The sequence below is a fragment of the Melanerpes formicivorus genome, unplaced genomic scaffold (assembly GCF_026170545.1).
Source record: "Melanerpes formicivorus ecotype bairdi unplaced genomic scaffold, bMelFor1.0.p_v2 SCAF_13, whole genome shotgun sequence".
NCBI lineage: Eukaryota > Metazoa > Chordata > Aves > Piciformes > Picidae > Melanerpes > Melanerpes formicivorus.
The window spans coordinates 10,660,145-10,804,323 of record NW_027142365.1 but is presented as its reverse complement, the minus strand read 5'-3'; the positions used below and the strand labels follow the sequence as shown (position 1 = coordinate 10,804,323).

Here is a 144,179-nt window from a genome sequence, read left to right as displayed (position 1 = left end):
TGGCTGGGAGGGGGACTGCTAGTGGGGAGAGTGTGAGGCCTAGGGAGCATTTTGGATCAGCAGGATATTACTTAGTGTTGTGTGTGTATGTATTTATATGTTGGGAGTAAATGAATTGTTGCACTCAATGGCATGGAAAAGTAAATAAAAAGCCTCTCTTGGCTGGATCATGAATGCCAGTTGTGGGTTTGGCTTCGTGTTTCAAGGCTCTATTCACTGCCGGTTCTTATACCTTCAGGCTCTCTCTGCAGCTCCAGTGTCATCTTTTTGTCTACACAAATAGTCAGTAGCACTTGAACACAAATCATCTTAGCCATGTATTTATAGTCTCTTGCCTTTGAAGTCCCATCCCCACTGATCTCCATCATAAAAGATGGATTTCCCTCAGTGGAAATGTATGGCATGGCCAGTGCCTTGGTAAATCAAGGTCATTCTGTGCTTAAAACCTATGAGATTATTCTTATTTAGTATCTTATTCCTCTTTAGTAGTAAATGTTGTCACAAAGAAGGCATCATTTAGTCCTGTGCCCTACTGAGCCAGGCTCTGTAAAAGTCAACCCATCCCTGGAAAAGCTTCATCTACAAGGTGGCAAAAATTGAGAAGTGTGAGGTGGGAGGCAGACAAGTCATAGATAAATGCATTGTGATCTTTTAGAGCTTTACCTTTGCCTTGGTATAAAGGGCATAGTTAATCCCAGCCTGTAATTAACTGAGGAATGAAGACTGCACATTAAATCAGTAGCTCAAAGAACATAAATAATAAGTGATAACAATAATTTTCAGGAACTGCTGTGTTGCTTTTGCTGGTAATTTGAAAAACAGGTGACCCAGCAGTTCTAAGAAATAAAGAAAACTCTTGTCATTACATTATGCCCAGACTGTCATTTCTTAGAAGACCAGTTACAGACTCTTGATGTTTCATCCTGGTTTGTTCTGACTGTGGAAATAATACTATATTCTCCAGGCAGACCGCTCAAAAGTTACTTGATAAAATGCTGGTGCCAAGAGACAGACAACAGCATCAGTGTTACAGCTTGCTCCTGTGTGGGTCTCATGAGACCTTTCTGTCACTTCCACAAGTCAGTAAGTTCTTACACAGAGAGAGCAGAACCTCAGTGCCAGAGAATGAATATTGGCCAAAATAAAGCACTAGACTTGTAGTGTCACTGAAATATTGGCAAGTCACAATTAGGAACTTTATAATCCCTAGCACCAGGTGAAGGCAGAGAGAGGAATCCATGCTCTGATGCTAAGTGTAGTCTCTGATGTTGATCAGATCTTTCAGATCTAGGCCATTTAACTGCTTACCATCCTCCAGTGATCAGTAGTTTAGTTTAATAACCATCTCCTATTAGCAGTATCTGTGATATTTGCCTTTCCAACCTTGAGAGTCAAAGCCTATTTCTATCATGCTGCACTTGGGTCTGTTTCAGTTTTCATCATCCTCCTGAAAATTTCTGACCTCTTGTGCAACCCTCTTGCATCAAGGCTAGCTCGTTCGGCACACACCAACAGCTGAGCTGTCAGCCCTTGCAGTGAACACCTTGTGAATCATGCAGCTGGCAGAGAAAGGGGACTGAATCTGCTATAGTCACTGGATCTGATACAGCCGTAATAAAATCCTTGTCTTTTGTACAGCAGAAGTGATTCTGTATCTCCTTGGCTGATGGAATTGCCAATGCTTGCAAAAACAATTATCATCGTAATGAATGTGTGCAAGACCTCTAAATTCTGATTTACTTTTCCCCTTTTGACCTCTGGCTCAGTCTCCATCTTTGTGTGTAGCTGGACTTTGCTTGCTTCTGCTCTTGCCACCCCATTTCCCCATCCTCTACTTTCTTTCTGAAGTCAGCTGCCTATACCTACATGAAAACACCAAGTGTCCCTCTGAGTCAACATAGCAAGTCTTTCCACTCCCAGCAGATTCTTCCTTCTGAATGATCCATCTTGTCACAGAAGGAACATTCCTGATGGCTTTTTACACATCCTTTCTGCCTGCTCCCTCTCCAAGAGCAGCTCTGGGGATTCTCCAGCAGCAGCTTTTCCTTGGCTTTGTGGTGAATCCCCACTTGGGCTACAGGCAGTTGTTTTCCTGTCAGTTAGCAGCATCGACCACAAACCAGCCTGTCAAAAAGGTATTGGTTAACATGTTCAGCAACCATTCCGAAGCTTGAGGCAGACTGGGAAATTATTTCTTCCCCAGTTGGTACCTTTTGTGAACCTAGAATTTCTCAGCATTCACCAGAGGCTCTGGAGCAAGCATTACCTGAAGCAGCTTATAGGATCTGTTCCCATGACTTCCTTGTGGTTGGTCTGCCGGTGATAGGATCCAGGACACAGTGAAAACGTTCATTCTCCCATGACATTGAGTAGAGGGAATATAGGCAAACCCTGCAACACAGCCTTCAGAAAGATCAGAGCAGGAACTCCAGATTCTGTTCAAAACAAACATACCTTCTGGAGGGCTTCGGCCCAACTATTTTCTATGGGGGCCCAAAGTATTTACAGATCCTTCAGGAGTTGTTCCATTGCACCTCACTGGAAATTTCTTTGCTTTCCCTTCTGGTAATTTTAACTTTCATGTTAAATGAAAGTCCCTCTCTGTCAGCTGCCATGTTTTTCAAGTCTGTTCTCTTCCATCTGGGAGCCACCTTTGCCCATTATGTTCGGTTCTGAAAGGCTGGGAAAGTTAAACAGCCTCCAGTGGATGGCTGCCCAGTCTCCTCCACTGGCTGGCTGGTGGGATCAGAACTCACTGTCCTTCCCCTCCACTCTTATGCCTGGAATGTAAACACACCTCCCAAAACCAGAGGAATAAACCAGCTGCTATTCGCTCTTTTAACCATCTATTGAGCAACAGACCTCCATGCCATGTTTATAAGGCAGACTGCTGAAATGGAAAATAAGGGTGGGGAGGTGACCTCGAGAGGCCATCCTGCCCCAAAGTAGTATCAATTACACCTATTTAATTCCTGATTAATATGTCTCTCACTTGTTCTTTAGAAAATCACCAGTGACAGAAAGTCTACCACCCACAAAGGCAATGTATTCCTTTTGCAGATAGGTGGCAGATCATTTGGAGAAGCAGTGGGCACTCTTGTACTGTCCAACCAGATACGAGGCTGCTTCTTGTCCTGCCCTACAGGATCAACAGCAGTTATGTCTCTTACTGCCCTGCTATTGCAAAGGTGTGGGCAGGATCTGTGTGCAGGTGAGTCTCAAGTATTTGTTCTGGTGGATTCCTGATAGCTTTGCAGGGACTGGGGAAGTGGGTGAAACATGGATGAAGAAAATTGGCTGCACCTGAGAGCACTTTTGCCTGTGACATTCCCTTCTGTCTGGGTTGGTGCAGCAGAGCCTCAGTCTAGAGCAATGCTCTATCACCACCACCCAAGGCTTTGCTGCTCAGTGTGTCTCTGAGCTACAGCTTCTCTGACGTGTACTTCCTACTTAAGCAATGGGAGCCACCAAAACAAGCCACTGAAAGCAAACCATTGAAGTGTGTTGCCAGGATTCTCAGTAAGAGGTGAAATCTCTGGGATCTTTCATGCTCAAGAGGAAACCAATATCAAAGGTCCACTAATTCTGATGAAAGGAGAATTCATCCCAGGAGCTGTGACATTTAAGACTTCACAGATGAAAAAGTAACGAGTCCTCCTGGTTCTCCATGAGACTGTTTTTCTTTTCATTCTCACACAACAGGTTACAAAAGTCACACTTGGCATTTGGTTTCCATGCTGCCATTTTTGTTGCTGTTGAGGGAATGCAGCAAGAAGTAGCTGAGTATTAGTTTACATAATAATGTTTCCACCTGGCTGTATTTAATTTCCAGTTGTAAATCCAGGTTCCACCAAATCCCACTCTCATGCTGGTACATGTCCTTGTGAAACAGATGCAGGGAGTACTTCATGGTATAAAGTTGCTATACAGCTCCCACCTCAGCTGCCCGTGAGGAAACTGCAAAAAGATTGCAACCTTCTTGTATGTTTGTTCCTGAAGGGAATCCGTGGGATGCCTCTTTAGAAGATACTTGATGCTGACTGCATTACATAGAGAGGCACATCCAGTTGTTCCCACAGTAAACACTTTCACTCCAAGCAGCCTTGTTTGAGATTGTAACAGAAGCGTGGTTTTCTAGGAACAAAGATCATAAAGGAAAGTTTGTGTTTAAAAGGTGAGAGATGGGTAAATATAACTTGTAACTTTGTAACACTTTACAAACTTCAAAGTGACAAAAGCACCAGACTTTCCAGCTGGATTCTGCTCCAGTTTGGCTGGGGCATGGCGTGATGGGGTTATGCCAAGCCTGGGCAGGCTACCTTCAAGAAAACCTTTCTGCTGCCTACTTACAGACACCCTTCTCAGGAGGCATCAGCTTGAGGAGTGTGTTCAGGGGGCTAAAGGACTGAAAATGACTGACAGTTTTCTTTGCTCTACATCTTGGAGCATGAAGAAACACTGTTTGCTGTTTGTATTTTGGTCACTTTTTTTTGTGTGTCTGGTTTCACTGCCAGTGAAGTGTTGCAGCAAATCTTGGACCAGGTGAGTTTGCTGGTTGCCATTATGCTGGTCACCAAGAAACTTAAATTATGCTTAACATCAGATTCCTACAGATCCTTCAGTGCGTCAAAATTAGTGTGTCACTGACAGCACAGTGCTGCTCTCTCCTACCTTTAGAGCCTCACAGCAGCAGGGTGAACAGTGAAGAACCTCCTCTCACATTTCCTGGTTCTTAGAGGACCCCCAAGGGAGACAGCCAGCTCCTCTGCATGGATCTGACTTAGAATGAGGCTTGTTGGGACTCATATAGGAAGCCTGTGTCAGAAAAGGGTCATCACCCCAGTTCTTCACCAACAAACTATCTTTCTTGAGCTCAAGATAATGTGCCTTTACTGTAAAGAAAGAAATGTCCCTAATTTGTGGTTATTTACAGCACTGTAAATCAGGCACATGCCACAAAGTACCAATAAAAATTGTTTAAAATCAGCCTTAAATAGCTAAACTCTCAACAGCAGCTCATAAAATGAGACTTGGCAGTTCTTAGGTAGTTATGGTTAAATTGACAGTCCTTTGGGGAGTTAAGATAGCCAAAAGCAGTAGTAGTTAAGAGTGAAGTGATAGATGGTGGAGCTTGTTGGTTGAAGAGCCCCTGTTGCACACTCCTGAGACTTCATGTTCACTGGCCCTAGGCTGGAAGGTGGGAGATAGCAGACTTTGTTGCTGAACACCAGCTTGTTGAGTCATACGTTCTTCATGAATATGGCCCTAGAAACTGCAAAACCAGATCCCATCGCTGTGTGCATGTAACAGGAGACTTTCCAGGCAGGCAGGAAGATAGAAGGAGAATCAGGTCCAAAACAGGCTAAAAGGAAAGTAAGGAAATCTGAAGAAGGGACCAACACCACAAATGAGACAAGCCCATCCATAAAGAAACCAGATCTCAGCTCCTTTAAAAAGTCAGGTGTGTGAGTTATATCAGCCTCGAGCCAGGTCTGACTTCCGCTGCCAGTAACCACTTCCACTGCCAATAACCCAAGCTGACATAACAGCAACATTAAGGAGATTTGGGATTATTTTTTCCCCTGTTACATTAGGTATTCATGTCTCTTTTCCACTTCTTCTTTTCTTTCTTTCTTTTTTTTCTGCACAAAGTACTTGTATTTTAGCCAGCCTCCACCCCTCTTGTTAAACAAGAGGAGTTTCAAGATGGGGCCCAAAACTAAACACTCGCTCTGCCACGCAGCACTGTGAAAGCCATGGGTTTGGGTCTCAGTTCTGTTGCTGCTGGATATTGAACACACCCAGATGCTGGCAACTCAGTTCATGCAACATGAACTCACATCCAGGATGGATTCCTGTAGCCTCCTTTGCAGTGTGTCAAAGCAATGTTCTCATTCAGCCCTTTGCATCATGCTCCACCTCTCTTTCCTGCCCTAGCTAGCTAGGCCAAGCAGGTATTTCACCCAAGCAGCTCCCAGCTATCAAAATCCTTCTAAACACAACGGCTCAGCTATGCAGAGCAGTATTATTGTCCTCTTTGAAATGCTGCACCAGAGCACAGAGAAATTTGAGGACACTGCTGTGGGCAAGTGAAGGCATAGAACAAGCAATGGTGCAAAAGCTGCACAGATACAGTCACACCATGCCAAGTTCTGTCCATGCTCTGCTGGGGACTTTGATGTAGCAGCTCAGGGTTGGTGCCAAACTTGATTACCCAGTTTCTGAACTAGGCCATATTCTATCCAGCTGGCTCAGAGCAGGCATGCAACTGTCTGTGCAACTGTCTGTGCTTGACTGTGGAAACATGTCTTGGCCCTTGGACCTTCAGAAATGTTTGAATTTGTTAGGGTAGGAGCCAGAATCTCATTGAGGTTCTGATTCTCCAAGAGTCTCACAGATTATTCACAGTAACACAAGGATAAAACAGAGGTCTGTCATGCTTGAAGCTGCCACTGTGACCATTGAATTGGTGCCTATTGGACTTGAGAGATGCTTGTGGAGTACTGGAGGGTCTGCTGTCCTCAGTCCGTGCCAAGTCTGGGCTCCATTGTACTGAAAGTAACAGGCAAGAGTTTAACAAAGTGTAGTCACACTAAGGACTGAGTGGAAACAACTGGAGTTGAAAGCTTCATAGCCAAATGTGAAATTTCACAGCAAGAAACACTGGCATGTGTGCTAAAGTCATCCATGACAGAAGATAGCTTCACCTTTCCCTTTGCCACAGAGTCAGTGGGCATCTGAGGCAGTACCCAGCCCAAACAGCAGTGACAAGCTTTGCTGTTGTAGCTGCTTTTTCTCCTGGCAGTACTGGGATCCCAGCTCTGCCAGGGCTGCTCTGAGGTCCTTAGTGCTGTTTTGAAAGCAGAAATTATTAGTAAGATTTGTACAGCCCTGGTGGAGCTCAGTTTATTTACTTTGTTGCAGCTTTGGGAGGTTGGATGACTGGTCAGACTTACTCTCATCTTCCACGCCACACGGGATGTACCAGCAGACACACCCATCTCCGCCAGCCCTGGAAGCCATGCAGAGGAAAAGGGCCCAAGGCTTTTTCAAGACCAAAAGAAACAGAGGCATCACTGGGCCTGAAAACCTCTGAAGGATTCCTGAAGGAGGGTCTGAGCTTAGTGGCTGCAGCCTCTCTGCTTGGCAGTGCTTTGGCAGGTAGGCTGTGGTGTGCCCTACTGGCAATGCTACTTGATAGCCCTGGCTGGCTACACCAGTATTCAGTCACTGTGGCAAAGCTGGGAGAGAGGGCAGTTCCCTGGTGCTCCTGAACACCCCCAGGGCAGCCACAATCCCCCTTCCTGTTGGAGCTGTCCTTTTGACTAATGCAGAATGGTTCCCATACCCTCCCACTGCTGGGCATGTGGCAGGAGGCACAAAGGACTTTCTGGGCATTAAGAGCACAACGAGTTCTGGAAGCTCACAATTATCAGAGATCCCACTCCTTTTATAATCAATGCTGCTTCCTGCATCTCACATTTGTTGTTGTGTTCCTCCACTGATGGATAGTTTAGGTGGATCAGAACATCACTTACCAAAGCCAGGGCACATAATGAAGAACTTACTGAGTAGTGATAAATGAAGAAACAGCTTTAAGGCCCCACAGCTCTTCCCCTCACCTCCCTTGCACTATACAGAGGTACCATCAACCTGCCTTCCTCTTCTAACCCACAGGGCAGTGGTTACTTCATGCACTCACATGTGGGCATCCAAGTCTAGCTGCTATCCTTTGCTAAACTCCAAGTTAAAACATAAACCATCAAACTATTAAATGTGCTCAGAATGGTCCAAGTGTTATGCTGGGACTTGCTCTCAGTCCCTTGGTGAAACAGCTTCACCTGCCATACATATTTATACATTAGGGTGCCTGCTGAGAACATGAGGCCACAAACTGAGAAGTGGTTGTAGCTGTTGTATGATGCTGTGAGACTGCAGTTCTAAACCCAGTGTAAACTGACCTATTGAGCAACCTGGCAGAATCAGAGCTCCCCTTACTCTCAAGAGTAAGGTTGGGAGTGTTTGGCTCTTTCCAGTGATGTGACAGAACATGTGTGAGCAGAACAAGTTAGTTTCTTCATGTAAGGCTTGGGTACAAAGTAGATGCCAAGGTCATCATCCTTAGGGTGTAGGTGTTTCTACACATTCCCAACAGCAAAAGTCAGGCTGTACATACTCCCTCAGAAATCTGCATATTGACTGAATAACCTAATCTCTACTGAGATGTTGGATGGCCACAGATGTTACAGTGGTATACACACATCACAGAGAAGCAGGACAAAAGCCCAAACCTGTGAGCTGCTCTCTAAAACATTCGTTAGTTCCTCCCATGCAGCTGGAGGAACTTTGCTAAGGTGTAAGTTGTCCTGGGCTCTGATTACTCTGAGCCCTAAACTTCTAGATGGGCTGACTACATCTCCTTCTCCACCACAACTCCACAGCCAGAGACTATCCACACATGCTTCTGTAGACAAGTGTAGCCTGTACTGGTAAAAACCCATAAAAAACTTGAGTCTTTCCCAGCTCCTGGACCTTCTTCAGTGACTCAGCAGAAGGATGATCTATGGCTTCCCTCTGTGCTCTCCACTGTGGAGGATTTATAAGCATCATGCCATGTTGTCATTAGCAGTCCTTAGCCTAAACTTGCTGAACAGCCATTTTCATCAGGGATGTGCTAAACTGCTTCAGATAGCTGTTCACCACAAGGTGCATTAATCCACAGGCTTGTCTTTGCCCTATCACATGGCTGTATCCCAGGACTGGCTGTAACAGGAAGCCAGAAATGCAGATTACTAAGGACAGGCAAATGAATATTTAATTCAAACCAGCAAGGTGTTGTTTGCAGTTATTTATTTTACTAAAATGGTTACATATGTTGAAACAAAGAAGAGCAATAGTAATAGTGTTTGTTTCTTTTTTCCCAATATCATAAATAATTATTGAGTCTTCATTAGCTGTTGGCTCAGCACTGATCATGTTTTTTTTGTTATTTAGAAAAACAAAAAGACACACACACAATTCATTAGAATTTGTGTTTTCAGAGAACTCTAAAGCAGCAGTAGAGAAAAAAAAATAAATTAAAGGAGATGGTAACAAGAAATTATGCCGAGGATTTCTTAAATTTAAACCCTACTTGACGTGTTTTCCAGGTTGTTCTTTGTGCTTTGATCCTTTGAAAAAGAAACAGGAAAAGAAAAGAAGAACCATGAGCAGGTTGTTTAATACAATGGCTTGTCTTCTCCAGCCTTACTTCAGAGAAGTCCCCAGAAGTACCTTTCTTTTTGTTGTTGGTTTGTTTTTTTTTTTAACATGACAAATTTTATTGTCCTTTATACAGACCAAAACACTGTGAATATTTCTAACAGAAAAGTTTGTCCAAACCGTCAATTTATTGTCACAAAATATTTAATACCAGAATAACTTATAATAGTATGAACAAAAGTGAAGTATCAGCTCTCTGCTATTAGTTATAAACTCACATTATTATGTCAAAAATCCAGTAAAGTATCAAAAAGTAATGCTGTGGAATCTTAGACGCAGAATGATGCAAGTCAGTAAAAGGTATACTTCAACTGTTCATACAGTCGTGACATACATTTCTTGCTTGGCACTTTTAAGTCAATGTAATCAGCAATTTAGAAAACAAAGTAAAAATATATATGTACAAAATATTTTCATATCAAATCATTTTCATTGTACACTAAATAAACTCAACAACATGTTATGTTACATCGAGAAGTTTCCTAAGAAGTCACACCAAGGCTGATACTTGCAATGTGTCTTGATTATTTTAGTGCAACTGGAACAGCCTCTACTTGCAAGTTAGTTTCATCATTAGCACAGTCCTGCTTCCGTTGAAGTGGGAGTTCTGCCACTAAGCTCGGCGAGAGCAGGACTGAAGTCTTGTCTTGTTCATTGATGGCTCACCAAAAAGAGAAGCAAGGAAAGGAACAAGTAGGAAAAAACCCGACAGGATACCCACAGGAAAAACAATATCCAAATCCTAGCAACAATCAGCTCTTTTCCAGTTTTCTGTAACTGATTCTGTGTAAATTGGGTTTGGTTTCGCCACTGTTTATTCAAGCACTGTAAACCTTGTCAGACTATTGTTATATGAATAACTTGTACAACTCCCAATGAAACTTAAAAATAAACCTGGTTTTATGCTATTTGTTACACTCAACAGCAGTCAAGTTTAGAGACATGATATTTAATACATAGTTTACTATCTCCTTGAGGTCCTCCCACCTTCAATACTGAGATTTTTCAATGCTTCACTTCACATTTGTGTTTCTAGTTTGGGCTTTGATAGTTAATACTCGAGCTTTTCCTCACTGAACTGTGAACTGTCAACCAACTGTCCTCATTTATGCAGTACCTACCAAATAAAACTGTTTAAACCACGTTACAGTGCCAAGTTCCACCACGGAAACTTTTTGGAGCCCCACTGCATACAATAAACGGTACTACAGATTTAGGTTTTGTACAAGAAGAAATCAATGTTTTTGTTTCTATCAGAACTTCACTAAGTCACTAGCAAAGCTTTTTAAACTGTGGAAATTCACCTTGAAGTTACAGCTAAAATCTCCTCAACTAGAAATCTTTTAACGAGCAACACAGCTGGGAGCATAAGTTCAAAATAATCTGAACAATTAATTAACTTACTTCCTAAATTTGTGTGTTCTAGAGTATTGCACTTTTCAAAGGAATGATTTTGGTATTTTAATATACTGCATATACAGGTTAAGAAACATGCATAACAACCCCATTGTCACTTGGACAAAAACATACTGTACAATTTTTATAACACTGTTGATTAAAAAAACAAAAGGAGAAAGAGAAAGAGAAAGAGAGAGAGAGAGAAAATGATGTAACGATTTCCTTAAGACTCGTCGATTTGTACAAGTCAAACAAGCACAACTCTCCAGGGCCTCCAGCAGTAATGTGTTCAGCCCTAGGCTGCTTAAGCCCACTTGGAATAATATACAAAGTTTAAGCATTATGGCATTGTCATTTTGAGGCATAATACTGGTGTACCATGCCCACGTTATAGCTTATTTTTTTTGAAAGCAAGGCACTTACTGTAATAGCAATGCAAACATCTTATGCGCACTTTGATTAACATAAAATAAGTTAATGTCTTGATAAAAACAGGGTTTCTTTTATAATTTACATGCCTTTTATAGAAGCAATCGAACGTTTCATTTAGTACAATGAAAATGTCTGGAGTCAGAAGGAATATTATTACTTGCTTGTTTGTTTTTAAACTGACCGTACTGTAAAAGGGAACCTATTCGCCTCATAGCTGTGAATCTGATCTTGCTGAAAACCAATCCCGTGAGGAAAATGTCCGTTGGGCAGGAAAAGGAAGTAGGACCCATCTCTCAAAACTGCTGAACTAATGGCACTTTCACAGTCTTTACTTCTGATATATGTGACGATTTCTGAATGATGCAGCTGGTAGTTCCCTGCAGTTTATCTTTCCCCTGGGCAAGGTTCGTTAGGGCCATAGCTGCGTTGATCTCCTTCCAGTACGTTTCATCTTTGCTGGTTCCTTTTCTGTTAGCTGCACTAGATTTAAGCAATAATAAATATTTACACATACAGCTTGCATTAGCTACCTGATGTCAGGAAAACTGTAATAATAGTAGTAATTTTGGGAAACTGTCAAGTCCCTTACTCACCTTTCACACTTATTTGGTCCATTCTCCAGAGTTTCTGAAAACAGGGAAAAAGAAAAGAAGTAGTCTATTATCTTTCAATAGTTTTTATAACAAGCAAGTTCATGGAATAGGCATATGGAAAAACAACCTGAGGTTAATTCCAAAACTGATACCAGATTTCCGAATCAAATCTTTGTTTCAACACATATAAAGGGGCAGCTCCATGCAAGAGTCTGCCTGGCAAAATCTACTCTGAGCTTGAAGCAGGGCACATGTCAAAAAAAACCCAACCAAAACAACCAGCCAAAAAAAACCCCAAGGGGGAGGTCTCCAAGACATTATCTTACAGAAATAGTCTTTGGTAAGGTAGGACCTCACTGAGCATCACCAGAACTGCACTGGCAAAACTGGTGCTGAATCCTGCCCAGCGCATCCTGCACAGCAGCCTATGTCCCTAAAAAAGTTATCTTGGCAATGGTGGGAATAAAGCTGGCCTTGAAGGCTCCCCTACATTTTGCAGGGTGACAGAGCTAATTTTTCAAAACATAAATCTCAAGGACATAAGGAATTGCAGAACCTAAAAATAAACATCAGGCTTCAGTGAAAGCCTTCCTGTGTGCACTAAAAATAGGCCCCTTGCCCATGCACGTGTGATGTGTGTGGTTTGCAATGTGCCTGGGGCTCAGGCACAGAAGCAGACTGAGAAGGATACAAGGAACAAGCACACCTGGTTAACAGCCTTCAAAGATGAAATTGCATCACAGACACAAGTTACACTTTCCCATCCAGAGTCACATTTGTTCATTCATGAAGTCCTCACGTTGCAGAGATGCCAGAAATATTTACCAGGCAGAGATGTGTGAGCTTTAGACATAGAAACATTCTAGAGGAGCAAGAAGCTGATGCCTAATTGCAACAGCTATGGAGAACCAGTCAAACAAAAACAGCAACAGCATGAGCACTAACAGCTACATGACCCAAAAAGCCCCTGAGCACAGCATAAAGCTTGTAAAGTAATGCACCTCTTTATGAGGTGCAACTAAAAATCCATCTTACTGCTCTGTTTCCATTGAATTATTAATCAAAAGTTGGTATTTTCTTTAAACAGACCTTCCAGGGGAATAAGTCTCAAAGCACAGCGCAACCCTTTGGAGCTCTCCACTTACATGGGTCTTTGCCCACCACCTACCAGCAGCTCATTTTCTCATAGCCAGCCCACACTGAACAACTCAGCCCAGTCATGCTTCCTACAACTCAGAGGTGACCATCCCCAAAGAGATGTATGGAGACCAGCTGTGATTTCAGAGGTCAGATATTTGCCAAGCTGTTTGATAGACTAAACTAGAATAGAATTAACCAGATTGGAAAAGACCTTTGAGATCATCGAGTCCAACCTACCATCCAACACTATCTAATCAACTAACCCATGGCACCAAATGCCCCATCCAGTCTCTTCCTAAACAGTGATGGTGACTCCACCACCTCCCGGGGCAGCCCATTCCAATGCAAATCACTCTTTCTTTGAAGAATTTCTTCCTAATATTCAGCCTAAACCTCCCCTGGTGCAGCTTGAGACTGTGTCCTCTTGCTCTGGTACTGGTTGCCTGGGAGAAGAGACCAACCCCCACCTGGCTACAACCTCCCTTCAGGTAGTTGTAGACAGGAATAAGGTCTCCCCTGAGCCTCCTCTTCTCCAGGCTAAGCAACCCCAGCTCCCTCAGCCTCTCCTCATAGGGCTTGTGCTCTAAACCCCTCCCCAGCTTTGCTGCCCTTCTCTGCACATGTTCCAGCAACTCAACATCCTTCCTAAACTGAGAGGCCCAGAACTGGACCCAGTCCTCAAGGTATGGCCTAACCAGTGCTGAGTACAGGGCAGAATGACTTCCCTGCTCCTGCTGGCCACACTATTCCTTTAGCAGGCCCCCAACCTTTCACAAAACAGCTTTACCAATAAATGTCCACAGGTGACCAAGCTTTACATTATGTTCCAAACAGCACATCTTAAATCGCTATCTCTTCAGCTCTCCTAGATCAGTGCTTGAATGGTATTCAAGAGGGGGGAAGTTGTGGAGGAGAGGGAATCAAGCAATAAAGAAACATTCGAGCCAGAGAGAGGTCCTGAATGACACCAGAAGTCTCCTTCTTCATGCTGTATGTACTTGGCTACAAAGAAATTTTCAGCCCTCTACACATTTTTCTTTTGTTTAGATAGAGATTATTTGAAAGAGGAGGTTTAGGACTGAACAGGCCAGTAGGTATAGAAATGGAAATGGCAAGTAACAGAGAATGTTGTTGCCAGGGCAAACCTGGATATAAATACACCTCTCTCAGGCATCTGTCAGTTTCTTTTGCTGTTGGAAAATATTTCCTAAGAACAAAAAAATTGCTTGTACAAACTTCTGAGGAAAGTAGGTGTGAATGGTGACACAAATTCCATTTCCAGCATCTATTTGAAGGAGTATTTGCAAACTGGTGTTTAGCCAGCTCTAAAAGAAAGCAGCTTGCCTGTGGTATATAAAAGCAGCAGCAAAGCTAGAAAATAAAATCCAGGAGCAAAAAAGTTACCTATTTTCTAACTCTGCTGAAAACCTTTCCTGAATTAGAAGTCTTTTCTTTTTTTTTAAATTCCATTCAGATTTTACAGGTTTTCAAACAAATAATTTATGTCACAGAAACTCAAAACAGAGTTAGGATAAAACCTATTAGCTCTTGCTAATAACTGCTGGAAAAGCATGTCAGTACAATGAAGTCTTAAAATCTGTCATTTCAAAGCACAGAACCCCTTCCTCTTGCCAAAATTCCTCTCTGCTCAACCAAACCTCTAACAGCCTATCCCAGCTTGCACCACCACAGCATCCAAGCAACTCACATCTGTCTGAACAGCCCTTAGTGAAAGAATGAAGTATTACCATCACCTTTTGGATGGGGATAACCTCATTGAGAGAGAGCTAAAAGACCATTCCCCATGCTCTCCTTGACATCTTGCTGGTCAAAACAACTCTATCCAACTCAAAAGGAAGAGTAGGGTCTGCCTCACTTGCCATGATCTTACCATCTATGTCATGTATCTTTATACAGGCCAGTGGTCCGTTCACAAATGTCCTTCGAGAAGTGGTTTTAGCCCACCTATCTAACACTGCAGTCCAACAACTCTGAGTGCTGCTGAAAAATCAGACTATGAAGCCTTCTAGTATGGACATCTCCTCCCACTATTTCCCTTTGGGCAATATTACCATCCATGTAGATATGCTGTGAGCTGGATAATGTCTCCTTCAGACATTAAACTGCTGATGTAACTACAGCCTTACCAGCTTAGCTCACCCTGGAAGAAACACAGCCTGGACATGTCTGGCTTGTCACTGACAAGAAAGGGAACAGATAACAAAAACTTATTAAATAACCAGAAAAAAAAAGAGGTGTTTTTTGCCCATCATTTCACTTTTTCTTCATCTTTTGCAATCTACCTGCTCTACCCAATTACTAATTAAAGCTTTGCTATTTGACATATCTGCATAACAATTGCAAAGCCTATTTCAATGCTAAAAGCAACATTTTGGTGAGACTGTTTAATGAATATAATCAAAGAACAGCATTCTCAGCATGGCAAGTGCTTGGTTTCTTGATCAGCACACACCACATTCCTAGATTTCTTCTCTGAGGTAATAAGGAAATGGCACTGGGACTGGATAACATCTCTGGAAATGGTGATGGAAGGAATGGAAAAAGAATGCAGCATACTGGATCTCAGCAAGCAGCCTCAGCTAAGGACAGACCTTGCACTTCACTTATGAGTCTTCTCTCGCTACAGGAGAGCAGCACTTCAATACAAATAACTAGATGCACCACAGCTGCCCTCTCCATGTGTTGTGGTGAACTTTAATACACCTTAGGAGGCACCCACCTCTGGTCTCTCCAGAAAGTGTGATCCTCTCACTTACTTGGACTAAGGCAGGTTGCCAAACAGATTGCAACCCTACAGATAAATCAAACTTGTGTCAAGTGACTCCAGAGAAAGCCAATATTGATCCATTATTATATTCCACACTGTTCCCAGTGGTAAGGTGCATGATGAAGTTTACCAACAGCACACTGCTGGTCAGCACAAATAATTTTCCTAAACAAACCACAGCTGTGCTCTAATGCCACATTTATTAATTGAAACCCCCCAAAAAGCTGCTGCTGAAGGCGGTTTGTTCTGTCTCAGAAAGCAATGCATTTCTTGTGAAAGGGTCCTGAAAGGCTTTCAGCACGTATTGAGATCCTAGAATAAGTTTACTTAATATTAAACAAATCAAACATAATTTTATTACAGGTCTGAAATCACTTTCAACAGTGGCCATTTACAATTGGAAAGCTTGAAGCACTATGAAAATGGAAACTCTATTTAAAATTAGTCATTGTCACTTATACCTCATTTTCTGGTGCTTCACTCTGCTCCCAGTTGAAAGCATCCAAAGAATCAGCTTTTGCCTGGCCAGGAATGTCTCATTCTGCTCTCACCATCCACCCAAAGAAGCCAGCAAGGCAGGATATTTGTTCCCCCTTGTTTATAATAGGAAGTCACCATAAATCACATTCCAATGGAATCCTGTATACCTTTCCATTAGTAGTTTTCAGTATACAGTTTACCGCAGCATGCAGTGCCAAGAGTGTAGTCACTAGACAATACCAGCTTTGTGATACAGTATGGTATTTTTCAGGACTCACCTAATTATTAATAATATATGTAGCATATATTATTATTATTATTATTATTATTTCACCAAGAAATTTCTTCATAAATATTCACTGGTTGATCCTGACAGCTCTCTTGCAAGGTAGCTTGCAGTCCCATTTTAGCAGAGATGGAAATGGGTCTCAGAAATCCAAAGACAACATGCCTAGGCAATACCAATACTTTGACTATTTCACATGCATACAAGAGCACAGTTTCCCAGGATTTCCCCTATGTTTAAATAGTTTTCTTTTGTTCTTCTAGGAAGGCCCACCCAAAGCAAATAAATCCCAAGGTCCTTGAGGACAAATTACGAGTGGACAATAGCATCACTTACCTCGAGTACACTTCCATTACACCTGACTGTTGTCAAAATAATATACAAATAATTCACAAGAACAACATCTAAGTACATCCATGGTGCCCTTTCACATAATGCATCCAGTATTAGAGAAGAAAGGCAGGGCATAAATTCCATTGCACATTTGCCTGATGCAATTCATAACCTACAAAGACTCTCTGGCCACACGGGGCTTGCAGCACATTCAAGTCTTTCAGAACAATTCAGACCCTTATCGTGCACCCAGTCCAGACTAATAACTTTTATATACTTGGATGAATTCAGGAGTGTGCTAAAGAAATGTTAATTACAGTTACACTTTACTCTGTGCATCCAAGAATTCCAACCTAAGAATATCAAGTGTGGGGTGATGAACTGACCTCATCTCAAGGCCCTGCTGGAAACAGCAAAGGAAAGACTGACCACTTCCGTAGGACCAAGAAGCATCCAAGTCACTCCCCCACTTGGTGTTACAGACAGCTCATGCTGAACCACAACAACTGACTTTAAACTCCTGCTCTGTGTTATCAGGTAACACTGACGGAGCAAAGATGGCTTGAAACCAGCAGGGGAAAGAATGTGTGAATGAGGGAGCGAGACAGAGAGAAAAGGGTACAGAACATGATGTAGTGGGGAAAAAATGGACATGGAAGTCAAGACACAGTAGGTCAGTCCCACATCACCATCATGTTTCTTGAAGCTACTTAAACATGTACAGATTCCTGACTAATTATACACCTTCTATTCTCGCTCAAAACACAGGGGAAAAGAGAGCTGCTGGCCCCAGATGGTGAATACTGTAAAATATTTTTTGGTTCAATAAAAGGTCCTGTGTAACTTATCTTCATTTTAAAACTGGCAATGCTATTCAGCTGTTTCTCTCACTGCCTCTCCTGAACTTTCTTTTGTTGGTTTTGGAGACTCTGGCTTAACATGTGTTGACCAGCATTTTCAAAACAAGCATGAAGAGGAAAAGGAGGGAGGAACAGGAAATAAATTGGGGCAGCTGAATGAAAAATGAAGTTTACATGTGTGCGTAAATTAGCGGTGAGATGAAGTGTTTCTGTAGGTCACACACACACATCCCTTGACTCTAGTATTTTCCAAACCACAATTTCAGGGCACATATGACTTTCAGATCTCTGTTTCGCCAAGAACAAACTGGGTTAACTGGAGTTAATATTCCTATACTCTTCTCCATTGCCAAGGCTCCTTTCCTCCCAGAGGATCCCAAAGTAAACCATGAATCACTAGCATTCACCCACACCTGGGGAGGAAAGGTAGCTTAGCTCAGGCTGTTCGGCAGTGCAAGGGAGGGGAAACTATAGTCCAAAGCAGCAGGCCAGGCCCTTTCCTCTTGTAAGAAATGCCATTTAATCTTGGCGCCAAGACTGTAGCATCCTTTGGAAAACCCCAGCACAGCAACCCTCAGCTCCTTCAGCTTGAATTGTAGGAAGCACAAGCTGGCCTGTCCATGCTCACACCTGCAGGGCTCCCATTTTGAGACTGATGTGAACAAGTGGTTTCCAAATAGGTATACTGCTTAGCCAGAGACTATGCTACCAAAGGCTTTCTACAGACAGGCAAGACTCATCTAATCCAGCACAGTGACTCTTAAAACCCTTTTCCTTTTGCACCCTCCTCTCAGGTCTCCTCAGGGATATCAGACCAATGAAGGACAGATTACGGGGAAACACAGACGGGAAAGCTCATGCTGGAAGAGACTACAAACCACAGTTTCTCCTACAGAAAAGTTCCCCAAACTTGCCCTTGTGGCTGACCCTCTGCAGACCTAGGGCAATTCCATGAGATCTGCTCAGTGTTGTCCTTCATGAAGCCATTCCTGCCCAGAGCAGGTCCTGGATTGGGTGGGTTCATGTGAAACCATTCAGTTGGGGCTGGCAGTACTTGTGCAGCAGAACATTCTGTGGAGGGACAGAAGTCCCCATTGGAGTTTCAGATGACCTGTAGGGGCAGACACAGTGAGGCAGTGTGACCTGGGAGCATGCATGATAACAATCACAGCTGGTCTGAGCTCATGGGGGTACCAGATTTCTACTGACAGAGATTTATTACTGTGTCCTTTTGCTGGGTGGGAAGAGGAAAGCTGTCAGAAATGTGCAGGAACAAGATCCGGGCCCAGGCTCTAGAGAAAATGTCTTTTCAGCAAACCTTTCATTTATGGCTGCTTCTTCCTAGAGGAGGTTATGATGTAGCTTGGAATAAAGTCAGCCCCACAACCCTGTTACCTCAATCCTTTGGCTTCACAGTGACACCAAGTATAACAACTGTCATCAGCTGTTAGATCTTTTCAGATGACCAAACTGTATAATGACAACTTAGGTTCACAGTAATGGCTACAGTGAATACTTTTCCCTATTCTCCCAGTGTGGTTGGTTTTTTCCCCCCAGGAACAGCTTTAGCCTTGGTCTGACCTCTTCTGTTAAGACCCATAGGTTGGATCTTGCCAATACTAGAGATGTTTATTTGCCATCACCTCTCAGATCAAGCCTTTTCAGGGTAATCTTCCTTTGAAATTTGCTTCTTGCCCAACAACAACAACAACAACAACAAAAGATATAAGCTTTAACTGTGAGGAACTGGTCCCACTTGAGGTTTATTCCTGAATACCAGGGAACTTTTCTTATCCCAGGAGCCTGCTGAAGGGGAACTATGCACCTAGTTACATTTTAATACATGTAATTTTTATAAAATGAGAGTACATGCCCAGAGAGACTGGGATAGGTGTATTTTATAAACCATAAAAGAGGATTGAGTTTGCAAGTCTATATTAACATTTGCATTAATGAGTGCACTGAAAGCTCCACATAATAGTAGGCATGGTGCAAACGGTCTTACAGTCCTGGGCTATGCACCTGCGTGTAAGAATTTATGAGTTAGCAAATTAGATACAAACCCAGCGTAAATCACCTCATTGTTTGGGCTGTCAGGGCTGGCTCTAAATTTCCCATGACCAGTGACAGTGTGTTCCCTTTGGTGAGTTGCAGGGCACTGTGTGAGACTTGTTTTCTTAGCCAGAGTAGAGTTTGTAATGGGAGTCAGGGCTGTGTAGTGTTGGAGGCGAGCTGTTAACGAACTGACAGTTGTATGGTATTATTTTCCTTGCAAGTTTGCTGCAAAGCTGACTGAAATCAAATCTTTCCTTGCTGACTTGGCATGCAATTAGCAGTGTAATGTTGTCAGGTTCCTTGGTGATAGTCTCACAATGGATAAACAAATATCTGATCTAGGCTGCTTTTGTTTTTGGTTTTTTGTTGTGGTTGGGTTTGGGGTTGTTGTTTTTTGGTGTTATTCAGAAAGGGCTTTACTGTACATGCTGACTGGAAGGATGAAGTCCTTAGCCCATTATGGGTTAACAGTGAAAACCAAGCCAGGCAGCAGGGAAGGGGGAGGGTGACAAAGAAAAGAGGAGAAAGGAAAAAAAGAAGTAAGAAAAAATAAAGGAAAGGGCATGGGAGATGTGAGGGGAAAAAAACAGAAAAGGAAATGAGAAAATGGGAACTGAAGATTCATTAGAAGAAGAAGAGTAAGGAATATGAAGAGAGAAAGCACACCACTGTTCTATTTAATATAAAAAATATCTTTTTCCCACCCAGGAATCTCGCTGTTGTGCAGGCAAGGCACGTTCAGGCTTTCACTCTGGACCTAAAAAGTTTAAATGGGAGCTCTTAAATCCTAAAATAAGGCTTTAAAAGTAAAAAGTTGAAGTCAAATGCAGCCAGGGTAAGCACTATTACACTCAAGCCCAATTGTTTTTCATTAAAAAAGCAGGGTGAAAGGGAGGGTTTCAAAGCCATATTTCAAACCTAGGCTGACACTACAGCAGTAAAAATCTGATTTTGTTATGGTAGTTGGCTGTGGGTTTGGGCGCAGACCCTCCCTCTGCGGTGCAAGGTTATGATATGAATGTGTGCACACAGGATATTTTCAGAAGCCTCCTGCAGAATTCGGAGAAAAGTGCCCCCCTAGCTCCTGCGGCCCCGCTTCCAGCAGCCAGCTCCTCTCCAGCCCCTGGGAGCCAACTGGGCTCAGACATGGCATATGCTGAACAAAAGCAATTTAAATTACAAGGTGTTGTATTTTCAGGCAAGCGGAGGAACTTCTAAGTCAGTGCCAGAACTGATTTCCAGGATGTGTTTAGCCAGCGGCGTGGAGTAAAGAATGAGTAAGTCCATCAAGGAGGGAATACTCAGAGTTTCTTTCACTTGCCTGCAAGATACAGAAGAGACTGACAAATAGGGTGTTTTAAACACAGCTACTTCCATCCACTGCATGGAGTCCTGGGATGTGTATAACACCTATGTCCAAACAAACCCCAGGTACCTCTGTGGGATCACAAGCATAAAAACTCAAGCAGCTTGTAAGGGAGTGCAGGAGCACACACAGGGCTCCAACAATCACAACAGCCATTAAAAAGGCTGTGGGCTGCAAAAGGGACTCACAGTAATGCCAGACAATCGTTGCTTAACAGATCCTACAAATCAAAGGACTACATGTGAAATTTTAAAGTGATTTATAGATGTCTATTCATATCTAGATGTATTTATATCTGCTTTGATGGTACTGGAACTGCCTAAGCAGCCTGCCCTTTCTCTAAGCAGGATGTGAGATACTGCAGTACAACCACACACGGTATTTAGTTTGGCCACCACCTCCTTGAAGGCACAGGATGGACCTGCTCCAGCACCAAACACAGAGCAGTAAGTGAGATCCTTCCCCGCATAACCTTAGCACCACGGCGCAGCAGCTCTGAAGCTGTTGCAGGATGAGAACACAGGAACATAAAATATAGTCAAATGGATTTAACAATGCCAAGTAAATCATGATTGTGATTGGCAATCTCTCTGCTGTGCTATGGGTTTGTGTGTGGCTCAATAACCTGTTCTAACTGACCTCTTCACACGTGTCCTGGTACACTCCTCAGTCTCTGAACTCTGACTAAAGAGCCTGGGCTCTCAGAGGAGCAAACGAGGCCAACAAGAGCTGTGCTTTGAATGTATAAAGAACCATGAAATCATGAGCATCCAGGTCTTTTTTGATGCCTCAACTCCCTGCTTGTGAAATCCTACAGATGTCTTCTGAAAACAACTGTATTTGAGTTTGCAATGGACCAGACAAAATGGAACAGCTCAGCACAAAATTAGTCTTCCTGTCCTTGGAGGTACTCAGCTGCTTTCACCTCAGTGCTCTGCCAGTAGAGAAGTGGCACAAAGTGAGGATGTGAACTGGTTTTTGAGCCTTCTTTCAAACTGGGCTAGCTGTTGTCACATACCTCCCTGACCATACGGAAAATAACCAGCAGAAAGAAACACTGCTGAGTGATTATTCTCACCTCCAGTTTCACAAAAATGGTTTTAGCATTTGATTGCATTACTTTTGAGTCAAGATTTTAGTTCTGTTCCCTCTACTTTCCCTTGGGAAGCTCCCACAGTCCTCATGCTCCTGCTCACCATAACTCATACTGTTACTATTTCCATTACAGGATTTCTTTCCACACCTAAATATTCCCAGACACCTTCTGAACAGGCCCTCAGAGATTCTAGTAAAGTGGGAGGTATGTCAAGAAGGGCTGTTTTCAGTTTCCCTATTCACTGAGTGAGTCAGAAGCAGCACATCAAACCAGGCAAAAGCAGGGAGGCTCCTGGAGCAGAAGAACGATGAGCCCAGAACGATGCAGGAAGATGTACCTGTTTGCCAAGAGATTTTGAAGGAGCAGAAACACCTCCTTCTACTCCAAACATCATCTTGTATTAAAAATGGTTTGGATGCTATTGCACTGCATTTGCAATGACTCTGCAGGAGAATGACAAGAGCACAAAAACTACCCTGACTATCGTGGAAATTAGCGCAGTGTAACAAATCGGCCAGACTGAGCTTGAGCAGCAAAATCCTGACATTGCAGATGCTCACTGACTGACAGGTGTAAGAGTCCTTCACAGCAGAGACTTTGCATAAGACACTTGAGGCTCCTGCACTCCAAAAGAACACATGTGGAGGGTCCTGAAACAGTAGTAGGCCAGTACTTAACGTTGCAAAGACCCTGGATGTGAACAGCTTTGTGGAAGAAGATGGAATTGCTCTCTTGGCAAAACATGTGAAATGGTCTGTGATAACAGGAGTGAGAGCAACGATGACTGAACAAATATTTGCACTGAATGCCTTGTCAGGACAGGGGAAATGCTACTGATACGATCTTTACTTTCAATGTTACTGCTTCTGACAGTCTTACAGACATTGCAGATGTTTATTGGCCACTAAATCATTCTCCAAGAATGTTGACTCTGTTCCCAAACCTGAAGAGTCTGAATGTGAAGGAGTTTGTTATTCAACACGCACTGCTGCTTTTGGAGACAGTGATTTTCAAGAAACCAGCAGGGAAGGATCACCAACTGATAACAACATGGCTCTGAATTCAGGTTTCCCAGCACCTGGGGCCCCAGACATTGAGGCAGGCCTGAGCAGATGTGTGGGGGGTATCCATGTGGCACCGCACACTGCAGGAGCTGGCACAGCAGTGCTGCACTGCTCTGAGGAACTCATACAGTAGCAGTGGGTCTTGCTAGCTCATCCTGACCTGGATCTGCTGCTTGCAGTTCTCACTATAGCACAACTGCAGTCACTTTGGGACCTCTGTAAAATTCATTCCGTGGTGCTGCAGAGGTTGTTGCCGTGCCATGTAGCTCCTCTAGCTGTAGGCCACATTGCATAGCAATGAGGTGCATTCAGACCCTCTGCCATTCATCCCAGGAAGAGCGGTTTGCAAAGATGCAATTGCTGAGCTGTAGAGGACCCTAAGCCACAGTATTTCAAGCCAAACAGATTTGCTTTCAAATGGAGAGTATCTGAACCACGGGCAAGATGCCCAGGCTGTTTCTCTTAGTGAGGATGCCAATTCTCTGAGATCATTGCAAACAGCTCTTACCTGAAAAAGCTACACTGGCCACTGGAAATGACACCTAAATAGCAATTACACCAAAACACCAGTAACAGTAACTCTGATGGTGATAACACATACCTTTTCAATAATAAATGATAAAAACTAAACCATGTTTTTGCACTAATAAAGTGACAAATTATCAAAGCACAATGTATTACTACCTCAGGGCTAAAATGTATTAGCCAGAACTATTAAATATATTGGGAGAATCCTAAAAAGGCATTGATTGCCTCACCTGCTGCATCCCAAGATCAAGAAGGGTATGGAATTGCTGAGAGCAGGAGCAAGCATCACACATACACTGTGTACTTGCATAATGGCCTTGCAGCCTCACCTCCCTTTTAAAGGGTTAAGATCCTGAATTTCCACCTCTATAGAGAAAGGCAATGAGACAGGAAGCCATGGTTCCAGACATAAACAACTTCCATATTTTTTAGGGAATAACTGGTGAAAAAAACCCTAAGATCTTTTGATCTCTACAACACAGCCCAGCTCTAGGCTTTGAGGCTTTGGACAGAGGATGAGAGGACTCTGAGCAGCCATGGAAGTCAGGCAGTTACAATACAAAAGGCTAAAGCTCTGTGAACTGAAATGTTGCATGTTCTCTAATTAACTCATTGCTATTGCTAGTTGTACTCCTGTTTCAACTTTTAAACCAATAAAAGGCTTTTCTTTCATTTTGAAAGACTTGTGAGATTTTACTTTTACCTGTGAGCCAAAGCTTTCCCACAGAGCCACAGCCTACACATCACAGTTTGCCAAGTTTGCACCTCCAACCACAACTAAGCAGGTATTTTTCAATACTCTCCTGATAGCACTTTCTGGGCAACTACCATTCCAGTTGGCATATTTTGAAGGCTGCTTAGAATAGAATAGAATAGAATAGAATAGAATAGAATAGAATAGAATAGAATAGAATAGAATAGAATAGAATAGAATAGAATAGAATAGAATAGAATAGAATAGAATAGAATAGAATAGAATAGGTTGGAAGAGACCTTCAAGATCTTCGTGTCCAACCTATCATCCAACACCATCTAATCAACTAAACCATGGCACCAAGCACCCCATCCAGTCTCCTCCTGAACACCTCCAATGATGGTGACTCCACCACCTCCCCAGGCAGCCCATTCCAATGGACAATCACTCTCTCAGTGAAGAATTTCCTCCTAACATCCAGCCTAAACCTCCCCTGGTGCAGCTTGAGACTGTGTCCTCTTGTTCTGGTACTGGTTGCCTGGGAGAAGAGTCCAGCCCCCCCTGCCTACAACCTCCCTTCAGGTAGTTGCAGGGAGCAATAAGGTCTCCCCTGAGCCTCCTCTTCTCCAGGCTAATCAACCCCAGCTTCCTCAGCCTCTCTTTGCAGGGCTTGTGTTCCAAACTGAATGCTGCTGATCTTTCTCAGCCCTGTAGGGAGCAAAGTGAGGCTCTCCCTTTCCTCTAGCATCTCAAACACAGATGGCTGCCATAACTCAAGCCAAGTTCTGCTTGGTGGTTCTCAGATTTGCAATTAGTACCTGCCTTGCACTCTTCCAAACAATGGCACCTGGCACATTCTGGGTTTGTTTTTCATTTTTAACCATCTCATTAGTTTTTGTGGCAAAGGAGAAATCCAAGAATAAGAACCAGGATGCTGACACTATGCCTCTACCCTTAGGAGGAGAAGTCACACTGTTCAACCAGGCCTGGGATGTTCAAGCATCTCCTGCTTTGTTTCTGAAATCTGCATCTTGATTAAAAAGAACAAAGTAAAGGAACACACAGGAATGTACAGGCATATCCACAGCTTGCAACTCTCAATTAAAATAGCTCCTCAGTCATGCAGTCTTCCATCACCTTCTCCTTCCACCTCCTCCTTATGCACAATTGAAGCATCATTTTTCTTTTGATATTATGGTGGCAGAAGAGAAAATTGAAGCAAGACACTTCTGCAGTGGTTCTCTCAAAAAACATCCAAGCCTACCTGCTGAGATGATACTTAGCTTGCAAAGTTGAAGCCATACTGTAGCAACCTATCAAATACCAGGTACTGTGCATGCTTGGCTGCTGGTGTTGAAGTGCTGCTGCTAGGAATGTGTTAGAAACCTGAAAATGGTAATTGCTGCCCCCAAAAAAAGGCAGATTGGGAAATATGACTCATGGACACAAGGAATTTAGGAGCTCCCCCTGCCCACAGTGCTCTGCACATGTGTCCTACTCCCAAATACGGTGCAGAAGCTGGTTTGAGTAGAGCACTTGAAAGTAAAAAAATATCCCTTCAAAAGAAGTGCCTCGAAACAGAGACATTGGCAATGGATGACACTCACTTGCTGTGATTCCTGAAAGAGACATTTTTGAGCAAGACTCCTATTTGACTTCTGTCCAAAGCCTCCTCATGACTTCAAATACTGTGGCCTTTAAAATTAAGGGAGGAAAACGGTTTGTGTTTAAATGACTGGTAATGGAAAAGCAGAAAATTCACAAATGAAAGCTAAGGTTTAAGTTGTCCTCCTGCTTGTCAATAAAATCAGACCTTTTTCTGAGTCCTGGAGAAAACCAGATCTGTAGAAAATGTTAAAGAGATTAAGCTGTAGAGAAACAAGAGAAATTTATAAATAGAAGTGCTACTTTTTCAAGGGTGATGAAACAGCATCTAGATATGTGGTGGTACAAATTCTACTCTCTAAATGCTAAATTTACTTGCAGTACATTTTAATAAAACTGCAACATTTATATTTCAAGGAAACAGCAGAAAATTTTCTCTGGTTATATAAAGAAGTGTCAGATGAGCTTACAGCTCTTCCTCTAACTGTTGTTCTCACAGGTATTCATAGATTCATAGAATGGTTTGGGTTGGAAGAGACCTTGAAGATCACCCACTTCTAACCCATGTGCCACAGGAAGGGTCACCTTCCACTAGCCCAGGTTGCTCAAGGCCTCATCCAACCTCACCTCAAAAACCTCCAGGGAGAGGGCATCCACAACCTCCCTTGGCAACCTGTTCCAGTGTCTCACCACCCTCACTGCAAAGAATTTCTTCCTAATATCCAGTCTAAATCTGCCCTGCTCAAGCTTAAAGCCATTCCCTCTCACCCTATCAAGCGGTATGTGTAAGAAATGTTCCTTTACAAAACATTCCTACTTTCTAAGCAGCAGAAAGGATGCTGTTCTCGGGGCACAGGCACACTTCTCATTTCTTTGGACAAAAAACCACCACCAACAAAAAAAAAAATCAAACAGAAAAAAATTCCCCAACAACACTTGTTAACTTGAAACACTAAAAATTCCCCCCATATTGAAAGCAGATTGCTCTGAAGAAACACTCATTCTCAAGGTCATAACAGCGCTGGCAAAACTCAGGAAAGTTGTAGTCCAACTTGCTTGTGTTCAGCTGTGTTTACTTAGTCTCAATTTGACAAAAGTCTGCCTCTGATTATACATAGCAGTCATCTGCCCACAGATAAATAGATATTACACAAACGTTTGGAGAGAATGACATTTGGCTACCATTATTTTTGGAATAATTTACTCTGCATCCTGAACTTAAATCACCAAAATGATTCATAATGTTTTTTTGACCCAAGTATTTCCATTAAATAAATAAATTCACCTCTATGACCTCTGGGGACTTTGTATTGCACATGTTAGTGGATTACCAGAAAAAAAAGTAATTTATTTTTTTTCATGTTAATTATTCTTGGGAAAGATGGAGTCACACAGAATTCAGAGCAAAGACAGTGGCACAACAGCTGCACTCACTGCAGCAAGTCAGAGCCCAGCAGCTGAACTAAAAGACCTCAGAGTGCTGCTGGAGAGGGGGCTCTATAACTCAGCTCCACAAGCTCAGCTCCAGTTCTGAGCCCCTCAGTTTAAGAAGGACATCGAGACACTTGAACGTGTCCAGAGAAGGGCAACAAGGCTGGGGAGAGGCCTTGAGCACCAGCCCTACGAGGAGAGGCTGAGGGAGCTGGGATTGTTTAGCCTGGAAAAGAGGAGGCTCAGGGGTGACCTCATTGCTGTCTACAACTACATGAAAGGTGGTTGTAGCCAGGAGGGGGTTGGTCTCTTCTCCCAGGCAACCAGCACCAGAACAAGGGGACACAGTCTCAAGCTGTGCCAGGGGAAGTTTAGGCTCGAGGTGAGGAGAAAGTTCTTCACTGAGTGAGTCGTTCGTCATTGGAACGGGCTGCCCAGGGAGGTGGTGGAGTCGCCATCCCTGGAGGTGTTCAAGAGGAGATTGGACGTGGCGCTTGGTGCCATGGTCTAGTCATGAGGTCTGTGGTGACAGGTTGGACTTGATGATCTTTGAGGCCTCTTCCAACCTTAGTGACACTGTGATAAAACTTGCCACCCCATCACAAGCTTCAAGCCCAAGTACACTGCTCTGTTTGCATGCACCTGCACTTAAAGGCCACACTAGCAGAAAACCTAACAGCAGTGCCTGAGATACAAATGCGTTTTCTATTTCAAATTTATTTGTTTCAGATGTAAACTTAATAGTTTTCTTCTTATTATTTGTAGGAGGGAAGATGAATACACGTTGGATGTCAAACTGCATTTTCATTTCAGCCTAGGCAGACAGTTGTTTCATGACATTTATAAAATAGCTTGTATTTTAAAGGAGACCTGCAGTATTTCTTTGATGTGGATAGAAGCTCTGTCCAGTTAAAGATATTATTTATCCATACAACATTTGTGTTACAAATTATCTAGGACTAAACAAGAACTTATGAACAAATTACAGTGCCTGCTCTCATTCCTTCTCTGATGCCTATCCCTAATTCTCTCCCCTGTAAGTCCTTGTCAGTTCCCCAGCATCAACTATGCGGAATCGTGATTCCATGTCAAGCACTGGAAGTACCGAGGGCAATTCAATGTCCATGAGGAGTATTATGACCACTGTAATTTGAAGTGGAAAACGTTTCCAGAGTTCAGTGATAGATAGAATAAAATCTAGACCTGACAGAGAGTCAGCTAGATTAGTTTCTGTGAAGTTAGCATGCTTTCAAAAATGTCTTTTCAATTAGAATTCCAAAATTAAGAAAGCCTCTGATGCAATAGGAACCATATGTGTTTGACATAGCCAGCTTCTCTATCTTTGACATCAAAATATTCAGTTTAAAGCAAATTAAGGCATTTGTTTACAAAGAACTAGTTTATGTGTTTACAAGACTAAGCTGGATGTTTTTAGATGGAATGATTATATACTAGTCATTTCCCCTCATTTTCCCTTGTTTCAGGAAGGGATATTACTGTGAAGAAGGAATGTGTTTTCGATGTGGACAGCTGGAGGTACACAAAACAGATTTCTGTCACGTGGAACAAATGCAGCAAATGCCTTCTTTGCAGGCTGTTTCCCTACAGAGATTAAGTATTAGGAGCTCATTACACTATGATGCAAAGCCCCACTCATTCACAAGTGTGCTAATGATCTGGACCAAAAGAAGAGTTAATTCAGATGGAATCCAGGGAAATGAGGCAGCACAGAAACCTCATCAGAAGTCCAATCACATGACAAAATTCGAGGCATCTCCAACGCCACTGCCTGCCAAAAAAAGAAAGGCTGCTGCAAGAAAAATACTTTCACAGCTTGATAGCTGGGTCTTGTGACTGCTATCCAAACAAGGAGTAAAAGTGGTACTATATAATGTGGCAGGGTAAACAGAACCACCCACTCGTCATCGCCAATCGTGGTTTTAATTCTGAAAAATTCTGTTTCTTTAAAAAATGATCGGGGGGGAAAAAGAAACAAAACCTTTTGGTGAACTTGAAAATTATATTTTATATATAGATATAAAATCTGATCTGTCATGACATATTTTGGGTTCATATATATCATGAACTACACAGGAATGTATAATTTGCAATGCTGGATGAAACTATCGCTCCATGCCAGGTGGTGTCCTTTCAAAGTTACTGACTGATGCCCATCTCAGCGAGGAGCACAAAGACATTGCCCTCAGCCAACTAGGCAGTAAGTGAAGAAGATTTTCAGCCTGCAACTTACAGATGATGACTCAAAAAATTCTCAAAGAGAGTATTTTATCTGAGAAATTTACAGAAAGGATTAGATCTGAGAGAATGTCAAGCTTTTAGGAATGATGGGTCAAAAGAAGCCTCCATACTTGGCCAAACGGTCTTACAGTAACCTGAAAACTAGTCAAGAGTTTTCAGAACAGATCTTGGTAGGATTCTCCAAAGTCTAGGTTGTGTATGATTAAGCCAAAGTATGAGAAGTTTTCCATACTTTTGTGTCCAGCTTAGTCAGGGATTGTGAATGTGCCAAGAAACTCGGAAATTAAGAATGGAATGGAATGGACCAGGTTGGAAGAGACCTACAAGACCATCGTGTCCAACCTATCATCCAACACCACCTAATCAACTAAACCATGGCACCAAGCACCCTATCAAGTCTCCTCCTGAACACCTGCAGTGATGGTGACTCCACCACCTCCTCGGGCAGCCCATTCCAATGGGTAATCACTCTCTCTGTGTAAAACTTCCTCCTAATCGCCAGCCTAAACTTCCCCGGTGCAGCCTGAGACTGTGAACCACACACCCCACACAAACCACTACCACCACTGTCACCAGAATGAGAACACTTCCCAGGTTCAGACTAAGTTCCTGTTTTTTCCTGTAAGCAACAATTTAGAATAATCTGATTGTAGTCTAACCAAGGGAATATCCTTTCCTGGAGGTGTATTTGTTCATAGCCTGTTTAATATGGAAGAAATTGTCAGGACATAGTAATTAGGTTCAAAGGTGCCTTTCAAAAAGAGTGGCAATTATCTTGAATGCTCACCTACCCTCATTTCTCAAACACTTTATAAAAGAAAATGCCACACTTCTCATTTGAGATTGTGAAAAATGCTAGTACCTCCTATACTTCTCCAATTTATTCTAAACCCCTTCCCCATTACACTCCAGATTCCTACTAGTGCTTCCATCATATCTGCTTCCCCAGCATTTTCTCTTCTTACCTTCATCCCTTTGGTCTCTTTCTTCTTCCTTCCCCTGTATTGCTCTCCCCTTTCCTCTTCCTTTTTGCTCTTGTCCACAATTCTGCATTCCCCTTTCCTTGTCCTCTCCCAGCACTTTCCTCTCTTTACAAATCTTCCAAAAGTTTCTATCCTTTATTTTCCACCTGTCTTTATTTCCTGGCTGTGAGTTCTCCTTTTTCCCTTCACTCTCCATCCTTTCTTCTATCTTTTGCCTCCTAGAGTTAAAATGATACTCCAGTCATAATCTACCTGAAAAGCGAGGTACATCTTTTAAGTCCATTGTCAGTATTAAAAGGATGGAAAGTGTCTCAAAAAGAGCCAAATGACTATTCCAGCCACTCTCCTGGACAAACAAGTGTAGCTCCCACTGACAGCTGGAGAAGCTCAGTGCCTGAGTCAAGTTATTCCCCATTTGCCTCCAGTCCATGTTTGGTGTTAGAGTCCTGCTATAGTAATCTGTCCCCACATCAGGGCACAGAAAGACAGACAGAATTTCGTGCAGTGGCCACAGGGTGTTGGTGATGAGAAAAACAACTCAGGTAATGTTAGTCTTCTCTTCACTCTGAACTGAGAACAGCACCTAACATAAGCTAAAACTTTACTGAAAATTGAAACAACTAAGGAAGAGGTCTGCATAAATATGGGGATGGTTATGCACCACTTCACCATCTGCGTTCTGCTGGATCTCTAAGGAAGTACCAAAACATCACAAGACAAATTTGTTGTGTGACATGTACCATGCAATCAGTATCACAAGTAATGAAAATCTCTGTCTTGGCTTCAAGCGAAGTGGTTTAATATCCTGTGAAAGGACAGAATTAGACCACACAAGTAATTGGGTCAAGAGGATAAAAAGACTAAGAACTATTGATTCCCTGAGCTTCTTGAGATCTGCAGGTCTGCTGTCTAAGGCAAATCATGTTAACAGAACCATATACCAGAAATCATCTTTATGGCCAACACTCCAGAGAAAATACCAAGGAACACTTGTTTTTTGTCTGTCTTTCTTTTTTCCATGGTGAATGTGTTGCCCCTGTAACAGCCTCCAGTCAAAAGCCCAGCTCCCCTCTCCAGCTGGTGCTATCTTGGCAAGCTAGAGCAGTCTATGCACAGCCTAATCCAACTTGCACACCCCATCTTTCAAAATTCTATTTTCCTTGTCTCACTCTCTTTATATTGCTTCTGGAGGTTTTTTTGTGTATGTCTTTGCTGCCGTTCCCTTCCCACCCTTACTGCTCTCCAACTGCTTGCTGGGCAGGCACAGCAATTCCATGTAAGGGATGCAGGGAAGAGAAGCATTCCTTGATTCTTCTGCGCACAGTAAGTTGCACGACATTTGATCATAGACAGAGATTAAGTCATTCATGAATAGGGCCCAAAGGGAGGAACAACTCCAGAAAAACAACCCTCCTCGCTGGTAGCAAAGCATCCAGGACTCCACAGTCATTACTGCCGCACTTGCAGCTCCTAGCTGATCTGGCAAAGGGAGGAATCCAACTGCTGGCCTCCGTGGTTTAAATAAAATGTATCTACAGCAGCTTGGATCAACGTTTCAAAATGTTCCACGTTATTTTAGTCCAAGGACAAGCTTTTAAAATTAAAAGAAAACTTTGGCTTTAATTACAGATTAAAAGTGAAAGTTGTTCAAAAAGAATGCATCTTCTAAGAAGAACAGTAACAGAGATGATTTAAAATGTATCTCGTTCTGCTGACTCCCAGCATGTGACAAGTCTCCTTGTAAAAATGTAAAACAGAAGTTTGAAAGTGATTCATTTGTGGACAGTATTTAGGGTGCTTCTGCCTTGCTGTCATGGATCTTTGGCATAGTTCAATTTTTTCCCCTACATTTATACTTTTAAGCTAAAATAAGTGTCAGATTTTGACGCACAACGCAACAGCCAGAAAAGAACCACAACTGTAACTTTACTTCCTTTTACCCTAAATTTTGTTACTACATATGTGTGATACAGCAAATGTCACCACCCTCTATATAAATGCAAAGGGTTTATTCCAGATCAGCTAAGAGCAACATAATCCCAAAGTGGTTAGGTGCTACAATGGAGAAGCTGCTGCACTTGGGATGATTCTCAGCAACAATTGCCCATCTGAAAATCGTTAGTGCATAGCAGTGGATTTTCCACATGTTCATATGCTGGACGAGCAGGTTGCCCTTGAAGTATGGTTCCCTGGGGGAAGAAGGAAAACCCAGAGAAAAGTATTCTATTGTCAGATCACGGTTTTGCTAAAGCCAGACAAAAATATGGTCAAGCATTCACTTGGCTGCTCTGCTGGCAAAACGATAGGGTACCGAAATGGAGACAGCTAATGAGGAAGGCAAAGAATGAAGCTCAGGAAGAAGATGATCTTAAAGAAGTACAGATATTATTTTCCTTTAAAAAAGGATCAGAAAGGGGCTTAAGCATGCAAATTCAATAATTTTCAGATTAGTGACCTTTACTTTTATAAGGCCAAAATGTTGAGAAGGCGTAGTATTGCCCCAGTAAATTATCTCATCCTGTAATTCAGCTGTGTTTGAAGCGCCAATCACCAACTATCGAAGGAGCCTACATATAAAAAGGGTATGACTATAACTAGGCAGTATTTGGTATTTAATGCCCCATTAATCGATAATTTGGCTTGAAGGAGGAAAAAAAAAATTGGCAAAAGGGAATGGAATTCTTTAGCTCCTTGTTTTACTTAAGAAAAATTCCCAAAGGGTTTCACTTAAACAAAGAACTTTAGTTTTCCACTGGAAAGACAAAAAGAAAATCTTAGTCTAGCATATCCTGCCACATGCTTTAACTACACAGTAAAAGAGTATGTACTTGGATCCCAGGCACATTTCAAAAGGGTAGTATTTATTAGCTGCTCTCTTGCCAAGTTCCACTATTATAATTTTACTATAACTAAGGTATATTTTTACTAACTAAATTATATTTAGGTCTTTAGTTTAAGCATTTAAAGGACTTGGAGTGTCACGTATGGATGATATACAGGAATCTGTTGATTTGCTCCTTCCTCCTCTCCTCTCCAAACAGTTATCTGTGATCTCATGGCATTTAGCATTCCTAAACCCATAAACCACCTGTAAACATACGCAGGGGGCAAGCGAGCATCATCTTCAGGTGGCACAGAACTTGCCAAGGATGCAAGGAAGCCCTGTTCTAGATCACCCACAACACACCCACCCCTTGCACCCCAAGGGGCAGTACAAGCTCCCTTCTCCCCACTATCCACTTCAGACACCAACTTTGCATCTCCAACTCTCTGCTGCACTTCACTCAGCTCATCCAGACCTGGCATTTTGCGGAGATCTCCTGTTCCCAGCTGGGGCTGCAGACTGGCTTTTTTTATGCAGCAGGTGTTGTGTGGTGGGTCACAGGCTCTCTACAGGCCAGAGCGGGAAGCAGCCAGTGACTCATGCCAAGTTTGCCGCAGCCCCTTATCTTACACTCTCTGCAGAGAGCATGGAGCTGCTGCCTGGAGGCTGTTAGGATAGGATGGAAAGAGGATGCAGACATGAGGCAGAAGAGGGTTTTGCTATGTTCATATTGGGCTGGATGTCGCCATTGGTCTGGACAGGGAAGGGTGTCTCTGAGCAGCCAAGATGCCTGTAGAGAAATGACAGAGGTTCCAAAACCTCAGCAAGTGCAGCAATATTGTGGTGCTGAACATATCCTTTATTTTTCCTATTTTGTACAAGGAATGAAGGAAGAGCAGCGTCCAAATATGAGCAATTACATTCTCTGGGTGTCACAATCTTTGATCTGTGAGCAAAGATCCCACTGAAAGCAGCTGGAGTTCACCAAATGAAGTTTGGAAAGCTTTGCAAACATATGAACACTCTGTCAAATCATTCAGTGTGCTTTGAAGCCAAAATGCTCAAAAACTAGACCAGATCTTATCACATTGGATTTTTTTGCCTTGTCCATCATAAAGCCTTCCAAAGACTTAATTTTAAAACATATCTCAGTGCCATCAGTTATTAGGTAAGGCTAAAGATGCTTTCTAGTCAAACACCAGGTGAAATTATTGGCTCCTTTTGAATAAAAAGGCAGAGAATCAGGGATGGGAACCCATGAGTTGAATGAAGAACAGAAGACTGAGAAGTATTAATGATCCTTTCTCTATACTGCTCTACATACAGCAAATGTAACAAACAAATACCTGCAGCCAGGAAAAATTATTAGTGCTCATCGTTTCATTAGATGAGGAGTAAAGATGGCATCAGAAATGCTGGGAGACTACTAAAAGGAAAAAAATGGTTTCCTGCTATTTTTATCAATGTTAAACAAGCACTGAGGGTTTGTTTGGTTTTTTTTTTGCTTTGATTTAGCCAGCAAAAAGACGGCCATTGCATAAAACAAAGGATCACTGGGATCAAGACCTGCAGGTCATCTTCATCTTGTCTGCTGATTTCTGTGACTAGGATTTTGTGCTTTTCTGGGCAAGCTGGAGTAAGCACCTGAGTGAGGTATAGAATTTGGAAGGGAGATATCTCTTAATTTATGGATAATACGGTAGGGACCTCTTTTAACTTTGCAAAGTTCACTGCCATGCTGAACTACTGCACAGGTCTGAGTTGAAGGAATAAGCACAGCAAATAGCAAAGCAGAAGGCTTGAATTCCATAGATACCGTCATCACTGAGGAAATACATGTGAGTATGTATGTGTATGTATATGAAAGTTTGTATGGGTTACAAGCATTATTAGTGTCTCTGCAGCTGGCCAGAGCAGGACAGCTTTTCTGTGTTCTCCTCACTTCAAAAAGTGTCTCTGAACACCCAGGACTACTGGGATTCAATAATTAGGAAGCCCATAACAATTGCAATTCTGATACTGCTGACAGGGAAGGGATAAAGGAACAAAGGCCACTGCCTTCTGGAAGAAGCTCCTATTTAAAGATGATCCAGGGGACAGGAATTAGTGAGGCAATACCCAACAGTTACAGCAGTTAAACAACATGAGAGGGAGAAAAGCAGGACAACGAATTTAGTGTCTGTGTAATGGGCAATGCACCACCCCTCCTGTGCAAAGCTGCCATAAATAGTCCCAAGGAGACTGTTTAATTTGCACACCAGCTCCAGGACCTGCTGCCCAAGCAGATATCAGTCCAGACTCCCCATGGCTTAGTCCACAACAGGGCAAAGCCAGACCGTGTTCCTTGGGGTGGGAAGAGCAATTAGAAGACCAGGGACCTGGGATCAAAGTCTCCCTGCAGTCAACGACTGAGACAAATTCTTCAGCACACCAAGATCTCATTAAAACTGCCCACAGTGTCTAGCCCACAAAGTACATCTAGTGCAAGGAGAGCAATCCTGCTGCTGTTTTGCAATGCATTACAAAATACCTTGGCTAGCAGAAAGAATTTTAGTCAATTCGCTCCTGAAGCGCCAGGTCGTGAAGAGCCTTCATTTTTCCAGCAAACTGGATTTAAGCTGACAAATAGTAACTGAGAGGAGAAAAAAAAGAAAAAAAGAAAGGCAGAGAAAAAAAAAAAGGCAAAAAAAAAAAGCAAGCCTGACAAAGTAAAGGGGAGATGGAGAAACCGACAACATTTAACTTGGTCTTCGACAGTGTAAATCTGTCAATACCCACAAATGACCACAAGGCCACATGCCAGTTTTCACTCTGAGATACCGTAACTAAGACATTTGGCTGGTACCTCACCTTGGAAAGAAAGTTTTTACATTTAGAAATGTAAAACACTGTAACATTTAAGGAATTTTGGCTACAGCCCACTAGCCAGCCTCCCTCCAGCTTCAGCTGAGGGATTATTTTGAATGTTGCTCTGCTTTTCACGCATCTGTTGCCTAAATCAATGTGGAGGCATGAGGGAGGGACTGAAAATTGGCCCTAGACGTAGTGGTATATTTTAGTGTCATAACTGAGAGTCTTGGCAATCCCTTTTAACTTGAAATGTCAGTGCCATACCAAACGATCTGGTCATCATAACCTCAGCTTCTGGCCATCAGTGAAAGAACAGAGATAGAGTCTCCAACATCAGGTTTCAAGGCCACTGTGAAGAATTAAGGAAAACACATTTCATGGCTCGTTGGAATCCCGCTTTACCTATTTTTGTGTTTTTCTTTTCAGCTGTTCCAGCTCTAGCTGTTTATCTGATCTTTCTGTTTGAACTGTTTTTTACTTTTTCCAGATTTTCTACAATGCAGTTTACGTCTCCAACTTACTTTCCTGCTTTAAATTGCTGTTCCTTTTGGGTGTTTTTTTTTTGTAGCGCACATAAAACTCCTGTTACACAAGCTTTCTGCATGCTTTGACTGCTTAGGACATACTTCTAACAGATCTGAAGTGGCTGATGACAATTTAATGCCATAAAGCATAAAAGACCTCAGTCTTTAGCAGTCACTGGTAACTTCCACACCTACACCTTGTATCTCATATCCAAATTTTTTTAATTTGGAGTGGATTAAACTGAATCCAACTCTGCTTTTTTGGTTCTGGATAACTGGAAGATGAATTTTAAACATGGAGATGAAGGATGGCTTTCCTGGAACAGGTGTCTTTGGAACATTCCCCTTCCTTCATGGAGATGGCAAAAAAATCTCATACACAGACCATACCCACAGGTTCCCCACACTTTCTCAATGCCAGGTAAAAAGTCATCCACAACCAGCACTAGTCCACGTAGAGATCCCTTCAAAGCACTCCTCAAATTGAGCCAAAATGCTCCTGAAAGCTTCTCTGTGAATACACATGGAAGAGCATAACTGCTTTCATCATTATGTTTCTGGTATTCACATTATGGACAAATGACCTAAAAAAATTCAGTTAAACACATAAAGGAGTTCTTTTAAGTTGCAGAACGACTTTCAAAAACCACAAACCTGCAAAAGGAAATAGGATTTGCTGGATCAGATAAGATTACTAGTTTATCTGGTCAGGTACTGTTAGTGTGTAGCTTTTTAGAGAAAAAAAAAAGAAAGTTAAAAACTGAGGAAGTGGTGGTGAATAAAACTAATTTTGCATTTCAAGACTGAATCATTTTTAGAGAGATTTTAAAAAGAATGCAAACAAAAATCCCACTCAAAAGAAAGCAATCTGGTCTTTTGCTTCCCTTATTTTTTTTCCCCCTCTATAATGATCAGCAGATAAATTCTGCTGTTTGCAGCAGTGTGAATTCAATTTTTTGTTCTACCTAGAAGTGATCAAAGCCTGCTTTGGAGCAAGATCCTGCAGAGATCTAAGCATTCGCCAGCCGAGTCAGAATATTGCCAGGGTAAGGAAAACGATTGTGCATGTAAGCAAATGCAGAATAAAGCAAGACACTCTCTTTATTTACAGCTGTCTGGCTGAATACAAACAAGTTGCTTTTCACTAGTCTGACCACGGGCAGGAAATATTTCAAACTCCAGGTCTACAGAGAGAAGCTCACAGTTTTATTCAGCAGTCATCACGCTCCAAATTTACAAGCCTAACTCGGATGGTTATTACTGGGATGTACCTGCTTAAATCCTTTCCACAGATGGAAGAACGAACGCTGCCCATGCCAAGTTGCAGTCTGGATTGAATTTTTACAGCTGGGTCATAAATTTGCAGATTAAAAAGGTTCTAATGGAAACACAGGTATAGCCCTAACTACAGCAACATGACCAGCAGCACTGCAAAACTGTGCAGGGGACAATCCTTGCTAGAAGCAGAATTTACCAGAACATTACCCAAAGTTGTGTTATTTCTCCCCAGCAGCGGAAGGAGGCTGGGACATGCAGGAACCCCATGCCAGGTATGAAGTTTCAATTGAGATGTTTTTCCAGAGAGAAGTTAAAATTTTATGGGTTTGCCTTTCTTTTAAATTTACTGCTCCAGAATGTGGAAAGTCCAGCCCTCGTTCCCCACCTGCTACTACCCTGTCCTGCCTGTGCCTGACTTTCCTGCACCTTGTCCCCTCCTGGTCACACTTAGCTTTGTGTGTTAATACATGTCACTGAAGATGGTAGTTACTCAAGGAGATGACAGATTTTGTATGTACAAGTAATTCACCAGGTAAAAAGGAAGGGTTTTGCCCCTGCAATTTCTCTTTCTTTGCCTTGCAGCTACTGCAGGCAAATAAAGGGCACAGGCAGCTGCAGAGCTACATGAGCTCTGAGGAGCAGATTGGGCACATTTCAGTGTCAGACCCAGTACAAGTCTTGCTTGCAATCCAGCACTGGGGAGATCTGCCTCCAGCCACAGCTTTGCATTCAAAGTGATATATACAAGTGTGTGATTTCAAAGCCACTCCTGACAGGGTGACAACACACATTTCTGCTTTGCAAACACTCCTGTGTTTTGTTACTTTTCTCTCTTTCACATTTAGAATTGTGCTGTATTTTTCATGTTTATTGGCCAACATTCCCTCCTTGGCACAAACAGCTGATAATTACACTTTGCTGCTAGGTTTCCCAGGTAGGGGAAAGAGCAGACACACCTTCCTTTGTGCCTATAGGAGTGTATCAGGGGAAAGCCATAGTGTCTGTAGTGGCAGGGTCCCTATGTACACCAACGCAGAACAGGGCACCCAGGCTACAGCAATGACCTACTGGATGCAAACTGGTGCTCTGCCCAATGTTGAACCACTTCTGGCTGCTGTACCAGGGCTTTCTGCTGCTCCCCCAGCTGCTTCATTTCCCTATTAGCTTGTCCTCTGATCTCCCTCTGCCTTCCTCATTCGGGTAGCGCTTTCTTTTGCACTCACAGTTGCAGCGGCTGTGGCTGGCCAGTGTCTGCAGGGCTAAGGATGCCCTGGGTTAGTGTAGAAACCAGGCCAGCTGACATGCTGCAAGGCAGCACAGAACCCTGACGTTTCTGCTTTAAGAGAAATGCACAGAAATTTGGCTACTGGAGAAAATCCTGCTCAGGCAGTGGAAGGAGAGAAGGAATCACAGCTATGTCACTAAATCAGTTTTCCCAAGCTGTAGTTTCACACACTCTTTACATACTCCTTAAATTAACTGCTAATTTTCTTACTAATTTCCCCATTATATTCATTACTAGCCATGCACTCTACAGCTAAAACTGGAAAAGAGTCTGATTTATGATCATGTGCTTTTCCATGCACATAATTTCCTGAAACATTCACATTTGGGTTGGCCCCAGGTTTTAAGACCAGCATAATTCTAAAGACATTTTGAACAATGGGGATAAATATTTCTTTCTCTGAGCAAACACCTTTGCTGAATGAATGAGGCCTGAGGCTTGCCAGGGAACAGCCTTTGCTTAGGCCTGGAGCATTAGTAAACTCTAAAGAAGAGCATTAAAATATATAGTTGTTAGGAACCAGTGACAGCACCATACATTTTTCCTGCTGTGTCTGAGAGAGGTCTTGAGCAAGCACAGGGGGCTACTGCTTTTTTGGCTATTGCTGCAAATATTTGCATTAGGGAAATGTTAATGATCTCAGAGAAACAGAGGTGAATTGCTGTAGCGGCCCAGGTAGCAGCAACCTGAGGCCCTGGAAATGTGGCTGATCCCCTGATTGATTTATTTTTTTGTCAAATGTGGTCATCTTTTCCATTTCTAATTATTCATACAAGAAATTCACATTCCCAACGATGATAAAGCTGTCAGGAGTCCTGAGATGTGCTGCCCTGAAGCAAGCTGACTTGAAGAAAAAACTCAGCAGCCAAACAACTGGCTCGAGTGAGCTTTTACTGAAATACGTGGAAAGTCTGTCGTGACATCAACAGAAGCAAAACCAGCAGAGGTGCACACCCACCTCCTCTCCTCAATGGGGTCTCCACAATAATTACAGCCAAATGATATCCACAAACTTGCTGCTATAAGAATTCTGACCTGACATAGCCCTATTTCCATTTCTATTTGGCTGGTTGGCTCCAGACAAAGCTCCCTCCTGACCATTAGCAGTCCCTGGGTGCCTGGGCTTTTGGCAGAATGTTCTGCCTCCAGCACCATCAATGCTCCCAGCCCACCCAGCACTCTCCCTCCATTTCTCCACCTGAGAGAGGTTGAAACTGATACCTTTCCACAGAAAAGATTCAGTTCTGATGGAGCACTGCTTTCAGGGTCATGTGGAAATAATCCCCTTGCAGCTCCCATATTGAGAAATTGGTAAACTGAAGGGAATTTAAAAGCAGCTTATTTGGCTTTCGCTGTTCAAACCGAAAGAAATGCAAAAAGTGAACAATCGACTTAACGAGCAGGGAGCGGGCAGGAGCTTTAAAATTCTCAAGTTTGGGCTATCACATCTGGTGTATTAAACCTGACACTGTCCCTGTAGAACAGCCTGCTTCCTTTTAATCTTTCTTTAGCAAACCCAACAGAACAGCCAGTTAAACACAATCCTCTCCTCCATTTTCAATTCCCTGCCATTTCAGTGTTGACGAATCGGGTCGTGTCATAATAAAATTCCCGCAAGAAATACGATCTTAACTGGGTAACCTTGACATTGCAGTTATGCTGCTGTGTGCATTTAATACTGTACTTGACATTCCCTTTTTCCATTTCACTTCTGGACAACATTAGGATCTGCAACAAGGACCTCCTTCAGCACTCCCAGGTTCCCATTTATTTTAAAGTATCCCCAAGGTCTCCAGCACCATTTAGACCAAACTTTGCGAAAGTCCCTGGGACGAGCGGGTTTTTTTGCAGGTCCCTCGAGTTGTTTCTGAAAACAGGTTCCATTGTGCTCATATTATGCTTTTAAATTTTATAGCTCATTTTTAAATTACATGTTAATTTCTAAAAATGTTAAATTGCGAGAAAAAGTTGGCAAGGACCACACAAAAGCACAGCACTTGCTCTGCAGCTCCCATGTGTCTCTCCACAGTACTTATGTGCAGAGCTACAGCCTTAAATATGAGGGCTCTGTACGACTGTGGGCCTGATCCTGCTGAGGGTCTCAGAGTGTGCTGCAATATGCATACGAGGATCATTCTCTACAAATCACAGACTTTGCGGGATCTAAATGAAAGTAAGGAAGGCGAGGAGAAAGAAAAAGGGAGTAGTGTGAGAACATCAAAACCAGAGCACAGTCCTGAGTATAAATGTCTAAAAATAGCGATCAAACATCTTCAAAAATCAATCAGTCATTCAAGAGGGTTTTTTATAAAAGCCACCCTCCTTTCCAGGCCTGCAAGTCTCTAGTTTCATCACTATTTTTATTTGTTCTGGCTTTTCTACTGTGCTAAGTAACGTATAAAGTGAAATCAATGAAAACCTGCCTAACAGAAAGAAGTTAGAAAACTCCCTGTCCTGCCATTTCACCTCTCCTTCTCTCATTTTCGTTTTCGCTTGCGTTCACCAAATGCAGCTCACCAGCCAGCGATATCCCAGAAAGTTGGGGTTTTTCATTTCCTTCTGCTGTAACGATGCAGAACACTTTGTTCCCACAGGTGACTGACAAAAGGGTACTCAACAGAGCTCTGCAGCGTGATTACAGAAAACCTCAGCGTTTTAGTGATCCGTAAACCAAAGACTGCCGCTGCCGCTTTAGATTTACGTCTAGCCTCACTATAAACATTATTAGATCTTTTCCTTATAGATTTCTGGAGCGCTTGCTGCAGTTGGACTGTTGTTCCTGCGTGAGTTTGTACAACAAACAGATAGGCAAGTCTGGTTTGAGTTATTCCTGTCACACAGCGCACCTCCTGTGAATGACAGCATGCCAAGGAGTTAATGAAAACTTGTTCTCCAACACTGACTTTTAACTAAACAGAAACACTGAAGCGAGCCTTCCAGTGGTCAGCTGAAGACACATATTTGACCAATTATATACATTTATACACTACACTTGCACTAGAATTGATCGGAGCTGAAATGTCTGCCCTAACGGCACACAGGCCTGTGTCAGGCTGTATACACGAGCAGATCAGTTTACGACACAAACGCTTCCATACGTGGCTGCACTCTGCCCCAGCCGCTCCCTTCTCCCTGCTGCGGCCCGCCGCCCGTGGCAGCTCCCGGGCACACGCCGCCGGGGTGGGACGAGCGGCCAGGGAGGCAGGAGTGTGGGCACCGTGGCTGTGAGGGACCTGGCTGGCGCCGTGCTGCTCCCACTCCGGCACTAGCGCCGCTTCCCAGGGGCTGCACCACTCGTGCAGGGCGCACAGCGCAGCCGCTCTCCGGCCCCTGAGGTATAACGCCTGTCCTTGATCTCTGCATGCGATTTCCCAGTTGCATGAGGCTGCAGCAGCGTATGGACCTGTGTTTATAAGCACGTTAATTACTGAAACAGGAATCTATGCAACCCCTTTTCCTTATAAACTTTAAACTGCAACTTCTTGTCTTTGTCACTGGACGCTGCACTCATACCCCATTAATTTGGTACGGGCCACATTGACCCCAGGCACTGGACAAGTCACTCTGAGCACACTGATGTACCTGAGATAAGGGTTTGGCCCATAACATGAACCAGATGCGGTGAGTAAGCTTTCTACTCACAATCTGCTATGAAAAGCTGCTTTTCCAGGAGCCACAATGAAGAATTAGCTTCAACACCAGTGACTGCCTGCTGTGAGGAGCACAGCAACCTGGCCAAATGTGTCTCAAAAACCAAAACGTCAATGCTGCACAAAATGCTTCCATAAGTTAAAACACCTAGGGACTTCACCATTCTGTTTCAACCTATCTGTGTTCGAAATTAGATGCTTCACTTAGAAAAAAACTGCAGTGGGGAGTCCCTTACAAGTGTTGCTATCACACCTGAAAATACACTTGTTGCTTTCAGGAAGGTCTGAGTGGTACAGTCAGCCATGCCCTGCGACTTTGCTTAACCAAACGCATTGCAGTTATTCTTGAGAACGCAGATGCGGTACTGCTATACAACTGCACTGAGAGCTGCCATCCCAGATATTCAAATTACAAAGACACACACACTCACACAATCCCTATTTATCTCTTCCTAGCGAACAACCATTTTAGTACGCTCATCTATTTGTAAGCAGATTTCATGACTGTATGGTAACTAGAAAATATCTTTGCTCATGAAGGGCTCCATTCCTGCACATTACAACATCACCAGAAAACCATTAATGAGACTCTAACCTTGCAGCTGAAAATAAGCCTGTTTGTACCTATTATTTCCTGAATGTGTGCACATATAGGAAGGATACACTATTTGTTTTGTATATGTGTGTACCAAATAATACAGGGTGTGCACATAGTCCCTTTTTTATCATCAGGCTACTGCTTGTCTGCTTTGGAAGTGTGAAAAGAATCAAACTGTATCCTGAGAGCTGCTGGGGTGTTCTCATCAAAGACCACAGCACTTCAAAATGTTAACAAAGATATTTAAGAACTGATTTAAAAACGACCTCAAGAGGAGTTCCAGGAATGTCATTTATGAACTTTAAAGACAAATAAACTAGTTTTCAGTCTTTCCAGCCCAGCTTGTGAATTCAGTTACAGCATGCCTGTTTCAACCTTCTCATTAAAGACCATATTTTTTGGTGCAGCTTGAAAACTTGGCAAGCAGAACTTAATCCAGTAGCAAATTTATGACGATTTTTAAAAAGTCATTGTGTCCATTTTTAAGTTATGATATAAAAGTACAGCAAAACAGAAGTTTACATAGCTGAGCTGCTGCATCTGTTCTTGAGTAGCTTTTCACTTAAAAATAAAACTTGGCAGACAAAAGACCCATAATATGGACCAAATGCATTTGGTATGTTGAAAACCAAACACCTCCCCACTTGCCCCACTCCTCCCGCCCCCAGAAAAATGCTAAATTAACAGAGAGAGTTAATTATGAAACTTATTCATCATGCATGTACTATTCTTGCTCCCTTTGAGATCCTGTTTCTCAACAGGGGCCCCACTTCCCAACTGCTCATCTATGACAACCTACATGTACCAGTGTCCTCCTGCCCCCACCAGCATCCTGAAATCCTTGCAGTCCCTCCACCAGGACAACAAAACCAAACCAATCAAAACCACAAACAAACCAACCAACCCCCGTGAAATATATCAGGAAAGAGAGTGCAAAAGCTGCAAACTTGAGAGGCTACAAAAGCAAGGGGCACATGAAGCTCCCTGCCAGAGAAGCCAAAGGGAACCCAGTACAAGATCTAAATCTATATTAACTGTAGTGCAAAGTCCTCCAGTACTTTCAGCAATATTCATCCATCTCAAAAGTGATGTTGCCTACAGGGTGGTCCTTGGCAAAGTAAGCCTCCAAGAAAGGCTCTAACACAACATGAAGGGCTGCTGCAATGGGTGGAAACCTTGTGACACTGGTGAGGACTCCAGAGCCTGGGATGCGAAACTTCATTTTTTTCCAAAGATAAGCCTTTGCCTTATGTCTCCAAAGAAATACAGCAGCAGCTTCACAAGAGGAGCCTTCCAGCAGTCCCTGTCCCACAGAGACCTGAGTAAGTCCTGATCTTTCCCTGATGTACAGCAATTTATTGGCATGAATCAGGCAGTCCCATGTGCCTTCCTCTGGTAAAACAGCAGATGGTATAAATCATGCTTTTATGTTTTTATTGATAAGATTAAAATAAGTTACATGTAATCTTTTAAAAAAAACCATGAAGACAAGATATTTAAAGGTCAAGCCTGAGGCCCTTTAACTGAGTGCAGTGTCTGGAGAGCAGTGCAGAAACTGATGTAAACTAACCCATGTATTCCTAAGAAAAGCACGAGCACCAAGGGGCCACCCACCAGAGAAGACACTCTGAGACAGAAAAGATGCTGTGCAACAGGGGAAAGTGTTCACAGGCACTCACAGGAAGGCATGTAGCTCATTAAAGTGCCCCAAACAGCTACCTAGAAGTTTTAAAGCCCTTTTCTTTCTCTCAGCAGGGGTCATACAATACTTCAGTCCACCTCTGGTCACTGACCGTAATGCTGAAGATTTTTCTCCTTCTTTAGGCTTGTTTAGTGCTGATAAAGATAGTCTGTGTCATTTCATAAATTGGCCCCATAGCTCCATTCAAAAAGCAAACTAACTTCATTAGCCATCAGCAACTGCATTTAACTGCAATATTACAGGTAGAACTCCTCCCATGACTGACAGGCTGGAGAAAGGCTGTCCATAAGAATGCATGGACCCGACTGATTTACCCTCATGCAAAAGGATGGATAGGGAGTTACGGACTCTCCATATGAGAGCAGGGATAAGGGTTCGTCACTCTCATGAGTAAAGGCACGATCACAAGACATTTCAGGTGACACCATCCACCAAAGCTGGCTGTTTTAGGAATGATGCAGAAAGGATCCCTTACCTGTCCGGTAGACAAAATTGCCTTCTGTCTCTGATGATGATGGAGACACCAGCTCTTCCTCAAATTCATTGGAACTAAATGAACCAGAGTGATTCCTTTGCCTTGTTTTTTCCATCATAGCTGCATTAGTAGCCATGACATGTCTCAATGAGTCATTCAGGTAACGATTCAATAAGCTGCTTTTGTATTTGGGGGGTGACACGTAATCCTCATTGGCACTTGTTTCTGGTCTCACTCCTGTTTTTATTACTGAATTTTCAGTTTTAATCACAGTGTGATGAACTGGTTTGTTATATCCCCCTTCATTCATATGGTTTCTTGGAGGATTTTCTCCATCTGGAAACAAAAGAACAAAGACACAGTAATACATTAAACACTTAATGTTTAACAAGAGACTTTCTCTACAGGTCTTAAATTGCTATAAATTTAACTAAACCGAGAAAATAACTTTAGACTTCGGCATTAGGCAGTGATTTTTCATTTGCTTCTGTTCACACATTGCTTGTAGTTGTTCCCAGGATTCTCAGATGTTCCAGCTACTCCAAATTAATTAACTGTAGGAAACAGTCTCTGAGTCTAATTTCTTCATGAGCAACACAAGGCAGGTAGAAAAATACCCTGTTAACTGTCCTAAATCAGTGATAAGTGTTTAAAAGGCTGTCTGAACAAGCTGAATTCTTACTATCATAACTTGAAATTTGGCTCTCCCCAATAGTACAAAACATTTAAGTTTACTTGCTGCAGCCCAGGAAATTAACAGTCAAGAGATTTCTCATTTCCTTAAGTCAACAAATATAACTTTTTTAGCTTTCAGACAGATTAAAGGAACAGGCTTGTAGAACCTAATGAACTACCAATTACACTTCCAGTAACAACATTACATGAAACAGGCAAAGAGCATGCAACCAGCCTGCGATTCCAATTAACCTACACAATCCCACTTTGCAAGGCTGAGTAATAGCTGGGAGCTAAAAAAAGGTCACCTAATTCACAAAAAGCAAAGGAGGATCCACCGAGGGCGTTTAGTGAGAAATCAGAGCTCATAGGGTATCTGATACTTCCTAAATATATTTTTAAGTGGTTTGAAACTGATAAAAAGAGCAGGAACAAACCTTCAGAGCATGAGTCATCGCTGCTCACGCTGAGTCGTTCAGCATTGCCTTGAACATACTTGTTGTACAGTTTTATTCGTAAAGCCCAGCTAAGATCTGGTTGCCTGACAGTGTTCTTCAGCCGACGTCTTGCATTGGCAAACCAGTTTGATACCTGCAGACAAATGAACGCATTAGCTTCCCTTCAAAGTGATGGGGAGAAACAAATCTAACCCACTGAGTTTTGGTGACTTGTATGTATGCCCCAAGAAAGTGACAAACAATGGAAAGGGGAACAGGAGTCCATGAAACTATCACTGAGCAGAGCATGAACCTTAGACAAGAAGGCAGGTTCAGGCTTTCCACCCTTCACAAGTATTAGGAAAGTTATTATCAACAAGGTTTTATTTAAAGTGTCCCAAAATACTCATTTTATAGTAGATTTGGTTTTTTTTTTGTGGGTTTTGTTTGTTTGTTTGTTTTTTAATTATTCTATTTTAAAGGTAGTGCCCTGAACTTTCAATATGAACCTTTGGGCTGTCACTAAGCTGTTTTAATCTAGAAGGTTAATATTCAGTAATTTGCCTTTGACATTTATGTAGGCTGCAGTTAGGCTGTTAAGTGAGAAAAAGCCATTCTGAATTTGGTTATATAAAAGCCCAAATTGTCCCTCGTGCTTTTTCAGTACTCTGACAAGCAGTGGGTATCAGGAAAGTCCTACACAGATACATCTTGGAGTCATTGCAGAAATCAACCATTTGCTTTGCAGAGCAGTAGCTTATATGAACTCATTCTGTTTTGGAAATTAAAAAAAAAGAAATTAAAAAATCAAAACCAGTGAAAATGTTTAGTAGACACCTTGTGTGGAATCTGTTTTCTTTCTCAGCTGCAGAGCGCTTTTTAGAGTTTGACATTTGCATGCATCCTTCTAACATACAGGGTCACCAGAAAGTCAGGCTCAAACAGAAGGATTTCACAGTGCCCTAGATACCAAAGGAGCAAAAGGGCATGGTATAGTCTTCTGTGCCAGCAGTGCTAATCAAATCACCAATGGGACTTGCAGTGGCTTTGCATGAAAACACACCTGAGAAAATGCTGCCCGTGGTTTAACTTAAAAATATATATAACATAGGAAATACTGATACTGACAGAGCGACCTTACCATAACCTCACTATGAGCAAGAGTAGAGGAAAGCTACCTACACTCTAACAATATTTGTTTAATGATAAATCAGGTCTTAAAAATGCTATCTACTCTTTGCAGGAGTAATTATATTTTGACAGGCCCTGTGCAAGAAGGAGGCAGAGCAGCAATACTTGCACAAGAGAATGTAAAGAATGTTGGGAGTCTATAACCCCACTCACATCTTAGGGTTGTGAAAGTGCACACAGAGGAAGCCAGAGACTACTGCAGGCATATTCTGACCTGGGAAGTATCATGCCAGTTCATTTATGTCAATCTGAGAAGCAAGTTAACACATGTTTTATCAATACATGCTACCCCACCTACCAGAGAGCCAAACTGTAGGCCTCAGTGTTGGATTTTGGCCCTAGTTTTGCCATTTGTCTTTTGTAGCTAAGGTTGCATAAGGCACTAATTACTCCGAATCAATAATCAATCTGGGGTGATTAGGAGAAAAAACAAACCACAACTATCTGCATAAAGGAAAAACAAAACTGCAGTTCAGAGTCCCATCTAGAACTCAGCAGCAGCACCTTAAGCCTGTCACTTTGATTTTACTTAAAACCGTGTTTACATAAAACAGGGTTCCACCAAAAATACACTGAGCCCTGGATCAGCACTCAGATGCCAAACACATAACTTCACAAACCATGTAGTTTACTCTGACAGGTTAGAAGACCAAAACTGTAGCTGGCAGAGAGGAGTAAGTAATTTTCATTCTCTTCCAGGGCTACCTACATATATTCATCATATTGTCACAGCAATCATTACAGTAAACCAGAAAGGGTGGGCTGGAATCCATCCACTTTCTAACACCGTTAACAAACCATCTCCAGACTGCTCAGCTGAAGCAGCAGTCACCTGCCTGCTGCATGATTTACTAGAACTCTGAAATCAAGTACATAGTGATAGAGATGGATCAATCCAGGGTTCCACTGACTATCACAGCAGTTATTGCAACACCTTACAAAACTGACATCTTTCTAACCTCTTACGAGAAAGATTTCATTATGCTCCATTTCATTACATATTGAAATATTTCATCAGTGAAGTGTCATGTACATAAAAGAAAGACAGGGTAGTATTAGTGTGACTCATACATAAAAGCAATTAAATATAGCAGGAGTGATTTTTTGCATGGTACTCTTGGTTTATTTTTGGCTCATTCTTCCCATGCCAACGCTTTGCTTCCTATCAATATGAAAAGATGAGTCATATTTTAAGTCTTCTGCTATGAGAGGGGGAAATAGTAGTATTTGATCATTATGAAAGAACCTGATGTCAGCATTTACAAGAGAAGCTTTCTGCTAAAGCACAAAGCAGCAAACTCACTCCAGAGACTCTTATCCCAAATGCAATTACAACAAGGCCCATTAAAGCTGAAGGGAAGTTAACAAATCCACTTAAGAGATTTTTAGGTATCTCTGGGTGGTTTTCTGCTCTTGAGCACTGATGTATGTTACTAGAAAAATCCTGAATCTAAGACGTGAAGGGATTTTACATCTCTCCCACTCTTCAGTCTTGGACAACCTCAAGGCGTATGGACTGTAGAAGCTGCATGGCTACAGACTGTACAAGACAGCTCACCCTGACCTTCAGCCACCACCTGGGTTATTACAGGTTGTTATGGCTTCTTTAAAGCCAAGGACAGTTTTGTCACTCATTTCAGCCAGCCCCAAATATTACCTGGTGCACCTATATGGTCTTTAAAAAGTCACATGCCTACTGCTGTAGGTGCCACTCATTACAAGTGCCTGTTTGCACCACACTTACTTAAGCTACTACGAAAAGAAACAACTAGAACTGCCAAAAGCCATCCATCCTTTGCCCTGGTCCTGAGTTACACTACTGTGACATCAGAAAATAATGAAAAAAGACCAAAATAATGATTTACATACAAGCCAATGGGAAAATTGTAGTCTCAGAAAGCTCCCCAAGAACTAAGTATCTTGAAAAAATGCATGATGAAACTCACTATTCTCATAAAGCAACAATCATATCATTCTGCATGAAATAAAAAGACAAAACCCAAGGAGAGTGGTAATAGATGTGCCTTCCAGCACTCATATTTTACAGCAGTTCAGCCATTCCCAAAGAGCATCAGCTACTTGTATCAGCATCATGAAATATTGACCCTCTGACTTTACTTCTGCAGAGACTCTTCAATTTTACTGTAATTTGCTCTGTCTCACTGCTTAAAGGTGGCCAAAGTTTCAGAAAGGAAACAGAAATCAAGTGCTGCTTTTCCTCTAGTAATGCAGATATGTCTTTATGAATCTGAATACTATTCAGTCTGTGGCAGCACACGAGCAATATATTAATTTAAGTATTGCAAAAAAGTCTCCTGAACCATACAGCCATTCAGATTTCTTTCTGGATGGAATATGCAGCCATCTTTCTTCCTCATTTCACATGAGCATTGAAACTAAGATTTAAAATACAATAAATCAAGCACTGTGGTAATAATATAACTGAAAATGTAGCATATGAATAGGACAAATGATTGGATTCTCAATTACTCTAATTGGAGGAAAAGTAAAAAGACTTTTCAAACTACTTTACTTTTTTTGGTTTCCTGCTTTGGCAGCTGGGGAAGTATAAAAGTTTGGGCTGTTGGACTGAAAGCTGCAATCACATTTGTCTTGAGGATTCCTGAAGACCTCGTTGGTTTGCCCAGGAATACTTCCACGCAGAATCTGCCCCAGGTTTTGCTATTACTTTTTAAGAAACAAGATGATTTACGACTCCTGCAAATCTCTACCTCCTTGAAAGAGTCTGACTTTACTTCTGCAGCGCTGTTGGACATGTAGCTGGAATAGCCCCGCTGCTGTCCCATCAGTGCGCTCAGGAACAGGGGCTTAGGCCAAAGTGCGAGTGAAGCAGAATACATTAATTTACAATCAGGCAACTGGGTGATAGAAAAACTAATTAAAACAAAATTGTGGAAGAGTTGAAATATAGATACTGGCCTAGTAACAGGAGAAAACTGTTGGATGGGCTGGATGTTCACCTCCTTGTCTCACTGAAGGACTGGGTTTATCTATGCCTCAGTCCTGCAAAAGCACCTTTGGACAGATGGTACACACTGGAATAAGGTTCATGAGATGAAAGAAAAGCACACAGAAAAGAGCTACAGCTACATTACCAACATCACCTTTCAGACACCTGCTGAAGCTGATGACCTTTTCCACAGTTAGCAGTTAGGTGAAAACCAAAAAACCCAACCATTCATTCCCTAACTGGCATTCTGGCAGAAACTCAAAGGGCTTCCAAGAACAAGGTGTCAGCACACGAGTGATACTGGGAAGAGGGAACATCAGCAAACAGCCTCCACAGGAGAGGAATGCTGTAGAGGCAAGTGTACATTCCCACCAAGAGCAAACACCATGAGACAGCACCAAGAAATGGAAGAAGAGTACGAAATAGGAGACAGGTCAGCAAACGTGAAGGCATTGAACCCAGAGAAAACATCATACAACAATTCTCTAATGATGTCTGGATTAGAAAATCAATCACAGGAGACCCTGGTTGATGATTCTGCAAACAAAGTGCCCCTCCTGGGACAGAAGTAATGATTTCCAAGAGATACCAAAGTCTAGTCCCAAGCCTGTTCTTGGTTATACCGCTCAGAGGAAAGAGCACAACCTTTGAAGAAACTGTTTCAGATGTACCCAGTGTGACTGACTTCATAGCCTGGCACTTTCTCTCCCAGCCTCAGAGAACAAGAATTTTGATCTGGATTAGAGTCTTGTGTTTTCTGGGCATCCAAAAAGTAGATGTGAGGTGTGTGCTGTTTTGTTCTTTCAGGCTCAGGAATTATTGCTGTTGCCAGACATATGTATTTACCTCTCATACAGATGCTATCACATTCCTGGATTAAAAGAGCACTGCACCCAAATGATGGAAGAAACATCTGGGGTTTCCTTCTGATGGTGTGCTTCTAAATGAAGATAGATGTGCTGGTTTTGCACAGCTCTTTCAAATATTAGTTCACAGAACTAAGGCTGCTCAAAGTCAGCTTCAGCATAAATGCCCTCGAATCAGTGTGGTCTAACAGAGATAAATGTAGTCCTCCATGATTCTTTCAAATTTTATTCTACACCTTACACAGATTGTAAAACTCTATGAAGTATCAGCCATGGCTCACTTGACACTTTTACAGAGACTAACAGCATTTCCCCATCGAGCTTTATCAAAGCTGCCACAAGAGAAACACTACCGAAAAAACCCACCCAATTTCCCCCTTGTCTGTTTGCTCCAAGGCATTTACAAAAGAACTCCCTAAGATATCATTAATGTGAAAGTCTCCCAACAAAGGTTCTGGGTGCATGTTTTAAATCTCATGTCAAAATACAAGCATAGTCTAAAAGCTGTCATCCAATAAACTACTCCTATTGCATTGTGGCACTGAATGGACAGTGTTTGTGTGATCCTATTTTTAAAAGTCTGAGCAAAGCTTTCATGAGCAGTTTTTAAAGGCAAGAGAAGTTGTTTTAACTGTCTCTTCCAGTTATAACTGGCATTTTCTGAGACATTAATATTATTTTTGTCAAAGCTATAATGTTTTTTCTAGTGCAATAGTTTCACAGTGAGGTACTAGAGTGTAAAAGTTTCCCATTTCCCCATTACTAGCACTGAAGTTCAAAGCACAGGCTTTTCTGAAAGAGCACTCAAAACACTAATGCTCTATTACCACCTTCTTTTCCTCATAATTCATGTTATTTTGAAATCTTCATGTCCTTTGCAAAATGACACATGCTGTGCTAGGCAGAGCTCTGCAGACCCAATCCTACAAACACCTGTGCTTCATTTTCTGCACCTAGCAGTAGCTCGCAGTAAGGAAATTAGATTATTCACAATACATAAATCTCTGCAGCATCCAGACCTGAGATAGCATCACTCAGCAACCAACGGCATTTAACCACACACTGCGACAGAGTGCCAGATGGCAAAGAGAACAAAGAACTAAGATTTATAAACACCTGCAGCCAGTTTTATATCTCATACCGCAACAAAGCAGCCAGTCATTTCAGGGGAATTTTACCTGCAAGCAGAACAATTACTCCCCATGCTTAATTAAGCTATAATGATGATTCCTGCAAGACTCTGAGGCAGTCTCTACGTGCTAAGCCTCTGCAGGCAATGCGTATGGTAATGCTAAGGGCTGTTCAACAGGTGATGATTATTGCCAGAACAATAGAACTGTTCTCGTTCCAGCCCATTATCAAAAGGGGAAAGAACAGCTGCTTACAACCTCCTCAACAGTTCCTATTCTACGCTGAAATCTCACATTACTGGTTTGGGTTTTTTTTTCTTTCTTTTACCTAACGGATTTTCAAAGACTAAGCAAAAACATTTCCACTGTATTTATGAATGAGCTGAAAGGATGAAGGCGTTTTTTTCCTAGACAAGGGAAAGTGCACATCTTTTGCCGGTTGCCTTTAGCACTTCCCCAATCAACATAGACAGATGTGGGAATTCCTGTTTGGGGGACTGGAGGAGGACACCTGGGGAGAGTGGAGGGCAAGATGTGTACAGGACCCTTGACCTTGCTGATTACTCTGGCACCCAGCGCTGACTCTTGCGCAGCTCAGAAGGGTTGTGGCTTATGTCCCTGTCCCCCGCCCTCGTTCATGAAACGCCCCAAAGCAGCTGCCGGAGGTGAGGGTAGGGGGTTCTCTTACCTGCACCAGGGTCATCTGGGAACCGAGGGCCAGCAGAATCTTCTCGGTCTTGGTAGGGTAGGGGTTGTCGCGGTGCTTGTAGAGCCACTGCTTGAGCGGCCGCGCCATGTCCTGCAGCGCCTGCCGCTTGTGCCGCACCTTCCCGCCGCTCTGCCGCGCCCTGCCGCGGAGAAGGGACGCTGAGAGCCGCGGCCGGGACGGCGGGCACCGGCCCGGGTCCCTCCACCCCAGGCACGGCGCCGACCTCCCCTGTGCAGGGATGCACGCCCTGCCTGAAGGGGAACCCGGCTCGATGGGCTGCCCGGCTGCCCGGTTCTGACCCTGCGCGGGGGACACTCGGGGATCTTCCATGGCCGCAACCATGGTCCCGGGCCCGCAGCTGCCCCGGACTCCCGAGGGGAGGGCTCAGGGACGATGCACGCGATGATGCTGCGGGCCCGAGCGTTTCTACTGCGGGGATTTCAGCGGAGTTAGAGCTCCGTCGGTGCGAGCTTTCAGTGTCCCGATGCCTTCGTCGCTTGGGCACCTACCAGGTGTGCGGTCGGTCGTACAGAGGGGCTTTGTGGAGAGGCCAGGACCTGCCTCGCACGGCCCCAGCCGCCCAGCGCAGACAGCCAGGAGAAAGCGGCCAACCGAGCCTGACCCCCAGCTTATTCGCCAGTTACATTCGAGCTTGGCATCGACCACCTCCCGGGTCATTTCTCTGCGCGAAACTGCCCCCGAAAACCCAGGCCTCCCAGGAAAAAAAAGGTGAAGGCGTGAATAATTACATTCAGATCCCAATGAAAAAATAATAAAAATGAAAGAGTTTCTTTGGAAAACACGTTCGAAAACAAAAAGCACGAGAGAAAAACACGGGGGATGGGAAGCAAACTCCAGAGGCGGTCCGAGGCCGGTGGCGTGGAGGCTGCAGGCGGCGATGGCTCCCGCCGCCGGCAGCAGGGGGCGCCAAGGGGCCGTGCGACTCGGGCTGACCAGTGCGGTGCAGAGCCGAGCCGAGCCGGGCCGAGCGGCTGCGGGCGCTGCCTCGTACCGGGCTACCTCCGCAGCCCAGCTCCGCCGCGACCGCTGCTAATGACATTCGAATGAAACATGACCTTCTTCCAACCAACCAACCAAAACCGCCGCTAGAAGTACGAGCTGATGCAATCACTAAGGTGGAAATTCGGCAGTAAAACCAGCTCCCCGCGATTTCTCAGCGTCGGTGCCTCCTGACGGTGTTTTTTAGTATTTGTCAAGCTGACCCGAAATGTCTGGGTTGTGCTCGCTACTTCATCCGTCTGAACTGCGGCTGAGAACGCGCCGGAGCTAACACATCCTCTCATCACCTATTTCACCTCTTCCAGCACAAAAGAAACCCCAAGAACCCAGTCGCAGACGGCACAGCCTCAGCTGCCTTTTTATCAAAATCGGTCTTAACATCGCCTTGCCCAGCCCTTGACTGGCATCGCGCTCTTTCGTTTTAAATCGCATCCTAGGGAATGCACTGACAAGGCAGCACTTTCCCATCCACTCGCTCAGCGGGCTGCAAACCACAGGGGACGGCGGAATAAGTACTGGGTTCGCGCAATGCCCGGACGCCTTCAGCCCCGCCTGCGCAAGCACAGCCGGCGGGGTCTGCTCCGCGGCCGCTCCATCCCTCAAGTTTCACTCGTCCCACCGTTCGCTTTTGTTTGGGACCTTTAATTACATGAAACGCTCGACCATATAAACCGCGTGAACCTCGGGCTGCCCGGTTTGGTTTTGCCTGGTAGAGAGGGGGAGGTCAAACACCGCCGGACAGGAGCGCTCTGTCCGGCACATTCCAGCTCACTCTGATACCTCTGCATCACCTATTACCAGAATTTCTCACCGTAGCTGTGGAATGAAAATTCCAGAGTATGGACCCGGGGCGTGGGGCAGGACCCATCTCGAAACCCATCTCGCAACCCGAAACCGGCTCCGCGGCTGCCGGGAGCGCCGGCAAAGGCACGCAGGGGCCGGCACGCGAAGCCGGTGCGCGGCGCGGAGACGAGCGCACGGCATACCCCGTCCGCCGGTTGCGCAGGCTGAGGCTCTCCTTGATGGACGGACTGTCGGGGAGAAGCACCTCGGCGTGGTGCGGCCCCTCCACCACCCCCACGTAGGGCCGGCCGCTCCGCTCCCTCTCCTTGGCGTCCTCCTCGAAAAGCACCTGGCCGCTGAGCTTGCTGAAGACGATGGTGTTCATGGTGGGGGAGCTGGGGGCCACCGTCGGGCTGGCCGCCGGCTCCGAGGTGCGGGGGCTCGGTCTGCGCTGCGGGGAGGCGGTAGCGGTCACCGGGCAGCCGCGCCGAGCCGCCGACACCCGCCCGGCGAGACCGGCGCGGGGGTGGGGGGGGGGAGCACGGAGGCACCGGGCGCCGCCTGCCCACCCGCGAGGGGGGGGAAACAGCCCGCCCCTCCCACGGTCCTGCCCTCCCCCCTCCCCCTCCCGCCCCCCCTCTTTCCCCAGCCTGGGGTCCGCTTCGGCGGCCCAGCCTGCTTCCACGACCCCTCGGCCCGGTCTGCTCCCACGGGCCGACCCGCTCCCCTCGCACCTCGCCGCCAGCCTCCGACGCGCTCCTCGCTCCGTGTCGCAATAGTTAGGAGCGCGGGGTTTCGGTTGGGTTTGGTGTTTCTCTCGCGCGTTCTCTCCTTTCCCCCCCCCCTCCCCCGGAATGATTTTCCCTTTCCCCCTCCCCAAACGGGGAGGGAAACAAATTGTTTTTAACGACCACCAAATGCGCGGATCTGGCGCCCGGAGGCACAGCCGCGGCGCAGTCACTCACACTGTTGGGACGGCCGCTCCCCCTACCCTGGCGGGGCAGGGGGGTGGGGGAGGAGGGCACCGCCGGCGAGGGGACCCCAACAAGGGCATGGGCCCCGCCCGGGCAGCGCGGCGTCGGGAGGCGGTGCGTGGAGGGGCGGTAGGAGCCCGGCGAAGGGCAGCCGAGGGGCGGGCAGCGCACGGCTGGGTAGCCACCGGTATTCAGGGGGCGGGCAGGGTCCCGGGAAACGCGGCGGAGAACACTGGCTGTGAGCACGATGTCCACGGGAGCAACCCTCGTCGGGGACAAGGGGCAGACCCGACCAGCAGTGGCCGTGCTGACAGCTGCATCCCTGCGCCGCTCATTAGCACCGGCCTTTATTAAAGCTGAGCCAGAAAGCATCTTCGTCTCCAGTGTATCTTCCCCCTTCTGGAAGGGGGGGGCGGGGGGGGGCTTGTCAGAATTTTAAACTAGACCGCAGCCCAAGCCCGGAGACATCCGCTCCCTTCAGCATCCTCGGTACGCTCAGAAGGAGATAAGATGCTCAGTCGCCAGGAGGTCTGCGGGAGCCCCCGAGCTCCCCGGCCTCGACGCTTCACACGTCCCACACCTCCCCGTCGCTTTGTGCCGCAGCATCCCGGCACCGGCGCTGCCGGGCTTAACCTTTCGGTTGCTGTGCGCAGAGACGAAGAAGATGGCCACAGTCAATATTTACAAGGATGTCATTCAGACGTTATTGGGCCGCCGCGGCTGAGCGGGCAGCAGCCGTCTGCGCCCGCGGGCCCGGCGGGACGTTTCCCGCCACGGACTCCGCTATGCGCGCTCTCGCCGCGCCCACACCCTGTCCGTGGCACCTCGTTTCCCGTGGGCTCCCTGTTCCTGTACTTGTCTCCGCTAGCATCGCCCTGCAAACACCCGAGTCTGCATAGCCGCTATCAGTTTTGTCCCCTCCTCTCTCCATCACCCCGGCTTCTTCCTCTCCCGTACCCCGAGGCCAGAATGGCCACCGAGGAGCGGGTATGCGGTTGTCCGCGGCGGGGGCAGGCGAGCTGGGGGCTGCTGCCTTCCCGACACGGCAGCCGCGGCGGCAGGTACCTGCTGCGGGCGCGGCCGCTCCGGTCCGCAGCAGGGCACGGCGGAGGCTCCTGCCGCCGGACACCCCCGCCCACCTGTCGCATCCCCCTCTCGGGCTCTGCGGCACCGTCTGTGCCCCACCGTGGGGTGAAAACCGCGACCTGCTCGTCACTCCACAACCCTGCGTCACGGCCCAGTGACGTCACGGGCACTCTGCGACGTCACACAGTCACACGCCTTGGGGAAAGACGGTCTTTGCAAGAGGGAGTGGGGGATTACCAATTCGACTGCGTTTTCTCCAGTTGCTGTAGGGAAGGGCAATGCGCTGAAGACTTCCCTTTCCCAGGGTGGGAAACCCCCCAGAAAAAAACCCAGCTTGCTGTCAGTCCCCGGCCCAGGAAACAAAGGATGTGACCAGCTGGGAGGGGACAAGACACGCACACATACATACGGGGACACCATGGGACAAACGGTTCCTGTTAGGCTGTGCTAATGCACTTCTTAAAGACTTGCTGCAAAACACACTGCTCCAGGCATTGTCATGCCCAGCTGAACTGCTCACGAGCTGAGAGGTGCTGTAGTTAATAACTACTACAGTGAAAGCAGACTGGGAAAGTGAAATGGGAAATCTCAAGCGTTTATCTCAACTGGTTTTAGCCTCATACAAGTATCTGCCCTCTTGTCATCCGTGCCCCTCTCCCAGCCTCTCTGCACAACAGAGGTGATAACCCTACCTCGGGGCAGGTGCAAGCTCACGGTCCCAGCTGCTCAGGGAAGGGGGTGGGTCATGGCCGGTTTCTGTGGGCCATGTAGGCTCATTCTCAGGAGCAGGGTCAGCCCATACACTAGAAGACTACAGAGCAGGTGCCCTTGTGACTCCCCTCTGGCCTGCTAGCTGTGGTGGGATGGATGCTCATTCCCTGCATGATGGCTCAGAAGGAAATGGGAAGGCAAAGATAATCCTCCCTCATGCCTTTCATGGAGGTGCCACTTAGGCATGGGCTCATGGGATCACTATCTGCACTTGAAGGGTATGTGATTGTGCTCAAGTAGTCCCCAGGAGTAGTGGGAGTGTGTTCTGCTTGCCCAAAGCTGGGCAGGGCATGGGCAGACAGGGTAGCAGGTTGCTGAAGGCCTGGCAGACCCCACACCCATACCCAGAATAAATCACAGCAACAAGAGCTGAAGGCAGAAATCAGCATTTGGAAAGCGGCTCTGGAAAAAAACAAAAGTCTGTGCAGGGCAGGCGCTGCCAAGTGTGGCGATGCAGCGGCAGGAGCAGTTGGCACTGCGGCGCCTTACAAGCCTCTAAAGCAGTGAGATCTCCCAAATCATCACATGTAAATCTCACACACGCCCGCCCCCTCCATATTTTATTACTTAGATCACAGTTGAAAAGCTTAAATGAAAACAGGGTTTCTATTTCCAGAGCTTGTTTAACATCGCAAATGTGATACAAACCCTGGGATTCGTGTTTTTAATTAAGGCTACGTTGCCGGCCGTGCACGGAAAAATAAGTCCATAGCTGCTGGCCACATACCACGGCCCACAGCTGGCTCCCCTGAGGATGGTGCAGTGTTGATTGATGGGAGCACCATGGCTTCCATGCATCCCATAGCAGGATGGGGGCTTGGGGTCCAAGGGGAGTTTGGGCACCTGCTGGGCTGAAGCTGAAGGAAGCTCCTTGCCAGTCTTTGCAGCACCCCTCTTGCAAACCATGCCCACGTGCCTAGCCTCAGAGAGCCACTAGGGCAGGCTGGCATGCCAGAAAGTGGCAGCAAGGCACCTTTCCAACGGATATCGTGCAGAAAGAGCCTAAATCTGGTGCTCTGAGGCCTCATCTGTCTCATTGGAGAAGCCAGGAAAAAATCAGACTGTCAGACTGAGAGCAGAACTTGCTCCTGAGGCTGCAAGCGACAGAGTTCCTCAGTGCCAGCTCTGCTGCAGTCCCAGTCTGTCTGCCTGCAGTGAGTGGCTGCCCCACAGAGCCCATCTGTCACTGCTGGGGCAGGCTGAAACATTGCTTTGCCCACTCTTCCTTCCCCAGTGAGGAGCAGGGCTCCAAAACCAGTAGTCCCATCAATGCTCTTAAATACAGTCCTCGTTTCTGGTTTGCCCTCTCATTAAAATTGTTGCTTTTGTCCCTTGCTTTGTGTTCTGTTTGGGTTTTAAATGCTTTCAGCAAATATTTTCTTGGTGTTGCATTCTCACATCTCCCCCTTCAGCTGCAGATTCCTTCACAGTAAACATGTATGTTTGAAATTCAAAGAATGTCCTCACGCCCCTGGTATACTCTGAACTGTAACATGCTGGGTGGCTAAATAACCATGGCCACGTGTGCGTTGAAAGGTCTGAGAAGCTGGGTAGGTGGGAAATTGCTTGGGAGTATGCAGAATTAGGTGTTCTCTATAACGCTACAAAATAGCCATACCAGCACTGAGACCAACTGCAGAGACCCATTGCCACTCATGGCAGCAGCTAGATTAGTACTGAGTGAGATCCCGAGGCGCTTAGAGACAGGGATGAACCTGCTCAACCAAGCTGGCTGAAGTGGTGCCTTCAGGGGGTTTGCTCTTCTGTGGATAGCCAGAGCTGTCAGACCTGCAGCCTTAGCAAGTTTTTGTGCTTCGTCTGGCAGCCCCCAAAGCACTGGGTTGAAATAAAGTAGGGATGAAGGTAAATCTTGTAACATGGAGTTTTGATAAATAAAGTCCTGAGGAATCAAGGAGAACTGTCCCCTGAACAGTTTGCAGGACCAGTGTCTAGGATAGCCCCTGGCTCACAGCAAGGGAGCTCAGTACTCCATCCTTGGGAGCAGCAGATTCATCATGCTGGACGGACATATGATATCTAACGGGTGAAACAATTACGCTGATAGGCTCTAAAGGTTGCCGCCTAATTAGAAGTATTTTTTGAATGCAAAGAGCTGTGAAGAAATGAGCTTTGGAAGGTTTCTCAACAGCAGTGAAGGAGCACTTAAAATGTGTGCTTATTTCTCATCCTTTTCTGTTTTTATTTTTGGTATTTCCTCTGGAGGAATTGATAAGAGGATGTGCTGAAATCAAACAAACCATGTGTACAAGGAGTACACAAAAAGCATCATGTTTGACCATCCCTAAACCAGCTTTGCAGGCGGTGCTGCTGGTCCCGTGACAGGTACTACCATCAAACCGTGGGGCCAAGGACTGTGGGGAGCAATCAGACATGGGGAGCTGAGGTAATTCTGGAGGCAGGGAGCTGGGCTACGAAACTTGGGGAGAGGGCAGGGGGAGCTATAGCAGGCAGTGTTGTCCCATTTCTGCTGAGAAGCAGATGGTCCTGTGGGGTGGTGTGCCTGATGATACTCTCAGACTCTGGAAAAAGCACTGGGGTGAGTGGAAGGCAGCAAAAGCCCTGAACCACAGACACACAGAAAAGGACCCCAAACAATCCACAGCTGTTCCTTCATCTAGGAGGGTGGAGGACCCAGTTCTGTTGTGCATCTTCTTGATGTGTTTTGTCCTAAGAATTGGTAAACAAAACCATCACAAGATTTCATAACATAACAAGGACTAGATGTCAGTTCTTTTACTTCCATGTGAAACCTCTCAAAGAGTCAGGAAAACAAGCTCCTGACTGGTGCTGAGGGGCTTTGTTTTCTCTTGCTGCTGTATTTCACCTCTGATTTTTATTGTATTTTTGAGATTTCCATCCCCTGGGACATGTAAAGCAAAGTACCTCCCACAGGGCCCCTGCTGTGCTTCAGCTGCTGTATGCAGTGGACACAGGAGGAGGAAGGGGGTGTTTGCAGGAGTTTGTTTCCCTAGTGCCTGTTAAGCTCTGTGGGGACTCTGTTAGAAGCCACAAGGGCAAAAAGGCTCCAGATGTTACACCTCATGTCTTGCACCCTGCAGATGCCATTTATTCTGTAGACAAGAAGGAAAGCACAGAGTATGAGTCTGTTGCCTTTCCTTGGACAGCATCTCCAGGGGCCATATGCTTTTCCTGGGAATGACAACAGTGTGTAATGCAGTGTTCATTAGGGGAAGATGTGGTTAGCAGGAGAAGCTCTGCAGTTTGGCCTTGGGCAGAGTCAATGGCTCAAGATCAGGCCTCTTGGCTATTAAGCTTCATTCGCATGTGAGTTGCTCTCCATTTCATGCTCTTAGGACTCAGGTGGGATCTGTGTGCCTCACAGGAGACCCCACTCCTGGCTTTTATGACCCACTTGGTTTCTTCATCTCTCTGCCCTCTGCCAACTGCACCATCCCTTCTCTGCTGCTCATTTTTGCTTAAGTCTGGCTTACAAAGCCAGAGACTCAAGCCTTGAATATGTCCATGAGCCCTTGTTTCTGTGCAAACAGGAGTTAAAGCTTCCTCGAAGAAGCTGATTTTCTTAATTATGTGTAACGTATCAATGTAATAAAAATAGGTAATTTTGCTGTCTTACAGGCATTTTATTTTTTTTTGGTGATTACATTTATTTTAACTGATGTAACTGATTTAGTGTTTAGTATTCTCTGAGGAAACTCCAATCTTTGGTACCTTTACTGGCCAGGGAATGATTCTATTCCATTTAATGGATCATCTCAGATGGCTGGTGTCTGCTCTAAGCTTGAAAAATGAACGTGGATTTGTTTAGATTCCACATTAATGGCTGCATGTCACATGGCAGAAATCACTGCCTCAAAAAGTCAAGGATAAATGTTAAACAGTTGATAACAACAATAATTCTAATTCCACTTTCTCTTCAGCTACTTGTGCAAAAACAAACACTGCACGCTGTGTTATGGAATTCCCTACCATTTATTCCTGTCTTCCCATCTAGCTCCTCTGGAATGCATAAAGTAAGGTATTTTTACCACCAATATTCTCCAGTATTACAGATAGAGATGGCAGCCTATAATTTTAAATAATTACCTGCAGAATGGTTCAAACCATGAAGAATTTTTGCTCAACTCTGTCTTTCTGGGCAGGCAGAGAAGAGGATGTGTGTGTGTGCCTGTGTGTGTAACCCAAGGTGGTGCAGTAATGTGCAGGGACAATGCAATTCATGTGGTGTTTGCCTGGGACCTCCCTCCACCCTTCCCCCCTGGACTTTTGATCATCTCCAAATACCTGCGAATATGAACCTGGCAGGGAGATGTGCATGGGCTGAGGGGGTGGAAGTGACATCTGTGAGGAGCTGCCTTCATTCCTCCCTTGCCGTGCATGGTTTTGTGTGACCTTGAGCATTTCACAATCCCCGTGCCTCTCCTCTGCAGCTGTAACATGGGAATAATAACACTTCCTCCCCTTTCTCTGCTTCCTACTCTGCTTTTGGCACAGGGCTAATACAAGAGGGCTTGATCTCAGTTGGAATCTATCAGTGCTACTGACATGTTAATAATACCAGCAGAAACGTTTCCTCTTTCCTTTGCACTGACAAAGCTCTGCACGGGGCAGCAGCTCCCAACACGTCAGCCCAGAGCATATTCGCTTTCAACCCCAAATCTGAGACGTTTTCCGGAGACAAGACAGAAAGAATACAAGATTCAGGCTGACTTTTAGGATTTAAAACAGGGAGAAGTAGTCATAACATGCTTTGGTTTGATGGCCCTCCAGTTATTGTATAAAAAAAAACCCCTCCAAAATATCCCCAGCCTCTTGGCTGCATGCACAGCACAAAACCTTGTGCGGTTGAGTCAGGGTTTCAGTGATTTTCTGTCTCGAAGCTCTTTCAGTAGATGTTGGGTCCTGGAGAGGACAGGCAGAGTTGGAGCACGTTACCTTGGCAACATGGATGTAATTGAGGGGATTTTGTGTCTTGAAGGAAAACCCCAAAGTTAGTGCCAGTTTCTATAAAAACTGTATGCAGCTGGGCACCCAGAACCACTGGGGGAGAGCTCCCTTTGGGACGTGGGATCCTCCTCTCTCCAGCTCTGCTCAGGAGTCACCCAGCAGTGGGTTGGTTTCCTGCAGAGGAAGCCTGAGAAAATCTGAGGATAAAATAAGGTTGTGGAAAGATTTTTCTAAAGATGACTTGCGATTAATATGTTTGGCCTGAGTCTGAAAATCTCCTTCCTTATTGCTTGCAGTCATATAAAAACATCTCCCTAGCTGCTCTAACTCTTGCATAACTGATAATTTATCTCTCTCTAATGATTTAGAAGTTTTCTTAAAGTTTTCCAATAACAATAAATATGTTTATTCAAGCAGATGCATAAGTCAGGCTGATCATGTTAATCTGTTTAAGTGGTGCTGATGGCTGTATTATCTCCTTCCTAGTAGAACTGAAGTTAAATCTACATAAATAGTTGGTATTTGAGCAAAGGCTAAAGCCAAAGACTTCAAATACAGTGGCTTTGATAGCTGTTGCCAGCCTCAAACATTGATACCCAAGGAAAGGCAACAAGCTCATACTCTGTGCTTTCCTTCTTGTGTACAGAATAGTTCTGCAGGGTGCAACACATGAGGTGTAGCAGCATAACTCGTGTACAAACCGTTACTATTTATTATTGGTGAGGCTGAGGCATGCAAGCCAGCAAAGGAAATAGCTGGCACATCTTCATTAATTCCTTCTGGTTCTAAAGTAGTTTTCAGGAAATAATTCTCCAAGACCTTGGCTACACACAGAGCATATCTATTTGGAGTTGGCAGGGGCACCATATAGTTCATAGAGCTCTCGTTTCTTTGGATCCTGAAGGTGTTTATCAAACCCGGGATTTAGACAGGTTAGAGCCGCACACAACCAAGCTTGGTACCAGTCCTGTGACACTCGCTGATGTCTACAACCACTTTAGGTTTCATCATAACCCACATCCCCCCTACAAATATGCTCCAGAAATTTCCCAGTGGCAGCAAGGGTTATTTTGAGAGCGAGCAGCTGTCCACCTCAGCATATTAAGCAAATATTTGCTTTGCAGGTTATTTTTTTTTTCTCCAAATGAATTTGAATACAACTATTATCTTTCTCTTCTGTGTTGTGACTGCTTGACTTGTGACCTCAGGGATACTTATCTTGTTGCTTTGAGATCTAGCCGCGACTAAACCCAGAAGTTTAGATATATATTCAGATTTTTTTTTTTTATATTATTATTATTATTTTTTGTCTGAAAAATAGACTGAAAAGCTCGAATATCAGTCTGTCTCATGAGATGTCCTGATTTCATGCATTAGCAGCAGAGCCAGAAATAACACGAGAACAGCTTTTCTCACAGCATTTCGGTAGTGCTTTTCTGGCCATTGCCAAAAGCAGGATGTGAAGACATGCATGAACATTAAAGCAAACTCTTATTAGAATAGTTCAAGTTCCTTTTGCATTGTGGTAAAAAAATTTGTGTCAATCTTTATTCTGTTCAGGCTATTTCAACCCTTCCAGTACTTCAAAAATCTGTCACAGTGTTTTTTTTTTCCCCTGGGAAATCATTCTGCTAGGTTAAATGTGATTTGTGGCTTTTCATCTTTTTTTTTCCTTTAAAAGAAAAAAAAAACCACAGGCCAAGAATATGACAAAGTGCTCAGACCCAAATTGCACATTTGGTTGTGTGCATAAATGTTGGCTATCCCATTGGCTTTGCAAGCGCTCCTCATTTGTGTAACATTAAGCATCCAGTAAGTGTTTGCTGGATTGGGACAGAAGCTGCTCTCAGATTCCCCGGGTGGGAGGACTGCAGCTGCCAGCAGGAGAGACATGCTCAGGGCATAAAGGCAGAATCAGTTTCAGGTTTGCATAATTAAATTGTTTCCTTCAAAGCTGTCAACAAATTCAGGTGCCAGTCGCCCTCACAGTGTTTCTGCAAAGTAACAAAATGGTGTAAGGTTACCTGCTTCTGCTGCCAGGGTAAACACTGGGAATCAGAGCAAGCACAAAGCAGAGTGGCAGCCTGCTCCTGTGTGCTCCTCTGGTGTGGGATATTCCCTGGGCAAACAGCCCTGGAAGGGGAGGGCATACCTTGATGCTGTGCTTGCCCCATCCTGGAAGTGCCTGTAACGGTACTTACAACACTGTCATGAAGTGCTGCTGCCTCTTTTCAGAGCAATAGTCTAAACACGTGTCCTGCCCAGGCAGTGCCTTGGGCCCTCCTGGAAAGGGGCTTTCCGCCTACACCATAGCTATGGTGGCATCAGCCAGGGGTTATGGACCTCTGCAGAGCAAGGCTTAAAAGATGTCTGAACACGGTGCTTAGCAGGGTGCCATGGAGGTTAGCTAAGCCTTGTTGGACTTTACCTTCTCCATCAAACTAAAGCAGGGCATGTCCCATATTAAAATAGGCCAGGGCATCCATTGCTTGCCTGTTTCCTTTTCATCAGTTCAATAAGGAAAGATAGGTGGGGGTGTGATGAGCAGCTCACCCATGCAACACCTGCAGGGTAACTTGCTGCCAGCAGCAGGCCTTTCCTGATGAGAATCTGGGCATCTTGTTGATAAATCAGATTCTCCAGCCAGAGGGAAAGTGCACAGAACTTTAGACTGCTCAGGGTAGCAGTGAAAGCCCAGATCTCCTCAACTGATCTGTTCACTAACTGCTAACTGCAGATCATCACATACCAACAGATGGTTGGCTCAAACAGTTGGTCTGCTTAAGAAAGCTGTCAACTTGTCAGTTCCTGGGTGGAGTGGGTCAATCCATGGTTACACATAGAAAGGAGAGCTCTGCTTTTTTTGCTGGGACTCTCCATGAGGACAGCTGTAGTATTAGTATCTTACTCCAGATGGGTGTGAATCAGGACATGAAAATACAAGCCTGGCCAGCCATGAACTGCCAAGCCACTTACAGTAGCTAGTTCAGGGTTTGTGGATCAAGCCCTGGAGTTATGAATCCCAAGATCTCAAATCAAGAGGGGATTTCAGGAGCAGCCAAATCCTAGTAGAGAGTTTTGCTGTTCACCTTTCTCCAGATAACAACAGGGATAAAACCACCTGGCTACAAGCTATTGGAATTGAAAATCAACCTATTTCACAACATTTGTTGATCCTCCTGCAGTTGTCTGTAACACCTACCTTCATTGGTTGGGATGGAGACATCTGGGGAGGAACAGATGACCTTTTGTAGTGCACACTGCTAGTTTTATTGAAGGAGCCCTTGAGGAGGACACCCTCAATAGCTGATGAGCCTCCTGTAGTTCAGACAACTCAATTATGATACCTTTTTCAATGCTGTCACAGCCACTGTCCTGTAAAGGGCTGTGGCTGAGGTGTCTGGGCCTGCTTGGAGCACTTTCTCCCCCCCCCCCCCAAAAAAAAAAGGCACTCCAGTTTGTGCCTGTGTTTATGTTGGAGGCTCTCCATGCCTTCAGCCCTAAGTCCCCGTTAAGGTAATTCTGTCTGGCAGCAGCACTAGATAGTTTGCAATTAACATCTACAAACCAGCCAAGGAACATAATTTCTATACAAAAGATTCAGGTTTTTAAAGGTCTTACCCACGGAGCTCCTTCAAGGAGTCTTCATGCTTTGGTCCTCCCTTGGATGGATTCCACAGCTCTGGACCAGGTGGCTGATAATACAGAAATGCTCAAAATGCCTGAAAAGGACAGTTGTGTCAGTTGTCTCCAGTGAAGGTAGCAGTCACAAACACATGGGTTTGCCAAAAGTCTCTGGCTAGTTCCAAGAAGCCTTTGTTTGTTTGCATTGCTAATCTACCAGAGACTGAGACTGCTCAGAGAGATATCAAGCCTTTGGTAAGCTTTACTTCACCCCGCTTCTGTGGGGATCTGCAGGACAGCAGCCATCTGAGAAGCTTTTAGGAGACTGCACAGTTATCAGGCTAGGACAGAAGGAAATAGTTTGAGCTGGAGGCAGAGCAGTCTGTTCAGCTAAATTCACATTTTCATTCAAGCCCTCCTGCTTTCCCTGTGGCTCAGCTGCTTGTCAGGCCTGGCAAACTCAAGATTTGCTGCAGTGGTGTCTGGACAGGCTAGAGGGATGCCCTCCTAGATGCATCCCCGTGAAATTCAGTGAGTGCTGTGACACAGATTGTGTTGAGATCCCCACTGCGAGAGAAAATTCTGTAAGGCTTTCTGAAGCTCCCTTCTCCCAGCAGAGTGCTGTGGAAATTTCAGTCTTTATGGAAAAGTGAGCAGCATGAGGGTAGCATAGGGTGTATAGGGCACACGTCCTTTGTCTGTGTAGAAGCAGCACTGTTTCATGCCCCTTGTCTGGAATGATGCCTCAGAAGAGGGCCTGGCTTTGGATCCTGGCAGCTTGGGTTGCTATTCTGCCATGCAGCATTGCAAAATCTCTGTGTATCAAACTAAGAAACTAAATTATCTGTCTTTGCCCTTCCTTAATCACAGAATGGTAGGGGCTGGAAGGGACTGCTAGAGATCATCTACTCCAGCCCCTGAATACAAATAACAAACCTTTCTTTGCACCTCACTTCCTTTCCCAAATGATGTGACTCACCAGCACCTCTCCCTGCAGCTGCACTGGCATATGGCCCCCAGCAAAGAGCAAGGTGAGGAACAGTGTGCAAGTGCAGCACCCTGGTGCTCCCAGGGCTGGAGCAGCCGGGTACATCAGCTGCACATATGGCAATCCTTGGAAGTGACTTCCTCATCTTTCCCCTTAAATCTTCCTTGGGCAGGAGTGATATCTTACAACCCATATTTGGATTTTCATGCTGTTACTTATTGCCCAGAGCTGCCCAGGGGAACTGTTCCTGGTCACCCAGCAGGCCAGGTTTGCAGCACATCCTCAGCTGTTGAGAACTCTCCAGGGCAGTTTGCAGTCTCCTTTGTCCCTCACTCGGCTGTTTTGCCATCATTTAGTTTCCAGTTATTCAAGACATGTTTGCCCAGATCACACTAGCTTCTGTGACACCTTACCTGCCCCAGCAGAGTGAAATTTAACCTATTTTCCACAAACCTTACTAACACCTTGAAGAAGTACCTGCAGGTGGCAGACACTTTTTCCCGACTGAATTCACTCAGCATTCTTATGACTTTGTAGAATTGCAACCAGCTGATTATAGAAGCACAATCTTGTTACTTTGTTGACCTGTTTCATTTTGGAAACGCAGATCTTGTGGACTTCTGGCAATTAACAACTTTCTCCCTGAATTAAATTCTTGTGCAGCTTCATTGTTTTTTTCTGTGGAGTTTTACTAGGTTTTCTTTGGCTGGATCAGCAGAGTACACACCCTGCCAGATGCATGGTGGAAGCCCTGAGCCCAGGCTGCTTACCAGGCCCCTGCCTACTGCTACAGCTCTCAAGTGGGGCTGGCGGCACTGGGAAATCCCATGGAGAAACTCCATGCTTGATTTCAGCCTGCTCAGGGACACACATGCTTACTTGAGTCTGCAAAGAGATGCTTCATGTCCCTAAAGCTGCTTCTGGAGTTGAGCATTTTGGCTAGCACTTGGCATCACAGTTGTGTTTTATCCTCGTTGTAATGGTTATCCATGCTATGTAATAGCTGTTCCCAGGCTCCTGGGGTCCCTTCTCATATTGGCTTTCTCTGATGGAGCCTGTCTGAGACTTGCAGTGGCTGTGGTTGCTGTGGGGCACTTAAGCCTGCATTTCCCATCTCCCAGAGCGTGAATGTGTGTGGTTCAGGGTACTTTCCTCTTAAAGCTGAAACGCATTTCAGTTCTTGGGGATGGTGGGTGTGGATGTGGCAGTCACGGAGGAGAGGAGACACATGATTCAAATTCAGTTCTACCAAACATTAAAGTGGTTTCTATTACACATTCCTACAGAGTTCAGAACAGATTAAGTGGTAATTAAATATCAGTAATTGCCAGTGGAACTAAAATCACAACGTGGGTCTCAGTAACTGCCTTGATTTAGAAATGTCAGCAATAATGAATCTACGCTGGTACTTGTAGAGCCCTAGGCCTGGTGAAAAGGAACACATCCACACAATGCAATTGTCTTAGACACACAAATCTGAAAATCAGCACAGCGGGGCTGAAAAGAGTTCTGGTTTGGGTTTTAGTAGTTTGTTTGCTTGTTTTGTTGCTGTTGTTGTTTGGTTTTTTTAATGCTGAATTTGGAAACAACTGTTTATTCAGAGAAATCGCTTTGTTTTGTACCTCTCCATGCCACAGCGGATCCAGTGCTTGGCAATCACCTATATGCCTTAGTTGCTGCACTGAAAAACATTCACCTAGTCATTACATTCTGGGAAGCATACCAAGGCTGGCCCACAGATGTCCGCTTTCCCAAATATTTTTCCTTTTACATGACACCCCACCACAGACAGTTGTGGAACGGGTTGGAAGGAGGCATCAATCTGGCCATAACTTCTACTTCTGAACAGATTTTGCCAGTCAGTCTGCAAGTGCACATGGGATATTTCTCTCCTAGAATTGCTCTAGCTCCACTTCCAATACTGTCCTGCCTAACCTCACACAGGGGTAAGGATTAGGTAGTCTGCCTTCCAAATGGTGTAATTGAAAAAGAAAGTCAGCCATAAGCGAGCTCAGTGAAGGTCTGCAGAGCAAGACTGGCAGCCATGGGGACAGGAATTTTCCATATACTGGGGAAACACAGGGAAAAAAGTAGCAATCCTACAGCCTCTGCACTATTGTACCTGTTGTGACAGTGAAGGTGTTTAGGACAGGGTGACCACTGTCATCACACTGATCTCTCAGAACACTAGGAGCTGATTTTCCTTAGGGCTGCTTGCTGCCTGGAAAGTGGATAGAGAAGACCTACTGGTTTAATATACACTATTGCCCTCCAGTGGGTCTCAGCTTGAACCTAATCAACCCCAGTCCCATAACCAAGGTTTCTAAACTGCTGACCATCTATCACCAGGCTGTTTCTCCTCTTTTTTTTTCACTTTTCAAGTCTGTTTGTCCCAATCTGTGTTCCCCCTCCCTTCCGTCATTGGAAGATTTAATGCTGAGTGAAAAACCACGAACAGCCTTTGAACGTGTTCTGCCAAGTCTCTTTACAGTACAATACTGGCAGGAGTAAAACACTGGGGCCAGGCAAATATGCAAGCTTCATCACATTAAAGGAAGCAGAGCAGCATGGTTATTGCATCATTCTATGGCTTCCCAGACATTGTTGTTATTTTTTCATTAGAGCAACAGAACTGCACTTGGTGCTTTCTGCTGAAGAGCCAAGGAGGCCCCAAAAGGCTGTCAACTAGAGAAGAGAATGCAACAACTGGAAAGATGAGTGGTCCACTGCACTAATTTTACTGCACAGCCTTCACCAGACTGTGGTAGAGGGAACCAGCAACATGATCTCTGTTCACTATATTTTTATGTATAAAAAGATACGTAGCCAAATACTTAAAACTATTTGCTTGTTCTAGACAAGTTATTTGGAAATTTAACTACTACTGAATCAACCAACATTTTTCAACACTAAATCATTTCAATTCCACATCATATGCTTTTAATTTTATCAACATCTGTAACTTTTTAATTATCATTTTTATTAATGCCTTTTTTTCCCCTTCCCCCACCCCCCCCCCACCCCCCCCCCGCCCCAAGCAGTACACAAATCCCAAGCTATTTAATCTGGGTATCAGGAGGTGTAGTTAAAGGCTTGGCCATTGAAGCAAAATTCTGCTGTCAGAAGCACCCACCAGACCACAGGTCCTCTGTGTTGCTTTCCTGCATTCTCCAAGTTCCTTGGAGAACTATTGGTGTGTCACAGGGTGGCTGGACCAAACCTTACCGTCAAGACTGCGATGAATAATTTTGCTCCTCAAAAGCTTCTAGGCAGATTTTCAGCTAATGAAGAATGGAGAAGCTTTAAAGGCACTCAGGATCCCGGTGCAATAGGGAGTTGACTGGAAACTACTGTTTTATGACCTACTGTTTCGTGATTCAGCATTAGCATAATGTGATTCTTCTGATCCTTTTCCAACAGGCATTCAAAGTGACAACAAGCAAAGGTTTTGACTGGCCAGCTATCAACTAATCTTATCACCATGCCAGAATTCCTAAATGTTGGAAGAAAGCACATGAAGTTACAAAGCTGGTTTTGCACTTTTTGTGCAAAAGTGATAAGATTAGGCTACATCACATCATGGTAGCAAAGTCAAAGCTTCCTTACATGGGTTTATGAGCCTTTCAGAAACAAAACATTTGTGCTCAAAGAATTGATTACAGTCCTTGTAAAAGAAAGATCAAGCAGCTGGTGCCGTGTTTCATGTAGATTAGGATAAAATGTGTAACTTGCCAGTGGCAACTGGAAAAGAGAGAGGAACTTGCCAACTGAAAGGTGCCTGGCAGATAACACAAAAACAAATTGAGAGAGTAAACACAAATCATGGTAATGCTGTCCATGGAAATCCTTCCCAGCAAGTTGTGAGTATTACTGAAATGATACCTAGGCAAGAAGATGAAAAGCACTCATTAAAATGTAAAAAATGCACTCAAGGTAAAGATTAATGAAAACAGGTTACTTTTGGTCAACTTCAGTAGCCAAAGCAGCAAGATTCTAAGCACTGAGGAGCATCTCTGTTTAAGCAGAGATGGGGAGCAGTAATTGGTAACACTAATTCCTTCAGAAATGGTGCAATGTGACATTCCACTGCAATAGATGCAGACACACTGATCCTGGCCCATGTCAGGTCACTGAACAGCAGATTAGGTTGTCTGAACTGAGAAATGGCCAAGATGTAGAAATACTTCCTTCTGTTGTTCTGGATCCTGAGCAGTGAGTAGCAAAGTTTAAGTGGCCAAAGAAGAGACAAACCACAATTTACGGTCAGGGAGCAGTTGGCTTCTGACTCTGGAAGTAAACTCTGCAAAGAGCCTGCAAGGAAACTCGAATACCAGTGCTGAGGATACTACATTGCATGTTTCCATTGCAGCCATCGTGCTGTTGTGTGTAAAACAAAGATTGTTTTGGTGGAAACGTGCAAAGAACAATAATTTAATTTATTATGAGACTAAATTCTTAAACTAACATATTATCTAGTTCAGCCTCTTGGGATAATTCACATCTGACCTCCAGTGTCAGCAACTCATTCAACTCATTTTAGATGTGGAATGAAAGAGGTACCGTGCTTTCACACAAAGCAATCAGTTACCCTAAAGCAACTTCATGAGTCAAATCTCAAGACAGCTCTGTGAATCTCAAGCTCATTTATTTGCTAGAATAAAGTTTCAGTGACAGAGCAGAATAACAAAGCCCCTAATACATTGCAGATCCATTGCACTCAGGACGTGAAGTAAACTTCCCTTACAACTTGGGAGACAATATCGAGTGTCAGAGCACATGTACTTGTCATTAGCATGAACATTAGGAGGAAATGAACAGAAGTCCCAGATTCAAGTGTGTAGTTTGAACATCCTGGGACAATTAAATTATTGATAATGGCTATCTGTCACCAAGCAATAAATCATAAAGTCATGGAGTAGCAGAAGAAAGGCTATCTTGCTGCTGACAGATGCATAGATTGAAAGATGTAATGGGCCTTTAAGGTTCCAGAAGTAATTGCATAAAGGTGAAAGATTTCCCTTCTTGCCTTTTTTCTCATCAACTATAGTATTTCCATACTCAAACCAACATTTTATCATGACAACTTTTCTTACTTGGCCTCTGCATTTTCTGACATAGTAATGAAAATTAAAAGGAAGCTGAAATGAGCAGGAAGTGAAGAGCAGGCCTAGCCTTGTGGCTGCTAGTGGTGTTCTGAGCAGAGCTGGGTGCTGGCTCCTGAAATTGTGCAAAGTGGCACATCAGTGTAAATAAGGTGACCGACCCCCCACTTTGTGAAAGTACAGGAACTACAAGGAGAAAATGAGGGAGCAGATGGAGCAGCTGATGGCACATTAACAGGACAGGGGCTGACACCTGCCTTTCTACGTCACTTCATTTTTGCAACTAAAGACTGTTTGGAATTTGTACATCAGCTTGCTCTGTGCTGAATATAATATCAAGCTGTGCTGCTTGGTATAACCATATTTCCTACAGAGGCTGTGGGTCTGTGTAGACAAGTAGCAGCTAGTGGCAAGACAAAGGGGTGAAGGCATTTCCCTTCCAGGCACAGGAGCCAGGGAGTGCGAGCTGGCTGGTGCCCGCTTATACACAGTGGGAACACTGGACCCAGGCGGCTGTGGCTGCTTGAGTTGGTGCCAGGGCTTGAATAGGCTGGTGGGCACTGCCAGGAGGGGTGTGTGAGCAGCAAGAGGGACCCAGCTTTGTGAGGATCCCTTTTGAGAGGGCTGCAGGGCTGTGAAACTACACAGCTCTGCAGAGGAAGTGGAAGCTTTTCAAATGTACACGCTGTACTACACTGCTCAGAAAGGCCAGGGATCACAACCATTCATTCATTTTCCAGCAGCTAAATGTCTTTATATCAATTACATGGAATCCACCAGCTTGGGCCAAAAAGGATGTATTATTTTTTAATACTGATCCTCTGCTTGTCTGGTTATCTGTATTGATCTAAACATTTCCTGGTATGGTAAAAGAAAAGAAAATGGCACAAATAAATCAGATTAAGACTGGGATTAACTGTCTGAGGTCTTAAAATAGAGACTTCAAATTAAGTACTTGGAGGCATAAGGGTTACCAGCATGAGTGAGAGTGTCAAGCTGGAACCATGCCATTGTCAGGAATGCGAGATTTTTTGCCCTGACACCTGAATCATAAAACTGAATACTTTAGAACTCACTCCATTTGAAATCCACACTAAATGGTCAGGAGTCCCTTGAGATGTCCTGTTAAGGATAACAGTCAGGGAGGTTTTTTCCCCCTCAACAGTTAGAAAAACAATACATAATGTTAGGTATTATTCATAAGCAAGACTGTGATAAACTATGAGCACCTACAGCTTCTTTCTCAGAGAAGACATAATAAAACCAAGTCTCTTCTCTTCCAAATGAATTTGGCAATTAGCGTTTACTTTAGATATAGTTTGGGGTACTGCAATAAAACATAAGATGCTACTACAGCTGTGACATGAGTATAATAATATAGGTATATTTATTAAAAATACCATACTGGGCCTATGGGGCAGAGCTGGAAAATACCTAAACTAGCATTTCCTTGGCCACTGGTTGCTGATGGAGCTTGTGACAACCCCATGATTGTGTTGGTGTTTGCATCGATCAAAAAATACCACTTGGACCAATATTTTGGTCTCCACACTATCAGCACCTGTCCATAGTTGGTTTCTTTTAAAATACTTTCTACACCTACCCCAAGGGCCCTTCAGTCCTCCTTTTCCAGAATATATAATGAAATATATGATATAATTTTAAATGAGCCTTTCACAGAGTCAGAATCACAGAAACATTCAGGTTGGAAAAGACCCTCAGGATCACCAAGTCCACCCGATAACCCTACTCTACAAGGTTCACCCCTAAACCATATCCCCAAGCACCACATCCAAATGACCCTTAAACACATCCAGGGTTGGTGACTCAACCACCTCCCTGGGCAGCACATTCCAGTGCCTGACCACTCTCTCCATGAACACATTTTTTCCTAGTGTCCAGTCTAAACCTACCCAGCCACAGCTTAAGGCCGTTCCCTCTTGTTCTATCACTAATCAGAGAAAAGACAAAGCTGAGTTTTTATTATGTCTTCCTCAGAAGCTTCAGTTAACAGTAAAAGTAGTTGCCTTGAGTAGCCATGCTAATTAGAGGAAAAATAATTCTTTTCCAAGCTGCTTCCAAACCAAGAAAATTGTTCATTATTAAGGGAAGTAAAAAGCAATAAAAATCATTCAGAAGCTAGTACTTGACAGACACAAGTTATTCAACCATTTGGGGTTAAGTTTTGTCAGCAGCCTGCGCTTGTAATTAAGACCCTATTGCTCCCGTGGAAATACCTTAGTAATCTTTGTCGAGCAGGGTATGAACAGAAGGTCTGCAATCTGTAATATCAATAATCATTTATGTCCGTTTTTGAAAGCAACTCTAATGCTGAACAGAATTTATGCAGAGAAATAAAGGAACTAGACCAGTCCAATGTCATCCTCGGCTTAAAAATGTAAGACATGCAGGAAGATAAAGTCTAAATGTAAATGTCATACCCTACTTTTTATCCACAGATGGTAAATTTTAATTTGAGTTAAAGACATGTTAATTAAAACACATTTCACCAGCTACTTATAAAATTAAGCACTATTTTGTTTGATGTTGGTAGAAACAGGAAATTTGGAGTGATGTCTACTGCTACAGCTGTTTGCAATCCTTACATAACACCAGATGTGAGATTGATGTATCTGCATTTTGTCCTCTCCTGTGAATTGCAAGTGATCAAACAGGCAAAAACATAATGACAGGATGATTGGGCAAGTTTAGAAGTAAGGGAATTGCTCAAGACATTCATAAATCACTACAAAACCACACACACAGTGAGGGAAAATTTACTGCCACAGATAAGTAAAACCATTTCTACCTGCACTGAATTTCAAATATAAGTGTATTAATCACAGAAAATGCATTTGAAATAACTTGACTAAGAGTCCTTTGAAAGCTGTAATACTAAAAGACACACAAACTCAAATGTGTTTTAGGAAACCTAGGCATGACAAACCAATAAGGTAAAAAAAAGCATAATGTTCCACAGGTTTATTGTTGTTACTAAATGATCCTCAGCTAAATGAGCCTCTGCGACGAGGTAAGAATACTAGAAGGAGTAATTGTGTTCAAACGTAGCTGTATTGCAAAACAGGTGTGTTTATAAAAGCTACTAAAGCATCAGCTGTACTTTGCTTTTTCTATTGCCATAGCCAACCTGCGAATGTTTGATATACATCCAGCTGCTGACTCCTGCAGAGCTTCATCTGTGGAGCCTATCATGGGCAATAGGAGCTAGAAAAATACAAAAGACAAACAGCATAAGAACCAGAAATAAGTGTGCTGTTATTGAAGTAATAGTCAAATCATATCTGGAACAATTGCATGAACTCACCCACATGCATAATAAACACTAAAAATCTTAACAACACTACTATATATGTATAGCATGTGCAGCTTTGGATACATAAATACATAAACAGACAGAGAGAGCACAATACTTTATGTTTTATGCTCTTTCTACCTGTGAATCAATATTTTTATGTCTGATTTTCTGTTTATTGTCTCATGCCTGTATATTGGTTGTGAGCTGGGTTTTTTCTTGTAAGTAGCAATTGCACAAGACCTATTTGAAATCATGGTTCCCTCCCCCCCAAGTATACCAGTATATTAGTACAGGCTCAGGATGTTTAATAAACAAAGCCATGCCTTCTCTTTCTTTTTTTTTTTACCTTGATCATGAAACTGGATCCATGTGAATGGACCCTTGTGGCCCATTGACAGTTGTAGGTTTCTTTATTGTCACAGCAAACCACTCAGGTTAAGCTGCTTGTGGGATATCGATCTGGGCATATCAGCCTTAAACATTTGCACTTGAAAGTGAAAAAACAAAAGCTGAAGAACGGCCCCAAACTTTTGGAGCTAATTCAGCTTTTCAGTCATGTGGAGTAGAGCCTTTGCTCTGGAAGTCATTCAATTTTTTTTCACTGGAAACTCCCATGGAGTAAGGTAGAGTTCAACACCAGTATGACATAAGACAGGCCTTGGTGATAAAACATTTTTACGTATCAGAAACCCATTAATAATGGGGTTGGATCTCACTTCTTCAGTGATGCAATTGCAAACACTATGTATGCTGGAGCTGTACAGAAGTGCTTTGCTTAGCTTAAATCAGCTCTGTGCAACCCTCAGATTTCTGAACATCTGCCAAGCTTGATGTGCGTTCAGGTATTTCGAAGCTCAGACAGCTCTAATTAAAACCTGTATTTCAAGTCTGCAATACTTAGGATTCTGTGTTCACCCAAACAACGTCAAGTCAAACCACAGAGAAATCTGTTATCACTCAACTCCGGTGCATATTTTTCATCCAGCTAAAATATTACAGAAAATTATGAACTGCTAAATATAAAAGCATAAATTGAATGCAGACATCAAATTCGTACGCTACCTTTTTCTAACCTTGCAGCAATGGTGAGGCATGGGCCACAGCTGCACACACATGGCATTTGCTTAGAGAGATCAAAGCATTTTATACTTGAGGAAGTATTTGTGTTAGCCAAATGTACAAAACAAGCCTCTTGCCAGTCACCTTTCACCCTTTGACCCCTACATGTAACTTGTAAGATTGCCTGGGATAGGCCTGAATTATGTCCCAAAAGAGTATTGTGTAAATCAAGCAGCAATGATGCTTTTTTTCCTAGCAATTCTTTTTCCTTGTAACTTCCATTACGGTAATCAGATGTCTGTGTACAAGTAGCTAAATAGGAATTCTCTGAAGTATGAGCACTCCAGAGTTAAAATGACATGAGAATAAATGATATGAGAAAACTATGTTCCCATACTTTATTTGCATGCAAAAGCTGGACCAGGGTCAGCAACCAGAGAAGGCAGTGGAAGTTTCACCACTGACTTCAGCTGGAAGCCAGAGCAAGGCGCATGTCTCTGTGTGATGATAAAGCCCCTCGACAAAGCACAAAGGCCAGAATGCAAGTCTCATAAGATGGTTAACTACTACTTTTTTTTTTTTTTCCCCCCTAAAAAAAAAATTGCTGGATAAAAATCTTTCTTTCTTGCTGTTTTCCACCAGCTGATTTCTCATCAGCTTCAATGATAAAGTGTTTCTTTGGGTACATCACAACTGTCTTGTGTAACTTTGAGGAAAACGAGTAGAAATCTTTCATGTCCCTGACTCCAGACCAAAACTATGTGTGTACATACTGTTCATGCAGTGGTTTTGTTAAAACCATAAGTTTCGAATTTGAGGGCAAGGAAACTATATGCCTTATGTGATTATTGACTGCATCTTTTCTGATCTCAGGCAAGGCTTTTCCAGCACAGACTGTGGAACTCAAACTTTCGGAATAATTTCCACATAAGACTTGCAATCAAAGTGTAAGAGCAGAAGTTCATCACAAGAATCATATTTTGGAGATACATTGGCTAGCAGAATGGTACCAAAAAGCAAAAATAGACATTTGTCTTTATTATGACTACAGGTTAAGCAGGACTCAATTCAAGGTTATTTATCTCTTCTTTTAGACACTTCTTTGTAGGCTCAGAAAACTTAGGAAAGTAGGTGTTATTTTGGTCAGTTTCCACAGACACCTCAATATTAAGCAATGACAATGGCTGTAGGAGAGGGTCTGTGCTCTTTGTTGCAGGTGCATTTTGGAAAAGCAGGGCTGGGTACCAAAGAACAGCATATATACAACACTGACCCAAAGTACCCAAACAGATGCCTACAGAGCTGATGGTACTAATGCAGCCAATGCAAGCAGCACTTTAAAAAAAGGTATCAAATACTGGGGGTTTTCCTTCTGAGTTCAGGGGATCAAAGATCAGTTGTTCATTGATTTGTTGTTCTTCTAAATCACTTGCCAGTGATAACACCTGTAAGAACTGCCACAGCATACAAAATACTGTACTACACTGTGTCTCAGGGTTTTCTCAGTATGGCTTAAAAAAATGTTCTTGGAAACACAGCTGCCTCTGAGGACTAGGGATACATAGCAACATTTGTCAGTTAACCTACTCCTTTTGTGCTAACAAAAAGACAGTTGAAGAGAAGATCATTGAAAATGCAAAATATTTCAATGTAAGTAGGCAATTCCATGTTTAGGAATCTAACTTTGAAGATTTTGATGTAAATCCTGCCTTAACCAAAATAAGATTGTATTCTTTTTGTATGTACCAGGAAAGTTATAGTTCTTTTCTTTTCCTGACTGCCACTCTCTGAACACTTTCGTAGGTTCAGTTCAATTTACTGCCAATTGGGGATATCCAAATCAGATACAAAAATTGGTTCATAGATAATATGCACACAGACATGGAGGTCAGGGGACTGGTTTTGCCACTCTTAACTCTCCAAGGCTGGTGGTCAGCCATTGAGGGAATAGTTTAGAGGACTAAAGACCATGCAAAAAAAGGCTGGAGCTTTCTTCAGGACATTTCTTCAGGTGAGACACTGGGACAGGTTACCCAGGGGGATTGTGCATGCCCCCTCCATGGAGGTGTTCAAGGCAAGATTGGATGGGACCCTACGCAGCCTGGACTAGTGGAAGGTGTCCCAGCCCATGGCAGGGGGGTTGGAACTAGATGGTCTTCCAGGTCTCTTCCAACCAAAACCATTCTGTGATATTAGATGTATTTGACAAGTCCAAGAAGTCTCTCTTATTCCAATGCACCACTGCAATATAACATGTTCTTTTCCTTGATGCAATGCCCTTGAACTTCATGTATCCCTTTCCTTTACTGTTCAGGTATTGTTTTCTGACACGTGTAAATGCTAACAGATGTGAGAAGCAGTAAAAAAGCATGTGGTATAAATGCTTCTTTCTGGCACATAAGAGACACTTTCCATAGACAGCAGCACTACACAGCCTTCATTTTCTGTTGGCGGGTATCTATATTCTAAGGCAAGAGTCCAACATTTTTTGCACAGTTAGCACGTCATACCAGCAAATAAGCACAAATACAAGCTGTTTGGAGGGTGTACAGAGCATATGTAGCATTTCTGGGTTTCAAAAGCAAGAGCAGTGCACAGCCAAATCATTTAAATATTAACAGCAATTAAGATTTTGCTATTACGATCCCAGCTTAAAATAGCACGGAATTGTGATACTATATTAGGATTGCACAATCATGGAGTAATTCAGAATGGAAAGGATGTCAGGAGGTCTCTAGTCCAACACCATGCTCAAAGTAGAGTCAGCTACAAGGTTAGACCAGGTTGCTCAGAATTTTTCCAGCTTTATGCTGAAAATCTCCAAGGATGGAGATGGCAGCGCCTCTTGGTGCCCAGCCCAGGCATCTCCAAATGGCAGCCCTTACCTTGACTGTATCAAAACCATCTCCACTGCTCAAATCGGTGTCCTGCAAGCTGTATGAGTAAGCAGTCCATTGCCTTCCCCAAGTCACTGACAAACATGTTAAAGGGGCAGGTCCCAAAAGAGAGCAAGCACTACAGGACTTGTCACCAGCTTCCAGGTAGAACACAACCTATTAGCTACTATCCCCTGAGCCAGAAAATCAAACCAGTTTCAATCCATTTGGTTGTTCAGGTATCTGGACTACAGTACATTATAATTGGGACAGAAGTATGCTGTGGGAAACTGTGTTGAAAACCATGCTACAGCCAAAGTAAACTACATCCACCACTCTCCTCTCATCTCAAAACTTAGACACATAGAGGACAATGAAGTTTACCTTTGGTAAATCTCAGTTGGCTTTTGCCAATCATCATCATCTTCTACCCAGAAATGTATTACAAAAGGGCTCCCTCTTGGGAGGGAGCAAGGCTGGCTAGTCTATAGTACCCCAGACTGAGAGAAAGAATTGTGACTCTAAAGACATGCTTTGTAAACTCTTACTGTAGGGTCTCGTGCTCTCTGGCGTACCAGAGGAAAAACAAAAGCAGAAAGTCTTTTGTTCCTCAAGGCAGCAGTGAACATAAGGAGTTATGCATCAGGAATGATGCCACCTTCCAATGTCTGAAAGCACAGCTTTCTTCCACTTAGTATCTTTACCATTACAAAATAATCAATGAAAACATGTTGTTTCAAACAACATAGCACAGGCATCAACGTAAGAACTTGTAGGAGTGTCATTTCAAAATGGGTATGGATCCCTGGATGAGTAACACAGCAAACCATTGCTTAGTAACTCTCTTTGCTATGAAGATGTCCTAGAACTTGTCACTTCTAAAAAAGAAGGGGATCTGAAAGCAGAAAAATTGTAGACATGTTTTGTACCAACAAAGCCTGAATCTGACACAGTCTTAGGTGGGAGTGATGTTCCATGTTCTGGTTACAGCAAATTGTATGTACTCGCTTTCCTTTAGTCACAGTCATTGTGCCTTCCAGGAAGCAGGATACATAGGAACTGATGTGTTCAGTTTTGCATGTGTTCATCTTTAAACAAGGGCTAAGTTATATGGTGTGGGAGCTGGGATTGTTTAGCCTGGAGAAGAGGAGGCTCAGGGGTGACCTCATTGCCCTCTACAACTACCTGAAAGGTGGTTGTAGCCAGGAAGGGGTTGGCCTCTTCTCCCAGGCAACCAGCACCAGAACAAGGGGACACAGTCTCAAGCTGCGCCAGGGGAGGTTTAGACTCGAGGTGAGGAGGAAGTTCTTCACCGAGCGAGTCATTCGTCATTGGAACGGGTTGCCCAGGGAGGTGGTTGAGTCATCGACCCTGGAGGCGTTTAAGAGGAGATTGGACATGGCACTTGGTGCCATGGTCTAGTCATGGGGTCTGTGTTGAGAGGTTGGACTCGATGATCCTCAAGGTCCTTTCCAACCTAAGTGATACTGTGATACTGTCTGTAAGTTTTCCACAACAGTGGAAGTGTAGAACCTGGGAAGAGGTTCCCTTGCTCATACAAAATAGATAACAGGTCAGCCTGTTCAATACTCTCTAGCCCTGTGAACATGAAAGCAAATAATGAATAAACTATTTAAAAAATAATAATAATTCCCCCCCCTTCCCCCCTTGCTTATTTAAGTTTTCTGCCCTGTAAAACAAATGGGGATTGATTTTTTAAATTATTAGGTTTTTTTAATAATCAGAAGGAAATGTGGACAAACTCCTTCAACAAGATTCATATCTATGCTGGGAAGCTAGTCAGAATTCATATGGAGCTTAAAATTCCTGGAACTAAAGATATTTACTTCAGCACAACATCTTGTAGATTGGCACTGAATTTTCAGTTGGTGGCAAGATTTGCCAACTTTTCTTAAATTTAGATTTGGTATCTGACTTCTTTAACATGCGACATTTCCTAAAGGATGCTAAATTTCTAACGCTGTGATTTTCTAATTGTGTAACACTTCTTCTCCAGAAAAGACATTTTTCACATGCTTTTTATAAATCTAACCTAAAAGAAAAGGAGGGAAAAAACCCAACAAAAAAAACCCAAACCACACAACCAACCAACTTTAAATAAAAGCATATGGTAGAAGCTTATCCAAGAAAGTATCAGTTTAGATCCAGCCGGCATTTTCTAACTTTCAACACCATATTGCACACTGGAAAATATTAAAGGACCTAGTTTGAGTGTTATGTTACACATATTCCTATGAAAATACTTCTCATAAAATTCAATTATAAATAATAAAACATGCTCCACAGTCAAAGCATAATGAAGGTTAAGCTAAGTCACTGTTTCTAAACTCAAATTCAGGCCAATTTCCTGATTTCTTCTCTCAGCTGAGTGAAAGGGTAAGACAGCGTGTACCACGCGCAACCTCCCTCCTAAGAAGTTGCTTGTGTAAATTCTGGGGGGTTTTCTATTAATTTTGTTTCACAGGTGGTACAAAGAGAAAAGATTTCAGACAAAGCTCCGTGTCAGGGAATGCTCAGAGCTAGCAGATATGCAAAGTCCAACACCAAGAAATTCCAGAAAAGGCAAAAGAGGAGCAGGGCAGATGCCCACTGTGCGGATTCCCATTTGTATAAGGTCTCTTCTCTCTGGGTCTAAAGCCAGAGCAGTCCCTGGTGTAGCCTAGTCCACCCTGAATGTGAAGAGGTGGGAACTGAAGCTCTCTGGATGGGATGGGAGAAATAGTAGGAAGACTGCACCTGGATTCTTTTCCTTTACTTTTATTTCTGTCTTTTCTCTCTCCCATGAAATGCATCTCCATGGCAGCCAGATATTAAGCCATCTCACCTACACCGGGACTTAGGTCCCCAGCACATTGCTGCTTTTTCTGATGTGACTGCCTGTTATGAAAGAGCTGTTGGTAAGCTGAAGCCCCAACAAGGATCCCCCCCAACAAGAACATATGAATACTAGTACCTTACCATGAGATGATTGCTATTTCTTTAGAGTGCACAGCTTCAGTGAAATTCACCTGGGTTTATGACATGATAAAACTGAAGTTTAAATCCCTTCTGAGTAGAGATTAGTTTTTCTCTAGTTCTTCTTACCTATCTATGCCTTGTTGTCCATTAATTTTTAGTCATCTCCTGTATTACAACCAAACTGAAAGGTATTTGTGACAAGGACCATATTTATCCAGCACATTTGGATGGGGACAGCACTCTTGAAAAGAAATCCTCTTGAGCACACACTAACAAAATACAAACTAATAATACAGGTCTCATACTCTGCAATAATGTTAAATGTTGCATTGCATTACCTTGGAGAAATACAACCTGAATGCCTAAGGGAATGACAATGTGATACACACTTTAATCACACACACATACTTGCAAATGCTTATGTGCTTACAAAATATGAACAAACCCTACATTCCTCTCTCCACTTCATCTGTATTAATTGTCTTTCATGTATAATCATAGAATTATTTAGAGAAGGATGCTTCCCTTCTGTGCAAAGATCTAAAACTGGGCAGAAGGTTCCTAATAGCAGTGACAGGGATAAAGTGGAAAAAAAAATACTTAATGGTGAACAACAAAATGGGTTAAAAACTGTGAATTTGCAGGCAGCTTTAAAATATACTTAGAAGGTTTCCCCATCTCAGGTTGTTAGTTACAGGACTTCAGAGGGATATTTCCAACCATCTGAGATGTAAGCACAGCATGCAAAAGTAATTCAGTTAAATAAAACTAGCAACCAAAATTATTTCTAACCGTTGTTTAAGAGGTATGATGATGTGCAACCAATTGGAGTCCTTAAAGGCAGAGAGTTTGAATCTGCATTCAGCTGTGAGATGATTGGTGCAATATTAAGAAAGAATTCCATCATCATGAACATTCCAACGTCCAAAGAGTCTTATGGGATATGAAACTCATCCCACAAAAAGCAAGAGGCAGATCTCATAATCCAGAAGTGATCAAGCCCAGGGTCTTACAGCATATTTTTATTTGAACCACTTTCTCCTTTTTGTTTTTATTTCATTGTAGTTTTCAAGAGAAGATTAACATATGAAAGGCTTCTGGTGGGATGGAGAGAAAAAAGAATTTTTTGGTAATCTCAATCGAGTGACATTTTAAGAAAGCTTGTTTCAGTTCACTGGAAATTAATTTTCTGAAACCAGAAGCCTGCTTACTGACTACATGTAATGGACATTCAAAACAGTAAACTTACATCATGGATATTCCTTTCCTTCCATAAATTAGCTTGCCTCAGTCATGTGTTAGGCACTATCCTGCCTTTATATTGCTGCCAGCCTGATCAATCCTTCTTTCTGTTACCTGCTTCTTTTCCATACTTACCTGCTTGTTCACACTTTGCTTTCTTTTTCACTTTACAGGACTTTACATGACTTTCACCTTCTCTTTCCTTCCCAAATATTACTAAGGAGGTAGTATAAGAAATTGAGAAAGAACTGCTAACTTAGGTTTGGATTTCCAAATATGTTAATGTTACCATCAGTATGAATACTATCATTCTGTCTCTCTCTAGCAGGCACAGGGAGATTATATGAATGTTAAGAAGCAGTTGCAATAAACTACCAGCAGCAAGTCAGAGGCAAAAAAGGAGGTTCAAATTGTTCATTAGACCACATATACTAAAGGATGATGCCTGACCTCTCAGCAATATCCTAGAAACATGGCATATTTTTCTCCTTGGTTTGTCTGATATTCCTGAAATGCATTATAACTGGTTTCTCTTTGAAGAGAGCATTGACCTGCAGCAAAGAAACACAACAGTTTCCAGACTAGTGACAAATTTTGTGATGTTTACCTCATCCTGAGAAGACTGTACACAGTCCAACTGTACCAGTATTTTTAAGTATGTTAGAGATACTGATATGAACGAGCTGACTTCAAACTCTCTTCTGTATTCAATTCCAGCTCCTGATTTTGATCTCTGAAGTTAATATAGCTGTTAGGTCAAATGGCCCAAGTGCCTGTCTCTCTGCCTATATATGATCATTATAATCAAAAGCAGCGGGATGCTTTTCCTCATAAATCTTACATATCAAAGTCTGGGGATAAAAGCAGGATGTTCTCACTGCAGTTCCATACAACAGCATTCATTTTAAATAACAAGCCAGGGTATTTTGAAGCTGTTTTATTGTGGCGTGCAAGATGACTAAGCTATAATTTCATGGGTTTATGTGTGGGTGACAACAGTGCCTGCATTCACATAAACTGGAAGATAAGTGGTATTGTTCAACTTAGAGTCTGGTTTTAGACTAGTAAATGTACTAGAAAATTAGAGCACAGCATAAATAAACGTATAGATGGTATGAACACAGCTCATGTTTATTCATGCAAACATGAAACACTGAGGCTGTTCATGGCCAAAGGTACAGTCCACATATTCATTCATATCTGCAGACAGCAGAAAGTTAAATCTATCAGAAAACTCCTACCATGAGGAAATTTTTGTCAGCGAAGTTTGGAACCTCACCATTCACCACCCTGCCCATTATAATTTATGAAACACTGAATGGCATGGTCCCTTGGCTGCAAACCTTGATCCTAATTCCTACACATTGATTCTTCAGTGTTAACCCATTATTGTGCCTTCTCATGGCACTGCAGTTTAACTGGCAGAGTTTTTCTTGAAATCCAAGCATGGTCAGTTCAACACTTCCACATAGCAACAGGATTCTTGCATGTGGATAGATGACAACAGATGAAAAACCAAAATGCTTTGAGAAACAAGAGTGCAATAAAATATTCTCCCTACAGCAAATGCCCAGGAAATCCATTGCAAAAATAGGACAGACCTCCTTTAGATCCATACTGACTCCATTAGCCTACAAAGCCTCTGGAGTCCAGTAATTATCTCTCTTTGGAATCTTTGAAGGAGCTAATCCAGTCCAAAGACCATTGGATTTGTGCAGATTGCACAGATACAACATACAGAGATAAAACAAGCAAATAAACCTGGATTCATCCCACATACCTGTGGTCAGGGTAGAGTGCAGACAAGAACTGGTGAAAGACAGGACCTCCAGAGGGTAATCCTGATTTTGGTTTTCCTAAATACCTTGTGGAGATTTTTAACCTTTCTATAAGGCCACAGAGCCCTAAATTATGTATCTTAGCCTGAGTCCAGTATTTGGAGCTGTCATACCTGTATGGCAGCGTGGAAGCAACTTTCTGAATGCTTCCTTTCTCAAGTTGATGCCATGGATTCTTTTAATTTATTTATTTTTTTATTTGTATCTTTAACACAAATTCCATAACTTGATTAGATATAACCTAAAATCACTTTCTCTCTAGCTTGCCAATTTCCCCAGATGCAAAGGTAAGATACACTTTGCAGTGTACCAGACTCATTTGGTAATTAAATAGCATTATCGGCTGATATTCTTTTAACAGTTGTTTTTGTCTTCAAAATTTCTAGAGAATAAAGATTATCATAACCTATGGCAAGAAATTCTGTACTAATTAGCAGCTGGTAAATACAGCCAATTATCATCCTTGGAGATGACTAGGGCTAGTTTGAACTGTGTGATTAATGCTACAGGAAGAAGGGGAGTTTCCGTGGATGACAACAATGAATGTGTAATTCAGTACATTAAGAACTCCTGAGTAACAACGCAGCTTCTATTTACACTTATGTACACATGTGCATATGTATACATAAATATATATATATATCCTCTCTTTCCTCCCCATTTCCTTTCCCCCCATTTCCTCTTTCCCCCCATTTCCTCTCTTTCCCCCATTTCCTCTCTTCCCCCCCATTTCCTCTCTTTTCCCATTTCCTCTTTTCCCCCATTTCCTCTCTTCCCCCCCATTTCCTCTCTTTTCCCCCATTTCCTCTCTTCCCCCCCCATTTCCTCTCTTCCCCCCCCATTTCCTCTCTTTCCCCCCCCATTTCCTCTCTTTCCCCCCCATTTCTTATATTTAGCTTATCTCAATAGCTCCTCACATACAAGGAAACTGTTTCTGATCAGCTGAATGCCAAAGATAATTACCTGGCTTTCTGCTGTTGTGCATTAAGCTCAGTATCTCTTACTTAAGAAAACAAGTTTTAAATATCTCACAATTTAGCTAAGTTATTATTCCACGAATACACAAATATTTCAATATTCTTATTTCGTATTATTGCCAAATTAGAAGGAAATATTTCACATCGTCACAAGGATAAGGCTGGTGCAGGGAGCTAAACAGTTGCAAGAAGCTGCTCCGTGTATTTCTGTGGTTTGGAAATAGCGCCAAGTCGGAAGGAAAAGACATTCTCTGCATTTTCTAAAGCAAGATAAATACAGAAAAGAAATATAGATGAAAGATGGAACTGCTATCTATGGACTCTGCCAGATTCCTTGGCTTTTGGCACACCTATTGAAGCTGGCAGACTTAGCCAGTAGCAATCTTTTCCATTAAAAGCAGCAGCATATATTTTGGTTTAACATACTTCGTTTGTGCATTTCTAGGCTTCAAAAATGTCTATTTAGATTTTTTTTTTTTCAGTGATTCCTTCTGCACAGTTGGCTGCAACTGCACTTATTTGAAGCGTCTCATTTATCACTACAAGAGCTGCAGGGCACAGCTACTGTTAAACAGCTCCAACAAACCTACAGCTTTGTGGGACAAGCTTCTTTGTAAAAGACTAAAAGATGTTTAAAACGTGCCAAGAGGAGCTTTATGCCAGCCTCTAGGTTTGTTATCCAAATGTTACTAAATTAGAGGTCTCCTGAAGCACAGTTTGGGCAAAGATAAGCTGCCCTCCCTTAGGCTGCTGGTTTTTCCTATCCAGGATCAGCCAGATTTTAGCAGAACACTTGCTACGTATCATAAACTTTAGTAATGTGGAATCTGAAAAATAATCTAATGTCTGAGGCTTAGTCTATGCTGAAGCCAAACTTCATTGCCTTTGGCAATGGTGGGAAAGCAAAATGTTTTACATGTAAGACCCCAGCTTCATGAATGGTGACATTTTCTTTGTTATGAAAGTAAAGACTTGCTGGTTAGCTAACACAATAGAAGCTGTAGTGGTGTAGCAACTGTCAATTTCCCCCAGTCCTTCTGAAACAAAACAAAACATGCCGGTGTTGGACTGGTTTATGGAACCTCTTCTATCTGACATTTTTTAATGTGATGTGATCAATACGTTTGTGGGTGAAAGGACTGGGCATACTTTCCACAGATAATAGACATGCAGAAAATTTGCCATCTAGTGCCCTCTTTCTTGATGCCCAAGTACTGTAGCAACTAATTCATTGAAAGCAACAGACTTGGAGCATGTACCAAATATGCTGGATCTCCAGCCTGCACTGTGGAGCCTGAACAGAGCCAAGCATGACAGCGAAAAAGAGAGTTCTTCTAACCTTAAAATAAAAATATGTAAATATGCAAGTACATACCACTGTACCCTGATAATATTATTGTATAGATATTACATTAAATATTTTTGATTTACAAAGATCTTATCTTAAACTTTGCTTAAGTGATGTAAATCTCTATATTCTGGATTCTCACCAATGGCTCCCCCCAAGAAACAACTGACCCCATAGCCAAATACTGCTAAAGAAGTAGGTGCTAGTGCTTTTACATTTTACTATCACATCTTCAGATATATATGGTCTGTGCTAAAACCTGTGGTTTAGAATGTTTCCAGTAGAAGTTACAAGTAATTGCCTTCCATATTTCGTAATCCACACTTAAGAAGAGTCCAATGTGTTGATCTCTTAAAACTTTCCTCTCTTACACAGTAAAATGCTTGAATACATTTTATGGCTGCTTTTAAATTGTGAATTACTCTTACAAAAATGAGAGCTAACTCATCTGACACTTTTTAAAGTGTATTGACAACAGCTAAAAGGTGATTTAACCTCCTGAAAAAACAATTATCACAAGGTCTAAATTAACAGGTGATTTACATTAACAATAGTGCCTAATTTCTAATCCTGTGCATGAAGGCAAATGTTATAGAATGCAAAGTTCTAATCTGGGGAACTGTTTCCAAACAGATATGGAAAGTAATGTAGAAAATTGGCAGAATATAAACTCTGAGGGCAACACTGTGGCCAAAGAGAAAAATTAATCTCTCTGATGTTCAAACAGAGCTTACTTAGAAACAGGGAAGTTATGTTACCTGCTTTAAGTATTCACACAGATATTATTGAGTTATGTTCTGAAGAATGCTGAAAATCAGTAGTTCAAAAATAAACCAATTCATAACTCACACACAAATAAAGAATCAGACAGAAACTCCATCAGAGATGACACTTGCTTAGCTAATTAAAAAGGTGACATTGTGACAAGCAATTTGATGCTACTCAAGAATGCATATGAGAACAGAAGTAATGTAAGGTTTTCCAGTTAATCAGGCATCAGTATCAGAAAGGTAATTGATAAGTAAGAGACATAATTGTTATGTAATTAATAAACAAGGTAAAACTAAACAAAACTTAGGCTATGAAAATGGTGCAAATGTTTTTATGGGGATGGTATTTAACTACTGGAACAAGTTATGATGGCTCTAGTGGATTTTCCATTGCTGGAATTCTTTAAGTAAAGAGTCAATGTTTTCCTAAAAGATATACTGTATTCCAAACAGAAATAAATTGAAGCAAGGCTAGTCAGACCATTAAAATGATCTCTCCTTGAATTGTAATGTATGCACCAATAATTATTTGGCATGAAAACAGTGTCCAGTTTACAGGCCTATAATCTTGTTTAGTTGATTGGGTTTTTTTAATATTGGCACATGATCTTTCTTCCATCCCTGCAGCTTCCCCTGTACTGGAAGGCTTGTTGAAAATCAACACTCAGGAGGACACTACTTTAAATTCAGCTGTCTAGAAGCTAGCTATTCAGTCTGAGCTAGTAATCTAGGTCCTTTCTATACTCAGTGGACAGAACCAGGCACTTCTATGAGGCTATTCTTTCCAGAGATCTTGGGCATCTATTTTCACCAGCACAAGTCTGCAGGTGTCTCTCTATTCCCAGTGACTACAGAAGGTGTCTCAGTTTAGACTACTTTAAACTCTGTACATTAAAGTGGCCAAAGTTAGATGAAAGGAATCCATATTTAATACCCCAAAGACCTTTTTCAAAAACTCTGGATTCTAGTTAGCTAGAACCACTAATTTTAAACATCTGACTTCACTAGATCATGTGCAAAGTGTGCTTCAATTACTGCTGATGTATTTCATCACCCTCACAGCACATAACTGCATCTCATTTCTATTTTTCTAGGAAGAGAATGATATTTTTAATTATTTTTTTTCCCCCCCTTTCTTATTGCACCATCATTCAGGATTCTGTCATTCCTATCTAGTAATGAACTGGACTGTAAAGTCATTTAAACAAGTTCTCCACACTCTCTGAATGAGATTCACCCCATTAAACATAGACGCCTACAGTGTAGCTGTGCGGATCTAAACTTTGAACCTGCACTCCAATTACAGCCAAAGATGATGAGAAAATACTGCCAGTAGAGACTGAAGTGTCTTTATCTCTGAATAAATGTCTAAACCAGGAGAGATGAAAACCAATAAGCAATCTAGTCCTCTTCCTTGACTATTGTTAAGATTTTGGGTGGCTATTTCAGATGGGCATGCCCACAATGTAAACATTTAAAGTCAAGTGTACTCTTCAGTAGACAGTTGGAGGTCTTTTCATTAACAAGTTTGGTCGCTCTAAGGTTTCAGTGGCAGTCAGCTGCAGGTAGACATCTTGATTCATTTGGAACAGTGACATTTTAAGGGAGATTTCCTGCTGTATCCATGAAGAATGTGTACTTCCAGCTGTCTGTGACTTTTTCTATTTCTCTTCCCTCTAATTGTGACAGACTCCAAGTGTGCAGAACATTGACTAGTAGTCCTGTTTACCTTGGCTATCAACTAACAATCCCCTACTGGATTTATTTTCTCCCTTGGTTTGTGGACAGCTATCTCCAGCCTTGAATGCAGGTTGATGTATGTTCCTTAGTCTGGTGTCTAAAACTGTCTCCTGTTTTCTAGTGTCTCACATGTCATTACTGAGTCTTTGAAAATACAAATCTCTTTTCCAGCACAGCCATGAATTTTTAGTTCTGAAAGAGGAACTATTTTCTGGTGTTTGGTGAAAAGAAAGCATTGACTCCTCTGTCACAGGTCATAACCATTGTTTCATTCCCAGTCATAAGAATATTGAGTGTGGAACTGAACATAAAAGAAAACCTCCATAAAATGCTTTTCTTAACTTCCTCCAAAATCACAATATTGGTCTACTCAGACCAATGGCAGCTGACACACACCAGACTGTCCCAACTTGTTTGCCTCATAGCCTTGCTTGAGAAAATGGGAGTGTATTCTGAGTGCTGCTACAAATAAGTGAAAACTTGGAACGCTGATTTTCTCTAAAACCCATGTGCATATACTTGTTGTATTGAGATTAACAAACACTGTTTGCAAAATGTGAAATATTAAATTACCTTCCCTATATATTTTGATTCCTGGTTTCCTGGACAGAAATGTGTGTATACACATTGCACAGTGAATGGTCAGAAATTCTGGTGCTTTGAGAAAGTCTCTGACCAACTGTTCAAGTACTCAGCAACTGTGTCATTCACACAGAGTAAATGTTTCCCTGAAGCATCAGACTTTCTGTGCATATGAACACATGAACATGTGCTGAAGAACACTTGGGATTAAGCATGTATTGCAACCCAGTCAGAACTTCAGCAGATGTGACATTAATCCAACTGGGCATGATTATTGAAACAACAGATATCTAGTAAAAGGATGAAAAAATATCAAAGGAACGCAGACAAATTTTCCAGAAGCAAAAATATGCTTGGTCCTGGAAAGATCTGTACATAACAACTCCTACATAAGTACAAAGTATGCTTTCAGTCAGCTATTCACCAGAGAGGCTAGATGAATGAAAACACCTGGACACTGTCATCACTGCTACACGTGGTGCAAAGATACCCAACTGCACAGACAGTGCTGCAACTTCTGTCTCAACTGTCAAGGGGAGACCAACTAAGCAGACCAGTCAAGATTCAGTACTCTGCAGACTCTCACATTTGAGCAACTAAATCTCCTTCACCCACTCTCCTTTCCATCTGGGAATGCCTCTCTAGCCTTTCTGAAACTCCAGTAATTGATTCTTGAAGGTAATCCCAACAGTGCCAGCACAGAGGTCAAGCTCATAAGCTCTGGCAACACAGAGCAAAAGTACTTGGATTTGTGCATCTGGAGAACCTATCACAGGCCCAACAGAACATATTTTCTCAGGTCTCTTCCAGCCACATATAATCTGTGATTCTCTAAACTTAAACCTTTGTATTATTCTGTCTTTATTTGTTCCCCAGTCCAGTTCCTAGGTGACTTTCAACCATGCTAGACAACTATCCATTAAGGTAACCCAACTTCTTTTGCAAAGGCCACTTGAGCATAACAAATTGCTGATGTGTCATCACTACCAGACTAGGTCACAGACAAGTCAAATACTCTAGAGGTGAATGTCCCAATCATATTTCCATTCCTAATGACCGCATAGTTGTAATTTCTTTAGGACTGAAATACTGTTCCCTAATTCACTACTAAACCAAAGATTTTTTTAGGATAAAGTTCAGAAATCTGAGGTATGCATCAGTATTCAAGAACTATTTCAAATGAAAGCTTCTTCTTTTGACCAAGCCAAACCCCTTCAATAATTTGAATTCCAAATAATAATAATAAAAAAAAAACCCTTTCACCTTACCATCACCACTCCGTTTTCATGCATGGTGACACAGTTGTAGGGATCATCTGAAAGCTGATACAGAGCCTCAGCTGTCGCTCTGTGAACTAATGGATGTTTTGACTTCAGGTAACGTACTAAAGGAGCTACAGCCTTGTTCTCTCTAAAGCTAACTGTGTTGCTCCCCCACAGGCAGCACTGGGAAATGGCCTCTGCTAAGTGACGTCTTAATTTGTCGTTGTTCTGAAGGAGGTAAAAACAAAATAAAGACAACATAACACAACAAACATTTCATAGGAAAGCAGACTTGTCCTCTCAAACATCTTTAAGGCACCCTGATTTGAATCAGTTAACTGCACAACAACTCAAAACTGGAGAGAAGTTTAAGGCATGGAGCTAGTAGTCCCTTATTGTTCTCTTTGTAGGAAGTGTTGTGAATTATTATATCAAATGTGCTTTTAGAGTGAAATTAGATAAGGTTAGTATTAAAATGTAACATATAGCCCCATCACTGAGATTCTCTGGATGGTCCAGATTTATTACTCTCAGCCCTTTGTGCTTTTTCATAGGGCAGCTGCATCTCTCAAAAGCATAAGAGTGAATGTTAAAATGAAGCTCATCTTCCAAAGCAACTTTAGTGCCAGCCACAGCGTGTTTTCATGTCTAATATACATCCCATAGAGGAAGGATTCTACAGCTCTTCCTTGTAGTTACTGCAAAAATCAACTGCTCTTGTCATAACCTTTCAGTTGGGTATAATACAGAGAAATACAAAAAGAAATAATATTGGTATAATACACAAGAAATTCTGATACTTAATAATATGATTAGATGTTACTTACTGTGTTTGTTAGTTTGGACAACAGAGGGACAACTCCATGACCTGTCATAATAGCTACATTTTCTTCATCCTTAGCTAAACTTCCAATGGCTGCACATATGCTTGCTAAGACTTCTTCATTCTTGGATTTTAGTAAATTGACTACCAGTTCCAAGCCACCAACAATGGACCGAACCATTTCCCCAGAATCCTAAATGAGAATCAAAAGGAACATTATTTCAAAATATCCAACCATGACCCCACTTTTCTTGAACACCTCCAGGGATGGTGACACACCACCTCCCTGGGCAGTCTGATTCAATGCCTGACCAGCCTTTCAGTAAAGAAATTTTTCCCAATATCCAACCTAACCCCACCCCAGAACAATTTCAGACCATTTCCTTGCAGCCCATCACCTGATACTAGGGAGAAAGGACAGACCCCTGCCTCATTCCAACCTCCTGTCAAGTAGTTGTAGAGAGCAATGAGGTCTTCCCTCAGCCTCCTCTTCTCCAGACTAAATAATTCCAGTTCCCTCAACTACTCCTCATCAGACCTGTTCTCCAGACCCTTCAGCAGCTTTGCTGCCCTTCTCTAGACACACCCCAGCCCCTCAATGTCCTTCTTGTAGGGAGGGCCCCAAAACTGAACACAGTATTTAAGGTGCAGCCTCTCCAGAGCCAAGTACAGGGGCACAACCTCTCCCATACTACTGCTGGTCACACCATTCCTTATCCAGGCCAGGATGCTGTTTAGCCTTCTTGACCACTGGAACACACTGCTGGCTCATGTTCAGCCAGCTGCCAACCAACATCCCCAGGTCCTTTTCTTCCAGGCAACATTCCAGCCACTCTGCCCCAAGGCTGGAGCATTCATGAGGATGTTGTGACCTAAGTGCAGGACCTGTCACTTGGCTTTGCTAAACTTCACACAAGTGACCTTGGCCCATCCATCCAGCCTGTCCAGATCTCTTTGCAGAGCCTTCCTACCCTCAAGCAGTGCTTCCATGTGCTTACATTTACTTCAACTCCTTAAAGTTTACTAGAGGAGTGTGCATTGCCTTGTGTCTAAATATGGGCTCAACAAATGAGAAAGGCTTCTGTTCAACAGGTGAAATCTATAGTACAGTGTCTAAGGTCTGAAAGGGGCTCTGGCTTACATGAAAATGATTCTGGCTTTTCCACATGGTTCAGATACCTGTGTATGATTTATTCATGCTCTTGAAAGACGCTTAAGGAAGAGATAAGATAATCTGTATCCCATTTTATGTACTCCCTTCCTCCTCCCATTCATATTTTCTTTCCAGGTGATTATAAACCTACTTTTAAAATTTATCTTCTGACAAGCTTATGCTTTCATAGAAAGACTGATTGCCCATTGGAATGGGCTGCCCAGGTGATGGAGTCACCATCACTGGAGGCATTTAGGATGAGACTGGATGGGGTGCTTGGTGCCATGGTTTAGTTGATTAGATAGTGTTAGATGATAGGTTGGACTCGATGATCTCAAAGGTCTTTTCCAACCTGGTCTGGTCTGGTCTGGTCTGGTCTATTCTATTCTATTCCATTCCATTCCATTCTCACCATTTTGTAAATGAGTACAGCCTAATTAAACTGATGGAATAATACATAAACAATCCAGCAGTAAATAAAAGAGTTTCAATAACTGTCTGTGAAATCAGCTAAACACAAGGACAGAACCTTCCACCAGTGATGAAAAGCAGAGGGAAACTGCAGAAACCACATGTCAGGAAAGTTTCCCAAATGTGATCGTGGGTGTAGTCTGGTGGTCTGTGCAACACAAAGAAGAAAGAAAAGGAGCTAGAAATTTTAAGAACAATGAGCAGACAGAAGGATTGAAATGACAGCTTTAAAATCCATTATGTTACCTACAAGATCTCTATTTTTCTTCCCCCTCTTCTCTCCCCCCCCAGTGTAAGGACAAATGCAATCTATTTGGTACCATTTAGCCAAACCACATACTTGCTTTGTAGAGTACATTTCTACTTTAGAAAAGAAAAAAAAGTAAAAAAAAAATCCAAAGATGTGCATTTATCATATATAACTGCCTTTTAAAGAAGATATTCAAAGAATAAATTATATGAAGTTCTGCCTGTGACTGTGGAGGTCTGGATTTAATTGTTCTGATTGTATGTTCTTTGAGTAAACTTGTGTTAATGATCAGATAGTTGTTCATGTTTGTAAAGTCTAAGCAATTTCTGTGACTTCAGTTTCCAAATACTCTCTGGCATTTTCAACTGTACTTATTTAGAAGTAAAAGCATATATGGTGTGCTTGGAATCTTAATTTCCCCACCACCACCACTTTTTGTTTCACATAGTAAACCCCCACAATCTTTACATTCGACCTTCTAAATGAGTCAACACATGGTGCATTTGGTGTGGTTTAATCCAGAGGGTTTGTCATTTCCAGCTATTGGTGTTCATTAAGCTCTCATATTTACCTGTGGCACTTAAAACTTCATTGCAGATATGTAAATGGCATTGTTGCAAAGCCTAGGTAGTTTACTATTGGGTAACAACACGATTTTGATTTATAACTTGAAGTGGAATTGCTCCACTTCCAGCCCCAAACTGCATTTATACTTCGGTATTTACATACTGCAAACTCCAATCTATTCCTATAGCCATTAAATGACATTTACTTTCTTTGGTGTTTCGTATGAGGTTATTCAACAAACTTCAAGTATTCTGAAAAGATTGGAGAACATCTTAGGATACAGCTATACCAAACACAGCTTGAAAGAAAAGAAAAACACATTTAAATGAATTTAGGGAACTTACTAGCCCCCCTCTTACCTGTTGTGACAAAGCCTTATTTCTTGATTGTCCTAACATGACTACTCAGGTCAAGTTAGGCAGAAAAAAAAGATATGGTGATAAAAAAGCCTAAGAAACAGCCTTCATAGATAAAAATACTGATTAAATCACTGATAAGCAATAGCATAGACTTTTTATTGTATACATCTGAGTTGTATGGTGAATGACAGGTTAAATGCTTCTGTTTTAATAATAGTATGTCCTGAACTGAACAAAGAACGAACCCAAATGCCAATGCATTTTAAAAAGCAATAAAAATACTTTTAAAAATAGGAGGGAGGGAAGGAAGAACATTTTACTGTGTTAACAGGAAATACCTTCATTTAAAATCTTCACCACTATTATAACTTCCAATGTAATATTCAGCCTGAGGTGACAGATCTGGGATTGTTAAGCTACATTTTAAGGGGCTGAAGAAGACAATGAGGGAAGAGATAATGGGATTTTTTTCCATGACTTCACACTACTGTGTCTTCTAACTAGTGGGCAGCAACGTTTTTATCTTCAAAGTATAACGAAAACTATGTAAGAATTGGACTCAAAGGGAGGAGTGTGCATTCTCAAGCAGTAAACTCCACCCTGTAGTTGCTGAGGCCAGCAAAATGATTTACTCTTCTTATAAAAGCCTCATCCTGCTACTCTTTAATCACATTTTTTTCATCTTGTTGAAATGCATGACTATTAACAAAATTTAGTTAACTTGCCCTTTTCACTTATTTCTGCAATGGCTTCTGCCAAGAGCAGAAGCCCTGTGAAACAGACCGGCTTTACACACATTTTCTAATTAGGAGCAGAAAGCATTATGGTATTTGCAGAAAAACAGATTTGGGAAAATCACTTGATCTTTGCAGTTCTTATACAAGAAGAACATTTGGGATTTTTGAATGCTCTTGTCATCACATTGAATGATTTTCTTCTTTTTTTTTTGTGTGGTTCTTCTCATGAAGCGACTAAAGTTCATCAGCCTTAACTTGAGACATACAGTTCTTGTAAAGGAACTACTGAATTCTTTTGTAATTGAATTTGTTTCTTATTTCTTCCAAAGTGAATACTGGTTTATTTGAAGGATTTAAAGCTAAACATTGTGTTACAAAACCACATTGTGTTTATCTTTAAAAATACTCCACTTCAAAGATAAAAGTTTCTCCACCAAAACCAAGTAGTATTTCAGTCTTAGAACATCTTAAAAAGCTTAAGGTGTCAAAGCTAATCTGTCAAATTTAATTGCTTTTGCCTGAAAAAGTGATGGCATGGCTGTGCAAATAAACTTGCATTGGCAAAAATCACCTTTAAACTACCTCTTCTTTAATGAGGAAAGCCTGCCCATTTCCATCCCCTATTGCCAGCTGAGTAACTTATCATTCTACTGCAGAACCCCAGTTCAAATTCAAAACAAAAAATTACAACAGACAGATGTCTACGTTACAGCTTTTTGATGAAAAGGGGAAACACACAATTTATATAATGATATTTCTACTCAATTTTCTCATTAAACAATTCAATGGCAGTATTAATCAAATTATATTTAAAGGCTAATTTTATTCCTGTCTCTCCAGCTGTGGAGGATTCCACTGTAGCAGAACAGATGAAGAAACGTCTTGTAAGATGAGAGAGAATCACAGAACATCAGAGGTTGGAAGGGACCTCTAGTGATCATCAGGACCAACGGCTCTGCCAAAGCAGGGTCACCTAGGGAGACTACTTCACATCTCACAAATTTTCTTCTCTATTGGGAAAATGCAGTGTGATGGGAAAACAGCAGCAGACAATCAGTGTGGATTTTCCTGTCCTCTTCACCCTTTCAGGGATTTGATCATCGTGCAGTTAACTGCTTGGCAAATATATTGCAATTGATAATTTCAAGAAACAACTCCTACTAGTACTTTTGTATACTGTTTACCTTACTTCTTAACCTGGTGGACTACACCTACTCTTCCTCCCCGTTCTCACAACTCTCCCTGAAATGCACACCTGGGTAAATGCCCCAACTTTATTTCTTTGTTTGTTTTCTTCCACAGAGGCAGTGAAACTACTAATACCAAAGCCCTTTGAGGCTGCAGTAAAGTCATGGTTTGCTTCAGATTATTTTGAAAAGCATTTTAATAGTGGAAGCCTGAGAAACAGTTAACATTGAATAACTGGAATAACTAAGCATTGTTTCCATTGGGTTTGAACTGAATTCAATCCATGTAAGTGTCTAAGAAAACTTCCTTAACTTATTGATGTTGATGAATTAGTCATCACTAGTATGCAGTTCAATATTGTAAAGATGCAAGACAACAATATTGGACTGTTCTGAGGACAGCCTAGGTAAACAATCAATGCAAACAAATAAACTGGTGCAGCAATTATTGTTAGCATTACTCTTCTATAAATTAGAGTGGTATATGAGAAGGCAATCACCAGTTACAGGCCACTGAGAAGCTGAACAATAAGCATGAAGTATAAATATGTTATAGTTCACTCAAAAGTTCCTGTGCTAGATAAAATGATTGCTTGAAACTTTCTGGTTTATGTCATACAGCAAATGAGACACAATAATCTCTCTGCTCTTTTCTTGCTTTAACACCTATTGAAGTTACATGTGGCACGTGAGAGGGCAAAGACAAGAAAAAATGTCAGGTGGACAATAAGAAAAAACAAAGAAGTGATGAAAGAGAATGAGGATGGAATTTAAAATGTTATAGATTTTAAAAATCCAATTAGCAAGTCTAATTTAAAAGTCCAGTAGCTACATGACAAGCTGTTGACTAGCATGTGTAGCTATTATAAACTAAGTTACAAGGGAAGTTGGTCAAATATTTTCCAGTGGAACAGTATTCCATCTGAAAATCCTAATGGATTGGAACCAAAACCTTCCATAAAAACACAATGACTTCTTGAAAAGTTTTGACAGAAACCAGGCAGAAAGGCAGGCTGAATTACCAGCGTTCCTCTCCATCTTTTCTCTTGTCAGCCAGATGGCTGGTGAGTAACCTGCCAGGCTGCTTGGCTTCTGGTTTTCCCAGAATCCCTGACTTCTTGCCTAATGGGCTGCCAAACAGCTGGAAAGCCAGGTCTCCAGTAGCTCCTAAGCTTTTTTGTCTTCTAATGGTCTGCAAGCTCGTAGGCAAGCTGCCTAGCCTAGAATTTAGGATCCTGAGGCTCCCTAATGAGGAAGGTATAGATTACACTCCTAGTTTCCCTTTTCTTCTCAGCTTTCAGGTTACATGTTTTACAGGAACTGGACTCCCAGGTAGACATTAAAGACCTCAGGACAGTCCTTTCAGGATCTCCAGAGTAACAGGTCTATAGGAGGCTCAAACAACAAATACAGTTTCTTCATTAAGCTTCTAGGCAGCCTGTATCAAGAATAATTGGATAGGCTGGTTCTTCATGTAGCCTGGCAGCCAGCTATGGATTCACCAAGCCAGGTCTGGCTTCTTGGGCTTCCCAAATCTCCAGGGACACTAACATTCCTATTCTAATGTTTGCATCCCAAACCCTACTAAATATGAGGACAGAAAACAACCTCTATAACTTTTTCTTTTCACTCTGTGAGGAAATAGGTGTCTTCATTGAAACTCACGCTGGCAGTGTTCCTCTTATGGGCACAATGCCTTTGGATGAATTTTACAATGGCCCAAGTAACATTTCTGTAGAGTTTCTTCAAATATTTTTGGGGCCTGATGTAAATTGGAAGAACATCATAAATGCTGTTTTTCAAAGAAGCATCATAAGCAAATATTACCATTCCAACATCAACAGGTTTGAGTAGACTTTTCTTTGCCATTTTTCATAATCATTTGTGTTTCTTGGACAGTGCACTTACACTTTGTCATTACCAATGTGCCTGCAGTAGTAGCTTTTCCCTCTGGAAGCAAGGAACTAATTAATATGAATCTGCTTCTATTAAAATAATTCCTTTGGATAAGTTACATTATTCTCTCTTTAGGTCTAATATTTTAAAGAAATGTAGGAATTGATTTATTCAGAATAATGAGATCTTTGTTTAAGACTCACAAGCAGCACTCACAGGTGCAGTGCAGATTTTCTCAGGGGAGTTCTCCCGCTTCCAGCCTACCTGCAACATCTTCACTCTCCAAGAAATTCTTAAGGCTAAATTTTTTAGAATTAATGTTGGCATACATTAGTGATGTCTGATACCAAACTACTATTGTGGCTCTCAGAGTTGTAACCTTTTAGATACTGCAGTGTATGGTTTATATCCTTAGCCTTAGATCTGTCACGGACTAAATATCAGTGACCTGTACCATACTGCTGTAACAAACATTATCACTTAATTGTATCTTATTGATGCAGCTTTATTACATGGGAAGTACTCTGAACCAGCTACCATAATGTAACTGTCAACATGGATAACGGGATTACAAGAACTTGGATTCTGCTCCTTTTGCAGTTAACTTCCTGTCAAACAGCAGGGAAACTAAACACCTAAACAACTTGAGAATCCAAGTCTAGGCCTTTTGTGAATCTTATCCCCCTAATGGTAAAACAGAAATAGTAGACTTTCCAATCTTAAACATTCTTTAAGATTGCAAAGAGAGTGTAAGTGCAAGAGAGATACACATGCTCTTACAAACTATGACAATAACAGCTTTGTCCATATCACAGATTAACTTCTAAGATTTCATAAATATCATGGAAAATAACTTTTAAGTTGGATGTAGAGAAAATGTCTGTGCAGAAAATTGGATGATGCACTACAGGGTTATAAAAATTCACTTCTGATACCTCTAAAAATTCTATTTCACCTACGAACCTTCACATTAAGAAGACAATCACTACAGCTTCCACGAGAGAAGACAAACAGAAAATGAACCCAGGTCCCAAGCTCACAGCTGTTTGAAAAATGGTTTGTAGTCCCAAGTACAGGCTTGGAAAAGGCAGAATGAACATAATCCTTTTGAAGTCAAATACTTTTTACTGCTTTTGAGGCAAGCACTGCATAAGCCAAACCGGGGTTGGAAGGTGGTGTAAATTGTCAAATATTATTAACTTTGAATAGACCCCCCCAAATTTTGTTTAGATAGAAATAGTTACTGCACTTCCACAGCATGGCTATAATCACTGCTTTATACATATTTCTCTCCATTCAGCGTCACAGGAAAGGGTATTATTGGTAAGTTTGTTTCAGTGTGCCACTCTGCCTCCCTCTCACTCAAAGAACTCTTTGTGGGGTCACAGATTAGCATTTGGGCAGGCAGCCAAAAGAGATGAAAGGAGGATAGCTACACTAAGGATGTACATAGTTTACACTCATCTATTACCCGGGGTGGGGGGAGGGGGGAAACCCATGAAAAAAAAGATCCATGTAGTCTATAATTTCAGTAGCTGTCCTCTATCTCCTCCGTTTCTGAGAAAGTGCTTTCAGTGGAAGCTCCAGCATTGTACAGCTCTACTCTAGTGCTACCAGTCACAGAGTCCTGCGCCTCAATACTGAGATAAAAGTGATAACTTTATGTTCAGTTACAGCAATGTCGTTCAAGAGAGAGGCAGCTATACGTTGACTGAGGGGACAGGTATACTCCCCACCATTAGGTAACACTTTCTGATACTGTAGTGCACATTAACAAAAAAAGAAAAAACTGTTAAAAAAAATATATGTGGAAAGGTAATTCAGAATAACCAGCAGGCCTTAAAAACAGCAGGCAAAGTGCCCTTGTAGAAACCATTCTGGAGAAACAGAAAATACTGAAATTGCAATAACCAAGGCCAAATGTTCTCACAATACTGTCACCCATCTGTCTGTGTCTGCATCCGTCTATACAAAGATGTAGTGCTCAGTTTCAAACAAGAAACGCTACCTGCGAAGGATGCTAGGAGTATCTTGTGCTTTGAAGGAATTTGTGTTCTTTACATTGTCAGCATCTCAAATAAATATCCCTCTGTATATCATTTGTGTGTAGAGAGAAGATGCAAAAATTGTACTAAGTATGGAGGAAAATTACAAACAGGAGACACTACAGTACAATGATTAAGGATAAAATTCCACTTGGCATTCTAGGAAACTTTCAATGGGAAACAAAGCCTTCCCCATTTATTTTGCCACAGGTTAGTGGTAGGAATTCATTGAAGATGACTTCCAGCTTATAACCGCTATTTTATCTCTACGTGGAAACTGACATGAAATAAATGAATAGCTCAGTATTCTGTGTACAACTGACCTGCACAACAACCACTATTCACAACTGGCACTTTTCGTTGGCAGTCTGAGCAGAAAATCTCAGGATTACATTGGCACTGAGTCTGAAATATGCTCTGAAACCAAATGATGGTCTCTTGGGAACATAGCTGAAGTACCTCATAGAGGAGAATGACTACAACTATCTGTGCTATTCATAGCCTGCAAGTAGAAGTTTTCTGTTTTCTGCATTGTCAGATTTTCAGCATGCTTTATTTGGGAGCAGTAAGTTTACGTCCTGGTAAGTTATTAAAATATATTTTCCAAATACTGTAAGCATTGTAAAGGCAAAACAGAATGCTATAATGAGGGCTAGATGGAGGACTAATCACTTTTGAGATGTGAACACATAATTTTTTAAAGCAGTTAACCGGATGAAATAAAGAGAGTGTAAGTAGCAAACAGCAAACTATTGCTTGAGGTGATATATAAAAATTATATATGAATATGCATACAACAGAGCTATTTAAATACTTTCTTACCTTAGCATTTTCAATACAAGGACAAAGAGCCCAAGCTGCACTTGCTTGGACATCTGGATCAGGATTTTTCAGCAACGACCATAACAAACAAACTCCATCTAGCTTGTCAATTATCCTATTGCAGGAGCAGAAAGGAAAAAAAGCATAAGTAATTATGGAACAGTCCATGTTACATTTCAAATTACATTAGTTTGTTTGGAGCAGTACTTTCAGAGGTATTGGTAGGATGTTCTTGAACACACTGTTTTGCTTTATGGAAGTGCTTGTTTGTTGTTAGCTAATTGCCATCAACATATTCAGCAAACATTGCTGACTGTAGCAGATGGCTGTGAAACAAATAATGTAAAGGCAGAATACATTTTCTAAGCAAATCTCACTAATATTGTTTCCTTTTTTTTTTCAGCACTGTCACACCAAATTCTTCCAGAAGATAAAGTCAACTATACTATAACCAGAACTCACATAAACGTGCAAACAAGCGTGTGACTTTTTAACGATCTGCATGCAAAGTGAATTCTGAATTCAAGCATACTGACTTCTTTCATACAGTAACAAATACTTTCCAAAACAAATATTTATGCCCAAAACTATGTACTTAACTTTTTATTCAGTCTATGCTTAATGTATTTACCTTACTCTATGGCATATTTTAACATACTATGTTGCTAATCTAGCATTAGAAATTAAAATGGTCACACCACAGTGCATCCTTTGTTGGGCATGAATAACGTGCAACTTGTTTCCCATGTGCTCCTTTCCAACAAGGCTAATACTGAGCACTATGTTATAATTACTTAAACACAGTGTAATCAGAGTATCTTCATGACTGGCTGAAAAATGAATTATCATCAGAATCATCTCTACACCATCTGTGCTATGTTTACACATCAATCAGGCTTGGGGATCACAACTTCACATTAGGGACAGAAAGGAAAGTCAAGCAAAACTTAACAAACATGCCTTTTTCCAAAAAGATATGCTAAACCCAAAGAAGATCAACTAAAGATAAAGGAGTACCTTCATTGTCTAACCTCAAAAAATAAACATTCAAATTGGTAAGACAAGTCTTTCTCTTGTATTTACAATCCAAGGTATATTTAAATACAGAGTGCACATAAAAGCATCAAACATCTGAAGCCGTGGGGGTGTTGGTCTCATCTCCCAGGGAACAAGCAATAAAACCAGAGAAAATGGCCTCAGGCTTGGTAGAGCTAGAGAATGGTTGGACTTGATGATCTTAAAGGTCTTTTCCAACCAAAGCTGTTCTATGAGTCTATGATTCTCTCTCATTTGTCTTCACTATGTATTGGTTTACCAGGAAATTTGAAAACTAATTCTAAAATCAGCTTTGCATGTAAGACTACCAGCATCTGAAGCCCATGAACTCTGTGTAAATCAACCACAGATTTTATTCATGAAGTTTGGACACAAACTGGTTAAACAACTATCTTTTTCAAAATATGGTTTGCACGAAGCAATGATGAAGCTGAGACACTGCTGGTATTTTAAGGTTGGCAAATTTTAACACAGCTTATTTCACATGATTAGCTCCAACTCGACTGCAAGAAAATCATCAAAGGGCAAATTCAGACATATTAGCGACAACAAATAAACCAGCATGGTCGCAAACTACACAATTACAAATACCTGCTGACATAGTTAAGGATGACTCCAGTAGAAGCTTCAAAACAAGCTTTAAATCCCTCTAAACCCTCAAGACTCTTAAGCAATTTTAACATTACTTTCCTGTCATGTCAGAAAGTATAAGGAACTTTTCCTGTATGTAAATTAATTTTTTTAACCCCCATCAATCTTTCTCCTAGTCAAGCAGTGTACTGACCATTTACCAACATGAGGTACTTCCTCCCAAGAGGAGCTAAATATAAATGACCCAGCTCCAACCAGGATATAAAAATGAAGAGATAGAAGCCAAACACTGAGCTCAGGTTTTTCCACCGCACTTTAAAGAAAACAGCCTCTGGGCTGATTTATCTTTCTTTTCTATTTTTTGAAAGCTTCCTTTTCAATTTAAAGTTTTGTTTCATTTTCTTTTCAGTTTGATTGTCCTCTCTTCAGCTTTTCAAGCTAAACTAGCCTCACCCTATAGCTCATTTTCTAAAGAAGAGTTTTGTCTTGAAGACCAGAAAAACCAGTTGTCTTACATTCAACAGGGCAGCTAGAATATCTAAAACTGTAGTCATCAGTCCACTCAAAATGTATAAACTAAAAACTAGTATGGACTGAAGAAAATGTCCAAATTACATTGTTCAGCACTGATTGCTGCTTTCTCTCAGTCATGTTAGAACAACTCCAATGAAAAGAACACTATAGACAAGACAAATGCTCTCAAATTCTCATACAGGAAGAATTACCCTTGGAATCACCATACAAGCACAGACCTTTTATTTTCATCTTGCTGAGAGCATGTGTTTGCTAATTAAAGCATTGCCAGAGAGCTCAGGTTTTTTACCTTTCTATGGTTTCTTTACAGAATGCAGCAGACGAAGAAAATGGGTGTTAAATAACCAAATCTGCTGTCAAGGCAAAGGAAACACTAAAGTAAATGGTCCTGAAAAATGATCTCTATAAAAGTGCTTAGACAGTAGTTTCTCCTGTAGCATTTGGGTGGTTTTGTGGTGGTGGTGGCTTTGTTTGTTTGTCTGTGTTTGTTTTGTTTGGGGTTTGTTGGGTTTTTTTTTTTTTGTTTGGGGTTTTGGGGGCTTTGGGTTTTTTGTGGGCTTGTTGGTTTGGTTGGGGTTTTTTTGTGGTTTTGGTGGTGGTGTTTTTTTCATGTGTCTCCTGAAATGGACACAAATACACATTTCAGCTTCTTTACAAATAAACAGAGATGGGAAAATCGACCTGTAATCTTGAAAACTTCCACTCTGATGGCATAAAGCTGAATGATATTCTGATTTATTTTTGTATCTAGCTTTTTAATATCTATTTGTCTTCCCAAAATTTGTTACACCACTGTTAGCAGGATGCCATAACAAAACTATTTACCACAATAAATACAAGCCAACACACCTGAACATTTACTGCAGTTGACATTCATCTCTGTATTTCCCCGTAGCTAGCACATTAGTCACTCTATGGTTACAGACACTTAAATGATATATTTTATAAAAATGTGTCAACATTATGATGATAAAATTAAGCTACAGTTAAATTTGGATTAAGCAACCACTCATGGGACTGTTAAAGTACAGGTCTTTTAATGGAGACAGAGAACATTTTCTTGGAGAGCTGAAGGGAATCTTATAAAAGCTGGTTACTTGATAGCATAAATTTAATGTATTTAAATCCAAATATTTAACTGCTTTACAGAAGGGCTGGACTGCATGTATGTAATGTACCTAATGTGCAGGGCACTATTAAGAGTCAAAATCTTAACAGGCATTAAGGTCACTCAAAGTGTAGATGTAAACTTTATTTTAGGTAACTGCCATCTGATGCTTCACTGTAAGTACATAGCTATATATACATATAAATGACATAAATATGCAGAGTTCAGAAACAAGAGCTGAGATTGTGGCTCTACACCTTAATGTAGCAAAGGCATCTCACAACAGACCTGGACCAAGATACCCAGTGTCCACCTGTGGTGGTTTAAGCCTTAACTGGGAGTTAAGAGCTCAGATGGGGACAAGGCTGAGCATCTCTCCCTCTCTTCCCCCTCCTCCCTCCCAACAGAGAGGGGGAAAAAAAAAGGAAAGGAGCAAATCCACCAAACAATAATTTGGAGTCAGCTTGGAAGTAGAGAGGTAAAGAGTTTTCTTTAAGCAAAATACATATATATAACAATAACAGGTAAAGTTCACAAGGGCAAGCAACAAGGATGGTTGGGAGGGGGACAAAAGAAGAAGAATACAAAACCTGTCTCTCTCTAAAGAGGCGCAGAGGCAGCAGGGAGAAGGATCAGGCCCGACCATGTGGCAGAGGAGCAGGAAGGCAGCCACAGTAGCTCTCATCCAGGAGAGGCAGGAGCCAAAAGCAGCTAAGGACTCCAATGCCTTCCCTTTTATACTCTAGCTGGACAGGGAAGGGGGAATGGAAGAGACTCAGTTTCCCAGAGGGAAAACACCCTGCAGGGAGGGCAAAGCACCCGCAAGTCCTCCACCCTGTTTTGGTTTTTTTTTCAGAATGGGCGTTAACCACCGTACCACCTCTTGTGGTTCAAACCTCTGTGCCTTGCCATAGACTGTTATCTGACTGCTGACACAATTTGAAACAAGTTTAGAATACTTTGATTCCCCAAAATACCACAAGCAATTAATTGTGTTGGTAGTTAGAAACAGCCAGAGTGAAGAGGTGCTCCAAACGTGCACTTTGGTCTTAGCCAGACATCATTAGAGCTGAGGTGAAAAAGTACACAGCTGACACCATTCCTACAGAAAGGCAACTGCAAGGTGCAGGAGCAAAGCATCTTCCTGGTTTCCACACAGAACAGCTAATGTATGGTGTATATAGAATATGTCTCATGGTCAATTAGAGCCATTCAGAGATTTTGGAAAGTCTAGGCTGAAGTGAATTGGTATTTGCTATTTGACCAGTGCAGATAATTTAAGGTAATTATAAGGAATTACTTTTGCTGGCTGTTCACAGCCAACAGTTGTTTTAATAAAGACTTTTCACATGATTTTAGTTAAGAACCTTGATATCAAAACATCACTGAACATCATGAGATGTCTATGGATAATGTGGGTCAAGATTTCAGAAATTTACTTTTCTCCTTATACATTTGAAAGTAGCAAAGCTCTTAATCTGAATTAGTACTTCTCATCCAAATTCAAACTTCAATATTGAACACTTCCAGTAGAAACTTCAACATGAATTGCTTAAACACACAGACATGCATACGGGCTGGACATCTGTTTGTTATATCTATCATCTTTCTCTGTTGCAGCATTATTTGCCAGAACTTTTGAGAGCTCAGGTTTAATTGCCTGCCAGTTTAGACCGCAAATACAAACATAAATAAATACAGTTATACTGACTCTGTATTGTGCTCACTGGTAAGATTACAGGGTTTCATTCTGGCAGAATGTAATCTCATCTGTTTTGAAACCACATTTTAGCATGTTCCTTAAAACTTTCACTGGTTGCTGCAAACTGCTTTGATATATAGTATTATATACCAGTGACTCAAGCTCCATCTGTTTGGCTAAAATAATTGTACAGTTTAGTTTGTAAGACTCTAAACTCTCCCTTTTGAATGCAAGAGATGAAGTCCATGGGCAAATGAAAATCTAGAGGCAGTTAAATAATAAGCACTAGTCCTCTGGTTTTAGTAGGAGAAAAAGACAAATACATGAATAGGTGCAGCATCATCCCTGTCAGGGGCTGTGCAGCAGACTGAGCATGGAGAGAGGCTTCATGATATCCACATACGAGTAAGGAAGTTTGGTCATATAGTTGTTTTGGTTTAAAGATAAATCTTATATTTTACTATCAGAGAAGCTGGCTGCTGTTCTTTATTTTACATAGCTAAAGAGTCATTAAGAATCACTTAACTGCTTGAAGTTGCCTTAAAGTAAAGGTTTGGTGCAGAAAAGCAACACTACAGCGCCTCCCACTCAGTAAGTGTAGAAGTTAAAAGTGTCAACTAGGATACATAGCAGAGAAAATGTATAAGTCTTATGGAAGCTGTAGATTCACCTGTCTCCCACTCAGTGGTTGTGGAAGTTAAACATGTCAGGTAGGATACATAGCAGAGATAAAACATATATGAAGTCCTACAGAAGCCGTAGATTTATCTGTGCTGATCTACTAGTCTCTCTTTGTCAGTGCAAGCTTCCCCCATGGAACATATGATAAAGGATCAATATTTCCTTCAGAAGTTAGTGGCTCTGCTTCACAGAATACACTCAGTTTTTCATAATCTATATCAGTATCTTACTCCTTATGTTAATCCCACACATTTCACTGACATTTGACCCTTGAGACATTAACAGAAATTACAGGAGCACCACTCTCAATCTGTATGGTTTCCACATACCTACTGCTGCAATAATTGCATTCCAAACAGAATACTGCCCAACTGAATATTTAGTCTCTAAGCCACACCTTCTTAAACCCTCCAGCAGCTTCATGAAAATTCTCAATCCTTATGAGGCCTTGATACCCCCTTTAAATTTTCCTAATTTGTTTGGGGTTTCTAGTACATATGAAAGTCAATAATAGCAGAATCCATACAAATCATCATAGTTTTCAGAGTTCCTGTAGTGCCAAACTTAACAAATAACTCTTTAACCAGTGTTTGTCTGTACCAGATGACAAAGAAAACAAGCCCCAAGACTTGTCAGACAAATTTGTCAGAAGAAAAGCTAATAGGAGAGAAAAAATAAAGTCCATAACTCCTTATATTTCATACTGAGGAATGAAATAAGCCATTCTGATGATGAAATAAAGAATGTAATAGGAATCCAGCTAGATGAAGCAGGAAGACCAGAAACATCCAAGAATCAACCTGCAATAGGAAGTTCTTATCACCGACATACATGCATGTGGCTTGGCTTTGTCTTCTTTCTAGAAGACAATCTTGGCACACCTCCACATCCTTGTTAAGATTTTCAGATTCAGAGATTGCTTTGGTTCGGAAGGGACCCTCAAAGGTCATCTCATCCAACCCCCCTGCAGTCAGCAGGGCCACCTCCAACTAGATCAGGCTGCCCTGGGCCACATCAAGTCTGACCTGGAATGTCTCCACAGACACAGCCTCAACCACATCTCTGGGCAAGATGTGTCCTTTTGATTATGGACTTCAGAAAATGTTTACAGAAAGAGAATGAACTCCACAGTAGTTTCTAAAAAGACTACTTACTGGGTTAGTCCCAAATGCTGTCAATGAAACAAGGTGATACTACAAACTATGAGACTACGTATCCTTCATAACTTTGGTGACTTATCCTTCCCAAAAAGGAGGAAAGCAGTTTGGATGAGGAGCTACAATTCCAGTTCCTGCCGTACTGGTGTGAGGAGGAGAAGGGAGAGGAATGAGTGTCCCTTTTTTGGGGCACTGCAAGTCCAAATAGCACAATACATCAGCTACCTGTCAGTCTTAATATTCATTTCCATGTAAGAGGATTTTTATTTGTTTTTTTTTTAGTGGTAGAAAATATATTCTACTCTTCATCTAAAACCTTGCTTACTTGTTAATGATTTTAAACATTATTTGAAACATTTTAAATGTTGAGTGCCTTCAAGAGGGAATTTTTTCATATGAACCAAATCTGGCATTTGATTCCTTTGTCCACTCTTTGCACACTCTATAAAATTTTGTCCCAAACAACATGTACTCTCTCTTAAAAACAGGATGGACTTGTCCTATAACAATTTTAGCAGCAACTTGTGTTGTTTTACATGCTTATACTGACCACATTCCAGTGTGAAGCTATTCATACTGGCTATAACAAGTGATAGTCCTGAGTGCTGGAGTACATCTGAGGTTTTATGAATACCGGTTTATACTAATTGGCACTTAAATGTCTCAGCTGGTTTAAGATGTTCATTCTGTTAGGTTGGTACAATATTCTGGAGGCTGAATTCTACTCAAACATGTCATGAAAGTGATTTCATTTATTTATACTTTTATGCTACATGGCTAACTGTTCATACAACCCATGTTTACAGTTGTGTACCATCCAGCCTCTTGCCACTGGGTGACAGCCAAAGCATGAAAACAAAAGCCCTATTCAGGAAAAGAATTCCCTGCACTGCTATACGAATATCAAGTGAATTATGCAAATCAGATCAGGAGGAGCTTAATAAAACTCTCTTTCTGACCTTTTTTATGTATAAGGAGGGAAATATGCCGAAAATCTTGAGGTAAATATCCCAGACAGGGGACTATAAGCACAGTAAATGCTCACCTCAAGATTTAACTGGAACACTTAATCATAAAACTCAAGGATCTTTGTAAGTTGTACAAATCTACATCACAAAGTCAGAGAGAGTAGCAACTCTCTTGGTAAAAGACAAGCCTATTTTCTTTGATTTTGCAAGGGAATGAGAGAGGAGAAAAGGGTGCAAAAAAGTCTGAGTTCATAAAAGGAATGATGTAGAGGGACAAAACAGAAATAATACCGGAACTGTAATGAAAAATAATGTGAACATTTTTAATGTCCTCATTTCCTTTCAGAATTAATTTCTTTAATTTAGGCTGTTGTTTATTACTCGAGAATAGATGTAAAAGGAGAAAGCAAAACAGGTACCTATTATATAGCACTTTAAACAATGCTCTGTAGCTTTGAATTTTGACTTTAATGCAAATCAGTTTACTAAAGGTTTATCTGATTCCCTCCAAAATGCTAAAGCTTTGCATTCTATATCTATATAATTATATGCATATATATACACACACATATATATATTATAATATTCATCACATTTTACAGTAGGATGTAACTAGCCCATGCAGCCTTGTGGAAAAAAAAACAACCAAGTAAAATATCTTTTAAAATCAGATTAAAACTGACTATATTTATGTCAGAATTACTGAAATAGGAAACAATTCTCGTTCAATGTTTAAAATGCTGTGAGCACAAATAGCTTACGTCATATTTTCACGTTCCATTGCACAAGCTCCCACTGCTTTGGTGCAGTTCACAAGTAGCGTCTGATTAGTTCCGGTTAGTAACTTCACTAGAGGTGGTATTCCACCACATTCACGGATAACTGATCGATTTCTTGGCTCTTGGCAACATTCTGCCAGTGCTCCAGCGACATTTACAAGGACTTCCTCTGGCTGCTCGGTAAGCAGTCCAACCAAAGTTTCTACAGCTTTATATTCCCGAAACCTAAAAGACAGCAATAAACCCAAAGTTGTTATTTGTCACATGCTACTGTTGTAACTTCAATTGCAGAATTAGAAGTATCAGCACAAATGAAGCACATAAATTATTGTGTTGAAGAAATCACAATACAGGTGAAACGTTCCAATCAGGTCTTGAATGGGTGGCAGAGAGCATAACTTCTCTACCTTTTAAACACATTAATTTATCTGTCCTGACATGTGGATGCAACAGCTGTGTTTGTAGCTGAAAACACGCTGGAAGACTGGCAAGTACTGTGGCATCCTAGCTTCCCTCTATGACCTCTAGCTTCCAGGACCATCTATTTGAGCTACAAATAGCCTGTGTTTTTCAGCAATCAGTAGTACATGTGGCTTTTCTATCATCCAAGAAGACAACAACAACTTTTTAGATATTAGTGGCAGAACTTGAACTCTTTCAATAAAAGTTAATCTTTCCAAGCTCATTAATCAGTATATCAGATAAACTAACTGAGAAATGTAAATTTATGTTTATCATCATTCAAGTCTCTGCTTATAGAAGAGTCTCCCTCTCTTTCTTCATTATAATTTGGAAGTACTCCTCGATTTTTAGTTTTTTTCTAAGATTAAACATCAACAGCATGAAACAAAGAGCAACAAATCAAGCAAACTTCTCCCCCTGCCAACTCACCAAAACCACCTGATTTTCTCTGGCTACTTTATCTGTGTTGAATATCAGCTGCTTCAGTGACAGAGCGATGTGATCTGACTCTGCACTGGACAGGCTACACAGAACTGTTGGCTCAGGCCACCTTGTGTCTAGAAGGAGCACAGCTGCCTGCACACAAGCTGAAATCTGAGCTGGTCAGGACCAGGCACTTGTATCAGCTCACTGCTGCGTCAGCAAGACGTCTCAGCAAAGTGCTTCAGGTACAGGAAATACTGTGGAGTAGGTCTAAGATAATTATGTGGCCCTGCAGGAACCAGCAGGGTTTTTTTTCACTTCTAGCTTCTTGCCAGAATCAAGCTCATCCCTTCAGATCTACTTACATGTTTTCATACTCTCCTCTCTCTTGAATCTGTAGCACTCTCCCATCTTGCCTTTGGGTAGGGTTTACTGCTTCAAGCTTGGTACTATATAATACATGACCTCAGCTGAAGTCTTGAACTGTGCCTGGCTAGTAGCCTTTGTGTAGCGCCATGCACTTGCCAAAAATATGTGAGCAGCCCAGTAAAAGTCTATTGCATTTGGACAGAATTATTTGCTATAGCTCTGCTAATAAATAAACCAGGCAAGGGCTTGTTCTCTTGTTTGAGGACAAGAAGCACAACATAGCATCCATATGGTTAAAATCTCTTGTCCTCACAGTTCAGGGTGGCCTCACTCTTTCCACCTAATGGAAACAATCTGTAGCCTGCACTGTTCCCAAGGCATGTCTGGGCATTGTCTGGGAGAGCACTTGCTGGCACAGGCCAAAGTGTGTATGGGAGGGACTGTGCTAACAGTTAAACAGCTTGGATGATCATAACAGTGCCTGAACCCTGAAAGGCTTGTTTCTGTTTAGTTTACTGGTATAGAGAAAGTCATTCAGTCCATCTCATCACAGATTGATCTAAAACCAGGAAAGCCCACAGAAAAGAAGGATACATCATGAAAAGCCAGGTTAGTGTGCAATCAAGAATGCAAAAAGCAGGAGGACTGCAGTAGAGTATGTAAAGACAATGGCCAGCCTGTAGAGTGACAGTCTGGGAACTCATTTCGCACAGTAGAACACCAGATTATAAATCCTCACTACTAGAATTTTTTCTGATATTTACACAGCAGTTATCTACCATATCAGTTTGTCCAGCAAAGTACACTCAAATGAGGGCTGCAGGAAGAGGTTACCTCTTGCTGATACTCTTTCAGCCTATGAATCATATGTTTCTCTGTACAGAGCAGCATGATGTCACCAAGAAACCCAGCACATACTCCAGTGGAGCAGGCTTTTTATTACATAAGGGGCATGAATATGATAAATGAATTTTAGTAAGCAGGTTGAGTATTCTCAGTCATTAAGCTCTTCCAGGAAAGGTGAAGACTGGTAACTCTGCTGTCATTCTCACATCATCACTCAGGACCCTGACACCGAGAGGTTGTAGGTACCTATGGTAGGATTCCTATCAGTTAATTCTACTCATCTGGAAGCTGGATGTCCAGACTAAGCTACTTTTCGGAGCCCATTCTGCTGTCAGAGAGAGGCATCTAGGCTAATTGTCCTAGATTCCAGAATATTTCCAAAGTATAGTTCTAAAGAAGATGGACCTGATGTGTATTAGGTATGCACCCCAGAATGAAATAATTTGTTCTGTCTCTCTTGATGTAAAACATTGAAGCCAAGTTTGCCAACTACTCTACCATGAATTAGGGACTCCGTTTTTTAAGCTAGAGGAGTGGGGCCACATCTCAAATGTTTAGTATGCATTAGTACACCTCCTGACTCGATGTCCTGTACCTTAACCAATCCTTAGTGATACCTATTGTCCCTGTTGACTCTTAGGATTCTGGGAACTCAGCACCATCTCCACTGTACCCTGGAGAGGTCAGGTGGCCATTATTTAAATGCTACAAAACATAAATTGAAGACCCAACTGATGATAAAGTATTCTTTTGAAGAATCAAGACATAACCATTTTGAAAACAACAGAGACCCATGCAAACTGAAACTTGATAATGTAACAAATATTTTCACAATTAAATTTTTACTTTGCCACATTTTCTCCACTGATTGAACATTTCCAGATTGCTCCTGTCACAGCTGCTAGAAGTTGTTTGTTCTCAGAGTTACCAAGCAGAATGGACAGTGGTCGCAGGCCTCCATGCTGTCGAACCAGGTCACGTGTTTCTTTATCTTCTGCACACTACACACACACACACAAAATACATATATGTAATATGTGAACTAAGTAAAATGATGTCTTTAAAAGCCAGATCTATTATTTTGCAGCCAGCAAAAGCTACTACAGAAGAAAACACAAAACTTAGTGTCAGAATATGCTAACAACTCACTAAGAGAGCTTGAGAGTAAACCACCTGCGACAGTTTAGGCTGTGCCTTTAAGGAAGGATAGCTGCAGAATTCTCTAGCTGAATGTTTCCTAGGCTGAATGTTAGGAAGAAGTTCTATACAGAAAGAGTGATTGCCCATTGGAACGGGCTGCCTGGGGAGGTGGTGGAGTCACCATCATTGGAGGTGTTCAGGAGGAGACCTGATGGGGTGCTTGGTGCCATGGTTTAGTTGTTTAGGTGGGTTGGATTGGTTGATAGGTTGGACACAATGATCTTGAAGGTCTCTTCCAACCTGATCTGGTGTATTCTATTCTATTCTATTCTATTCTATTCTATTCTATTCTATTCTATTCTATTCTATTCTATTCTATTCTATTCGTGCCTTGAAAAATAACCTCAATCCTATTTTTAATGGCAGCAAATGTTTCTCAAGCATACTCACAAGCCCTGTTTGTGTGTAAAAAGGAAAACAAAAGGAAGATAATTCTAAATTAATTTCATTGGTAGATGAGTGGGGTGTAATTTTACGAATTTACATTCTGTCTCAGCCTGTCTTTCGTTTCTTGGCCAGAATGCACGCTGCTGCCCCTGGACTGAAACTGATAAGCTAAGCAGCTAACTTCTTAACAACTGCTTTAAGCTAACTGAACTTCTCCTAATATTTTGCTCCTTTTCTCTTTTCATCTAATTCATCCCCATCTGGAGGGGAAAGGGAAGGGGGAGAGAGGTTGGGGGGAACCTGGGGTGGGATCCTCTTCCTCTGAGGATTTCTGTGTTTGTTTTTTTTTGCTTTTCTGTAAATTCTTGTATAATACTGTAAATACTGTATATTTTGTATATATTCCATGCATTTCATAATTGCTTGTAAAATACAGCCACATTTGCTTCTCTGACTGTGCCTAGCCGAGCTTTTGTGGGTGCGAGTGGATTAAACCATCACACCACTACACCACCACTGGATATGCAGCAGTACTTCTATTGTCACATTGTCCACCTTGGAGGCAAACAAACACAAAACCCAAGGCAGCACTTTGCACAGTCGGCCCTGCCTCTCTCCACTGTTTACCTGTGCAATTTAGGGCTTGCCCACAAGAACAGCAAGTAGAAACTTAGTTATAATATTAAATATGCAGCCAAAATGTTCTTGTAAGAATTATCCAAAGACTGTCAACCTTTTTATAAAGTAATTTGTTACACATTAGTAAAACTATGTGTAACTACTATCAGTTACACAAATAGTAAAACTATGCAATATTAAAACTGACAAACATGAAAACAAAGGGCTAATTCTGGCTCTGAACTACTACTACTACTACCACCACCACTACTATTACTACTACTAATTATGATCTACTGATTATAGTAATACAATTACCTTAAATATGGCACTTGCACAATACATCTGAAGCTCCTCATGTTCACTGCTCAGATTATTCACAATGTTCTCAATCATGCCTTCTGTCCTTATTGCAAATCTGTAGCTTGGCTAAAAAGATGAAGGGCATCTTTTAAACGCTATATATTAGCAGTTAATAACACTAGTAACAATAATAATAACACAGTGCTACAATTCTAGGCTTTGATATTGAAAGCTTTTGTACTTTAAGCACAAGCCATTGGAATTGCCTTGAAAATACTATTGGTGTTCTCAAAGTTACTCAAACGCATAAATACTGCAGTGCTTTTCAAATCACCTGTAAAACCAGGTACAACACCTGCTTTGTAGCCACTTTGCTTAAACAGACTTCAAAATATTCCGAAAGTTGTCCAGACTTCCTGTTCAGAGCCAAGGAATAAAAGGATGCTTTAGAAAGTGATGAAGAAGTACTTCATTAAGAGTCAAAAACAACAGATCTATTCCTAGAACTAGGCTAGAAATATATGTTCTTAGAATTTCATTTTCCTAGTGATCTTTTCTTCCAGATTTTAACCCACAGGCATCGTAACAGGGGACCATTATTTGAGAAAGAGGAAATATCTGTGCGAGAGATGCACTTAGTGTTATTTCCAAATCCGCTCAGGTAAAAAAAGTCTCAAAAACTCCACCTTCTCAATATGGATTTACTGGAGCTAAAATCTGTCAGTTTGCTGCCTCATGGAGCATGCATAAACTTGTGCAGTTCAAAAAGCTAATTCTGAAAATGCAGAGTGTTTCTTAATGCAGAGCCTTTGGAGACATGTCTTCCATGTGTCCAAATTCACCTGAAGTGCAATGCGCCTTAATTTCAAGTATGATCCCGCAAATGGAGAAATAGCCACTCATCTTTAATGGCAACAGGAAAAAAATACTTGCATTCAAGTGAAAAAATAAATAACATACTCAAAGCTGTGAAACCTGCCAAGGAAATCTGCAGAAAAAATCAGAAATATTTGCTCCTTCTTTTTGCAACTGATCAGACATTGTCTTATTTAATTCACAAGAACATCATAAACCACACTGCCCTGCACTGCATTGGATCTTCTTGGCCACATCTGCAGGTTAGCTTTGTAGAAATTGAATGTACTGATTAACCAAAATATAGCATCTTAAGTTGCCAAATTTATTGAGTATGATTGAAAAATGGGGGGGGGGGGGGGGGGGGGAACCACATACAAAACTCCAAAACAACAAACAAAAACACAACAACTCCCCCAACCCCCCAAACAAATGATTAAGGATTTAACTTCACTATATTTTCTTTGATTAATTACTCCTATTTTATAAAATTAAAAATATGTGGTCTTTACTTCATGACAAGCTGTGACCTTCTCAAAAACACTTTGAACACACAAAGCATCTACTTCCTGATGGGATAACTGCCCTGGTTTGAGTCATAGTCAAATACTATTCTGCTTTTTAGTAGCCAATTACTTTAACAATTACAGATAATGTAGCTATACATTTATACTTACCTCTGAGGCACACTCTTGTAGTATCGCCACTACTGGGGTTAGGATGCTGGCATTTGAACATTTGAGCCATTTAGCTAACAATGGAATGCCACCAGCTTTACGGATTGCTTCTTTATTTCTGGTGCTTTTGCTGCAGCTCCAGAGTGCTAAAGCCCCACAACGTGCCATTTCGGTATCTTGTACTTCAGATGGTTTCACACGGGTTGACCTCACTGAATCACATTCCAGCAGCCCAACCTAAAAGACAAACAAAACAAAACAAAACATTTTTGCTATTCTCTACTGGGAAGTTTGATATTATACTGCATTATAGAATAGAATAGAATAGAATAGAATAGAATAGAATAGAATAGACCAGACCAGACCAGACCAGACCAGGTTGGAAGAGACCTTCAAGATCATGGCGTCCAACCTATCACCCAACACCACCTAATCAACTAACCCATGTAACCAAGCACCCTGTCAAGTCTCCTCCTGAACACCTCCAATGACGGCGACTCCACCACCTCCCCGGGCAGTCCATTCCAATGGGCAATCACTCTCTCTGTGTAAAACTTCCTCCTGACCTCCAGCCTGAACTTCCCCTGGCGCAGCCTGAGACTGTGTCCTCTTGTTCTGGTGCTGGCTGCCTGGGAGAAGAGACCAACCTCTGCCTGTTTACAACCCCCCTTCAGGTAGTTGTAGAGAGCAATAAGGTCACCCCTGAGTCTCCTCCTCTCCAGGCTAAGCAGCCCCAGCTCCCTCAGTCTCTCCTCATGGGCTTGTGTTCCAAGCCCCTCACTAACTTCGTTGCCCTTCTCTGGACTCGTTCCAGCAAGTCAACATCCTTCCTAAACTGAGGGGCCCAGAACCGGACACAGTACTCGAGGTGTGGCCTAACCAGTGCAGTGTACAGGGGCAGAATGACCTCCCTGCTCCTGCTGGCCACACTGTTCTTAATGCAGGCCAGGATGCCATTGGCCCTCCTGGCCGCCTGGGCACACTGCAGGCTCATGTTCATCCTACCATCAACCAGCACCCCCAGGTCCCTCTCTGCCTGGCTGCTCTCCAGCCACTCTGACCCCAGCCTGTAGCACTGCATGGGGTTGTTGTGGCCAATGTGCAGAACCCGGCACTTGGATGTGTTAAATCTCATGCCGTTGGACTCTGCCCATCTGTCCAGGCTGTCGAGGTCTCTCTGCAAAGCCTCTCTATCCTCTAGCAGATCAACTCCTGTCCCCAGCTTGGTGTCATCAGCAAATTTACTGATGATAGACTCAATGCCCTCATCCAGATCATTAATGATAGTAAACACTGCCAGAAGACTCATATATACAACATGAAGTATTTGTTGGACAAAAATATGCATGGCAATAGGTATGCATGGCATACAAAGTTTAATGTCTACTTACCAACTTCTTGATTCCTCCACGCTGCCTTACTATCCGTCGTTCCCGTTTAAATCTAGCAACGTTAGCGATAGTTTCAGCTGCCAAACATTTCAGTTCTTTATCTGGAGAGTCCAAGTTTTTCACCATGAGTTCTAAGCCCCCAAGATCTGCGATTGTTTGCCTGATGAGTCTATTTTGACTAATTTCCTTCAGGATTTTTAATGAACCAATCTAAGTAATGGAAAGTGACAGAAGTTAAATATTACTTAAGTATACATAACCAGAAAAAAAAAAAAATTAAAATGCTGGGTTATCAGGAAAAAAAAAAAAACACCCACAACAAAAAACACAGAAGGAAACTGAAAGCCAGACTGATTTTTTTCTTCTAAAAAGTCTTTGAAATTGAGAAGATACAGTAGTGAGAATATAAACCCATTTTTTATACTATATAACTTTGAACACTGAAAAGATATGCTGATAAAAAAAGGCACAATCATTGCTATGCTTGAAAAAAGCTACTTACTTGACATTTAATCTCTTCTGTATCGAGCAAATTAATCAACACTTCAAGACATCCAAGGTCTTTGATGGCCAGCTGACAAGTTTCTTGAGCCAGATTGAAATCCATCATCGCACACAACGCAATTATTGTAGCTGTTGGATTACCTCTCTAAAATAAATAATTAACAAGTGTGGAAAGTGCATTTAATATAAAACTTAATATCTTCTACTAGTACTAGTAAAACTACTACTGAAGAGGAAATGTGTTAGATCATTTTGGTTCTGTGGTGTTAAATAAAGCAGACGAAGTAAGACCTGGATTTATTGGAGTCTGCAAATGGCGTTAAAGATTGAAGTGACAGTGAATAGCGTAAGTGACAAATGACTAATGTGGCTTGCTGTGAATGGAGTAGAAAATTAGTCAAGTACTGTGAGTTTTGTATGAGTGTCTGCAGATAGCAAAAGAACACACAGTGAAGATACAGACGTATCAGAGAAGCTACCCACATTCTTTGCATTGGTATTCACTCTGGAAGAAAACAGAGATTTGAACAGGAATCTTCCACTGTAGCCATTTCAGAGGATTGTTCTGGAATAGCAGACACCGTAGAAAGTTTTTATAGAAAGCCTTGACAAGGTGAATAATAACAGCTTGCCATTAGTGGGTAACATTCTACTGAGTTATGAGGAAAATAGGGTAAGAAAAGTTGGTTTAGTAGAAGTAGCACACATCCTCTTGCTTCAAACTGCCCTGTTACCAGTGTCCTGGGAAACAAGAAATATGACATCTGCTTTGAAAAGAGTTCCAGGCCTTTGAGCTGGACACATTGGGAAGCAACAATAAAGAACAGAATTAGCAGACCTCTGTCTAAACATGATATACTTTGAGTCACCCCAGAGCTGTTAAGAGAAGTCATACCTCACAAAATTATTCTATGAGGAACAGGAACATGATCACAGAGAGCTCTACAGTCTAGCATAGAGGTTTGCTTATTTGAGGCTAAAGATACAAACAATTCAGATGAGAAGTAAAGTGCAGTTTTCCATTGTGTGGTTAATTATAATTTGGAAGAAATTACTGAAGAGTGATGATAACTTTTCCAGCAGTGGAAATTTTTCAGTCAAGATTGGATGTTTTTCTAGAAGATAAGCTCTATTTCAGTCACAGCTACTAGAATAAAAGCAAGAAAAAGATCAAAGAATACACTCTGTGGTATGCAGAAAGTTAAACCATATGATAACAATGGGTTCCTTTGAACCTATCATACAGATTTACTATTAATCAAATCAGAGATGAACCCAGCTGCACATGTAGCAGCAACAGAAGCTGGAGTGCATGAGCAATGCCAACTGGTGCTGATGTGGAAGTTACAACTTAGAGCACCTAGTAAATCAAACTACACTATCCACCGCCCACATGCCTCTGAATTCCAGAGAAGCCTTGGCTTCCAACCAGATCTGAACTGTGCTGCTCAAGCCCATTGCTTTCAAATGACAGTTTTGAAACCGTAAAGGACTCTGAACTGACTCTTTCCAGAGGAAAATACTTTGCTAAATCATGCATATCATACTGAAATACACCACACCGAGCAACTGAGTGACGTTTGCTAACCTGAGACATGTAGGTCCAACAAAACCAGGACTTTTGAAGACTATTTCTTAAGTGCAAACAGAAACGCTAAGAAATATACAGTAAAAGAATCTTAACACATGCTTCATCAGGTAGCATAAGTGTACTAGACAATCACAAGTAAGAAAATACACACATAAGGAATGTGAGAAAAATAGTTCCAGATTGGAACTTACATCACACAAGACTTCTGCTGATCAATAAAGTGCATGTAGATGGCTCTTCACAGATAAATTTTTCTTAGATTTCTTGTGACCAAAGACATCCACTGAAAAATGGCTAAATATAAAGGTAATTTTTAAACATCTGTAACAGACAGTATCCTAAAGGAAGTCTCCTGCTGTTTTTTAAATCATTATTGTTATCTTCACTTCAGAAGAAAATGCAACGTGTTTTGCTTTAAGGACATATTTTGATCAAATTTGAAAGTGTGTCCTAAGGAATAAAGTACTGTGACCATTTCCCAAATGTTTTCCTAGAGAAGTCAGTTTATCCACACACATATCAAAGTTGAAATGGTATTTAAAAAAAAAAATCCCTAAGATATGCTTCCAAAATGACACCAAATCTTCTGTATCTCAAAAGGACTAACAGCTGGTCTCTTCTGACATTTTTGGTCTTTTTTGTATAGTTTAGGCTTTGAGACTTACTTTGCTTTGTATTAGAAAAAAAAACCTGCAATGGGTTTTTAAAGGGTAAACTTCTCTTTTATTATTTTACACAGATGTAAGAAGTGTATTGCTAACCTGACAAGTGATGTCTCTTCTTTTGAGGAGTGCTCCTACATGCATACCGTGGTAATTAATAATTCACTTATCTCACATGTATAAGGCTTAGCTTACTGATCGACAGCTGCCTTACTGATCGACAGCCACCTGAATGTGAGCCAGCAGTGTGTCCAGGTGGCCAAGAGGGCCAATGGCATCCTGGCCTGCATTAGGAATAGTGTGGCCAGCAGGAGCAGGGAAGTCATAGTGCCCTGTACTCTGCATTGGTTAGGCTGCACCTTGAGTACTGTGTCCAGTTCTGGGCCCCTCAGTTTAAGACGGACATCGAAACACTTGAACGTGTCCAGAGAAGGGCAACAAGGCTGGGGAGAGGCCTTGAGCACAGCCCTATGAGGAGAGGCTGAGGAAGCTGGGATTGTTTAGCCTGGAGAAGAGAAGGCTCAGGGGTGACCTCATTGCCCTCTACAACTACCTGAAAGGTGGTTGTAGCCGGGAAGGGGTTGGTCTCTTCTCCCAGGCAACCAGCACCAGAACAAGGGGACACAGTCTCAAGCTGCGCCAGGGGAGGTTCAGACTCGAGGTGAGGAGAAAGTTCTTCACCGAGCGAGTCCTTCGTCATTGGAATGTGCTGCCCAGGGAGGTGGTGGAGTCACCATCCCTGGAGGCATTCAAGAGGGGATTGGACGTGGCACTTGGTGCCATGGTCTAGTCATGGGATCTGTGTTGATGGGTTGGACTCGATGATCCTCGAGGTCTCTTCCAACCTTAGTGATACTGTGATACTGTGATGACATTTAACATGGACCAGGCTTTTAAAAAATAAACAGCTATACTAAATAAAAAACTAGAACTGTACACAAAATATATATGTGGATTTGAGATTATTTTTTTCAGTTTCAAAAATGCACACATCACTTTCAGGGTTTTTAAAGTAAAACCCACAATAAAATCCTTTTCATATGTGCTGAAGCATTAGTTCTACAAAATAAGAAATATTACTGATGGTTTCAGAAATTATTACTTGTTTCTTAAAGTTATCATCACAGTAAGTCTTGCAGCACTTACAGCACAGCTTTTAAAATGCATGGAAGTAGTTACTTCTTCATTAAGCTGACCAAAACAATCAGCATTATGTTGTTACACCATTTGAAATCCAATATGTTGGATGCAAAATAGACTCTACTGGCAGATCAACAAGCAGTTTTAAGTGCTGAAATTAATCACAGATTTAGTTTAACATGTGCCTCTCTTCCTATATAGTGGCATCATTTATATATCCACAAATTGAATGAAAACAAAACAATGTCACTGCCACACTATCAGTAAAACATCTTTTGTACAATGCTTGCACAGTGTCTCTGTTATGCTACTCAGAGGTCATGGCTGAGAATCACAGAACTGTAGGGAATGTGTAGCAAAGACTTTCTTTTATTGTTGAGGTGTTTAAGAAAACACATTTACAACACAGCAATGCACAGATTAATCTAGCTAAAACTTTTAATGTACCTGTACAAAGGCAGCTGTTTTAGATGATAAGGCTGTACATAACGTGGTATCTGTGAGTCCAATCCCACAGGTTTAGTCAACACCATACTAGAAGCATGCTTACTGGGCATTGTTCCTCCAAATTTGACATCAGTAAGTCCATTCTGAACAGACAGCAAGGTAGAAGACAAACTTTTGGGTGCATCCAGGCCCCCTTTTCCCTGTCATGCTTAGAGTTCTATCTTTATCCATTTCAGAAACCCTGGGCCTTCAGAAATTCTTCCTTATGATCTCAGGGAATGCTGGATAATGCTGCTGAAGTAGTCAAGTACCTTCTGACAGCTTCTGGCAGAAGTTCCTTCAAATACAGCATGCCCAACACTCGCTGCTCCAAAACCTAATGAAAGATGTCTCGGCCCATGGCATGACAGTTGGAAATAGACGATGTGTAAAGGTCCCTTCCAAACCAAACCATTCTATAATCTCAATTTATGATGGCTCCTTAACCACAGCAGTGGTAGAAAAAAGCTACCTACTTAGCTGCTAGCATTAATATTTGGTAAAATTAGTATTTAAGGTCATCCTATCCACTCCTTAAGCCACAAAGAGTTCCAGTGGGAGTCAAAAAACCAAAATTAGCTATAGGAACATATTTCAATAATCTTAAGTGTTTCACTTTTTTTTCACTGTAAGTTTGTTAAATGACTTTTATAATGAAAAGAACTGGCAAAGATGGTTTTGTGCTCATTTTGCAACCATTACCTCCTAAAGCAGATTAAATCATCTTGATTTTCACAGTATCACAGTATCACTTAGGTTGGAAAGGACCTCGAGGATCATCGAGTCCAACCTATCAACACAGACCCCATGACTAGACCATGGCACCAAGTGCCATGTCCAATCTCCTCTTGAACGCCTCCAGGGTCGATGACTCAACCACCTCCCTGGGCAACCCGTTCCAATGACGAATGACTCGCTCGGTGAAGAACTTTCTCCTCACCTCGAGTCTAAACCTCCCCTGGCGCAGCTTGAGACTGTGTCCCCGTGATCTGGTGCTGGTTGCCTGGGAGTAGAGGCCAACCCCTTCTTGGCTACAACCACCTTTCAGGTAGTTGTAGAGGGCAATGAGGTCACCCCTGAGCCTCCTCTTCTCCAGGCTAAACAATCCCAGCTCCCTCAGCCTCTCCTCATAGGGCTTGTGTTCAAGGCCTCTCACCAGCGTTAGTCAGGGCAGTTAGAAGGTTGGTTGCCCAGGATGTTGCACAAATGCAATGTTTTTAAATGGCAATGTATCAAACAAGAATTAAATAGAAGGTAATAGGAGGCCAGAAACTCATCCAATGTTGTTTTGTACATTCAGGAAATGAGAAGGCATGATGTAATGGGAAAGAAAGAAAGAAGAAGCTTGGAAGAGTCATTAGTGCCTTAAAAAAAATAAGTAATGAGTAGGAAAGCAAGAATCTCATTGAGGATGAAGAACATGAAGTGTAGAAAGCAACTAATCAGGCAAAATCATGAGCTCTTCAGCTGGCTGAAACTCATGCAGCATACAGAGAGTAAATATAAGATCACATAACCAAGAACTAGGAGGGCAACACAAGCCTGTATGGAGAGAACCCAAAATACAACTACAAAGGGAAATGCAAGTTAAAATCATATTTTTGTTTGATACTCTCACAATAATCAAGAGGGAGAAAACCCTATGAGTTGATGGCAAGCTTTCAACACTTGAAACCAATAATTCTAAAAGCATTAATAGGTCTTTTTAATGCATTAGTCTTTAGTATGTTCTATACTTAATGTAAATAGTGACACAGTAAACACTGCTATGGATATAACTAGTCAGAAAGTACTTAGATGAATGAGATGTTTTCATACTAGCTGAGCTTAATCTAATCTGCTTATGGTACTGTGGCTGATGCCAAAGATCAAGATTAGTTTGCAGTGTTGCAGAAAGAAAAAGAATATGAAGTTAACAATGGAACACAACATAGATATTAGCTATCAATATCGGAGTCTAATTGGGCAACAAAGCAAACTTTACAAGTGTTGTTCTTTAGACCTATGGCTGAAGTTTATCTTGTCATAGTAACATAGCAATTTTATTTACTGTATTAAGTCCTGAATAGATACCTTAATGTGCACATCTGTGATAGCAGGCCTATAACTGAATAACAGGAAAGAAGATTGCTGTTTGTGTGCAGCTCTGTCATTCTTAGGTATAATAAAACCCTAGTTCTGCTTGTGATTACATAATATCTGAGTAACAGTTACAACACACTTGATAAAATTAAGATCAAGCATACCAGGTCAATGTATGTTTTACAAAGTACTGAACAAACAAAATAGTTTTATGTGATATGCAAAATGAAGTAGGTCAGATTATAGAAATCTATACATCATATCCAAAATTTGTTAACTTAACGATAAAACTCCTAGAACAAAGACATTAAGTGAAATCCCAGACCAAACCAGCATTAAAATATTGCCATTTCTATGAAACAAGAAAGCCAAAATTAGCAAAGGATGAAAGAGAATTCTGCATTTCTTCTTTTGTAACTTTTTGGCTGTCTGTTGAGCTTGACTCTCTCAAATCACTGATCATTTTGTAATTTTCTGCTGGAAAATACTTCAACATTTAAATAAATGTTGATAAAGCTTAAAGAAAGACTGAGTGGTGCAGTATGACATGTATAATATGCTTCAGCAAGGCAATTTTTCTAGTGCTAGCGAATCTCTGGACACTGAGTTTTGTTTTGGTTTAAATACTAGTTCCAATTTTTCATTTCAGTTTATAAAACATACAAGCTGCAACTTGTTAAGAGATGAGTTATGGACAAGTATAACTGAGTTATGGAATAATTCCCTGCCCTATTTCCTGAATCTTCTGGTGTTCTTTGGCTGCAGCCTGGCAGTACATAAACCATACAGATTAATATAAGTAAAGCCAGCAGGAAAAAAAATCACAGGCATCATCAAAATCACAAAATCCAAAACACTGACACCAGACTAAAACCATTCACAGAAGCTGCACAGTTGTAGTTCAGATTAGTACCTTGACCCTGACCCTTCACAGTGCCAGAGGTGACGTGTACGTTATGACACAGGCACAGTGAGTTTAAACTGTCACCATATTGTATGAGATTGCAAAGCAATGACATTGCAAACACAAGCCTATTATTTTTCTAAGTGAAGAAGGTGGTTTTGTTCGGTAACTGTTGATTCCTTCTTGAAAACTCTCCCAAGTCACATGTCCATTCTGTTAGCTTTTCTTTTCTGATTCCTAATAACTGGATTCTGCCATAGAGGAGATAAGAGTCACTGTACTTCTTGTACAAAGGCAGGAATTTTTACTTGATTGGAATATTAGAATGATTTTCCTCATAACTTCCCAAACCTCCAACTTTGAGAGAAGCAAAGTGCTGATCCAAAAACCACAGAAAATCTGGCCAAGGTAATACAAGGTATCTTAACAATTCAAGTTTTATCTTCTTGTTTCTGAAATTTTCAGTTTAGGAGTGTATTTGATGCATGTGGACAATTTTGCAAAGACAGTCAACAACACTCTTTAAAATCCTAGTTAAATTTGGAGATAAACCCCAAAAATATTTTAATGTGCACAATGAACCCACAATCCCAGTGTGTCTTCTAGATCAGATCACTGCAACAGACCTTGATTTGGGATTTAATCCAAATAATCCATCAGAAACAACTGTTACTTCAAAATGTCATCATTCACGAGAATGTGTGAGCACCAAGGTCATTCTGAGTTTTAGTTCTGGCTTAGGTTTTAGTTACCACAGACCTACCTGTAGGTTTGGCAGCTTTACTGGACTTCAAACTTCAGCTCATGTGAATGAAGGTCACATGAGGGAAAATGTCTTCAGATAACCCTATTTAGAGAGTAAGTCTTAGATTGTCTCCAGCTACCACCAGTCTCCCAATAACACTCCACCATGAATGACCTCAGCTTCACCAACTGTCCAAGGCTTCCTCTGTTTATCATGACAGCCCCTTTTAGTGCCTTGGCACTAGAACAAGGATACAAGCTCCTGCTTGTCTTTGGCCACTACATCTGAGGAAAATAAAGCATACACACATTTTTAAAAGAACATGCAGATATTAGCAGGAAACGAGGATTGAAGGAGACAATGAAAAGAGTCTAGGATGAAATAAAGAAAAAAACAAACCAAAACTACAAAACCATCACTGCTGTTTTTTAATTTAACAGTGATACTTTGTAATCCCTAACTACAGGCTTGGAGATCTGACAATGCTGCCCATAATGAAGGTGTACTACTGACCTTCTCTGACAATGTCAGACCTGCCTAAGCAATTTTGATTTTGCCTTACACTTGGCTGACACACAAAAAATCCAAAGCAAAACAAACCTTAACGTTACTACAGATATTTTGATTTTTATGGATCCACTCATTTGAGAAACCAGTGGAAGTAAATCTGCAGAGAGAATTTGATGAGGTTGAACTAGGAAGGACCTGGGCCTGTATAGACTGCTGGAGAGCTCCCCCACTGTTGGCACAGACAGAAAGGACAGTGTCATTTGAAACTAGACATAAAGAATTTGCAAGAAAAAACAAAATAATATCAATACTCTATGAAAAACAAAGAGAGAAATGTTCTCTGGAGAAATAAAACAAACTTTAAAACTGATCTTAGTGGGAGTACAGGAAAACACAAATAGATGAAGATATGGCTGAGGAACAGGCATGCACTTGAAATAACTGTAGAGTAAGCTGTGATTAAACTGAGTCTACATCCAGTGTAGAACACAAAAACCATGGAGAATGCTGTTTTCACTTCTGAACCCTCTTGGTAGCTCTCAGACACAATCATGTTCTAATTCTTTAGGAAAGTCAACTATTTGATTATCTACCAACTCAGAGTGAGACAGCTGTGGCAATTTACAAATATTTTAGAGGTAGTAGTGAATGTCAAATCAGTAGCCCTTGAACTTAATTACCTGCTTTTACAAGAGAAGAATCAAACAGCACTTATTTTGTATGCTTTTCTTCACCCCTTAAGTTTTGATATATGATCTCTTCTTTCCTTCTTTTTTTTTTTTTTGTTTGTTTTAATCAAATTCTGCTGTTTTGTTGGTTTTGTTCGAGTCTTTTTTTTTCCCTTTATTTCTATCTTGTCTTTCATCTCATCAGCTATGAAACTCTTAGGAATGGGTAACCCTGAGAACATTAAATAAGCTTCTGCTACACAGACATTCATCAGAGCTGGTATTAATGGTCAAAAATCGACTGGCTGTTATGAATTTTATACGTCTCTTGTGATGAAGAATGATTGTTTGCACAGTATTTTGAGGAGAGAGCTATGCAAGTCTTCAGAGTTGCCAATTACAATAATCATTTCAGTCTTCAGCATTTGCCAATATTTCCTACCCAGTAAATTTATCATTAAAAAAAGATTTCTTTTTCATGATCAACATTGGCTGGGTTGTTTCAAAACACATATCCGAACTATAAAATGCAGGTTTGCCTTATTCTTTTAATTTTTTCCCCTGAAGTAATCACATTCTTTAATGAAATTTAAAAAAACTGAGAAATCTTGGCTAATACTAGAAGATGGGAACAAAAGATGTTCTTGAGCAGGGGAGAAGAGAGTGATATGAATGCTGACAGGTTAGCCAAGGTTGACAGGTTAGGCAAACATGTGCCTAGAAACACTAGCAGGTGGCACAGGATTACCTCTCATACATTTGGTATTTTCTTTAACATAGCAATCTATCATTTAGCCAGACTACAGCAAAATATATTCTTTGTCTTGATCTTTCAGTTCAATTGAATGACCTCCTTCATATTACTCCAACATATACTCTCATAAGGGAAAAATTCCATTGTTAGGCACTCTACTAATAAGGTCAGGTAAATTACCTGCAAGGTTGGTCAGTCCTGAAAGCTGCATTACATGGGCAAAATTATCTCATATACAAATATTTCATGTGCACTTCTATAAGCTTATTTTTTATTTAATAGCTAAACTATAATCTCAAGCAAATCTTGACAATCTGGTATGATAATGAGAAGCCAGCTAACTCATCCATAGATTGGGGGGTGGGGGTGGAATAATGAGCAATATTTGTCCAGGGAGGTGGTCGAGGCCCCATCCCTGGAGGTGTTTAAGACCAGGCTGGATGAGGCTCTGGCCAGCCTGATCTAGTGTGGGGTGTCCCTGCCCATGGCAGGGGGGTTGGAACTAGATGATCCTCGTGGTCCCTTCCAACCCCGAATGATACTATGATACTATGATATATTTCCTATGCAGATTAGGTATTTTTGTTAATAGATTCTAATATTTGCATCTATTCCACTTTGCATCTATTCCACATCCAAGGTCTGGTTTCAAGAGTACAGATAAATTCTTTGATACTTTTTACATGTGAAATTATTTCTAATTTGGTTATGCATCTGACCAAATTTATAACTTCTATTATATCTGTAAAGTTCTACCCACCAGTAACTCTTCCTGTGGAAAATGGAAGCAGAGTCATGCAACAAAGAGTTAGCTCCTCAGAATTTGCCTTTGCAGCCTTTGTTTTTCAGCAATATCCATAAACATCAGAGATTTGGGTTTGTTTTTTCTATGACTACTGCAAAACGTTTAGCAGTATCACAAGATGTAAAATAAGTAAACAAACAATGGGTACTTTAGTGGGCACAGTGGAACTCTAATATTAGGTTGTTCTTGCAAAAATTATCATTAACTCTGGTGTAGTTTCACTTTAATCAGTACTTGAAGACCCTGATGTTTCTTTTGAGACTCTGTATTTGAGAATAAAACAGAATTACTTTCCTACTAATCCCAAAATACAATCACTTTCTTAATCCCTGCATAATTTATGAATCTGATTTAAATTTTTATAATGAGTAATAGTGTAATCTTAATAATCTGGAGTGTTTCCAGTACCACTGTAACCTAAGAAAGCTACACTTTTCCATCATGCAATAAAAACCATACTGCTTCTGTCTTCTATTTCATGCAAATTTTGAGGGGGAAAAAAAAATATCTCCGAGCCACATCAGTGCCTTTACAAGTGCCATAAATTCATAATTGCTTCACACAGAAGAGTTGCTGTGTACACTACCACCTGTTAAACCACAGGAGGGCTGAGACTGCTACAGAATCTTCATTTGCAGAAGTAATAATTTATATTGAAAGGCTGGATGCTTTCTATCACAAAGTTTTTTTGGAGAAAAATACCTATTTTTCAGATATCCAAAACCTGAGACCTCAGACATGACAACTTATTTTAGACATAAACTACGACTGACTTTATATTCATGCATAGCAGGAAAGCATGCAAGCTTTAAGGATGATGGAGACTAGAACTGACTGCCCAGAAAGGTTGTGGAGTCTCTTCCTCTGGAGCCTTTCAAAACCCACCTCAATGCATTTCTGTGCAATCTGATCTAGACAAACCTGCTTCAACAGGTGAGTTGGACTAGATAATCTCCAGAGGTCCCCATCACCTCCCACCATTCTGTGGTTCTGTGAGAGAAATCTTACATCAGAAATGTTGTATATTGAGTCTAAAACAGCTCTGCACACACACACTTGACTGACATTCAAGATTCAGTTCTAAATGTTCTGGAATGGGTTCCTGTTTCTCCATAATAGTTTGAACCTTCCTTGCCCACATTCCCACACTTCAAACATACCTGGATTGCTTGCACCCTGGTTTGTCCCTAGCCCCTGAATATGAGCTTCTGGATATCTGTGTTTTCCCAGGGAATAAAACTATCCCACACTGTTTATCAACAGCCTCTACATGAAACTTTCATTTCAGATCCTGCATCTTAAATCCTGGCAGAACCTCCCTGCATCTTTTCACTGCCTATTTGACTTTCTGCATTTTTAACCTGTACCTTTCTTCTGTCTGTGTCCAAAGAACTCAGCTGGGGATCCAGTATTCCTTCCTGTAAGCCAGCACACAGTTGCATTTGCATAATTGATAAATCTGAGTTTTCTAAGAAGAGGAAATAAACCCTGCCTGCAGTAATACTACTATGCCTGCAGCAGCCACACCACGTTGTCCCGACTCAGCTCTGTTTGCACTGCAAAGGGGAAGCAGAAGTGATGGGCAGTAGGTCTTGCCCAGCCAATACTCACTGCAAGACATGAACTGGAAGAATTAGACCCATCTCTGATCTCTTCAACTTATATTTCCTTAACCCAATTGCCTAGAAATAAGAGAGAATTTTTATTGAGAGTTGAAGAGAATGAAAAAGGAAGAGGCAAAGACTAGAAGGAATACTCCTGTACATTCCTGTCTCCCTGGTCTGTTTGCCATCTTTATGTAGCGTCAGCCCAATACAGCAGGGCTTCCTGCCAGCTACAGAAACGTTGCTTGAACACAGCAGTCTTCCAAAGGTCCTGCCAAAAGGCAGCTGTGGAGCAGACCTGAATACACCCACTGTATCCTGCAGTTCTTTCAACCTTTTCCTTGTTCAGTGAATGAAACTGCACTGAATCATCTGTTAGATGTCCTCCTCTCCCAGCCATCCACTACGATGCAACACCAGGGCACACAGGCATCTGGAAGCTGGCATTCAAGACCATGCTTGGGGCACATCCTCCTTAGCTAATGTGCAGTACCACAGCCTTTCCCCTGCTCCTGAACGTGTCAGAAGATGCAAACAGCTGGGGAGAGACAGCAAGTTCTTTCACCTGTGATTCCAAAGCAGAGAAAAAACAATGCTGTTGTGGGAATTAGGTTGTACTAACTGGAGGAAACTCAAAACAGAGATAAAATTAGTAGATATTTCACATGAAGTGTGAGATTTAACTGGTTTACAAGTCTACCCTTGAAATACAGCCAACAGGAGAATGACTTCCCGGATAAGAAACTGATGTAACTGACATAGTCCTGCAGAACCCTATCCAGAGCTCAGCCTAACATAGGTGTAGATATAAATCATACACTTTATAGGGAAACAAAACCAAGCAGTAGAGGGGCTTAAAGGATTAAAGTCTTATTCTGGAGATTGGAGTTATTCCTGGCACACTCATCAGTCCCAGTTCAACCCTCAAGATCTCAACTTTATCTTAAAACCAGCATTAATCAGCGCTCAACAGCAGGCAGCACAAAGCATTGTGCCCAGATTTCTTTTATTTCTTTTACTCCTGGTGTTTCCCTTTCCACCCTACTCCTAAAACATTTCACATGTAAAATGTAGTCCTTCCTCTAGCAATCTAACTCATCACAAGCACTATTTTAATCAACAGAGTGGTATCTTAAGCGGGCTCTCCTGAGTGAATCTCACTGTTACAAACATCAACAGAGCATTTAATTCCAATTTTATCTAATCCAGCCCCAAAAGGTGCCAAGATTCATAGAATAGTTTGTGTTGCAAGGGAACTTAAAGATCATCTGGATCCAACCCCTGCCATGGACAGGGACACCTACCCCTAGACTAGGTTTCTCAAGGCAATTGTGCCGAGCATGATGCTGTCACCAAACTCACGGACATATCTTTGCTGGCTGTTCTTAAGTCAATGAAGTGACATAGCAGGAGGACAAATGTTGTATCTTTGTTTCACAGCTATGGGAAGCTTGAAGGTAGGACAAGCAGCCAGACCACAGAAGTAGCTTCTTCCCAGTGGAACAATTCCAACATGGTGGCTCTTTCCCAGAAAGGAGGGGGAATGGAGAAGAGCAAAAGGTCAGAAGGGAATTTCTGCCACACTGGGATTTTCTGTCCATGAAGAGGTATACATATATGGAGCCTACAAGCAAGTTTGCTTTATACAGGAAGCAACCACCTTTTCAAGTTTGCATGATAATCTAACATTAGTACAAAAACTAGGGCAGCTTTCAGGTTTTATGGAAGTTTTCTGTTTGCAAGCTAATCCTTTATGTAGTCTTGCTGAACTGTGATTTGTATTTACTTTAGCAGGCACTCACAAATTGGTTGCACCTACAAACCATGTTTTCTAACTTGGTACTTCAAACATCTATTATTTAAGGTGTTTAATAAGTTTTTAAGATGTGAAAACAATGTATACAACCTCTGTAGACATATAAGCCCTCTACAATTTGTGCTTAGATACTTAAATATCGCAGCCATAAATTTCTTTTCTCTTATGTTGCATGTGTCATGAACACTTGCCTACATGAACAAGAATGCCAAAAAATCTCCTAAGTCTGGCCAGAAGTGCAGTATTTATACTTGAATTAAAATTAATTCCATGTGCAAGCCAAAGTAGCACTCCATCAATAAAACATTTCAACCACTGTCTGTGGTATGGCACCGAGGCATCTCTTTTCAGCTTTATCTGACACCAGGGATTTCTTGCTTTATGTAGCTAAGAATCAAGACAGAACTATGTAAGTATCTCCTTCAGTACTTTGTTTAATATATATATATATATATATATATACATGAAATCAAAAGTACTATTGGAAGGCTCAGGTCTACATGAATGCATAAACAAGTATACATTTGAACTCTCACAACAAAACTTTGTCATATTATGGAATGCTGCATTTTAAACACTTCTTAACAGGCACACACAATTTGATCAAAAATGTTCCCCTTTCTTTTTCTAGTTCTAAGCCATTTAGTAATTTTGCTTGTTGACATCTGGAAAAAATATGCTCATTTCTAAAATAGAGGAGCACGAAAAATATATTTTCCTCTTCATTCAAATGGTTTTGTGCAAGTGCAGACATCTTTCAGCACTGAACCAAATTCAATAGTAAAATCGATGGTTACATGAAGGATCTAGAGAGGAAAAGGGAGTTTCAGAATTACACAACCAGGAGAGAAGAGCCTTGTTAGTAAAGGGGTGGTCCATAAATGGGTCAGTGAAAATATTTTAGAGTTCATCACCAGTAATAATCATCACAAAGATTGATTAAGGGAAAGGCTTTTGAGGGAGCTGGGGATCTTATGAAGAAAGGCTGAGGGAGTTAGGTCTCTTTAGCTTAGAGAAGAGGAGGCTGAGGGGTGATCTCATTTCTGTTTATAAAGATGTAAAGGGCAGGTGTCAGGAAGACGGAATCAGGCTCTGCTCTGTGATGCCCAACTGTACAACAAGGGGAAACAGAAAAATAAGAAGAAAGCTTTCCACTGTGAGGATGACAAAACACTGGAATGGGCTGCCCAGAGTCCCCTTCTCTGGAGACATTCAAAACTTGCCTGGACATGTTCCTCTCTGACCTACCCTAGGTGGTCCTGCTTTGGCAGGGGAGTTGGACTGGATGATCTCTTGAGGCCCCTTCCAACCCCTAACATTTTGTGATTCTGTGTCTCTGTGTGACGAATTTCAAGTATCCTCTCCAGAATGACCTTGGGTCTTTACTAAAAATTAGCATGATTATTTCTTTGAGCTCTCAGAAAAGCGCAAAGGTCCATAAGACAGAAGGAAACAAAACTGAAAGACCTGAAAACAACACCTTGAATTGTGCAAAGTAATTGCATAGTCCAAAATGGATGTTTTAATATCTGTGTTGTGAGTTCAGCATTAGTGGGTAGCTAAGCAAGTTGCATACTGAACGTTACACCAGGTTCCATTTGCAAAGGGTTATTTTAGCATAGTGAATACAGAGGTTCAACTTATAAATGATAAGGCACAGAGAACTGTAGAGAAACTTCTGTTTTCCCTGCTGTTCTGCATCTCCTTAGCTACAATCACTAGCATCAGCCCCACATACATGGACTGAGAACAAGCAGTGTGAGGGCACTGAAAACTTCTTAAAATAATGAGAATAACTTTTTCAGTGGTTAAGGAACTGGAAGGAGCCAAAGCTTTGCGTATTCCTCACAAGCATTTCTGCTGCACCAAATGCCAGCACCACCATTTTATCAGTCGGATGTGTATAGTCTGTAGCTGCACTTGAAAAACCAAATAAACCAGCGCTTTTATTAGTAACTTACAGTACATAAATTCCAGCACAAACTTGTAAAGGAATTTCTCCTGAGGGAAAAACATCATTAGTTTTAGAGTTTTCCAGAATAGTAGATGGTTGTTGTTTTTGCTTAAGTTTCAGACACACACAGAATTCTAAACATCTATATTTATAGGTTCCAAAAGATTTTCAACAAGTCTGTGTAAAAAAAAAGTGATTTTTTCGTTGCTTTAGAAGAGGCCTATTTATGATACAGTTTCTGTCCACTAACATCATCCACCCAGACACAAGACCACGTTAGAATTACTTCAGTCATGCATTAATCATAGCTGATGAAAGACTTCAGGCAACTACTCAGTTTTAATAAAAACTCTTGAAAGTTATTATCCGCATGGAGAAATATCTTGGAAAGCTTCACTCGAAAAGCAAAACAGAAACCAAATCAGTAATAAAGAAATTATACCATCTTCAGGTTGAAATAACACTGCAGAGATGGGTCTAGATGAGCCAGAAAAAGCAGATTAAAAAAAAATTAAAAAGAAGGAGAAATGGCTGTGTGATAAGAACATCCACAGCTAAAGGGGTTTAAAATGCTACATAGTATCACAGTATCACCAAGGTTGGAAGAGACCTCGAGGATCATCGAGTCCAACCTATCAACACAGACCCCATGACTAGACCATGGCACCAAGTGCCACATCCAATCCCCTCTTGAACACCTCCAGGGATGGTGACTCCACCACCTCCCTGGGCAGCACATTCCAATGATGAATAACTCGCTCAGTGAAGAACTTTCTCCTCACCTCGAGTCTAAACCTTCCCTGCTGCAGCTTGAGACTGTGTCCCCTTGTTCTGGTGCTGGTTGCCTGGGAGAAGAGACCAACCCCCTCCCGGCTACAACCACCTTTCAGGCAGTTGTAGAGGGCAATGAGGTCACCCCTGAGCCTTCTCTTCTCCAGGCTAAACAATCCCAGCTCCCTTAGCCTCTCCTCATAGGGCTTGTGTTCAAGGCCTCTCACCAGCCTTGTTGCCCTTCTCTGGACACGTTCAAGTGTCTCGATGTCCTTCTTAAACTGAGGGGCCCAGAACTGGACACAGGACTCAAGGTGCGGCCTAACCAATGCAGAGTACAGGGGCACAATGACTTCCCTGCTTCTGCTGGCCACACTATTCCTAATGCAGGCCAGGATGCCATTGGCCCTCTTGGCCACCTGGACACACTGCTGGCTCATATTCAGGTGGCTGTCGATCAGCACCCACAGGTCCCTCTCCATTTGGGAGCTCTCCAGCCACTCCAACCCCAGCCTATAGCTCTGCATGGGATTGCCATAGCCAAAGTGCAGCACTTGGACTTGTTAAATGACATCCCATTGGATTCTGCCCAATGTGTTTAGGAGGAGACTGGATGGGGTGCTTGGTTGCATGGTTTAGCTGATGAGGTGGTGTTGGATGATAAGCTGGACATGATGATCTTGAAGGTCTATTCCAACCTGGTTTATTTTATTCTATTCTAAAATATATGGAAGATGGAAAGGATGAGTGGTGTCCTGAGATGTAGAAGGTAAAAAGCACAACCTTTTATTTTTAAATATATATATTTTAATTTTTTTTTCAACAAAATCTCTCAACACTTCTCACTTACCTTTAAAAATTTTGCAAGTTTCTGGATTCCCCAGTATTCTGATGGCAAATCAGTGTGTGCTTCCTGGGGACGTACAGGCTGCTCTTCATCTGACTCACTCTCTGAGGAGCTCTCGCTGTCTCCAAACCTGCCTGATGTTTTACTGAAACCAAACAAACAGTATCACCCATTTGAAACAGCTGCAAAACACTATGAGCAAGCACGTGTCGAAAACATATGACAATGCTGCCTAATCACAGTGTTAGGAAAAAACTGATTGACATAATCAAATACTATTACTAATTACTGTAGAGATGGAAAATAGACATTAATAAAGGGAAGGAATAAAAACAAGTGATCCATACCGAGCTGCAGCGAGCTGTGCTTTAGCAGATGCAAAAGAAATGCTGCCATCTTTCTTCTTCGTTTTCTGGGACACAGAATGACTTCTCTTTTCCTTTCCAGTGTCTTTTTTTGCAGCCTTGTCACTAAAATATTTGGGTCTATATTAAAAAGAATAAATAAAACAAAAACATTTTAAAAAAAGTTTATATGTGCATCAAACCAAATAGCTATAGTTGGACAGATATCATGTCTGTGTATATGAGCTTATGGACCTACACAATGAACTTCATTAAACACAAAGTGTGCTGTGTCTTAAATGATGTGATATGATGATATGGTATGGCATGATATATGTCATACAAGAACAAAGAATGAGCATATGCAGGCAAACCACAGGTGCATTTATCCTAGAGTACTATCTCCAACCATGATCAATAGCAGCTATGCAGGTAACAGGTCCCTAATCTACAATCATAGAATCAACTAGGTTGGAAGAGACCTCCAAGATCATCCAGTCCAACCTATTACTCAGCACTATCCAATCAATTCATGGTACTAAGTGCCTCATCTAGTCTTCTTGAAGATCTCCAGGGACAGCAACTCCACCACCTCCCTGGGCAGCCCATTCCAATGGCCCATCACTCTCTCTATGAAGAACTTCTTCCTAGCATCCAGCCTGAACGTCCCCTGGAACAACTTGAGACTGTGTCCCCTCATTCTCAGTTGCTTGGGAGAACAGATTGACCCCCACCTGGCTACAACCTCCCTTCAGGTAGCTGTAGACAGCAATGAGGTCTCCCCTGAGCCTCCTCTTCTCCAGACGAAACAACTCCAGCTCCCTCAGCCTCTCCTCACAGGGCTTGTGTTCCAGGCCCCTCACCAGTTTCATCGCCCTTGTCTGGACACGTTCCAGTACCTCAACATCTCTCTTGAATTGAGGAGCCCAGAACTGGACACAGTACTCAAGGTGTGGCCTGACCAGTGCTGAGTACAGGGGAAGAACAACCTCCCTTGTCCCTCTGGGCCACGCAATGTTAGGAAAACAAAGTGTTCTTTCAAGGCTGGGCTGGTCATGCTATCACAGTCACAACAATGAAAGAGAATACTACTCATGATTACAATTTCATTACATCTAGGCACTAACAATGACTGGGGAAAGCTTTTGTCTCTGGAAAACCACATTTTAACTGATGACTGTAGGTAACATCAAAAATCACTTAACATATCTCTTGCAACATGTCAAATGGGCAGGCTTGAGAGGATGCTTTGTTGATGTTGAAGGATGGCAACAAAAGCATTTCTTTCAGATACTTTTCTTCCTCCATAAACACAAAATTGGGAAACTTGAAAGCAGAATGGAGCCCTGATTTCAGCAAACATCCAACAATACCCAGGATATGTAGACTCTGTTTTTGGTAGTCCAAACTTTGAGATAATCTCATTGGTGAGGACTGTCGCTACACAGTTAGAAAAGTGGCTTATGGAATATGAAATTGATAAAAGTTAGTAGAATAAGTAAGAGTCATCCTGATTTTCCATCGCTTTTGCTTCCCTTGGAAAATGTGGTTAGATCAGACTACTCTGTCTTGCTTTGAAGGACTTTTTACACCAAAAAGACAATAACCTCATAGTCCTGGAGGATTGGTACTGCAGATGATTGCAAGATATTTCTCTGCCTTGCTTTGGTAATGGCATCATCAAAGTTGTTGTGTGACATCAAAACTGAGCAATCTCTTTGGAAGTCCATACTGTCTTCTTAGAGGACACAGTCTCAAGCTGTACCATGGGAGGTTAAACTTTAGAATAAACCAACCAGGTTGGAAGAGACCTTCAAGATCATTGCGTCCAACCCATCAACCAATCCAACCCACCCAAACAGCTAATCCATGGCACCAAGCACCCCATCAAGTCTCCTCCTGAACACCTCCAATGACGGCAACTCCACCACCTCCTTGGGCAGCCCATTCCAATGGGCAATCACTCTCTCTGTATAGAACTTCTTCCTAACATCCAACCTGAACCTCCCCTGGCGCAGCCTGAGACTGTGTCCTCTTGTTCTGGTACTGGCTGCCTGGGAGAAGAGTTAAGACTGGATGTTAGGAAGAAATTACCTATGGGTAATCACCCATAGGAACGTGCTGTCTGGAGAGGTGGTGGAGTCACCATCATTGGAGATGTTTAGGAGGAGACTTGATAGGGTGCTTGGTTTAGTTGATTAGGTGGTGTTGGACTATGGGTTGGATGTGATGATCTTGAAGGTCTCTTCCAACCTGGTTTATTCTATTCTATTCTTAGAAATTAACATGTAGTAAATGTTGGTTTATTGCTCCTAGTTTAAGACAGCAATGCAAACCTGTAAATGCAGTCCAGTTATGACCTGATTAGAAAGATCTATGGGAAAAATCCATTATAAAGAGAACTACTTACCTGTGGGAAGTAGAAAACTTAATATTCCTCCATGTGATAGATGGTTCAAATTTCTTCTCATCAATGGATCTTCTTCCTGCTCCAGAAGTTTCTGGTTTCTCACATAGATTTATAGATGGTTCAAATTTCTTCTCACCAATGGATCTTCTTCCTCCTTCAGAAGTTTCTGGTTTCTCACATAGATTTATAGATGGTTCAAATTTCTTCTCATCAATGGATCTTCTTCCTCCTTCAGAAGTTTCTGGTTTCTCACATAGATTTATAGATGGTTCAAATTTCTTCTCATCAATGGATCTTCTTCCTCCTTCAGAAGTTTCTGGTTTCTCACATAGATTCTTTTCCATAAAATCATCAAGGTTCTGGGGTTGGCCAGAAACCTTAGCATCAACTACTTCCATATGCTGATATTTTTTCTCAGATCTTGGTTCTTTAAGAAAATCATATTCCTAATTAAAGAAAGAGATATGATTTGCCAGTCATACTGGTGTATGAATAATGCATATTAAACTAATACATTATAAGCACAATTCCTGGATGCTGTGGTTAAAAATTGTGTGCATTAAATGTGGAATTACATTAGAAGGTTAAAGTCAAATTGCCTTTAAAAGCACACAGCATTAACCTGGAAAGCAGCTGCTACCGTGTGCCAATTAAAGTTTCTGAAATAAATGAACAGCTAAATTTGGAACTTCCTAAACACACTCAATTTCTAACATGTTAAATAATTTGTGCCACAAGTACTTTTATGGAGCCTAATTCCAAATGAGCTTTAAGATCCAGAATTGCAGTCAGTCCTTTTGCTTTCAATGGATCATTTATATAGAAATCACTTTCTGGCACAAAGGATTTACCAAAAATTCCCCACAAAAAAAAGGTCCCCACAAAAAATACTGAATATAAACCTGAACATTGGCTATGATAAACTGCTACATTTCAGTTCTGAGTAATTTAAATTTTATATAGTTTAGAGTTAATATAAACACATTCCATTTCAGGTTTTTTCTTCTTCTGCCTCTCAGGACAAAGCAACCTTGAGTGAGTCACATACACAAGAAGGGAGATGAGTGGCACCTACCAATCCTTCAGCTGTCTGTGTCAAGTACCATGGCTGATCAAAAATATCCCAAATAGAAAGCCTGCTTAGCCTGAAGGAGGCTCAGGGGAGACCTTATTGCTCTCTACAACTACCTGAAGGGAGGTTGTAGACAAGTGGGGGCTAGTCTCTTCTCTCAGGCAATCAGCACCAGAACAAGAGGACACAGTGTCAAGCTGCACCAGGGGAGGTTTAGGCTGGATGTTAGGAAGAAGTTCTTCATAGAAAGAGTGATTGCCCATTGGAATGGGCTGCCTGGGGAGGTGGTGGAGTCACCATCATTGGGGGTGTTTAGGAAGAGACTTTATGGGGTTCTTGGTGCCATGGTTTAGTTGATTAGATAGTATTGGATGATAGGCTGGACATGAAGATCTTGAAGGTCTCTTCCAACCTGGTCTGGTCTTGTCTATCCTATCCTATCCTATCCTATCCTATCCTATCCTATCCTATCCTATCCTATCCTATCCTATCCTATCCTATCCTATCCTATCCGACCCTTGTCAACTCTTATTCTCTATTGGAACATACTCATTTTTTACAGGAAAGACAGCTTATAATCATTAATTATTATTATTATTATTACTGCAGCTGTCACTCCCAGATAGGTGAAGACATTCCTCTGAGTATCCAGTTCAAGGAGGTTTTAAAGAGACCATCACAGTACGATCTGTTTTTGACTAGTCCCTGATGTGACTCGTCTGTCCCAGGCTTGCTGACCCAACTAATCATAAATTCATGCTAATTCCCTTATTCTAAAAATGTACTCTAGACAAGACAATTTAACACCTGACAAACTAGACAAATCACAGGGGAAATGATGCCATGGCTTGACCAGCTAAGACCACATTTAAAAGCATGTTTCCTCCAACACTATGCCAGCACTGCAACTCTAAAAACTTACCTGTTCAGCCATATTTTCTACAAATCTAGGTGACTTTTCCCTTAGAAATGTGACAATATCTTTGTATACATCACTTTTTCTTTCATAGTCAATGGAATCTTTACCCGCTTGCCAGCCCTTTAAAAGAGGAATAAATTTACAATTATTAGTAGTATTGCCTCACACAGGTAATTTAATCTGCTTCATAAAATAGTATTAAAGAGCACAGAGTTCATGATGTAATGAATTAGGTACTGAAGTCTCATGCTCAGCAGAGTCCATCAAACTTCAATAATGCTTTGTAAAGATTCATGGACCATCTCCTTGCACCCCAATAGATAATCAAGGTATTACATAGAATTGTGAAAGTGGATGGGGCATTTGGTGCCATGGTTTAGCTGATTAGATAGTGTTGGATGATAGGTTGGACTCAATGATCTCAAAGGTCTTTTCCAACCTGGTTAATTCTATTCTACTCTATTCTAATTACTGTCAGTTAATTGCACTGCATGTAGCTGCACTGAAAAGAATTTATGGCTTATGGCAAACAACCAAGTAAATACAAGCTTTTAGTGGTCTATGGCAGATGTCTAAAAGTATCAGAAAATAATATAACCTGATTAGCCTAAGATTTATTAGCTTCACCCATTAGAAACATGCACAATTTCCCTGGACTTCTTAAGAAACAGATCTGTAGAGTTATACCTGATGGACGTCAGTCTCTTCAAAATGAACACAAGAGCTGTGGTCACTTGTTAACACACATACCCCATGTCCAAATAAAATTTATCTGTAAGTAAAGAGGTAACCAAAAGGAAAAGTAGAAGAGAGAAACTATTCCTAAAAAGCTTCCCCTGAAAGAGAAAGAGCAGCTTGTCATTTATAAAATGATGAAAGCAAGCCATATTAGCTGCACATGATAACATTACACATCAAGAGCACTGAGGCACTAGAGAGACAAGTCTCACAGTACCTTTACAGAGGGAGAGTGTGAAGGATCGTTAGGACACATTTCAAGACTAGACAAACAGAATCGTACGTGCAGGGGGCCAGACACATGCAACCCCCAGCAATGACCCCTCCCAGCCATGTTCTTTAAGCGGAGGAAAAAGAGGGTGTCAGACTCGCCCGTGAAGCCCGGAGGGTCTGAGAGCTACGGAAAAGAGCGGAGCGTGGGGAAGCTTCTCCCCCGACGAGAGCTCGGAGCACCGGGCGTGTCGCCGGCCCGCCGCGCTGCAGAGCAGGGCGCATCCAGGACACAGCCTGGGCTCAGGCCTGCTAGGGCACGCGAGGGGGAATCCCGGAGCCCGACGGCTGCGTGGAGCCCACCCCGGGCCGCAAGAAGCCCGGCAGCCTGCCGCACCGCTGCCCCATACCTCGCCCCGGTGAGCTGCGCCGGGCTCCGTGTAGCTTCTGGGGACGCGTTGCTACGGGTAGCCGTTACCGGGTGATGCGGTAAACACGAGTGGCGGCGTTCGGCGGGCAGCCGCCGCTGTCCGCACCGCACGTGCCCTGGTGTGGCGGCCGCAAGCCATGGAGGTGCACCCCGAAGAGTGCTGAAACCTGGGGAGCAGACAGATGGGTCACAGCAACCCCATCAACGCTCCAGGCTGGGGGGCGAGTGGCAGGAAACTGACTGACAGAGAAAGATCTGGGGGCGCTGGTTGACAGCCAGCTGAAGATGATCCATCGGTATGCTCAGGTGGCCAAGCATCCTGGCTTGTATCAGGAATAGTATGGCTGGCAGGACCAGGGAAGTGATTGTCCTGTACTCGGCACTGGTGAAGTTACACCTTAAGCACTGGGTTCAGTTTCGGGACCCTCACTACAAGAAGGACATTGAGGGGATGAATCCCGTCCAGAGAAGGACAATGAAGGTGGTGAAGGGTGTTTCACATGCTGTGGACAGCACAACACTATAACCAAGCAAATAAATCACCCCAAACATAGAATGGAAATTGATAGTATATCCTCAGTCCTGTTGTTTGTCCATAATGTGAATGAGCTGTCAAGGGATGAATTTTTAAGTTATAAACTTGCTACTGTACTCTCTCCTGCTTGTCTCATTCCTTCTACTGGGCTGGTAAGAAT

At 42.0% G+C, this 144,179-nt stretch overlaps 2 protein-coding genes across 4 annotated transcripts; both read right to left on the bottom strand.

The window, feature by feature from the left end:
* Positions 1 to 8,840: 8,840 nt before the first annotated feature.
* On the bottom strand, positions 8,841 to 56,444 carry MKX (mohawk homeobox). 3 transcript variants are annotated; one of them, XM_068146049.1, is made up of 7 exons: positions 56,355 to 56,444; positions 55,824 to 56,066; positions 53,797 to 53,956; positions 46,951 to 47,104; positions 45,839 to 46,174; positions 11,685 to 11,718; positions 8,841 to 11,571 (listed from the first exon to the last, which is right to left on the bottom strand). In XM_068146049.1, exons 2-7 carry the CDS (start codon positions 56,003 to 56,005, stop codon positions 11,385 to 11,387), a joined length of 1,053 nt encoding a protein of 350 aa, XP_068002150.1. In that variant the 5' UTR covers positions 56,006 to 56,066; positions 56,355 to 56,444; the 3' UTR covers positions 8,841 to 11,384. The 3 variants fall into 3 exon arrangements, with proteins under 3 accessions (XP_068002150.1, XP_068002152.1, XP_068002151.1); XM_068146050.1 differs by having other exon boundaries at positions 11,485 to 11,566; XM_068146051.1 differs by lacking the exon at positions 56,355 to 56,444 and having other exon boundaries at positions 55,824 to 56,126.
* An 18,951-nt stretch (positions 56,445 to 75,395) lies between these two features.
* On the bottom strand, positions 75,396 to 143,133 carry ODAD2 (outer dynein arm docking complex subunit 2). Its single transcript, XM_068146435.1, has 15 exons — positions 143,062 to 143,133; positions 142,110 to 142,226; positions 140,116 to 140,561; positions 137,709 to 137,846; positions 137,365 to 137,506; positions 120,021 to 120,167; positions 119,519 to 119,728; positions 118,128 to 118,364; positions 116,611 to 116,721; positions 114,934 to 115,088; positions 111,970 to 112,212; positions 103,412 to 103,526; positions 93,929 to 94,117; positions 93,108 to 93,329; positions 75,396 to 76,337 (listed from the first exon to the last, which is right to left on the bottom strand). The coding sequence occupies exons 1-15, from the start codon at positions 143,098 to 143,100 to the stop codon at positions 76,224 to 76,226; spliced, it is 2,625 nt and encodes an 874-aa protein (XP_068002536.1). The 5' UTR covers positions 143,101 to 143,133; the 3' UTR covers positions 75,396 to 76,223.
* Between the last annotated feature and the right edge of the window lie 1,046 nt (positions 143,134 to 144,179).

Bases quoted from the DNA above. Each gene is read 5' to 3' on its own strand.
- MKX (XM_068146049.1), bottom strand. From the start codon at position 56,005: ATGAACACCATCGTCTTCAGCAAGCTCAGCGGCCAGGTGCTTTTCGAG. The intron at 11,719-45,838 runs GTAAGGGATCCT...CCCTGTTTTCAG, and splicing joins CAATTTTGTCTACCGGACAG to AAACTCTGGAGAATGGACCA. The intron at 11,572-11,684 runs GTGAGTAAGGGA...GCTTAAATCTAG, and splicing joins GGACCAAATAAGTGTGAAAG to TGCAGCTAACAGAAAAGGAA.
- ODAD2 (XM_068146435.1), bottom strand. From the start codon at position 143,100: ATGTGTCCTAACGATCCTTCACACTCTCCCTCTGTAAAG. The intron at 120,168-137,364 runs GTAAGTGAGAAG...TATTTATTTTAG, and splicing joins AACTTGCAAAATTTTTAAAG to AGAGGTAATCCAACAGCTAC. The intron at 119,729-120,020 runs GTAAGTAGCTTT...TCCATTACTTAG, and splicing joins CAGAAGAGATTAAATGTCAA to ATTGGTTCATTAAAAATCCT.